At 38.9% G+C, this 144,179-nt stretch overlaps 6 protein-coding genes across 6 annotated transcripts; all 6 read right to left on the reverse strand.

Moving 5' to 3' along the window:
* Nucleotides 1-16,030: 16,030 nt before the first annotated feature.
* Nucleotides 16,031-22,478, reverse strand: LOC310649080 (vomeronasal type-2 receptor 26-like; the record flags this gene model as incomplete). Its single annotated transcript, XM_083377342.1, has 5 exons — nucleotides 16,031-16,935; nucleotides 17,954-18,167; nucleotides 18,887-19,747; nucleotides 20,739-21,030; nucleotides 22,312-22,478. 5 exons carry the CDS (start codon nucleotides 22,476-22,478, stop codon nucleotides 16,031-16,033), a joined length of 2,439 nt encoding a protein of 812 aa, XP_083233468.1.
* Nucleotides 22,479-48,674: 26,196 nt separating this feature from the next.
* LOC310649081 (vomeronasal type-2 receptor 26-like) lies at nucleotides 48,675-56,001 on the reverse strand (the record flags this gene model as incomplete). The annotated part of the gene is made up of 5 exons (XM_083377343.1): nucleotides 48,675-49,576; nucleotides 50,758-50,884; nucleotides 51,976-52,836; nucleotides 54,432-54,723; nucleotides 55,838-56,001. The coding sequence occupies 5 exons, from the start codon at nucleotides 55,999-56,001 to the stop codon at nucleotides 48,675-48,677; spliced, it is 2,346 nt and encodes a 781-aa protein (XP_083233469.1).
* Nucleotides 56,002-62,163: 6,162 nt separating this feature from the next.
* On the reverse strand, nucleotides 62,164-71,019 carry LOC310649082 (vomeronasal type-2 receptor 26-like; the record flags this gene model as incomplete). The annotated part of the gene is made up of 4 exons (XM_083377344.1): nucleotides 62,164-63,065; nucleotides 64,514-64,640; nucleotides 66,584-67,441; nucleotides 70,852-71,019. 4 exons carry the CDS (start codon nucleotides 71,017-71,019, stop codon nucleotides 62,164-62,166), a joined length of 2,055 nt encoding a protein of 684 aa, XP_083233470.1.
* A 4,974-nt stretch (nucleotides 71,020-75,993) lies between these two features.
* LOC310649084 (vomeronasal type-2 receptor 26-like) lies at nucleotides 75,994-79,236 on the reverse strand (the record flags this gene model as incomplete). Its single annotated transcript, XM_083377347.1, has 3 exons — nucleotides 75,994-76,895; nucleotides 78,206-78,285; nucleotides 79,166-79,236. The coding sequence occupies 3 exons, from the start codon at nucleotides 79,234-79,236 to the stop codon at nucleotides 75,994-75,996; spliced, it is 1,053 nt and encodes a 350-aa protein (XP_083233473.1).
* A 9,300-nt stretch (nucleotides 79,237-88,536) lies between these two features.
* On the reverse strand, nucleotides 88,537-102,852 carry LOC310649085 (vomeronasal type-2 receptor 26-like; the record flags this gene model as incomplete). Its single annotated transcript, XM_083377348.1, has 6 exons — nucleotides 88,537-89,432; nucleotides 89,993-90,119; nucleotides 98,903-99,130; nucleotides 99,604-100,464; nucleotides 101,405-101,582; nucleotides 102,764-102,852. The coding sequence occupies 6 exons, from the start codon at nucleotides 102,850-102,852 to the stop codon at nucleotides 88,537-88,539; spliced, it is 2,379 nt and encodes a 792-aa protein (XP_083233474.1).
* A 26,373-nt stretch (nucleotides 102,853-129,225) lies between these two features.
* On the reverse strand, nucleotides 129,226-130,143 carry LOC310649087 (vomeronasal type-2 receptor 26-like; the record flags this gene model as incomplete). The annotated part of the gene is made up of 1 exon (XM_083377358.1): nucleotides 129,226-130,143. The coding sequence occupies one exon, from the start codon at nucleotides 130,141-130,143 to the stop codon at nucleotides 129,226-129,228; it is 918 nt and encodes a 305-aa protein (XP_083233484.1).
* Between the last annotated feature and the right edge of the window lie 14,036 nt (nucleotides 130,144-144,179).

Below are 144,179 nucleotides of genomic sequence, written 5' to 3' on the forward strand. Positions count from 1 at the left end.
CAACGCACCAGCCTTGTGGAGCTGGGCTGGTTCAAGACACTGGGAATCAGGATCGGGATTCACCAGACGCAGGGCTGCCACATGCTTGAGACCGTTTGCGAAGAGTTCTCAGACGTCTTTGATGGGAAATTAGGGAAAAACATGGGTCCCCCAATCACTTTTAAGCTAAAACCTCAGCTTCCACCCATCCAAAATAAAGCCAGGAGAGTTCCGTTCACCCTTAAGCATAAGATAGAATGGGAGGTCGACAAGCTGGTAGACCAGGGCGTATTAACTCTGGTAGAAGGAGCTAAGTGGGAAACCCCCATTGTAACACCCCTCAAGCCGAATGGTGAGCTGAGGATCTGCGTGAACTATAAGGGGACAATTAATAGGGCACTGAGCGCTCACTCATACCCCGTCCCCACGGTCAGCAGCATCCTCGCATCCCTGCAAGGCGGGTCAATATTTGCAAAATTCAATTTAGCACAAGCTTATCAACAGCTGGTTGACCAGGAGGCAGCTGAAGCACAGACCATAGTCACCCACAAGGGGGCGTTCTGGGTAGACCGGTTGCAATTTGGCGTAAATGTAGCTCCAGGTATTTTCCAAGAGGTCATGGAACGAACCCTTAAGGGCATACCAGGGGTCTGCCCATACTTTGATGATGTCCTCATCGCAGGGAATTCTGAGGACATTCTGGCAGACCAGCTGCAGGCTGTACTAGGCAGGTTCAGGGCTGCTGGGTTAAAGCTCAAGAAGGACAAATGCAGAATTGGGGTGACAGAAACTGAGTTCCTGGGATTCAGGATTGATGCTCAAGGCATCCACCCCATAGCATCCAAGGTAAGGGCCATCAAGGAGGCTCCAATACCACAAAATAAGGCAGAGTTGCAGGCCTTCCTGGCCCTGCTCAACTTTTACCATGCCTTCCTGCCACATAAGGCAACAATAGCAGAACCCCTGCACAGGCTGTTAGACAAACAGACAACCTGGAATTGGTCTACAGCTCACACAGACGCATTCAAAGCTCTAAAATAACTGTTGGCAGGAAATGCCAGTCACACATTTCATAGAATCCAAACCCATCTGCATCGCTTGTGATGCATCCCCTTATGGAATTGTGGCTGTACTCAGTCACCTGGAAGGGGACGGAACACAGGCCCTCATTGCTTATTACTCTAGGACCCTGTCAGCAGCTGAAAGGAATTATGCCCAAATAGACAAAGAGGCACTGGCAGTGGTTGCTGGAGTTAAGAAGTTCCATGATTACCTCTATGGGAGGGACTTCACAATCTTCACTGACCACAAACCATTACTAGGTCTGTTCACAACAGACAAACAAACACCCCAGATTCTGTCACCCAGAATGCTGTGCTGGTCCATCTTCCTGTCAGCTTATTCATGCAAACTAGTACATAGACCAGGCAAGGAGATGGGGCATGCTGATGGCCTCAGCAGACTCCCATTAAGGGACACAGAACCAGATCCAGCACCTGCAGTTCAAATACTGACTATTCAAGACCTACCAGAATGCCCCCTTAACACCAAAGACATGGCTGCAGAAACACCCAAAGATAAAATACTGAGTCGAGTACACTCATGGGTGACCACACGGTGGCAGGACAAATCACCAGGCCAAGAGTTCATAGCATACTTCTCTAGGAGACACGAACTATCTACACATAAGGGTTGCCTGTTATGAGGAAGCCGGGTTATCATACCACAAGGGCTAAGGGAAAGAGTCCTACAGTCCCTGCATGAGGGCCACCTAGGGATAGTAAGAATGAAAGCACTGGCCAGGAGTTATCTTTGGTGGCCTGGCCTGGACAAAGAAATAGAGGGGCTAGTGGCAGGGTGTTACACTTGCCAAAGGTCACAGCCTGAGCAGCCACATGCCCCAGTTCACAAATGGGAAGAGACACACATTCCATGGTCCAGAGTACACATTGACTATGTGGGACCATTCCAAGGCCATACCTTGCTAGTTGCGGTGGACAGCCATTCAAAGTGGCTAGAAGTGGTACCTGTAGGTAACATGACCACAGCAGGGACAATTCAAGTACTCAGGGGACTCTTTGCGACCCATGGACTTCCTGATGTAATAGTATCAGATAACAGAACACAATTTACTTCATCATACTTTCAGGTGTTCCTGAGGACCTTGGGCATGTCACCTCTGCCCCCTTTCATCCGGCTGGTAATGGGTTGGCAGAACATTTTGTGTGTACCACAAAGGATGCCCTCAAGCACATCATCCAGGAGGACTGGAAGCAGCGGCTGGCCACTGTCCTGCTCCATCAACATTCCACACCGTGCACTGCAACAGGCAAAAGCCCAGCCGAACTCTGATGGGGCAGGCGTCTAATAACCACACTGGACAGACTACACCCAGATAGAGTGGCTGCAGACACCGGAACCCCAAACATCAACAAAGTTTTCAACCAGGGAGATACCATTTGGGCAAGAAACTATGGCACAGGCCACCCATGGGTACCAGGGGAGGTAGTGGACCAAACTGGGTCCCTTTCTTACAATGTAAGGGTGGAGGGGGGACTTCAGTGGAGATGGCACCTGGATCAGTTGAGGCCAAGGGCTCCTGAAAGGATCCTGGGGGACAATCAGGAGGTGAGGTCTGATGAAGTGGAGCCACCACCACAACAGACCAGGAGGGTCACCAGGGGGTCACAAGGTCTAACCTGCTCCAGGCAGGGACGGGACAATGGGAGCAGGGCAACAGCTGAGCCAACCACAACAAGGACACCTCAACACTGCAATGACAGTCCCTCAGCCTTCAGGCCCACAGACCCCCCTGGAACTGTGTCACCCACACAAACACAAGGTAGTCCAACATACCAACAGGAATGGCTGGACAACAATAAAACAGACTCAAACCCCAACACACCAACAGGTGGGCTAAACCTGAGAAGATCCAACAGAACACACAAGGCCCCAGCCTACCTCTCCAACTATGTGCGAACTTGAGGGGGGGCAGGCATGGGAATAATAAGAATGTAAATATTGTATATAGTTCTGGGAAAGGAAATGGTCAAGAAAATAAGCTTCCTCACTATGGGGAAAGGGTTGTAGTGTATGCAGTTCCAGCATACACAAACTGTCAGCACAGCAGGAGGCGCGGGGCTGGACAGCTCCAGGCTATAACCGCATTTGGCGGGAAAGCCTGGTTTAAACAGGTATGACAGCCCCGGGCTATAGCCAGACCTGGCAGGAAGCCAGGGTTTAAAACGATTGGCTACCTGCAATGGCGGGAAGCCCAGGTTTGAAGCTATTGGTTGGCATTCACCTGGGCGGGTATAAATGCATGCCAGGTAAACCCCTTGCAAGCTTGCGAGTCCTGACTTCAATAAAGAATCTTTCACACCCACCTGAGTGTTCCTCTTGTGTGACCACGCGATCTTACAGAAAGCTTGAAGAAAGGAGCAAGAACAAACAATAGAAGTAGCCAATCTGTTCCCCACCCATTTCCTCATTGCAGAACCTGGCTTGGTGGCCATGAAAGCCAGAACTACAATCATAGTCTTGGCCAGCACACAAGAGATTGCTACTGAAAATATAAAACATTTCACCACTGTCATTATCTACTAACAACATCCCAACCCATGTCCATGTGAAATATAGCAGCAATTTAGAAATGCCCTTGTACTGAGTGTCCATATTTGGTAACATCTGTTGGTAAAAAGCAGCTTGTTCTTTTGTGTGAATTTCAGGAGCAGAACCATATATTACCTAGAAAGAGAGAGACAAACAATAATAGGGGGAAAAATCAGTAAAATTAGCATTGTGTGTAATCATACTCTTTCCCTGCTTTGCTACTAAATTAGAAACTAAAATCCAATTCCATGTATGTTTTACATTTGTACTCAAGGTGAGCTAAGGTTCAGCTTTTCTCAAGACTTAAGAAAATAAGTTCATCTCTACATGGAGATTGCTATGCCATCACTAACAAGGCTGAGATGCAAGGAAAAAAAATAGGTCCATGGTTCAGCATTGCATTAGATTTTTCAAGCAGTTATGGCAATTCATAATTCACAGAGAAGAGGCATATTCTGTTATGTTACTATAGGAAAAAAGTATACAATAATCACCACTTCAGGGATTTCCAATATCCTAACTTGAGGCACAAGATTCTCTTGGTAGAGTACAAACTAAATCATCTCATTTCCAAGAGAAATATTAGCAGTTTATCAATACTGAATGGCCTATTAAAAATATACTTCTAAACACAAGATTGGGTGAACCTTTGTGAATAATGAATAGTTTGGAGAATACTTTGGAGAATACTAAAATCCAATCCAATGTATATTGCTGTATTTTTCAACAAAATGAGTATTCTCCAAAGTATTCACAAAGTATTGTAAAAGATTACAATCATGTTTAAAGTAAGGGTTGTACAGTGTAATCTTTGAAGCTCATGTGTTCCTAGCCCCAGTTTGACAATTCTAACCATGCTCTGTCATGTATTTAGCAATTCCTTCTCTGAAATAATCAAGGAAATCTTACTTCTGGACAACATATATTAATTCATTAATACTCTAGCACTTGGAAACATCAAAAGAAAAAAATCAAGACTCTATAGAATAACCAAACCACTGGACTGTTCACTCACATCCTCCGGAACCCAACATTTTTTTAAATGTAGACTCAATCACAACATTTTTCTCCCATGAACAATTCTGTAGAGAAACAGCAAATGGATTTTTACGTCCTATCACTCCGTATCACTAAAAAAAAACATACCTGTTGCATCTTAAACAGGGAAAGGATGTTAGCCATGTTTAGATAGATGTCTGATGAAGGTCCTCCAATGACTGCTATTGGTCTGTTTTGAATATCACAGTTGTAGTTAGGTATGAATTGGTCCTTTGTGAAGAAGAGTTCCAATGATGCCCGGTATGTCCAACTTGGATCAAAATATGTATTATAAATGTGGAAGCCCAAGGTATGGTTTGGTAAAATAGAGAGATCTCTATTGATCTCCATAATGGCAAATTCTAAAGCTAGGATGTGTTGATACATTGGAGTCATGACTCTAAAATAAGCATTATGCCATGATCTTGGTTTTCTTAATGTTTAGTTTCAACCCAACTTTTGCACTCTCCTTCTTCACTCGCAACAAGAGGCTCTTTAGTTCCTCTTCACTTTCTGCCATTACAGTGGTATCATCTGCATATCTTAGGTTGTTGATGTTTCTTCCGGCAATCTTAATTCCAACTTTTGATTCATGTAGCCCTGCCTTTCTCATGATGTGCTCTGTATATAAGTTAAATAGGCAGGGCAACAGTATACAGCCTTGCCGGACTCCTTTTCAAATTTTGAACCAATCAGTGGTTCCATGTCCAGTTCTCACTGTTGCTTCTTGGCCTGCATATAGGTTTCTCAAGAGACAAATAAGATGGTGTGGTATGCCCATCTCTTTAAGAACTTGCCACAGTTTGTTATGATCCACACAATCAAAGGCTTTAGCATAGTCAATGAAGCAGAAGTAGATGTTTTTCTGGAACTCTCTAGCTTTCTCCATGATCCAGCGTATGTTGGCAATTTGATCTCTAGTTCCTCTGCCTGTTCGAAATCCTGCCTGTACTTCTGGTAGTTCTCGATCCACATACTGCTGGAGTCTAGCTTGTAGAATTTTAAGCATAACTTTACTTGCATGAGAAATGAGTGCAATGGTGCGATAGTTTGAACATTCTTTGGCACTGCCTTTCTTTGGAATTGGAATGTAAACTGATCTTTTCCAATCCTGTGGCCACTGTTGAGTTTTCCAAATTTGCTGGCAAATCGAGTGTAGCACTTTTACTGCATCATCTTTTAAGATTTTGAATAGCTCAGCTGGAATACTGTCACCTCCACTAGCTTTGTTGTTCTGTCAAAATATACTCTGTTAAAACTGTGATGTATGGTATATAGCAATTCAACCTAATATTAGTCACATTTACCTGTCTGTTTGTCTGTCTATCTATCTATCTATCTATCTATCTATCTATCTATCTATCTATCTATCTATCTATCTATCTATCTATCTATCTATCTATCTATCTATCTTTGTCTGTCTGTCTGTCTGTCTCTCTATCATCTATCTATCTATGAACTTCTATAAATCTATCATCTATCATCTAATAGAGTATTACAGTATTGTTTACTGGCCCACAAATAATACTTTTTAGTATGCCAATCAATTCATCCATCCATTAATCGAGGTATTTTGAAGACTAATGTTATTGCCATTGAAAACTACTCTGGGAATGTTTTCATTACAATGATAATTTTTACCCCCAAATTATACTTAAAGAAATGCACTTTCCCTTCAAAAAATAGTATCTGAATATTGGTCTCCAAATAAGCATAAATGGTTCTTTGAGAGAAAACATATATTCCCTTTCTTTAAAAATTATCTACATAAGAATATGAATATAAAAATAATTCATAAATAAAGGGACTATTCTATTTTTTCTTCTTCTGTTTGTCTTCCTATGTCTCTATTTCAAGAAGTCATTATTGATGCATTGGAAACATTTCTTTGATGCTGAAATATTATTTATTATTTATTTATTATTATTATTTATTAATTTAATTTGTATACCGCCCTTCTCCCGAAGGACTCAGGGCGGTGAACAGGGCAATACATAATAAAAACAAGATACAAAAATTAAAAATTATTAAAAAGTAATTAAACAGCGATGCCCGTAATAAATTAGTACAGATTAAAAGTTAAGACCAATTTATAAAACCCAACCCCATCCCATCAGGTCACGCTGGCCTGTTCAAAAAGGTGGGTTTTAAGATCGCGCCGGAAGGAGCGGAGATCAGGGACCATCCGGAGCTCGACCGGAAGATGGTTCCATAAATCCGGCATGCCCACAGAGAACGCCCTCCCCCTGGGGGCCACCAGTTGGCATTCTTTGACCGGTGGCACCCTGATGAGGCCCTCTCTGTGGAAGCGTACTGGGCGGAGGGAAGTTGTCTTATCAAATGGACTATGTTTATCTTTTTAATGAAGAGAAGAAAAATGCCTTAACTATCACAAAATAAATCATTGTAAATATCTTAGGCAAACTATCTCCATAGAGATAGTGATCATTTGCAAATGATGTAAAGTTTTATGGGATGATTTTTGGATGTGGCTTCCATTGCTTGCTGAACTAAGAAGATTGGCTCAAGATTAGTAGCTGTCTTCACGTGCAAATAGACAACATGTGCAACTAGACAACATGGTCTCAACTTTTCATATCTGACCATTACACTAAACTCGCTCTGTTAAAAAGTATTAACCCTTTGATATTTTAGAACTACTGGTTATTTAAAATTTGAGCATTCTCCATTCCACACTTCTCTGCTTGAATTGCTTCTCTCTTGTCACTTTTATATTCTTTAAATGTGTCTTTTATCAGTATTATTTCTTTTCTTGAAAATGTAATGCATGGGAATGAAGGAAGGAAGGAAGGAAGAAAGGAAGGAAGAAAGGAAGGAAGGAAAGAAGATCATAGGTCAAAGAACAAGAGATACTGTAAAGACAAGAAAAGAGCTATTCATCAAAGAACAAATTAAAGAAAGTTAACATGAAGGTTCTCTCTCCTTCTTTCTCTGTGTCCCTTTGTAAAAAAAAAAACCAAAAACAACTCACACAAGGTCCACAAAGAGTTCCTTAGAAGGATGTTTTCTGAAGTCTATCATAGCATAGAAGATGTAGATCTGAGAGAGAATGTCCACAACAATGAAGTCTCCTGGCTGATACTGCTTGTGAACAAAAGGCAAAGGATCACTTGTCCTACATGTAGCACTGGGCGTCATGTTCATCATTTCAGACAAAAGCACTAAGACCAAGGCTGAAAATATCATCATCACAAATAAATATGTTTTATCTGTGAGTCAATTTATGTTAAGAGTATTTCTGCTTGCACTGGTCTGCACAGCAACCCCTTTGTCACTAGGAGATGAAGTTGAAACTTTGATATAGGGATTGCTAATAACAATGGAAAGGTCAACAATTAGTAATTAAAGTCTTAGGAAAGCATGAACAGTAAACATGTTTTTGATCTCAGTAAACATCAGTTCTGCTTCAGTGGGGTGGCAAGAGGTCCACAATCCTGCAATTACTAAGAGCAATGAGGGCTTAAGGGAGAAAAAAAGGATTTTTTTAGCTTTTGTGTAAAAACAGGAAAAAGTTAGTTGGTTTTCAAAGCAAAATGGTCTTATGTTAATTCACAAGAGATTGCAAATTTCTTTGTTTGACATTCCACCATAGTCGCAAAGGTGTCGAGAATGTACAAAATAGGAAAAGAAGGAACCCAACAAAAATTATAAAATATAAAAAATAAATATCTATAATAAAATAAATAAATTACAATAAAGTATAGTACAATACAAGCAAGTACAAACAACATAAAATGAATAAAAATAAAAATACCATCTACAAGCAGGGTAGTAATAAAAAGAATTATTAAAAATTGTGCTGTAAATGAATTAAAAATTACTGTAATGCTAAAGAACCTTCTAGAAATCATCAAAAAGTTCAGTGGCACATTATATCTTATTGGGACTTGATTCCAGTCACAGAGGAATAGCTCTCTGTGATACAACTGGGACTGATGGAGCATCTCAATGCACAAATGGTGAATCATCTTGCTTGGCTTCTGTTCTCCCCATTTAGAAACTTAATGGCATCAGTATAGGGCCCTTTCACTGGCAGCTTTTCCCTTAGAGCATATGAGGTGGTATATAATTGCCATAATCAACTTATTAATTGTATTTCACCTCAAATATTAGATTATATTTCATGCAGGGGTCACATAAATGTAAAAGAATGGGGGGAGGACCATTTCCTGTAGTAAATCAATGGCCACCTCTTATCTCCCACTAAACCAGACCAGAATAATGCATGACAGTAGGAAGAAAACCACCATTAAAATGTCCTTCCCATTCCAGAAGTGGTCCAAGAAATACCATGGTTGATGGTATCAGTAGCTTCAAAAGGAAGAGGAATGGGACATTTCCCATTCAAGTCCTCATGTACGTATCCAGAAGAATGACCAAAGCTATCTCAGTGTGATTACTGAGATGCCAATTGACTGAACAAGGTCTACATAATCAGCTTCTTTAGGCCACTATCATGAACTCAACAAGTTTTCCCAAAAAAGGAAAGATAGAAACTGGCTGGCAGTTATGATACACCACAATTTCTTTCACAGAAGTAAGCAGCTTCTTTGTTCAATCAGAAGCCTTCCACAATCTCATAGTCCAGATGGTCATTTTTCCACCTGGTCCTTGCAGAAGTTATGACAAAGGCTCAAACTACATGTGGCAGAGCAGGGCTTTTCTACCTTTTCACAGATTGACCCACTTTTTGGAGGCTGGGCTCTCCTTGCACAGTTTCTTCACCCCTGTCTCTTCTTCCTCCCTGCCTGCTGGGCTCTCCTTGCACAGTTTCTTCACCCCTGTCTCTTTTTCCTCCCTGCCTACTGTATTCTCCTTCCACTGCTTCTCTTTCATCCCCTTTTCTTTCCCTGTTGGCTTTTTTCCCCTCTCCCACCAAAACCACCGCCTTTTATATCCTCTCTCTCTCTCTCTCTCTCTCCCCTCCAACTTTTTTCTTGGTGCATCTCCAGCTGATTCCTTTCCTCAAAGCTGTGCTTTCCCGCCTGTTGTCATTTCTAGAGAGATTTTTCTATAGGGTCCTCCATTGACAGCTACTTCATTGTTCTGGCCAACACGTTTATAATTGGGGATGAAGCTGTCCTTTGTTGAAAGAAGCTCCACTACACTATGGATGGAACGAATGTAAACTAGTCAAGGAGAGAAGCAACCTAGAACTAAGGAGAAACTTCCTGACAGTTAGAACAATTAACTAGTGGAACAACCTACCTCCAGAAGTGGTGAATGCTCCAACACTGGAAGTTTTTAAGAAGAGACTGGACAGCCATTTGCCTGAAATGGTATAAGGTTTCCTGCCTGAGATATAGGGAGGATTATTTGTGCCATTTAGTCTTGGTAATTTTGCCAATAGCAGTAGAATTCTCCTGCTAATTTGGAGAAGAATTAGATAAAGATAGGAGAATAACAGGCTAGGATGTGGCAGGATAGGAAAATAGGACATGGCAGATAATTTCTAGTTCAGAGTTACATTTAACCTGGCCCCACAACAATTATTATTTTACTGGAGGCATCTATCTTCCACTGAGAACAGTAAATCATGCAAAGTAAAGACAGAACCTAGTACAAAAGGGAAAAAAAATAAAGATTGCAGATAATGGCCTGGAATTGGATAGAAATCTCAAATCCAGGTCACCCCCCAAGTTTTTTAATTAATCCCACTCCCATATTTTCTATTTATATTTGCCACTACTTTGCTCTTCAACTACCACCCCCAACTACCATTTTGCTCCTTGTGTCCACTGCCGCTGCTTTGAACCAAAAATGTTACCACACTTTGTTTCAAAGCCTTTTATTAATTAAAGATCCCAAGGATGTCATTTGCCCTTAAAATAATGACTTAAATGAAAGTCTCTCTGATTATTAAAATTCTTTTAATGGCTGTGTTTTCCAGGATGATCCCTTTCACCCTTACTTTTCTTACATTATTCTCTCATTTAAAATATATCCAAGAATTATTTCAGGATCTACTAGGTTGTCCTGATAGCTATTCCTAATTTCTTTAATAACCTAAAATGGTGTTTCTGGATTCAAGAGTCAAGTACTGATATATTTTTTGACAGTTGAGATGATTATTTCTCAATAGTAGTGGTCTAATCACCTGTTTCACTAACAATGCTTTTTTCTATGAGTGATGGGAGAAAATCTAAAGCACAAGTTACATTTTAAGCTTCTCTCTGCTGATATGATTTCTCCCATTGCATTTTCATTGCAATAACAATAAATAAAGAAGAGGGACAAAGATTTCTGTCCAATTAAAAGTAAACAGGATTGTACCTGTGTTTGGTTCAGGTAGACAATGACTCAGAGTGGTTCACAATGAAAAGAGTTTATTCAATACACATAAGTCAACTGACAACTGTCAAATGTTTCAGGCTTTTATACTAGAACTGTTTAAACTGTAACCAATCATCAATCGCTATTTTCCCGCTTCTTTACAACTTTAACCAATAGTTGCACCAGAATCTCCCGCTTCAAAGAACCTTCTTTGCAACCTGCTATTTACATGTTTGCAACTATCTACAGACACAACACCCCTTACCCCCCAGTTGTTGTTATTTATTGACTTAGTCTCTTAAGTATTTGGGTGGCCTATGGACCCTTGATGGATATCTATTGCTTTGGATACCTAAGTCATCGCTATCAGATTGTCTGCTTGGCTGGCTTACACTGGTGGATCTGGACTCTTGAATAATTGGCTCAGATGCTTCTCTGCTAACAAGTTGTGATTGTTGTTGTGTTTGACGTTGATGTTCAGCTAATGCGGGCCTGCTCAAAGGGGGCAGCTCCCAGTCAATTTGACTGTGTTGTTGTTGGTTAGCTGTGGATGGACTGGTTTGAATTTCTGCTTCCCCACTAACTGGCAGGTTGTTATCAATAAGCCATGATGCAATGTTCCCCCCGTGTATACTTTGATCCCCATCAACTGGCATGCTACCAATAGTTCTCTTCCTTAGCTGATCTATATGTCTTTTGCTAACCCTATTCCCTTCCCCCTCAATAGTGTAAGACAAAGGTCCCATTATCTCAGTGACCACCCCTGGGACCCATTTGTCCCCTTGTGCATAATTCCTGGCCCAGACTAGGTCCCCAATTTTGAATGATCTGTTTGGAATGTCCGGTTCAGCACTTGATGGTAGTCTGTCAGGATGTAACCTGTCCAGTTTGGTGGTTAGTCTTTTCCCCCACCTCATTTCTGCTGGGCTTTTTCCGGTAGCCGTTGAAGGGGTCGTATGTTGGGTCAGCAAGAATTCTGCCAGTCTTTGGTGCCAATCGCCACGGATGATTCTCTTTAATGCGTCCTTGGTGGTTCTCACGTTGCGTTCAGCCAAGCCGTTGGTGGATGGGTGGAAGGGTGCTGATGTCGTGTGTCTAATCAAGTTGGCCCTGAGGAAATCCTGGAATTCAACAGAGGTGAATTGGGGCCCATTATCTGACACAATTACATCAGGTAACCCATGAGTGGCAAAGAGGCCCCTTAAGACTTGTATTGTTTTACCTGAAGTCATTGAACTGACAGGTACTACCTCTAGCCATCTAGAGAAACTGTCCACCACTACTAGAAAGGTTAACCCTTGGAAAGGTCCAGCAAAATCAATATGAATCCTAGACCAAGGATTCCTGGCCAACTCCCACTTATGAGTATGTGTGTGTTGCAGCTCAGGTCTAGAACGCTGACACAAATAACAATTAGAAACACATTCTTCAATGTCCTTGTCAAGTCCTGGCCACCATAAGTGACTTCTAGCCAATGCCTTCATACGTACTATTCCAGGGTGACCCTCATGTAGTTCTAATAAAATTGTAGATCTGTGGATTTCAGGAATGACAACACGGTTTCCCCACAAAACACATCCCAAATGGGATGATAGTTCATCCTTTCTTCTAAAATATGGAATGTACTTGGCATCCGGGTTAGTACTTGGCCACCCACTAAGGACCCAGGCCATAATTCTTTTTAGGATTTGGTCTTTATTGGTTGCCTCAGCTATATCTTTAGCAGTTAAGGGGCATTCAGGAATGTCCTGTAAAGACATAATTTGTCCCACAGGAGCAGGGTCTTCCTCAGTGTTGTTTAATGGCAGTCTGCTAAGGGCATCTGCATGTCCCATTTCCTTGCCTGGTCTGTGTTGAAGGGAAAATGAATATGCTGAGAGGAAAATTGACCACCTCAGCATTCTGGGCGACATTATTTGGGGTGTCTGTTTATCAGTGGTAAACAGTCCCAATAATGGTTTATGGTCAGTGAGTATGGTAAAGTTCCTACCATAAAGGTAATCATGGAACTTTTTTACTCCTGCCACGATTGCTAATGCTTCCCTATCAATCTGTGCATAATTCCGCTCTGCTTTAGTAAGCGTCCTGGAATAATATGCGATTGGCTTTTGAACACCATGACTGTCCAAGTGGCTGATAACAGCCCCCACACCATAAGGTGAAGCATCGCAAGCTAAATAAATTGGTTTATTCTCAATAAAATGGGTTACTGTTGATTGGCTAGAAAGAATATTTTTTAATGTTTGGAAACTAACTCTATGTTTGTCAAGCCACTGCCACGGGGTTTTTTTTATCTAAAAGTCTATGAAGAGGTTCTGCTATGGCAGCTTTGTGTGGCACGCATGTGTGGTAAAAATTAACTAATCCAAGGAAGGCTTGTAATTCAGCCTTGTTTTTTGGTTCTGGTGCCAATTTAATTGCCTTGATTTTATCAGGGGTAGGATGAATTCCATTTTTGTCTATCCTAAATCCTAGAAATTCAGTGGACTTAACCCCAATACAACATTTTTCCTTTTTTAATTTAAGTCCAGCCCTCCTAAACCTTTCCAATACCTGTTCCAGACGCTCTGCTAATATTTATTCATTTCTTCCAGCTATCAGAACATCATCAAAATAAGGGCATACACCAGGTATGCCCTTTAAGGTCCTCTCCATCACCTCTTGGAAGATGCCTGGAGCTGCTGCAATACCAAATTGCAGTCTGTGGACTCGGAACGCCCCCTTGTGGGTAACTATAGTTTGAGCTTCAGCAGCCTCTTCAGAAACAGTTAATTGCAAGTACGCCTGCGCCAAGTCTAACTTGGCAAATATGGCGCCGTCCTGTATCGTGGCGAGGACCTGCTTCACCGTCGGGACCGGGTAAGCGTGTTTTTTCATTCCCAGGTTCAGGGTGGCTTTGTAGTCAGTGCAGATCCTCACATCCCCATTAGGTTTAAGGGGTGTGACGATCGGCGTTTCCCACAAACCACCCTCGACTGGTTCTAGGACGCCTTGGCCTACAAGCTTATCGAGCTCGGCCTCGATTTTTTGCTTAAGGGCGAACGGCACCCTTCGGGCCTTAAGCCGGATGGGTTTAACCGACGGATCTAAATTAAAATTAATTGGGGGCCCTTTATATTTACCTAAAGACCCATCGAATACGTCTGCGAATTCATCGCAGACTGATTCGAGGGTCTTATTTTTAATAACTGTGTTTATTCCCCCTATCCAAATGCCCAGGGCAGGAAACCAGTTAAGGCCTATTAAACTAGTCCTATGGCCTTCAGTAACTATTAAATCTAAAGCTCCCTTAAACCCCTTATATTTAACACTAAGGGTAATTTTCCCTTTAATTTTTATTGGTGTTTTTTGGAAGTCGGTCAATTGGATTTTGGTTGAACTAAGTGGAATTTTTCTGCCACTTATTTGTTCAATCTTTTTAAAAGTTTCACTAGATATTATGGACACTGAGGCCCCAGAATCTATTTCCATTTTGCAAGGAACCCCTTGCAATTGGACTATAATTTTTAATTTTCCTTCTGGAAAATTATTAATTTTTCCCTTCCTACTATGATTGACTCGCGCCACCTCCCCACGGTTCGGAAATTTAGCCCTCGGTCTAGGGGTCTCTTTGCCACTATAGTAAGGGGTTACCTTACCTTCGGGCCAAACGTCAACTTCATGTAGGCGATTGTCGCGTGCACGACCCCTGCAAATGGCTTGAATGTGGCCGGTCTTCCCGCACAATCTGCATCTGGCGGTACGAAATCTGCAAGTTGCACGGGGATGATTGCCCCCACAGCTGCCACATCGGTTGTCGTTGTCGCGCGGTCTCATTGCGGTGTCTCTCCATTGTCGTTGGGTCGCGGTTGCTTGTCGTTGCGGTGTTGAGGTTTGGAATCGGCGGTTCGGTTCAGGCCCGTCGCTTCGGGATGGTTTTGCCGCCATTTTTCCAAACCGTCTGGTGACTTCGGCAATGTCAGCTTCCCATTGCTGGTCCACCTCCCCACAGTCCACAAGGCCTTCTTGATTAATTTCGGCAGACGCAGCCATGCTATTACGGGGGGGGGTCGCGATACCCGGTGGATTCATAAGTTAATAGTTTGTCCAGTACTTCTTGCAAATTGCCGGTGGGCTTGGCGATAATTCTATTTTGTAGATGCTCATCTCGCAAGCCAAGTACCACTCGGTCCCGGATTCTGATTTCCAAGTTGTCATACTTGCATCGTACTGTGGCTTCTCTGACTGCAGCAACGAATTTTTGGATCGATTCGCCCGGTCTCTGATTTCTTTTTTCGAAAATACGACGCCAAAAGAGTTCGGATCTCCTTGGCGTGAAATGCACTTTTAGTTTGGCTAACAGATTGGCATACGGAACGCTTGAGACCGGCTGTGGTTGACAAAGTCCTACAGCGATCCGATACACTGGTGTGCCGCATATGGTCAGTAAAGCTGCCGCCTTTTTTCGGTCATCCGTTATCCCGTTAACAAGCAGGAACCCTTCGACCTGTCCTACATATTCTTCCCAGTCCTCTGGGAAGCTTGGGTCGAATTCTTTCAAGGACCCGATTTGCGCCATTCGGAGGATTGTTGATTCCGCCGCGGCCGCTTGTGATTGACTGTGACTTCTTTCAAATTTGCCGCCTATGCGCAGCTGTTCTGCCGAACCTACTCTGGTCTGCCGTCTATCCCACCTTCGTCGCCAGTTGTTTGGTTCAGGTAGACAATGACTCAGAGTGGTTCACAATGAAAAGAGTTTATTCAATACACATAAGTCAACTGACAACTGTCAAATGTTTCAGGCTTTTATACTAGAACTGTTTAAACTGTAACTAATCATCAATCGCTATTTTCCCGCTTCTTTACAACTTTAACCAATAGTTGCACCAGAATCTCCCGCTTCAAAGAACCTTCTTTGCAACCTGCTATTTACATGTTTGCAAGTATCTACAGACACAACAACCTGATTCCAATTAAATATATTAATTATACATTAACTGGAAGAAATTATCTTCTTTTTTAATGAATAGTAAGTAGCAGAGACCAGTTCAGGACTTGTATCAAGTATATCAACATAGAATTGTGACCTAAATGGTTTCTGTTTTCTACCAGGCCATCACATTTTATATTAATCTGTTGTTTTGTTTTTTAAAAATTCTTTGTTGTTCAGATCAGGCCTCAGCACAATGATGTAGCATTTGGGAGAAAAGATACAAAGCAGTAATCCAGCACTGGAAGCTATAATGGAGAAGATTTCCACAGCAACCATATATTTTCCTTTTGAACTCAGGTATGCTGGAACAAAGGACAACCAAACACTACAGAAAACCAACATGCTGAAGGTGATAAACTTGGCTTCATTGAAAGCATCAGGCAATTTTCTTGCTAGGAAAGCCACTGAGAAGCTGACAATGGCAAGGAAGCCCATATAACCCAAGACACAGTAAAACATGAAGGCAGAACCTTTGTTACACTCTAGGATGATTTCTTCTGCTATTGACTTTACATCAGCATCTGGAAATGGGGGAGACATGATCAGCCATATGACACAAATCTTAATTTGAATAAAGGAGCAACAAGATGCCATGAATGTGCCAAGTCTTTTCCCTACCCATTTGGTCATCTTGGATCCTGGCTTGGTAGCCATGAAAGCTAGAACCACAATGATGGTTTTGGCCAAAACACAAGAAATGGCTACTGAGAAAATGATGCCAAATGCAGTTTGATGAATGAGACATGTCACCTTGTGAGGTTTTCCAAGGAATAGGAAAATACAAAGAAATGATAACAGGAGAGCAATAAGGAGAGCATATGTGAGGTTCCGGTTGTTGGCTTTGACAATGGGAGTGTCCTGATGCTTAATAAAGATCCAAAGGACTCCGACTGTGACCAAAGAAAAGAAAAGAGCAGAAGTGGCCAAAACAACACCCAAAGTTTCTTTGTACTTCAAGAATGTTATAACTTTGGGGAGACAGAAATTGTTCTTCTCATTGGGATACTGATCTTCTGGACACAGAAAGCATTCATCCATGTCTGTGAAAGAAAATATTAAAGTTTCAGTTGCAGTGAAGGAATAAAAACTGATTGTACAATTTTCAAAACAAGGACTGCCACTTAACATTTGAAAAGTATATACATTAGGATAGTTGCCACCAACTTGTCTTCCCATAAATCTTTGCTCTGAAATGTACTACCTGCTAAGAATAATGGACATTTTATAATTCAATTCCTTGTAGTTTAATCTACCAAGTGAAAGATTTCACTAAATTTTCCATGAGATAGTTGTTTCACAAGTATCTCTATTTTAAGTGAGGTAGATATACAAGATCTCTTACCCTCCCTGTTAGAAATCTTCCCTTCTGGACAGTGAAGACAGTCATAGCAGCAAAATGGTTTTCCTTCTATCTTGATCTTACTGTAGCCTGAATGGCACTTTCCGTTACACAGAGAAAATGGCTTTGTCTGTCCATGAACAAGTAAATGTGGAAGAGATTTATTTATCTTTATTTATCTTTATCTTTGCAAAGTTTTCATCTCAGTATTTTGAAATGTTTCTAGAAGCATCCTTCCATTCTATATTCAGGTTTGACATAATAAAATGAGTCAGTGAAGGGTGATTTGTGGTATATAAGTTCAAACAGCTTTTTCAACATGAAAATAAATATAAACCACATTACCTAATTGGTCACCAGGACATGGACCACTTGACACATGGATTGATTTATCAAGTTTACTTTGGCCCATTTTTCCTTGTGAACATCTATAGGTCTCTTAGTGAATGTTAAAATTTTCTCATTCATTTTACAGGCAATGTGTGAACTGTTTTTCCTGCTTACTCATTTCTCCCCGTTTACCCTCCTATATTAAAAAACATCCAAGATGTCTCCAGTGATGACAGGCTGGAGAGACTTTAGGGAGAAAGTATTTGTTGAGATCTGTTTCCGAAGATCATTTCTGTGGAATATTTTGGCTCTAAGAGAGCTTTAGAAGGAGGGAAATCAGGTCTTAACACAAGCCAAAATGTGACAGGATCATACCTGGTTAAACCTACTTGGCCATACAATATCATCCTCATCAGTAGTAAACATTTTTTCTTGGGAATCCATGAAGTGTATGCTTCCGACTCGGACTTTTTTAAAAGATAAGTTTGAAAATGTGATCCAATTAATAATATCAAATCCAGTCTCTAATTCTCCATTCTTGTTGAACCAAATGTTTTGCCCAGCACTATTGTTGAATGAAATCTTTCTCATAAAGTGGTTCAGCTAAAAAAAAATAAAAAAGACAAATAGAGATACTTATTAGGATGTAAAACAACACTCTTTCTCCCCTTTAAGATATTTAGATAAGAAATTATTTTAGAACATTGCTAAACAGAAAAGGCAATAACAATAACAGTATTAATAAATATTTAACATTAAGCATAATTAACAATCTTTATAGCACAAAAATAAAAGTAAAATAAAATAATAAAATAAATAATAAAAATGAAACAATATATCTAAATATTCATTAGTTTATAACAGAATAAAATAATAATTTGTAATGGATTTGGAAAAATATGATAACAGAGATGTAATAAATCAGAGACATAAAAAATTATGATGAGTATATAAAAGACGGTGTGAGGGGATGGATGCTGTAGAAAGCTTTATAATTTAAGAAACTTTCTTTCAAATACTATTGATGAGGACATTTTTAATGTGTCTAGTACAGAAATTTAAAAAAAACATCTACACCTTTCAAAGTAATTGAATTTGGATAATCTTTTTGAATTTCAGAAAATTCATAGGGTATCTATTTATGTGGTGTTACACATTTATGTAGTAAGGGTATGCTGTATTTTATAGATTGTGATTGGTCAAGTAATAAATAAATAAATATATGTTTACAGGATTTCATCTATATTTTAAGAATTGATTCTTCAGAAATCTAGAAAGAAGATAGAGTGACTTCTCTGTGACTTGTCTCCTTGGACTTTTACCTTCCACAGGTGTTGATTAAAAGGTTTCCCCTTGGTTTCAAGATTTCCTGCTCTGTATTTCATTATAGATGAATAGAAGTCATGTAAAGCATGGGCCACCACATAGATGGCATTGTAGACACTGTAGCTGTGGCCAGTCATGTCCATTTCAAACACAGATGTAGGGAGATCCTTTAGTTTCTCCTCTCCAGTACAAGTGGTCCCATCTTCCTCTTCTACCACAGAGGTGGAGAAGGAACATTCAAATGCATTTTCCCAGAAGATCTTGATAAAACTCTGTTCCTTTTCCAAGATAGGGTTTCTTGATTGAACAAATTGATGGAATCCCAACACCTTCTCTGAGTGAATGGCAAATGATAACGCACCATGCAGAAAATTCAGGTCACCATATCTTTGAAAGGAAGTTGATGTGAAACCCATCCGGAGTGTCATGATCCAGACTTTACCTTTTGTCCATAGTGGAAAATCATTATATTTCAAACTAGTGGACAGAAATCTTAGAGTTATCATGTTCCCAAATTCACCATGAACTACTACTGCAGTGGCATTACTTCTCATAACCACTTTGTACATCTTATGTCCTGTTTCTACTAACTCTACAATATTATTTCTATAAACAGTTTTTGGAAATCTTTCAATGAAATCAAAACAGATACCACTCTGGGTAGCCATGGGAACCAATGTGTGTCGAAACATTTCACCACTGTCATTATCTACTAACAGCATCCCAACCCATGTCCATGTGAAATATAGCAGCAATTTAGAAATGCCCTTGTACTGAGCGTCCATATTTGGTAACATCTGTTGGTAAAAAGCAGCTTGTTCTTTTGTGCGAATTTCAGGAGCAGAACCATATATTACCTAGAAAGAGAGAGACAAACAATAATAGGGGGAAAAATCAGTAAAATTAGCATTGTGTGTAATCATAGTCTTTCCCTGCTTTGCTACTAAATTAGAAACTAAAATCCAATTCCATGTATGTTTTACATTTGTACTGAAGGTGAACTAAGGTTCAGCTTTTCTCAAGACTTAAGAAAATAAGTTCATCTCTATATGGAGATTGCTATGCCATCACTAACAAGGCTGAGATGCAAGAAAAAAAATAGGTCCATGGTTCAGCATTGCATTAGATTTTTCAAGCAGTTACGGCAATTCATAGTTCACAGAGAAGAGGCATATCCTGTTATGTTACTATAGGAAAGAAAGTATACAATGATCACCACTTCAGGGATTTTCAATATCATAACTTGAGGCACAAGATTCTCTTTGTAGAGTACAAACTAAATCATCTCATTTCCAAGATAAATGTTAGCAGTTTATCAATACTGAATGGCCTATTAAGAATATACTTCTAAACACAAGATTGGGTGAACCTTTGTGAATAGTGAATAGTTTGGAGAATACTTTGGAGAATACTAAAATTCAATCCAATCCAATGAATATTTTCCAAAGTATTCACAAAGAATTGTAAATGATTACAATCATGTTTAAAGTAAAGGTTGAACAGTGTAATCTTTGAAGCTCATGTGTTCCTAGCCCCAGTTTGACAATTCTAACCATGCTCTGTCATGTATTTAGCAATTCTTTCTCTGAAATAATCAAGGAAATCTTACTTCTGGACAACATATACTACTTCATTAATACTCTAGCCCTTGGAAACATCAAAAGAAAAAAAATCAAGACTTATAGCATAACCAAACCACTGGACTATTCACTCACATCCTCCGGAACCCTATATTTTTTGAAATGTAGACTCAATCACAACATTTTTCTCCCATGAACAATTCTGTAGAGAAGCAGAAAATGGATATTTATGTCCTATCACTCCGTATCACTAAAAAAAAACCCATACCTGTGGCATCTTAAACAGGGAAAGGATGTTAGCCATGTTTAGATAGATGTCTGATGTAGGACCTCCAATGACTGCTATTGGTCTGTTTTGAATATCACAGTTGTAGTTAGGTATGAATTGGTCGTTTGTGAAGAAGAGTTCCAATGACGCCCGGTATGTCCAACTTGGATCAAAATATGTATTATAAATGTGGAAGCCCAAGGTATGGTTTGGTAAAATAGAGAAATCTCTATTGATCTCCATGATGGCAAATTCTAAAGCTAGGATGTGTTGATACATTGGAGTCATGACTCTAAAATAAGCATCATATATTCTGTCAAAATATACTCTGTTGAAACTGTGATGTATGGTATATAGCAATTCAACCTAATATTTAGTCACATTTACCTGTCTGTCTGTCTGTCTGTCTGTCTGTCTGTCTGTCTGACTGACTGTCTGTCTGTCTGTCTGTCTGTATCTATCTATCTATCTATCTATCTATCTATCTATCTATCTATCTATCTATCTATCTATCTATCTATCTATCTTTGTCTGTCTGTCTCTCTCTCTATCATCTCTCTCTCTCTTTGTCTGTCTGTCTGTCTGTCTCTCTATCATCTCTCTCTCTCTTTGTCTGTCTGTCTGTCTGTCTCTATCTATCTATCTATCATCTATCTATCTATCTATCTATCTATCTATCTATCTATCTATCTATCTATCTATCTATCTATCTATCTATCTATCTATCTATCTACAGTATCTATCTATCTATCTATCTATCTATCTATCTATCTATCTATCTTTGTCTGTCTGTCTCTCTCTCTCTCTATCATCTCTCTGTCTGTCTGTCTGTCTGTCTCTCTATCATCTATCTCTCTATCAACTTCTTCTATAAATCTATCATCTATCATCTAATAGTGTATTACAGTATTGTTTATTTACTAGCCTACAAATAATACTTTTTAGTATCACAAAACTATCACAAAATAAATCATTATAAATATCTTAGGCAAACTATCTCCATAGAGATAGTGATCATTTGCAAATGATATAAAATTTAATGGGATGATTTTTGGATGTGGCTTGCCATTGTTTGCTGAACTAAGAAGATTGGCTCAAGATTACCTAGCTGTCTTCACGTGCAAATAGACAACATGTGCAACTAGACAACATGGTCTCAACTTTTCATATCTGACCATTACACTAAACTCGCTCTGTTAAAAAATATTAACCCTTTGATATTTTAGAACTACTGGTTATTTAAAATTTGAGCATTCTCCATTCCACTCTTCTCTGCTTGAATTGCTTCTCTCTTGTCACTTTTATATTCTTTAAATGTGTCTTTTATCAGTATTATTTCTTTTCTTGAAAATGTAATGCATGGGAATGAAGGAAGGAAGGAAGAAAGAAAGGAAGGAAGAAAGGAAGGAAGGAAGAAAGGAAGGAAGTAAGATCATAGGTCAAAGAACAAGAGATACTGTAAAGATAAGAAAAGAGCTATTCATCAAAGAACAAATTAAAGAAAGTTAACATGAAGGTTCTCTCTCCTTCTTTCTCTGTGTCCCTTTGTTAAAAAAAAACAAAAACAACTCACACAAGGTCCACAAAGAGTTCCTTAGAAGGATGTTTTCTGAAGTCTATCATAGCATAGAAGATGTAGATCTGAGAGAGAATGTCCACAACAATGAAGTCTCCTGACTGATATTGCTTGTGAACAAAAGGCAAAGGATCACTCGTCCTACATGTAGCACTGGGCGTCATGTTCATCATTTCAGGCAACAGCACTAAGACCCAGGCTGAAAATATCATCATCACAAAGAAATATGTTTCATCTGTGAGACAATTTATGTTAAGAGTATTACTGCTTGCACTGGTGTGCACAACAACCCCTTTGTCACTAGGAGATGAAGTTGAAACTTTGATATGGGGATTGCTAATAACAATGGAAAGGTCAACAATTAGTAATTAAAGTCTTAGGAAAGCATGAACAGTAAACATGTTTTTGATCTCAGTAAACACCAGTTCTTCTTCAGCAGGGTGGCAAGAGGTCCACAATCCTGCAATTACTAAGAGCAATGAGGGCTTAAGGGAGAAAAAAAAGGATTTTTTTACCTTTTGTGTAAAAACAGGAAAAAGTTAGTTGGTTTTCAAAGCAAAATGGTCTTATGTTAATTCACAAGAGATTGCTAATTTCTTTGTTTGACATTCCACCATAGTTGCAAAGGTGTCGAGAATGTACAAAATAGAAAAAGAAGAAACCCAACAAAAGTTATAAAATATAAAAAATAAATATCTATAATAAAATAAATAAATTACAATAAAGTATAGTCCAATACAAGCAAGTACAAGCAACATAAAATGAATAAAAATAAAAATACCATCTACAAGCAGGGTAGTAATAAAAAGAATTATTAAAAATTGTGCTGTAAATGAATTAAAAATTACTGTCATGCTAAAGAACCTTCTAGAAATCATCAAGAAATTCAATGGCACATTATATCTTATTGGGACTTGATTCCAGTCACATAGGCATAGCTATCTGTGATACAACAAGGACTGATGGAGAATCTCAACACAATAATGGCATATCATCTTACTTGGCTTCTGTTCTCCCCATTCAGACACTTACAGGCATCAGTATAGGGCCCTTTCACTGGCAGCTTTTCCCTTAGAGCATATGAGGTGGTATATAATTGCCATAATCAACTTATTAATTGTATTTCACCTCAAATATTAGATTATATTTCATGCAGGGGTCACATAAATGTAAAAGAATGGGGGGAGGACCATTTCCTGTAGTAAATCAATGGCCACCTCTTATCTCCCACTAAACCAGACCAGAATAATGCATGACAGTAGGAAGAAAACCACCATTAAAATGTCCTTCCCATTCCAGAAGTGGTCCAAGAAATACCATGGTTGATGGTATCAGTAGCTTCAAAAGGAAGAGGAATGGGACATTTCCCATTCAAGTCCTCATGTACGTATCCAGAAGAATGACCAAAGCTATCTCAGTGTGATTACTGAGATGCCAACTGACTGAACAAGGTCTACATAATCAGCTTCTTTAGGCCACTATCATGAACTCAACAAGTTTTCCCAAAAAGGGAAGGATAGAAACTGGCTGGCAGTTATCTGACTGCAGGATCCAGAAATAGTTTCTTCCGATGGGGATACACCACAATTTCTTTCACAGAAGTAAGTAGCTCCTTTGTTCATTCAGAAGCCTTCCACAATCTCATAGTCCAGATGTTCATTTTTCCACCTGGCATCTGAGAAAATAGACTGTGTGTCAGGACTCACCCCAATCCACGTCTTAGGAAAACAAAAACTCTTGGAGTCAGTTCTAGTCCAAAAGGAATTTTTACTAGGACATGCTTGGTTGTGGAAATACAAGACAGGACTTGGTATTGTTTTACAAATTGAAACTTTATAAAGAGTTCCTGGTTCAACCCCCCTTCCCTCAACCCCATTTGGTCAACCCCCCATCATTTTACTTCGTGTCATCCCTTTCATGGGAAAAAGGAACTTCGAATCTTTATGGTTATTGCCTTCTTCCTCTACAGATTCAAGTGGAAACACAGGCCAGATGCCTTTTTCTCTAACCCTCCCTTTTATTCCCCCAGTTCAAAAGGTTTCCCTTGGTCTTTGAAATAACCTAAGGCAGGCTGAATCCACATGCGCTCCTCCTTCCTCGGGAGATGGCAGAATCCATGGGGGGAGGATAATGTTTTAAATATACATTTATGAATGTGATAAAAATGGATTCTGACACTGTGATTTTGGAAACTTTAAATAATAATAAATCTGCTCATATTTAATTTGCCAGAAGAAATTCTGTAAGGATTGGTTGATTTATTGATTGACTGACTGACTGATGGTGAAAGAATATCAGAAAGGTAAGGGAAAATTTAAGTGTAAGATTAGGGATCTTGACGAATGAAAATTATTAAAGTCAACTCAAGTCAAGTAGTCTTTAGGTCACAGAGCTGTTGCAGATAATGCAAGCAGAAATTTTGGAACCTACATTTCCAGCATTGTTTTTCTTTTTATATATATAGATTTTATTAGTTTTTATAGGGTTAGGGATAAGGTGGGGTCAGGATTAGGGTTGGGATTTGGATTAGGGTTGGGATTGGGGTTTTTCCAAATAACATTTTCAATATTTAGGAAAAAGCATAATGACTTAAAGCAGACTTACCAAAAATTCTGGAGAATATTTGAAACATATTAAAAGGAAAAAAAATATCAGTGATGGAGATTATAGAGGCTATAAAAAGGCAAAAAAAGGATAAGACTCCTGGTCTACATGGATTACCTGCAGAGTTTTATAAATCACTACAAGATGTATTCTGGAAAAGATAATCAAGCAACAAATCAGCGAACACCTAGAGGCAATCAAAGCCATTACTAAAAGCCAACATGGGTTTGTCAAAAACAGATCATGCCAGACAAACCTTATTGCATTCTTTGACCAAGTGACAAAATTAGTGGACCAGAGGAATGCTGTGGATATAATTTACTATCTATTGCTTCTTGTCCTGCTTTGAGTGCTTTGGAGAATATGTTGACTCCGTCTTCTTTGTGGCAGCCCCCAAGAAATTCATTGTGTAATGGTCAACAACCAGACAAGCTACAGAGTCAGATTATTCACAGTAAGAGCAATTCATTTAACATATGTAACAAATTGAAATTTCTTACAATGGCAATCCAGGGTTTTCATGCGAGGGTGGGATTTCAAATAAAAATGGTTCAGAAAGCATATAGATTTGAAAGGTTATGACACCAAGGTTCAGCTCTCCACCCTTTAAATACCTGGGAATGAGAAGAGGTTCGCTGACCAGTCATTGAACAAGAGCAAAGCTGTATATTATCTGCCAGTGCAACAGCACCAACAGTGGAATCTGTTGGCTGTGGCTTCTGGATGATGCATCCAGCCCGCGGGCTGGCAATTTGACACCCCTGTGTTATAGGGTTTCCTGCCTAAGCAGGGGGTTAGACTAGAAGACCTCCAAGTTCCATTCCATTCCATTCCATTCCATTCCATTCCACTCCACTCCACTCCACTCCACTCCACTCCACTCCACTCCACTCCACTCCACTCCACTCCACTCCATTCCATTCCATTCTATTCTATTCTATTCTATTCTATTCTATTCTATTCTATTCTATTCTATTCTATTCTATTCTATTCTATTCTATTCCTAATTTCTATTCTATTCTATTCTATTCTATTCTATTCTATTCTATTCTATTCTATTCTATTCTATTCTATTCTATTCTATTCTATTCTATTCTATTCTATTCTATTCTATTCTATTCTATTCTATTCTATTCTGATGTTCATGAATTAAGACCTGTGTAGCCATTCTTGGATTAAACCCAAAAAATTATTTATGTTTTACTTGGGATATTTGTAACATATTTGTTTATATATATATAAACAAACGAAGCGAACACTGGGATAGAATAAGAAAAACTAAAACAGTTTTTATTGCTAAAAGATCAAACCATAGCTCTAGTAATTGCCCATGTTCTCATACCAGAGGTTCTAAATGGTTGTTGCTCTTCTTCCCTGTGTTCGACATTGCAGGGTGGTTGTGTGTTGGTGCAGTCTTGATTTTGATACAATGAGGCACTCTGTGAATGGTTGAAGACAAGAACAACATTCACACATAACCATGTCTTTAATCTAACAGGGACCGAGGCAATTGCCAGTGACAACACTAAAGGTGGCTGCTTGTTTAAGGAAGCTTGGTTTTCAAACCACTCCTCTATCAACCGGCACATAGACCTCCCCCCTGCATATCAGGCACTAAGGAAGTGGGAAGAGGAATGACGTGCGCGATATGAAGGCAAACAGTGTGTGTGTGTGTGTGTGTGTGTGTGTAGTATGTGACAGTATAAAACAATTTCCCATCCCATTCCTGGTGATTTTCATGATGAAACACTAACAATCATTTCTTTTCCTTAAGTACTATGTAACCTGCAATATTGTGACATACACAGAACCCATGTTAAAGTAAAGTGGATGAGTAAACCAGTGGCAGATAATGGAAAATCTGCAGATTGATTATATGAATCACCCTCCTCCAAAAGCTCTCCCAGATCAGCCTCCTAAATTTTGATGAGAAATGTTCTGAATAACAGAGTTGGAAGAGATATTGGAGGTTTTCTAGTCCAACCATCTGCTCAGGCAGGAAACCCTATACGATTTCAGACAAATGGTTGTCCAATCTCTTCTTTAAAACTTCCAGTATTGGAGCACCACAGCTTCTGGAGGCAAGATTAATTCTTCTGTCAGGAAATTTCTCCTTAATTCCAAATTGCTTTGCTCCTTGATTAGTTTCCACTCAATTGCTTCTTGTCCTGCCTTCAGGTGCTTTGGAGAACAGGTTGACTTCCTCTTCTTTATGGCAGCTCCTTAGATATTGGAAAACAGCTATCATGTCACCCCCAGTCTATCTTTTTATTAAACTAGACATATCCAAATCCTGCAATGCTTCTTTATATGTATTCTCCTCCAGTCCCCTAATTATCTGTGTTGCTTTTTCTGCACTTTTTCTAGTCTCAACATTGTTTTATATTGTGGCAACAAAAATTCAGTGCAATATTCAGAGTGTGGTTTTACCAAGGCATTATAAAGTGATATTAACACTTCAACATGATCTTGGTTCTATCCCTCTGTTAATGGAGCTTAGGACTGCATTGGCAGCTACACTGCACTGCTGGCTCATATTCAAGTGATTGATCTCTCTTGCAGTTACTACTATTGAGCCAGGTACCCTCTATTCAATACTTATCCATTTGATTTTTTTCTTGCCTAAATGTAGAACCTTACTTTGTTCTCCATTGAATTTCATGTTGTTAGATAGGGCCCAATGTTCTGTCAAGCTGTAACTTGGGCCTGTCTTTTGGAGTATTGACTATTCCTGCCAGCTTGGTGCCATCTGCAAATTTGATGAGTTCCCCTTTTATCCCTTTATCTAAATCATTGAAGATATTTAAGAGTACTGGACCTAAGACAGAGCCTTGGGATATCCCACTCCATACTTCCCTCCACGTAGATGCAGTTCCATTAAGGACTACCCACTGTGTGTGGTTTGTCAGCTAGTTACAAATCCACTTGGTGATGATGCTGTTTAACCCACATTTTTCTACCTTATCAAGTAGTGGGTTGTTATCAAAAACAGATATTATCAAAAATCAAAAACAGATATTCAAAGTTCTTGCTGGTTCATGTAAATAAACTAACTAAATAAGATATACAAATAGTAGGCTAAACCCTAAAACAACACTAAAACAATAGTCTGTATAGATAGACAATCTGACAGATGAAAAGCACCTGTGCTCCTTCATCCTTCCTCTCTTCTTGGCCCACCCCCATTGTCAGGACACCCCAGCTGCCAATCAACGGTAGCTGCCCATCAGCATCAGGCAGAAGGTAAGAAAGAGGATAAAGTCAAGATGGAGGTTGGGCAGTTCTGCTTCCTTATAAAGAAGAGGCTGAATAAACAAAGCCAAAGCATGAAACTAAAACAGCAAACTGAAAGACAGCCTGCCCTGTTGAGGGAAAAAAAATTAGACAGCAGCTGAGAAAACAGTAAAGGAAGAGGCATTTATTTCATCTCCTCGGACTGGCCTGAGGGACAGAATAGAAATAAAATGCAGAAATTTCAAAAAGTTAAAAAAAAACAGCTTGAATTGACTATCTTTAGTCTCATAGGCACTATAAAGAGGCAAGTGCAGCATTTTATAAAACTCAGGAAAAATGTTTACTTTTGTTTCTTGGCTAATTGTTCCTTTTTGTTTAATTCGGGCCTCAGAACAATAATATAGCATTTGGGGAAAAAGATGAAGCTGAGTAATCCAGCTGCAGAAGCCAAAATGGAGAAGATTTCTACAGCTACCATGTATTTCCCCTTGGTGCTCAGATAGGTTGGAACAAATGACATCCAGACACTACAAAAGACCAGCATGCTGAAAGTGATAAATTTGGCTTCATTAAAACTCTCAGGTAGCTTCCTAGCAAGGAAAGCCACTATGAAGCTAATAGCAGTCAAGAATCCCAGAAAACCAAGGGCAGTATAAAACATGATGGCTGAACCTTCATTACATCCGAGGACAATTTCTTCAGTCATCAAGTGGATGTCAGAATCTGGGAAAGGGGGAGACGTTGCCAGCCACACACTGCAAATTGTGATTTGTACCAGGGAGCAAGACAGGAGAATAGTATAAGCCAGCCTTTTCCCAACCCATTTTCTGGTTTTGGAACCTGGCTTGGTGGCCATGAAAGCAAGAACCACTATGGTTGTTTTCCCCAAAATGCAAGAAAGGGCAACAGAGAAGATGACGCCAAAAGCAGTTTGTCGCGTGAGACATTTTGCTTGGTCAGGTTGCCCAATGAAGAGCAAACTGCAAAGGAAAGAGAGGAGGAGGGCAATGAGAAGAATGTAGGTGAGCTTCCTGTTGTTGGCTTTGACAATGGGAGTGTCCTTGTGTTTAATGAAGATCCCAAGCACCACAATTGAGATGAAAGAAAAGAGGAAAGCAACAGTGGTCAAGGTGATTCCCAAGGGTTCTTTGTAAGACAAGAAAGTTCTGAGTTTTTTAATGCATTGATCCTGGTTCTTGTTAGAATAATATTTTTCAGGACATGGGAAACAGTCATCTAAACCTGGAAAAGGGAATAGAGTTGTTAAGCAGATAAGAATTTATGGTTAGCTCACCTTTCCAAATGTTCAGAAATACAATATTTCAGTGCCTTGAATTTTCAGATATTTATCATAAAATCTGAGAATTTCAAATCCAATTTATCTGGAATGCTAGAAGGCAGGATAGTTTGAAATCTATCTGAGAACAGATCCTTGAGAATTACTGTGACTTGACTCAGTTCATACTATTCAATTACATTTGAAATCACATCTCACATTACTGGCTTAGGGGAAACAAGTCTTACACTGTGTGAACAGTGTTTACAATAATCTCCTTCTCTCTGTTATTTTGGTGTAAAAAAGAGGCATGAAAATGGCAATTAGTTCAAATCTGAAACCAATGCATATGCATTCTCAAAAGAGCACTATAAAAAGGATACCTCCAACTCTTCCTTCTTCTTTTAAAATGAGAGGGCAAAAGAAGAAAGGAGAGAAGAAAAAAAAGGATACCCTTCTTGTTAATGTGCTCCTTAATTGAAAAAAAATAATATGTATTCTATGCTCGCTATGCAAGAAGATATTAATAGAGATTATTAGAGCAAAATCTATCAATTTTTATTTAGTATATTGTTGCTTTTCTCTGTGGAGTCCTATCTGTCAGGACAATAGAGATAAACTACACTGACATAACATTCAAAAGAGACAATAAAAAAGCTAAGAAGGAAACAAAAGGACAAGAATAAGCCCCGTTTACCCAGATAATATGCAATTAATAGTAGACAAACATGTCAGCATAAAACATCACCTTAAACAAGGAACTACTAAGGAGAAAACCAGAACTCCACCAACATAGGCAGGGCAAGGTACTGTACATAAAGCACACATAAAGCACACACCCTAGCATTGTTGATGGTAACCTATCAGATAATGGAACATCTGCAAGCAAACAACCAAGTTCAGAGAGCACCAGTGACTCCATCATTCAATTCTGAGCTGCATATATTTTCTTCTATTGAAAGAAATCATAGTAAGCTAACGTATATTTGACAAGGGCTAAATCACCTGACCTTCAAGGATATGCTATCAAATTCAGAGCTGGCCTGGACTTCCTTAGATGGAGGGCCTAAGGACAAAGTATATGTTCATGTTGCTAGTGATATGTATCCATAAATGTCCAAGGTGGACACATTTTTAGGTCCATTCTCCCTCTCAATGGCACTCGTAGGAAGACTTATGGTGACTGGAAGGGAATCTGACTATATCAATGATATTTGATATCCTTCACTTATCATTTACTGTTTATACATTTTGTTCTACTTTATCATAGTCTGATTTATAGATATTTTATTAAGTTTTTATAGTTACAAATCTTTAGTGCTTAGTAAGCAATGTGTAAGGGACGCGGTGGCTCAGTGGGTTAGGATGCTGAGCTTGTCGATCAGAAGGTCGGCAGTTTGGCGGGTCGAATCCTGAATGCCATGTAGCAGAGTGAGTGCCTGTTACTTGTCCCAGCTTCTGCCAACCTAGCAGCTCAAAAGCACGTAAAAATGCAAGTAGAAAAATAGGGACCACTATGGTGGGAAGGTAACAGTGTTCTGTGCGCCTTTGGGGTCTAGTCATGCCGGCCACATGACCATGGAGATGTCCTCGGACAAGCACTGGCTCTTCGGCTTTGAAATGGAGATGAGCACTGGCCCCTAGAGTTGGAAATGACTAGCACGCATGTGCGGGGGAACCTTTACCTTTACCTTTTAAGCAATGTGTTGTCCAGGTGCACATATTCCATTCCTACTCTCTGTATCTTAGTCTGGTTTTTAATGACCCTGGATGGCTTATAGCATGAAAACAGAATTAATATGAAATGATAAAATGGGAATATATAAGAAAAAATGAGAGAAGGAGGGCAGGACAAAAACAACATATCACGCTGCCATGATTTACACTCCAATCACCCTAATCCTAATCCTGGAAAAGTTCAGAATACATTCTAGTGGTTCTGTGGTAAAAACTAGTTCAGGTGTCATTTCTCCTTTTGTGAGCTGGAGTAATGTTTGCCTAGGACAATTCCATGGTTGTTGTGGTTACAGTCTCTATTCTCAGGATCTGTAAAGATAAATGCCCCAATGTCTATATATAAAATATAGACATATTTTTATTGTTTTAAAATATTTTTAGTATTTTGATTGTAATGTTTTTAATTGTAAGAGGCCCAGAGTCATTGACTAAGATGGGCAGCTACAAAAACTGAAATAAATAAATAAACAAACAAATAAATAAATGTCAGAAACCTGGCTAGTACTTTGAACCTAATGATCTTCAGAGTTAATGGACCCCAATTCTTCTTGAATGGCATCTCTTACCTGTCTGATTTGCAATTTTCCCTTCTGGGCAACGAAGGCACTTGTAACAGCAAAATGGCTTTCCTTCTATTTTGATCTTGCTGCAGCCCATGGAGCAATAATCATTGCACAGATAAACAGGTTGTGACTGTTAATAAAGTAAAGGGCAACATATTTGGGATTTAAACATTAACACTCTAGAAATCACCATCTTTGAGGAATATTTTCTTTCTTTCCATTTTTTTGTTTAGGATTATGAAACATTTTATGCCAGTTACAAGGCTTGTATTATACCTTAAAATATCCTTCTAGCATAATGAGTAAAGTAAATGGAAAACTCTTTATTCATCTGATCAATATGAAGGATTAGAGCTAATTAACTTAGAAGTAGGAATACATTGACCTGCTTATATAAAATCTTTAAAATCCTTTATCAAAAATATTGATTTTTCTGTACTTGTTTCATTAATCTGTGCAGCTTGGCATGCAGCTGTAGCATACAGTAAGTAGTCAACCATCACTTTAAAAATGAATAAAAGTTACCTGGTTAAAAAAGGTGGGCCAGACCATGTTATCTGTTGATAGAGAGACAAGGTTTTCTAGTTGAGCAGATGGATTTACTTTTCCAAATTTGACCCTAAGAAAGGATTGATTTGGGAAGGTTACCCAATTGATAATATCAAAGCCAGATGCAACCTTCCCATTTTGGTCAAAGAAAATATTTTCTCCAGCACTGTTGTTAAATGTGACTTTTCTTAGGTAGTGATGAAGCTCAAGGGAAGAACATGACAGTAATTACTAGAAATATACATTGATGGCAAAATATATAGCAATATTATTTCGGAAGATATTGTTATGTCCCCTAATATAATAATAGGATTAATTCATCAATTCCATCATCAGGCCATGGAATAATTACCAAAAGAGACAGAAAAGTGCAAAGGCAAGGCTAACAATGATCTTTTCATGGCTATCATATAGAACTGTATGCCATGATCACCAGCTGCATATTCTCCTCCTTACTGTCATTTGGCATCTTCTTCTATTTTCCTCCTCACCATTGACTGTCTCTTCCCCTTAATATAAGTTTCCTTTCAAAGAGGAAAGATTGGAGACTGAAAAAAACACCTTATCTAACTCAGTCAAGGCCAAGAATGGCTTCTTCAAAGTTAAGCGATATCATCTCCTCCTGCAAAGAGGCATCAACCATGACTTGCATCCATCCACATGCCACCTCAAGGGAAATGTTAACTAAATGGGAGGGGCATGGGTCTAGAACACAAATAACTTCCTCTACTTCCTCAGGATCAGCCAGCTCAAACTTCACAATTAACAAGGCTCAGACATGTCTCAGTCACTTTCAAAGGATCTGCCCAGCCAAAGTCCAATTGTAAGTGATGTCAAGTGACATTATTTGATAGAAGCTAAGAATATTCTTCACAGTGGCCCTGTATCAGTTGCCATGGCTCTTTTATCCAGGACTGACCTGATCATCCAAACAAGGGCCACTGGATGTTTATCCATAGGTGAAATAAGGGTAGAGAAGTAAGTACTCTTTGCTGCCCTTATTGCCATAAGACAAGTCCTAATACTGGCTCTTACCTGTGGTCAATCAACTTCACTCTTCATCAGCACAGGTACAATTCTATCCAGTGTCTCTGAATTCAGTCTCATCCCAAGCAACAATGAGCACATCACCCTAACTGCATGCCAGGACTTTTGCAATAAAACCAAGTTTTATCTAAAGCACATTAGATCCATCAGGTGCCTAAGGCAGGTTGATCTAATAGCTCCACCTTGCTGAAATGAGAAACAGCTGCTGAGAATTCTAGGGGCAACAGGAAGTGATCTGTTTATGGCAGGGGACTAATGCTAATGTTAAGGATGAACATTCTTTAATTTCACAATATATAGACAGATTTAACTATAGTTTCAGTTGTGAAAATCTGATCATCCTAGACTAAGCAAAGTAAGATACACTAGAGAATTGACAAATCAGCCTTCAATAGACACATAGACATTAGCAACTATTCTAAAGAGACTATTATCCAGCCCCAAAAGGAACAAAATCAAGGGGAGATGGTGACCACTCTCTAGAATCTCTAGAACCCAAAACCAATCACAAATCCTGGATTATCGGCAGGAAGGACAAGGGAGACGCGTCTTCGTTAACAGGTTTATTTAGTCAGCCCGGACAACAGAACAGGGAAGAACATGCCTTATATAGGCAGCTGTTAAACGGGACAGCGAATCAGCTGGGCGCGTTTTCCCGCCAAGAACAGGGGGCCAATTGGTCAGCTGTTAGGGCAGAATCTCACCAGCGACAACGCTAGCTAGTTAGCCAGGCAGGGGATTCCGTCAGCTGGTTTTGGCGCGCGGCTGGCGTTTTGACAGCTCGCCGCCGCTACTGCGCATGCGCCAACTTTGACAGCTTGCGGCGGCCGCTGAGGGCTTGCCGCGGTTTTGACAGCTCAAATTGCAATGCGCATGCGCGCCGTTTGACAGCTGTCAAACGGCCGCGTGTACTTGTAGGCCGCGTGGCGGTTGCGCATGCGTAGTCTTTTGACAGCTGTCAGTGCGGCCGCGTAAAAAGCGGCCTATGACAGCTGTCATTATGTTTTGAATATATTGCACCCCTTTCCCCCCCCCTTGAACTGAACACATAACTTGGAGTAAACTTTCAACTGGTGTTGGAACTGTTCGGCGAACGTCCGGCCCACTCGAAATCCGATAAGTATGCTGGCGGCCTCTTCTGACGAGTGGATCTGCGGGGTGCAGGTACTTCTATGGTTTCGGGGGCCTCTACGGGGGAATTGGGCGGAGGGTCTGTATGGCACGGGATTTCTTCCGGGTAGTTGGTGCTGGGGGGTTCAAAATTTTCTGCCGCCACTTCTGGCGTGGTGGTGTTGGGGGGTGACCGGGGGCGAAGCTGGTCTGCGTGCCTCCTAAATGTGAGTCCCCCGCCCATGTTAATGGTGTATGACAGGGGGCCGGTTTGATCGAGAACCACCCCCTGGGTCCATTTATCCCTTCCCCCATAATTTCGGTCCCAGACATTTTGTCCCTTAGAGAATGTTTTGTGTGGCAAGTTGTTTGTTTTTTCCGCCGCTGGCCTGTCTGGGTGCAGTCTGTCAAGTCGAGTGACCAGTCGGCGACCCCATCTTAGTTCTGCTGGAGATTTTCCGGTGGTGGACACGGGAGTGGTGTGGTGTGCGAGGAGGAAGCGGGCGAGTCGACGGTGCCAGTTTCCGACGATCATTCTGCGCAGAGAGTCCTTGGTGGTCTTCACCATGACCTCTGCGAGGCCATTACTGGACGGGTGGAACGGGGCCGATGTTGCGTGTCTAATACAGTTCCTCCTCGTGAAGATCTGGAAGTCACGGGAGGTAAATTGAGGCCCGTTGTCAGTGATTATGACATCTGGAAGACCGTGGGTGGCAAAAACTCCCCTTAATGCTTGAATGGTGGCCTCTGATGTGGTGCTTGAAACCGGGAGAACCTCCAGCCATTTAGAGTAACTATCTACAATGATTAAAAAAGTTTGTCCCTGGAATGGTCCTGCGTAATCGAGGTGGATGCGGGACCAAGGATTGGAAGTGGTTTCCCATTTGTGAACTGGGGCGTGTGGAGGGGAGGGTCTGGTTTGCTGGCAGAGATAGCAGCCGGCTACATGCTGCTCTATGTCCCTGTCTAAGGATGGCCACCAGACATAACTGCGTGCCAGGGCCTTCATTTTTGAAATGCCAGGGTGGCCCTCATGTAGTGTTTGGAGAACCCTGGCCCTGTGGCATGAAGGGATTATTACTCTGCACCCCCAGAGGATGCAGCCTAAATGTGTTGAAAGCTCGTGTCGTTTTGCAAAATATGGTTGGATGGGGGGAGAGGGGCAGGATGATTGCCATCCTGATGTGACCCATGAGAGTACCCTGCTGAGGGTGGGATCCCTGGTTGTGGCGTGTGCGATGTCTTTTGCTGTTACTGGGCATTCCGCGAGTTCTTGTATGGCAAGGACTTGGCCGGCTGGGGCTGGGTCAGGGTCTATTTGAGGCAGTGGGAGCCTGCTGAGGCCATCTGCGTGGGACATTTCCTTTCCAGGCTTGTAGATTAGTTGATAAGAGTAAGCAGATAGGAATGTCGTCCAGCGAAGCATTCGCGGGGATAAAATTTGCGGGGTTTGGCGGTCCCATGTGAATATGCCCAGGAGAGGTTTGTGATCTGTATAGATTGTAAAAGGTCTGCCATAGAGGTAATCGTGGAATTTCTTAATTCCAGCTACTATAGCCAGGGCTTCCTTATCTATTTGCGCGTAGTTGCGCTCGGTTTTTGAAAGTGTCCTAGAGTAGTATGCGATTGGGGCTTGTGTGCCATCATTAAGGGAGTGGCTGAGGACTGCCCCGATGCCATAAGGTGAAGCATCGCAGGCGATGCATAGTGGTTTGGTTTCGTTGTAGTGCGATATGGTTGTATCGCTGGAGAGTAATTTTTTTAGCTGTTTGAAGCTGTCATTATGAAGTGGGGTCCACTGCCAGGGAGCCCCTTTGTCCAGGAGTCTATGGAGAGGTTCCGCTATTGTGGCTTTTCCGGGCAAAAATGAATGGTAAAAGTTTAGGAGCCCTAGGAATGCCTGGAGCTCCGTTTTATTTTTTTTGGGGGGTGCGGCTTGTATTGCTTGTATTTTTGCATTGGTGGGGTGAATGCCTTTGCCGTCTATTTTGTACCCCAGGAACTCTGCGGAGGGTACTCCGATTGAGCACTTCTCACGTTTTAATTTTAATCCAGCTGCGCGGAATCTTGAGAGGACTTCGTGCAGCCTGGTTGCTAGGGAGTGGGAGGAGTCGCCCGCGATGAGGACGTCATCAAAATACGGGCAGACTCCAGGGATGCCTTTGAGAGTTCGTTCCATGACTTCCTGGAATATTCCAGGTGCCACGGAGATGCCAAATTGGAGGCGGTTCACTTTGAACGCCCCTCTATGCGTCACTATGGTTTGTGCTTCTGCGGTTTCCCTGGTTACAGGGAGTTGCAGGAAGGCATGTGCCAAGTCTAATTTGGCAAAAATGGAGCCAGACCCTATTTCTGAGAGAACATCTCTAACTGATGGGACTGGGTATGCATGGGGATTGAGTGCGCGGTTGAGGGTCGCTTTATAGTCCGCGCAGATTCTCACTTCACCATTGGGTTTGACAGGTGTCACTATGGGGGTTTCCCAAGTTCCGCTGTCAGTGGGTTCTAGGACTCCTAGTTTGAGCAAGCGGTCTAATTCCCTGTCTATTTTTGGTTTTAGGGCGAAGGGAACTTTCCTGGCTTTAATTCTAATTGGTCCGACCTCCGGTTTGAACTTGAGGTCGATGGGGGGGCCGTTGTATTTGCCCAGTGAGCCGTCAAACACATCCGCAAATTTTTTGCAGATATTTTCTAAAAAATTGGTTTGGATGTGGTTTGTCCCTTCGAGGCGAATGCCTAATGCCTCAAACCAATCTAGTCCTATTAAGCTAGTTCTTGGTTGCTTTGTTATTTGGGCTGTTAAGTGGCCTGAGAATTTTTTAAATTCGACTTTCAGGACGGCCTGTCCCTTTAAATCTATCTGCGCCCCTTGAAAATCTGCCAGCATGACCCTGGAGGGTTGGATGGGGATGCGGTGATTTGTTCTGTTGGCTATTTTCTGGAGGGTGTCCCCTGACAGGATGGAAACGGAGGATCCTGAGTCGACCTCCATTTCACAGGGGATTCCCTGTATTTTGACCCACGTTCTAACCTTGGCTCTGGGGATGTTGTTAGCGAGAGTTTTTGTTAGGGAGCATACGGACCCTACAACCCCCTGGGGAGGGCGGGGTGGGGCGGTCCTACCTGCGGGGATCTCGTCAAGGTCGTGGAGGGTCTCCCGGTTTAGGCTGCGACAAGCTGATCGGATGTGGCCGGTCTTGCCACAGCCGTGGCACTTCGTGTTCCTAAACCTGCAGGTGGCTCTGGCATGGCTTCCGCCGCAGCTTGCACACTTCGCCCTGGCGTTGGTCTGCAGTTTCTTCGTGTTGGGGCCCGTTTGTCGGTCTTGGTTGCGGTTCCTTTCCCGGCCGGCGGTCATCCGGTTGAAGCGGGAGAGGATAGCATCGACCCCGGATTCGGGCTCCGGCGGCCCTTGGTCGAGCTCCCTGGCCTGATGGACAGAGCTGCCTGAGTTTTCGCCAAACGTCTCGGTTTCGTCGCGATGGCTGTCTTCGAACGCCATTATCTCCAGCGTGAGCTCTGCGAGGTCCATTGTGGGCTTTGCCACAAGCTTCCTCTGCAGACGTGCGTTCTGGAGACCGGCGATAACTTGATCGTGGATCCGGTCCTCCAGGTCGGGGAAATGGCACTTGCGGGCGGCGTGCCTGACGGTTGCGATGAAAGCGGTGGAGGTTTCACCAGGCTGCTGCTTCCGTCGGGCGAAATAGAGCCGCCAATACAGTTCTGACCGCCTTGGCATGAAGTGTTTGCTGAGGCGGTCTGTGAGTTCGGCATACGGAATGGTGGCGACCGGGTCCGGGCTGCAGAGGCCAACGGCGACATCGTATACCGCTGGCCCTCTCAGGCATAGGAGCGCGGCGGCCTTGTGGCGGTCCTCCGTGATTTTATTCACAAGGAGGTACCCCTCGACCTGGCCCAAATGCGACTCCCATCCTTCAGGGTGCCGGACGTCGAACTCCCTTATGTGTCCTAAGTTTGCCATTCCGGGTCCGCGGTACTTCGGGCACCTAGAAGGTTGGCTTGTCCGGTCGGTGACTTAGCAAGTGACTTCAGCGGTTGACCGGACAGCAACGCTCCTGGCCCGTGACTTCAGCTAGTACCGGGATCCCACCTTCGTCGCCAGGTGGATTATCGGCAGGAAGGACAAGGGAGACGCGTCTTCGTTAACAGGTTTATTTAGTCAGCCCGGACAACAGAACAGGGAAGAACATGCCTTATATAGGCAGCTGTTAAACGGGACAGCGAATCAGCTGGGCGCGTTTTCCCGCCAAGAACAGGGGGCCAATTGGTCAGCTGTTAGGGCAGAATCTCCCCAGCGACAACGCTAGCTAGTTAGCCAGGCAGGGGATCCCGTCAGCTGGTTTTGGCGCGCGGCCGGCGTTTTGACAGCTCGCCGCCGCTACTGCGCATACGCCAACTTTGACAGCTTGCGGCGGCCGCTGAGGGCTTGCCGCGGTTTTGACAGCTCGAATTGCAATGCGCATGCGCGCCGTTTGACAGCTGTCAAACGGCCGCGTGTACTTGTAGGCCGCGTGGCGGTTGCACATGCGTAGTCTTTTGACAGCTGTCAGTGCGGCCGCATAAAAAGCGGCCTATGACAGCTGTCATTATGTTTTGAATATATTGCAAATCCCAAGAAAACAAAGCAAACAATGAGGTAGGCAGTGATGTAGTCCCCATCTTCAAGAAAGGGGGGAAAAAAGACCCAGGAAACTATAGACTAATCAGTTTAACATCAATACCTAGGAAGATCCTAGAAAAGATAATTAAAAAACAGATCTGCGAATAACTGGAAACAAAGTCATAACTACTAGCCAGCACGAGTTTGTTAAAAACAGATCATACCAAATCAATTTCATCTCGTTCTTCGATAAAGTTACTAAACTAGTAGACTAGCGAAATGCAGTGGACATAGCACACTTAGATTTCAGTAAGGTATTTGACAAGGTAGACCACAACCTACTCCTTGGTAAGCTAGGAAAGGATGGAATAGACAACATCACCACCAGATGGATCTGTAGCTGGCTAAAAAACCATACTCAATGAGTAGTCCTCAATGGCACTACATCTACATGGAGATAAGTAAGCAGCAGATTACCACAAGGTTCTGTTTTAGGCCCAGTACACTTCAATATCTTCATAAATGACTTAGATGAGGGAATTGAAGAGGAACTGATAAAAAGCCCTAAATGGCGAGGGTCCGGGATATTTGAGGGAACACCTGCTGCCAGCATCAAGCTCCCTTCGTCCAGTGCGCTCCCACAGGGAGGGACTTCTCAGGGTGCCGCCGGTTAAAGATTGTTACACCCAGGGGTAGAGCCTTCTCAGTGGGTGTGCCTGCCCTGTGGAACCAGCTGCCTGCGGAGCTTAGGACTGCCCCCAACCTCCGTTCATTCCGCCGGGACCTGAAGAACTGGCTCTTCAAGCTCTCTGGCCCAGGCTGAGAATTTTTTAATTTTAATTGGGTTTTTTACTGTTCTCAGGGTTTTATTTAATCTTTTTTAATTTGTTTTAACGTTTGTATTGACTCTCTTTTAAATGCCCTGTAAACTGCCCTGAGTCCTTCGGGAAAGGGCGGTATATAAATCTAAATAAATAAATAAAAAATTTGCAGATGACACCAAAATGACAGGAGTAGCCAACACCCCAGAAGACAACTCAGGATCCAAAAATATCTTGACAAACTTGAACAATGGGCCCTATTCAACAAAATGAGTTTCAATGTGGAGAAAAGCAAAGTCTTACATTTAGGCAGGAAAAATCAAAGGTACAAATACAAATTGGGCAAGACCTACTTAAAAACAGTAACTGTGAGAGGCACCTTGGAGTTCTAGTGGATGAACACTTGACTATGAGTCAGCAGTGTGCAGTAGCAACCAAAAAAGCTAATACAATCCTGGATTGTATAAACAGAGGCATAGAATCAAGATCACGCGAAGCATTATTACCTCTTTATAAAACCCTAGTAAGACCACACTTGGAATACTGCAATCAATTTTGCTTACCTTATCACACACAAAAAAAGTTGAGAATTTGGAAAAAAATCAGAGAAGAGTAACTAACATGATCAAAAGCCTGGAGACTAAAAGATACAAAAAATGGCTATGGGCCTTGGCTTGGCTAGTCTAAAGAAAAGAAGAAATAGGGAAGACATGATAGCAGTGTTCCAGTATCTGAGGGGCTGCCACAAGGCAGAGGGGGCCAGGTTGTTCACCAAAGTACCAAGGGAAGGATGAGAAACAATGGTTGTAAAATGATCAAAGAGAGAAGCAACCTGGAACTAAGGAGAAACTTCCTAACAGTGAGGACAATCAATCAGTAAAACAACTTACCCCCAGAAATCTTGGGCACTCCATCACTGGAGATTTTTAAGAAGAGATTGGACATTCACCTGCTTAAGCAGGGGGCTGGATTAGAAGACCTCCAAGGTCCCTTCCTATTCTATTCTATTCTATTCTATTCTATTCTATTCTATTCTATTCTATTCTATTCTATTCTATTCTATTCTATTCTATTCTATTCTATTCTATTCTATTCTATTCTATTCTATTCTATTCAGACCCAAGCATCAGCAATCAGCACCCAGATCAGCATAGATTAACTCCAAGGTTAGCATAAGACCAACAATCAAGTAAACAATATCCTAATCAAGAAACTGCCAAAGAAGCCAACAGTAAACAGCCCACTCAAAAAATCTCTAAGACCACCCCCACCAACACTGACAGGCACATCCCCAGAATATAAACTGACAGCAAAATACCCTCCTTACTAGCACTGATGATACTGATGTTACTTAGACTGGGTAATGAAATGTATGCAAGAAAACAAGCAAGCTGAAAGAGCACCAAGGACCCCTCACTAATGCTAATACCCTGAAAATCCAGATCATGAGGCAAATATCAGATAAATTGAGTGGCCTATGTGTATGAGTTGGGTCATGAACACTATGAACCAGATCTACAGCTGATTGTGAACTCTTATGCGGTCTCAAACCCTGGGCCAGAGACAACTGATTATCTAGACCTGTACCAATCGGGTTTCAGGCCCGGACACAGCACGGAGACGGCATTGGTCGCTCTGATTAATGATCTCTGGCGGGCTCGGGACAGGGGTCATTCCTCTTTCCTGGTCCTATTAGACCTCTCTGCGGCTTTTGATACCATCGACCATGGTATCTTACTGCGGCGTCTCAGGAGATTGGGAGTGGGAGGCAGTGTTCTTCAGTGGTTCTCCTCCTACCTTCTGGAACGTTCACAGTGGGTGTTGGCGGGTGACCAGAGATCGACCCCGAGGCCTCTCATTTATGGAGTTCCTCAGGGGTCGGTCCTCTCACCTCTCCTGTTTAACATCTATATGAAGCCGCTAGGTGAGATCATCCGTGGTTTTGGAGTGGGTTATCATCAGTATGCTGATGACACCCAGCTTTTCATCTCGACCCCAAACCACATCAGTGATGCCCTCGACGTGATGTCCCGTTGCCTGGAAGCGGTCCGGGAATGGATGGGGAGGAACAGGCTTCAACTCAACCCGGACAAGACTGAATGGCTGTACACACCGGCATGTCAGGATATACAGATTATATGCGTACAGTCACCCATGCACTTGTGACCTCTCGTCTTGACTACTGCAACGCTCTTTACATGGGGCTGCCCTTGAGAACCACTCGGAAGCTTCAGCTGGTGCAGAGTGCAGCTGCACGAGTGCTTTTGGGGGTCTCCCGATACTCCCATTTTACACCTCTGCTCCGTGAGCTGCACTGGCTTCCAGTTGCCTTCTGGGTGAAATTCAAGGTGCTACTGATGACATACAAAGCCCTACATGGCATGGGTCCGGATTACCTACGGAAGCACCTACTGCCAGCGTCAACATCCCTCCGTCCTGTGCGCTCCCACAGAGAGGGCCTCCTCAGGGTGCCACCGGTCAGAGAATGTCGGCTGGTGACCCCCAGGGGGAGAGCATTCTCGGTGGGTGTGCCAATCCTTTGGAACCGCTTACCAGCTGAAATCCGGATGGCCCCCGACCTTCGCTCCTTCCGGCGTGATCTAAAAACTTATCTATTCCAACAAGCCGGCCTGGCCTGATGGATTTGGGTTTTAAAATTTTCTCAATTTATTGCTTTATTGTATTCTTACTTTATTGCTCTGTACACCGCCCTGAGTCCTCCGGGAGAAGGGCGGTATATAAAATGAATAAATAAATAAATAAATAAATAAATAAATAAATAAATAAATAAATAAATAAACTGGTCTAAATTGCCCAGAACCATAAGCCTAGGGATCTCCACCCCATCTGCAGCTCAGATAGAGTCCAAGAGTATAGGCAGATATGCAGCTACATATCAAGGATGAAGACTAAGTGAGCAGCAATAACAATCTTATTGCAATAAGATGATAAGCGCTTCCCTCAAAAATCGTTCACCAATCTCATTTTCTTGAAAAATTATCCCAATCCAAGTCCAGTTAAAATGAAGCAGCAATTGGAGAATCCCCATAATGTGAAGATGTTCATTTGGATACATTTGATAGAAGAAAGCTATATGAATCAAGTTATCCATCACTGGAGCAGAGCCATATATGACCTTAGGAGAAAAATATATATAAAATGTATGTGTATATATTTGATATAATTGAGAAATGGTTAAATCTTACTGATCCTATTGTTGGTTGGTTTTCAGGCTTATTCCTAACTCCGTCAGGATCTTACTTTAATTTCTATGAAGTTAATGGCACTAAATTGTCACAACTTTTGGAAATCTATTGTCTCTAAAAATGATATGATGCAATTGGATCACCTTCAAATTGGGAAAAGAGTAGAAATGTAGAAAGCCTCTTTCTATGGTACATCAGAGAAATCTAATCTAGTGAAACAGTTGATGTTCAGGATTGATGTAAAAAAAATTGTTTTCTACCACCAATGGTGTACTTGGGACTTTTGGAAAACTAGTTTCCATCTAATTTGGGTATAGAGACAAATATTAATTGAACTAATCAGTAACTACTATTCTGGGAAGTTTCTCACAGCTTAGCTGGTTCTGATAGGTACAACAAATATGGGTACATATTTATCCAGAAGAAATGGAAATATAAATGGATAGAAAAAGATTCCATTGGTAGAATTTGATGATCTATGTAATTTCTCATTGTGGTTTTGTGACATTGAATTTCCAGTATTTAAGAATGTAAAAATAATATCTTATTGCACTTTTTTATTATTCTCTTATGACTTCAAAAATGTACATAAGAGAAGATCTCTCTAACAGATTTTTTAAAAGATTCATAAGGAACACTAACATGTTTATAAGATAACTTTTTGCTAAAAGTGCAAGTTGAAAAACAAAAAAACCCTGATAAAATAACATCACTATGAGTGACTTGTACCAACCTAGATAGATTAATTTTCCTTATAGAACCATGGACCATAGCCCAAGATAGGAAATGTCATACCCTCTCTGACAGATATTTTTTCAGCTTTTCCTTGAAAGCCTACAATTTTCCAGCTCTTTGACATTTTTTTCTCTAGAGGCAGACTTGTGATGGTATGTGAGAAGAGAGGAGGGAATCTCACAGTTTAGACAATGGTCTGATTAAAGGTAACTAACTCTACAAGTGGGAGAAAGCATTAGAAACGTTTCAGATGGGACCCTCACTAGTTTTCCAGATACTAAATGGGAGGGAGGGAGAATGTAAAATGTTATTTAATACAACCTTGCTAGTGCTTCTTCTCTGAACGTCTGAAAGAACTAACAAGGCTGACCTTCCTTCCTTCCTTCCTTCCTTCCTTCCTTCCTTCCTTCCTTCCTTCCTTCCTTCCTTCCTTCCTTCCTCCCACCCTCCCTCCCTCCCTCCCTCCCTTCCTTCCTTTATGAAAATTCTGGGGCATATGCTGTGGAACGATTACAATGCTTGAACCAATGATATTTTTTTCTTGGAAGAAACTATTGTGACTGAGATTGTCTGAGCTACAATGATCTGTATTAGATTATTACTACTTATCTGCCAAAGAGATTTGGCATGGCAGTAATACTGAATACAGAATAACAGAGTTGAAAGGGGCATTAGAGGTCTTCTAGTCCATCTCCCTGCTCAAGCAGGAGACCCTATTCCATTCCAGACAAATGACTGTCCAATCAATTCTCAAAAATATTCCAGTGATAGAGCTTCTGATTAATTGTTCTCACTATTGGAAAATTTCTCCTTAATTCAAGGTTGAATCCCTCCATGTTAATCTTCCATCCATTAATATACTCCATTATTATAACTTGTCTATATAACTTTTGTATATTCTGAATAATTATAATTGCCTTCTAGGTGCAACTTCTAATCACCTTCTTAATTAAGCTCCTGCTCCAGATTCCTCTGAAAGAAAGGGAAAAAAAATGAACAAGGGAAAACTTTCTACCCTCAATAGAACAGCTGCTTCCATACTTGTCCGCATAGAAACCAAAATGCTCTTTTGAAGTATTTGTAGGAATAAATCACTGTTCAATCGTATGTTGTTTCCTTATTAAGAAGTCACAACTTTGATTGTCTAGATATGTAATATGTTTTACTTTTCTTAATTTCTTGTTATTACTTTAATTGTATGGAAATTCAATGGAAAGTAGCAGAAAAATATTTCAAAATGAAAGAAAAATCTCTTTTAAGAGCAAGAAGATCCATCTTCTTTCCATTTACTTCAAGTTGGAGACAAGATCCTCCAATTCAGCATAATTTTCATAAAGTCAGAACTGGAAAACATCTAGCTAGGCTTTATTTATTCGTTGGTTGCCATTAATTACAACCCCCCAAAAGAAAATGTTATTAAAGAGGAACTCACATATCAATAGGATGTTTGGGGTTTTTTTGTTCATTAAGTCCTACCTGTGGAATCTTGTAAATGCTCAGGATGTCTGCCATAACCTGAGAGATATGAGAATTGGGTCCAGCAATAACACAAACTGAGTTTTGGTCGATGCTGCATTTATAATTAGGAACAAATGTCTCATGTGAAGAAAGAAGTTTCATAGAAGCAAGGTAGGTCCATGTTGCCATGAAATAGCTGTTAGATATCCCAAATCCCAAAGTGATGTTTTGCAAGATCTGAGGATTTCCATTGATTTCCTTTACAGCAAAGATCAAGAACAAGATATGCTGGTATGTCTGTATAAACAAACTTTAAGGGAGGGTAGTCACAACAATGGCATTTCCACACAAAGATTTTGTTGCATTTCAGTTTTATAATCTTTATTAACAATTCAAAAATAGATTCTGAACTCCCAAGGCCAGACAGTCTGTAGAAAATATTTGCCCTCTCAATTCCATAAAATTCAGCTGTTTGGCAGATAGCCTCTTTGGTATCCATAGCTTTCAGTAGTCTAAAATATATTTTTTGCAATGTTTTTATAACATTGGGATGTTTCTATCTCATTTTGAAAGATGAAATGTTGTATATTGAAGCACATTAGAAATGGCAATATCTAAAATCTAGAAAACAACATTTCTTAAGAAATCCTCTCTGTGATGTCAAAGATGTTTAATTGGAGAAAAAGAATTACAAAGATGGGTTAGACTGCTAAACTGCTAAGGGGAAATTCAGTGGAAGATGTAATACAAAGGCAAAATGTTGTCCTTCCATGTTTATGCTTTCTATGTGTTCACATTTAAAAGGATTCTGCCTTTCACCTTCCTTTCCATGAATTCTTCCCATTGTTCTCTACCCTCTCTCTATACCAGTGTCATTGAATTCCTTTCTCAAGATTTATCTCATTCAATAAATGATTAACTTACTTTTGAGATATCTACTTTTTGTCACAAAAGTTTGATTCAAGTGATCCTCTGTAAGCAAAACATATATCATTTGTACTATTTTCTTACTGTCATGTAATATAATCCTGCTTGTCTCCCATCTCTGAAACAATTCCTTTTTCCCCCCTGATAATGCCCTTACAGAATTATTCTAGATCATTCTCTAGTCCTATCCCTCCCCTTCCCCCAAAATCCTCTCTCAGGACCTTATTCCATATATCTGAGGGAATGTGATGTACACTGGAAAAGTCTATGGAATAAAAGGGTGCTTTGATTAATGTTATCATATACCAGACTAGAATCTCTTCTCAGATGAAAGCAAGTTAGATCGGGCAACTGTTACATCTATTCCTACTCTTCACTGATGAATTTCTGCCAGACTTAATCAAGAAAAACTGACATATCCACATAATAGAAATAGTAGAAATGCTTCTGTCTAGAATGCATATTTAGTCTCCAAATAAACTTTAATTTTATCTCATAGAAATTTATTTTCTGTGCAGAATGTGATCTGAGCCATTACACATATACTGTATATACACGTATACAACACTATAGTGGAATTTGTGTTGGGCAGAAGCATTGGGAAACTAGAAAGCAGAGCATTGGGTGATACTAAGATATCTGTTAAGCAACACCATGTACAGTAGGAAAATTTTATGAAGATGAAACAAAATGAAGAAAAAGCACTATTTTACTGTTAACCCGATTAATATGAATTACATAAGAAACAGTAGAATCTCTGAGCAGAGGAAGGTTAACTGAAATGAGGTAAAATGTATATTTCAATCATTATGCCATCCCAAAATAGATTGACTAATTATCCAATCAGGTTTGGAAGCTGATATAGTTAAGAATGGTAACTACGTACAAGGGATCATCAAGAAGTTCTTCAGATGGAATTGTTTTGAAGGTGATTAGGTTAGACATCATGTAGATCAGAGAAATAATGCCACCAATGATGAGATCACCTGGATGGTAAGACTTGTATTTAATAATAGGGCTGTTGATGGTGCATTCAGCATCATGGCATATGGCTTGAGAAAGCAGTTTTATCACCCACAGCCTGAACAGTAACATAGCAAACCACAGATCATCATTGATAGGTCTTCTGAATATAGAACCTTCTGATTCTTTCCCATGGATCATTTGAATGCAGAAATATATAACAAAAACAGTCAGAATCACACGGTCCTGAAGCATCATATTTGAATGTATTTAGGGACAAGAAATATTAATAATATCACTCGGTCTTGGTTGGGTGTGTGTTTTGCTCTGCTCTTTGAAAATCCCCAGAGACCAGAGAAGGAGAGCTAAACGTGGTCAATTATGGAGCACAACATCTCTTGTTATTTTGGTATTGGAGAAGATAATTGATCTCAGCTAGGAGAAAATGACTTGTCATTTCAATCTAACAACAAGAAAAAAATGGATTGCAGCTTTGTAATGGTATGACAAGATGGCATGACATAGAAGACAGGCACTTTGACTAGACTCCCATAATGAGAAAATAACATTATTAAATAAAAAAAATCATTTGTCAGAAAACATCAATGGCTTTAGTTCACCTAGAGATTAGAGTTTGGCCCAGCAATAACACAAACTGAGTTTTGGTGGATACTGCATTGGAAACAAATTTATCATGCGAAGAAAGAAGTTCCATAGAAGCAAGGTAAGTCCATGTTGCTTCTCCAGCTCTGACTGGATGGTGGGGAATGGAAGTATTCTCTCTCAACAGAGGGGCAGGTGTATAATGTCATCTTTCTCCAGTCTACAACACAGTCCTTTCAACAGTTCCAAGAAGGTTCCACATTTGTTTGCACCACTCAGGTGATCCTGACAGCACAGATAAATCTCTAGATGGCTCAACAACTCTAAAATAATGCAAATGATCAGAGGTCTGCAAGGAGTATAAATCCTTCGATTCCCTACCATCCAGTCAGATCTGAAGAAGTTTCTTGGATGAGAAGCAAAATGTCTTCAAAGAAAAGCAGGAAAGACCAATTTCCCTATGAAAAAGTAACTTTGGGACAATTATGACCTGGATGACAGAGAATCTCCATAGACCTGAGTGAGATTACATTTCTATTGAGAGAGTTATCCATCTTTTTCCCCTCTGAAATCTAGTTTGAAAACTCAGCAGTTTGGACTAGAAGTCAGATTTTTCCACAAACATCCTTTTTCTAAAAAAATGTAACATTTTCCTGCATTGAATGTTTGGGGAAAAACTATAATTCACTCAACCAGAAATATACTGTATAGCTGTTCCCATGTTTTTAAAAGAAAGAATATTCATTGCTCATATAAATAATGGGTTTGGCTGTCTTATGAACTGCATATATTGTTCTTCATTACTCTGAAAAAAAGAACTATTTCTGAACAAATTTAGCAAAATGAAAGAAGTTCCAGTTGGAACTGGAGTAATAAGCCTGCTAAATAATTATATATGAAAAGATTTCACATATGTTTCTTTATTAGCTGCTCCTTTCTGTTCAAATCAGGCCTCAGAATAATAATATAGCATTTGGGGAAAAAGATGCAGCCCAGTAATCCAGCTGCAGACATCAAAATGGAGAAGACCTCCACAGCTACCATGTATTTTCCTTTGCTGCTCAAATAGGTGGGAAAAAAGGATATCCAGACATTACAAAAGACCAACATACTGAAGGTGATAAATTTGGCTTCATTAAAGCTATCAGGTAATTTTCTGGCTAGAAAGGCCACTGTAAAGCTGATAGAAGCCAAGAAACCCATATAACCAAGGACAATGTAAAACATGATGACTGAGCCTTCATTACATTCCAGGACAATTTCATCAACTGTGGAATGCATGTCTGAATCTGGGAATGGGGGAGAAATTGCTAGCCACACACTACAAATGATGACTTGTACCAGGGAGCAAGACAGGACAATAGTGCTGGCCAGCCTTTTCCCCACCCATTTTCTCATTTTGGAGCCTGGTTTGGTGGCCATGAAAGCAAGGACCACTATGGTTGTTTTAATCAATATACAAGAAAGGGCTATAGAGAATATGATGCCAAAAGAAGTTTGTCTCATGAGACATTTTATTTGGTCAGGTTGTCCAATGAAAAGCAAAGTGCAAAGGAAAGAGTGGAAGAGAGCAATGAGAAGAGTGTACGTGAGGTTCTGGTTGTTGGCTTTGACAATGGGAGTGTCCTGATTTTTTATGAAGACCCCCAGTACCACAGCTGAGATGAAAGAAAAAAAGAAAGCAACATTGGTCAAAGTGATTCCTAAGGGTTCTTTGTAAGACAAGAAGGTTGGATGTTTTTGAATGCACAGATCTTGGTTCTTGTTAGGATAGGTTTCTTCAGGACATGGGATACAGTCATCTAAATCTGGAAGAGAAATAGAGTTGTTAAGCACATAAGAATTGAAAGTTAGCTTAAACATCCCCATTTTTCAGAAATAAAATATTTGAGTGCCTGGAATTTCCAGGTATTCACCACAATGTCTGGGAATTAGGGAATTTAAATTCAAATTATCTGGAAAGTTATAGGCAAAAAAAATTAAATCTAATTTGTCTGATAACATATCTTTTGCTATTACATTACTGATTCAGATACCATTATACATTTCAAATTGAATTGTACCTCCCACTTACACCATTGCTTTAGGGGAAATAAATTGCTGCATTAGAACAAATGAACAATATTTATAGTAACATTGATCAACAAAAGACAGATTAGTGTTTATTTTCTGGCTAGGTCTTATTCTGGGGGAAATACAGTACTAAATGCATCTGTCTGGCTGATGATTTTAATTGGGGTTTATTTTTGTGGTGAGGCTTATATTACAAGAATCCTGAAAGGTCTTGCTAGGGCTTATTTTCCAGTTGGGTCTTATTTTGGGGAAAAACATGGCATAATATATTTAATTTCATAATGTTTGCATTATCTGTCTGCAGTGTCCAAAAATAGTGAGCCAGAGTTCATGGATTTCAGTTTTCCTGACACTGTTTTTCCATTGTGGCAATGGTCCTGGTGAACTCTTTCAACCTCTTCATCTCTTACTACACTTATATTTTTTGGGAAAGAAATTATGCATGAATACAATAAATGAATCTTCAGTGATATGTTGCATTTTGTCATGTTGTATGCTGAAAGAAGTTTATCAACCATCTGAATGCAATTTGGTGCTCTGTAAAAAAGGGTATGAATCAGGACATTTAGCTCAAATCTGAAACCAATATATATGCTCTTTGTAAATAAAATTATAAACCCATATTTTCTTTATTTTCTTAATAGATATCAAATGTTATCAATCCTCCCGAATAAATCAGACTGGAAAAATAAAGATGCTAGCAAATTCTACAATCTTATAAGGCTACATTAAAAGAATTTTGCAAGTCTGAAAACACAAAACCTTTCTCATCCACGTTAAGCTCTATTGACCCATTAAGGCAGGTCCTTTTAAAATTACTTTCTATGACTCTTCATTGGAGATAGTGTCTCTTGCTGTTTTCCACCAAGGGCATTGTCACATTCCATTACAAAATTTCTTGCATGGAATCGCTTACCTGTCTGATTGGCAATTTTCCCTTCTGGGCAACAAAGGCATTTGTAACAGCAAAATGGCCTCCCTTCTATTTTGACCTTGCTATATCCCAAGGAGCAACGAGCATTGCACAGAGAAACAGGTGGTCTCTGTTAATAAATGAAAGTACAGTACAATTAGAATTTTAAAAATAACTTTCTAGCAATCATCATTTTGGAGAAATCTTTTCTTTCTTCTTTTGGTCAGAAAGATTCAGTGAAAGATTCAGTGCTAGTATGCAAGGCTTGTCTCATAAAATATCCTTCTTGCATAATGTGTCATGTAAATGAAAAATCTGTTATTTATCTGATAGGCTTCAATATTAGCATTAATTAGCTCATAGATAGGAGGACATTGTGCTTCTTTTTCTTCTGCAAAATCCTCTTCAAAGTCCTGTGTATCAAGAATATTGTTTCCCTTGTACTTGATTCATTAATTTGTGTAGGTATTCAGAGTTCAGCTGCAGCATGAGCAGTTAACTAGCTGATGAAAAATGAATAATAGATACCTGGTTAAAAAGCTTGGGCCAGACAATGTTATTTACTGATAGAGAGAGAAGGCCTTCTAGATGAGCTGATGGATATACTTTTCCAACTTTGATCCTAAGAAAGGATTGATTTGGAAAGGTGACCCAGTTGATAATATCAAAGCCAGTTGCAACCTTCCCATTCTTGTCAAATAGTATGTTTTCTCCAGCACTGTTGTTAAATGAGACTTTTCTCAAGTAGTGATGAAGCTCAAGAGAAGAACATGACAGTAATTAATAAAGGTATTCAACAATGGGAAAAATATAAAGCAATATTATTTCAAAAAATTTGTAGTGCTCCCTATTTATTATAATAATACTATTCATCACTTGGATCAACAACATCCAGAATGCTCACGAAAAAAGACAGAGAAATGCTATGGACTCCAACAGCACCTTTGTCTGTCTGTCCGTCCATCCATCCATCTATCTATCTATCTATCTATCTATCTATCTATCTATCTATCTATCTATCTATCTATCTATCTATCATCTATAAAATGTATTGGCCACCATCTGACCATAGGATAACATTGGTATCATTTAAGTTAAAACATATGATCCATCTACATCATTCCTCCAGCATTATATTTAAATTACTTTCTATATATTACATAGACAGTGGAAGATATGGAAGCAAAATCACCTGCTCCATTAGCAAATATAGGAGCTTACCTGCCACACTTGATGATCAAGAAGCTTCTGCTTCCCTGTAGCAGCCATTGCTCTGTGCTTGGAGTGGGTTGTATACATGGCTTGGAGAGCATGTGCCACACCATACATTGCATTGTACATACTGTAGCTTTGCCCAGTCATGCCCAGTTGAAAAACAGAGTCTGGAAGACTCTCCAACGTCTCTTCCCCAGTGCACCTTTCTTCTGACTTTGTATTTAAAGTGGAATTTGAGAAGAAACATCCAAAGGCTTGTTCCCAAAAGACCCTTGAAAAACTGTCTTCATTTTCTGGAACACTGTTTCTCATCTGAAGAAATGTCTTGAATCCTGATAACTCTTTGGAGGAAACTGAGAAAGAAAGAGCCCCATGAATGAAGTCCATACTGTTATCTCTTTGAAACGGAAGTGAAGTGTATTCCATCTGGGCTGAAAAAATCCAGACTTTGTCTTTTCTCTCTAATGTTGTGTCCAAATATTCTGAGACAGAGGAGATCATTCTGAAAAGAGGCATAACCTGATTTTCACAATATACAATCACAACACTAGATATGCTTGTCATTACGACTTTGTATATTTGAAGAAAATTATCCATTTTTTCTTCCAAATCATTTGAAAAAGTTACTATTGGAAACTCTTCAATGTAATTGAAACAGATTCCATTCTGGGAAAATATGACAAGCACTTCTCTGATAAATCTTTCAGCAATCTCATTTTGTTGAAAAAGCATCCCAATCCAGGACCACTTAAAATGAAGCAGCAACTGGAGAATCCCCATAATTTGAAGATGTTCATTTGGAAACATCTGATAAAAGAAAGCTGTATGAATCCTGTTATCCATCACTGGAGCAGAGCCATATGTAACCTTAGGAAATTAAGAAATGCAAAGTATAGGGATATATTTTTCATATAAACAATAAATGAATTAAATCTGACTGATCCATATTGTTGGTTTGATTTTCAGGGATTATTCATACCTTATTAAGAATTGCCTTTTAATTTCTATGGAAATAAATTAAAATAAATCTATTGTTTCTAAAATATGAATCACATTCAGTGTGGGTGGAATGCATTGGCTTTGGGAGAAGAATAAAAATATAAAAAGCCAGTATGTATGGTTCTAGTTTAGTCTAAACTAAACTTGATTTCAGAATTGATGTAGTATATTTACATCTTTTCTGCCTCTAATAAGGTATTTCAGATTGTCAAAAAACTGGTTTTCATCCAGTTTGGGTAGGGTTAATTGAACATTTTGAACAATTCAGTATTAAGTTCTCTGTGAAGTTTCACCTCACATAGCTGGTTGTGATGGGCACAACCCTGCTGCATATTTATCCAGAAAAAAATGGGCATATACAGTAAATGGGTAGCAAAAGATTTCATTGGCAGAATTTGATGATCAGAGTAACTTCTCATTAAGGTTTTGTAACCCCAAAAATCTATTATGTAGTAATTTAACAATAATGTCTTAATGTACTCTTTTGTTATATATTTTTTATTTTAGAACCATAAGCCTCCCTCCTTCCCTTTCTTTCTTTTCTTAGTAAGAATATGAGTGCAGCTATATTCTTTTAGATAGAAATGCTGGGGCATAAGTCATGGAATGAATACATTATTTAAAGCAATCTTATTTTGTCATGGAAGAAGCAGTGCTTTTTTTGTGGAAAAAAAGGTGCCAGAACTCACACACGTCACACAAACCGCCTTGCCTACCCTACAAGGTTCCATCCAAAAAGGGTGCTGGAACTCTGTTCTGGGCGTTCTATGACAAAAAAAAGACTTGGAAGAAAGTATTGTGACTGAGACTATTGGTACTAAACCTACCTGTATTAGATTATTACTACTTATCAACCAGAGAAATTTGTCATGTAAATAATACTTCTGGATGATTGTAATTGCCTTCTAAGTGTAATTTCCAATCATCTTCTCATTTAAGCAACTACTCCAAAATCCAGTGAAGGAAAGAGAAAAATGAACCAAGGAAAAACCACCTAGCCTCAATAGAACAAACATTTCCATAATTGCAGACAAACCCAAATGCTATTTTAAATCATTTCTGGAACAAATCACTATTCAGTCATATATTCTTTCTTTATTATAAGTATGCCACTTTCATCTTCAAAATATATAATATATTTCAATTTCTTGTAATTTTAGTTTTGTTATTACCTTAATTGGTTTGGAAATTTCATGGAAATCAACAGGAAATTATTTCAAATTAAAATAAAATACTCTCTTATGACCAAGAGGATTCATCTTTTTTTCTTTTCTTTTCTGTTTTTCCAATGTGAGACAAGATCCTCAAAATTAGCATAATTTTCATTAAATCAGGATAGGAAAAATGTTAAAATGTTGTGTAGCCTGAAGTTATATATCTGCTGATTGACATTAGTTTACAACCAATCCAGTAAATTCCATTAAAAAGAATAGGAGTTTGCTTTTTTCTTGAGCATTTCCTACCTGTGGAATCTTGTAAATACTCAGGATATCTGCCATAACCTGAGAAAGATCAGAGTTTGGCCCAGCAATAACACATGCTAAGTTTTGGTGGATGCTGGATTTGTAGTTGGGAACAAATTTGTCATGTGAAGAAAGAAGCTCCATAGAAGCAAGGTAAGTCCATGTTGCCATGAAATAGTTGTTATATGTGCCAAAGCCCAGAGTGGTGTTTGGCAAGATCTGAGGATTTTCATTGATCTCCTTTACAGCAAATACCAAGGACAAGATATGCAAATAGTTCTGTAGAAAGAAACTTCAAAGGGAGGATAATGCCTCTGTCACAATATTTATATTTTCAAACAAAGAATTTCTTACATTATAATTGAATAATCTTTGTTAATAGAAAGATTCAAAATTAGACTCCAAGATTCCAAGGATAGTCTACAGAAAATACCTGTCCTCACTTTCCATAAATTTGAATATAGAATAAGCTACAACCTGTTCGTTATCCATTTCTTTGAGTACTGTAAATTATCCCTTTTACAATGTTTTTTCTAGTATATATAAATTCAGTAGAAGATGCAAAATTCTTCCTATATATGAAGTAAAGGCCAATGTGTCATAGAATAAAAGTGTGCTTAGATTTTATTTTTAATATTACCATAAACCATAGAAACTGTTCTCAATTGAAAACAAGTTGGTTGGGCCACTGTTATATCTACTCTGAATTCCAGCCATACTCAATAGATTTTTTGAAAAGTGACTTGGAACTTCTGCATATACTTAGTCTCAGAAATAAAATAATTAACTGTAAGTTTAGCTCACAGAAATGTCTGTTTCTTACAGGATGTGATCTGATCATTTACAGGCATACAGCTGTATGCTGGAATTGTTGTTCCATGTAAATTTGGGCAGAAACATTAGGAAACCAGAAAGGACTGAGTAGAGTGCTACAGATTTCTTTCTTTCTTTCTTTCTTTCTTTCTTTCTTTCTTTCTTTCTTTCTTTCTTTCTTTCTTTCTTTCTTTCTTTCTTTCTTTCTTTCTTTCTTATATGTATACATTCGAACTAGATTGTAAGGTTTCTCTGTGTCATATATATGTGTCTATGTGGGTATTTGCATAATGATATTTTTTCAGAGCTGAATGCAACAAAATTAAATTTTAATTTATGCTGATTAGTGTACATTTAAAGTGACAATATTCTATTCTATTCTATTCTATTCTATTCTATTCTATTCTATTCTATTCTATTCTATTCTATTCTATTCTATTAAGAAATAAAATAGAATCTGTGAGTAGAGGAACTAAAAGTTAAAGGAGATAAAAGTTATATTTCAATCATGTATGGCTTTCCTAAAATAACATTAACTAATTATCTAGTCAGAGTTGGGAACTGATATAATAAAAAAAATGACAGCTACATACAAGGGATCATCAATAAGTTCTTCAGATGGAATTCTTTTGAAGGTAATCAAGTTAGACATCACGTAGATCAGAGAAATAACGCCACCAATGATGAGATCACCTGAATAGTAAGACTTGTATTTAACAGTTGGATTGTCGATGGTGCATTTAGCATCATGGAACATGACCTGAAGAAGTTATTTTTTCACCCACAGTTTGAAGAGGAAGACTCCAAATCATAGATGTGTATTTCACAAATGATTGTTGATATGGCTTTTGAATATAGGGCAACCTAACACTTTGCTTCTTTCTCTTGGATAATCTGAATGAAGAGCTACAGTATATAAGAAAAACCAACTCATACAGTGTTGCTCTTTATGCATTGTATTTGAATATGTTTTGCTTTGCTCTTTGGAACTCCCTAGAGAACAGAGGAGTAGAATTAAACATGGCCAATTATGGGACACAACATCTTTTGCTTTTCTGATATAATAGGAATTAATAATAAGGTTGGAGTAAATGGTTGGTGGCTTTTTGCATAGCAGCAAAAGAAAAGGAGATTGCAATAGAAGGAAAAGAAGACAAAGGAAATCAAATAAATAATATGTGAAAAAGTACAGGTTTATCAGGTTTGTACTGGTTTAATGGTATGACACAGAAGTCACGTTTGCCCTTGGAGGAGGTGTTACCAATGGGGAAACAATGTTAAACCAAAAAGCTTCATTATTTGTCAGAAAACATACATAGTTTTAGATCACCAAGAATTTGTTACTCTTCTCCGGCCATCAGTCCTTGAAATATCATTAAGTGGCTTCAATTTAATAAATGTAATCTCAGTTTAGATGTTATGGTTTATAGAATCAACCTTCACTTGTGGTACTTGCAAGAACAAGTCCATAGATTTTCCTTTTGAAAGTGCTTTGCCATTCTCTTGTTCTTATGGCCAAGAGAGAATGACTGGCTCAAAGGTATGACTTGGTGTTTATTCTTTCTGCTACAAACTGAATCATGAATGAGATTGTCCCAAAGATGCTTTTTCAGAGGCAACGGGACTTTCTTGTTTTCCTTTGAAGATGTTTCGCTTCTTATGCACTGATGGTGGGGAATGGAAGGATTCCCCCTCTCAACAGAGGGAGAGGGATATGATATCATTTATCTCCAGTCTACAACTCAGTCCTTTCAACAGTTCTAAGAAGGCTCCACATCCATTTGCATCACTCAGGTGACTCTAATGACACAAATAAACCTCTGGATGGCCTCAACAACTCTCTAAAATAATGCAAATGAGCAGTTGTCTGCAAAGAGTATAAATCCTTCCATTCCCCACCATCCAATCAGATCTAAAGAAGCATCTTGGATGAGAAGCAAAACATCTTTAAAGAAAAGCAAGAAAGTCCAGTTTCCCTGTGAAAAAGCATCATTTGGACAACTATGATCTGGATGACAGAGAATCTCCACAGACCTGAGTGAGATTACATTTCTATTGAGGTTATTGTCTAAGTTGAGTCTTCTCTTGGACTCCTGACTACTGATGTCTTGTGTGCTTCTCTCAGATGGAGAACCTCAAGGTTTCCCAGATTTGGAAGTTAAATATATTTAACCTTCAGGTTATCAATATATTTTTCAGGTTATCAATATATTTTTCAGAAACAATGTACAGGTAGTCCTTGACTTAAGAGTGTAATGGAACCTGCCCATTCCACTCAAAACTCAAAAACTCATAAAGTGAATTTTGTTCCTTTAATGAGATCATTCTCTTGCTTGTTAAAATGCATGCAGCTCATTAAGTAAACATGATTTATCTGAGAGTGGGGAAGGCCAGGAGTGCCTAGTGATGGAACATGCCCCCCAGGCTTGGAAAAGTCTCCAGTGCATGGATTGGCCATGGGGAGGGGTGCGGAATCATTCTGCAGCCATATATCCAGGCTCAGGAGGCTTGGAAAAGGCTTCTGAAGGCTTGGAAAACCCCTCTGGAACCTGGATCAGGCCACTTGGGGACCGCAAAATTGCTCTGCAGCCATAGATCCTGGCAGCAGAGGTCTTTTCTAGGCCTCCGGATCTCAGATTGGGTTGCTAGGGGTCCACAAAATTACTCTGAGGCCATAGATCTGGGCAGCAGAGGTCTATTCCAGCCCTCCAGAGCACAGATCGGGCCATGGGGGGCATGAAATCACTCCATGGCCTTAGATCCAGGTTCTAGAGTTTTGGACAAGGCTTCCAGAGCCTGGATTGGTTAGTGGGGGCACAAAATCACTCTACATCCATAGATCTGGGTGGCAGAGGTCTTTTCCAGGCCTCTGGAGCCTGAATAAGGCTGCTGGGTGTCCACAAAATCACTCTGCATCCATAGATCTGGGTGGCACAGGTCCATTCCAGGACTCCAGAGCCCAGATTGGGCCATGGGGGGGCACAAAATCACTCCATAGCCATGGATCCAGTTTCTGGAGGCTTGGAAAATGCCTCCAGAGCCTGGATCAGACCACGCAGAATCACTCCCCTACCATAGATCTGGGTTCCGGAGGTCATTTCCAGGCCTCTGGAGCCTGGATCGGATTGCTAGGAGGTCATAAATTTGCTCCGCAGCCATGGATCTGGGCTCCAGAGGCTTGGAAAAGCCCTCCTGAACATGAATCGGGCTTCTGGGGGGCACAGAATCTCTCCGTAGCCATAGATATGGTCTCTGGAGTTCTTTTCCAGACCTCTGGAGCCTGGATTGGGCCACTGGGGGGCTGCAAAATTGCTTTGTGGCCATGGATCTAGGCTCCAGAGGCCTTTTCCAAAGCTTGGAAAAGACTTCCAGAGCAAAGATCTATGACTGCAGAGCGGTTTTGGGCCCCCACTGGACCAATCTGGACTTGGGAGGCTTGGAAAAGTCCTCTGGAACCCAGAATGGGCCACTGTGGGGCGCAGAATCTCTCCATGGTCATGGATCCAGTCTCCGGATGCTTGGAAAAAGCCTCCAGAGCCCTGATCAGGCCACTGGGGGTACTGCAAAATCACTCTATGGCCATAGATCTGGGCTCTTGAGGCTCAGAAAAGGACTCCAGAGCTCAGATCAGGCTGAGGGGTGTGTGCAGAGTTTCTCAGCAGCCATAGTTCTCGGCTCTGGAGGCTTGGAAAAGGCCTCCGGAGCCCGTATTGGGCTGCAGGGAGCACAGAATCTCTCTGCAACCATGGATCTGGGCTCCGGAGGCTTGGAAAAGGCCTCAGGAGTTTGGATTGTGTTGTGTACTGGGTTCTGTGCTTGATTGAAAATACAAGGCGAGTGAGTTCAGCAAGAATAATTCTTTATTTGCTTGCAGGAACTGAACTGGGAAACAGGGCTGTGAATGCAGCTATTTATACTCTGGCCTCTAGGTGGCGGCCAATAGGTTTAAAGCAACCTATTGCCACCCTAGAAGCAGACAATGGTGGCACTGGAGATGGGTTGTCTGAGGAGTTGGGAGCTGTTAGCCAGCTTCCCTGCTTAAGCAACCTTCCAGCAATTAACCCCACATGATACACTTTAGTAAGAAAAAACCCAGTACATTACAGATTGGGTCACTGGGGGCTGAAAAATTGCTCTGCAGCCATGGTTCTGGGCTCCAGAGGCTTGGAAAAGGCCTCCAGAGGCTTGGAAAAGGCCTCAGGAGCCTGGATCAGCCATCAGGGAGGCCACAAAATCACTCTGCAGCCACAGATCCGGGTGGCAGAGGTCTTTTCCAAACCTCTGGAGCCCAGATCGGCTGCAGGGTGTATGTGTGTGTGGTGCAAAATCACTCTGTGGCCATAGATCCAGGTAGTAGAGGCCTTTTCCTGTCTTCCGGAGCCCTGATCCAGCTTCTGGAGGCATGTCAAAGCATCCCCCAGCTTCGGTTTGGTTCTCTGTTGCAGAGAACAGAAGCCTAAAGAACCACGAGATCATGCAAGATCAGTAGTGTGAGATCTTGCTTCACTGATCTTGCATCATCTTGCATTATTTTAGGCCTCCATTCTCTATGAACATATCAAAGGCCTGGAGCAGCGAAGAAAGCAAATATTCTCCATCTTTACAGGGTGAGTTCTGAAGGCCTAGTGCCTAGGGAGACCCATGGTGGGGAGGGAGGGAATATCCAGGGTGTGTCGCAGAGCCACTGAGGTCGCTTGTAAGGCCGAATGACTGCTGTAGTGCTGCAATACTCACAATTTCAGGAGTTGCTTGTAAGCTCTAGGGAAAGTTAATTAGTGTGTTTAGGTCATCAATATATTTTTCAGAAACAATGTAAAGAAAATCAAGTGATCAATCTGAAGTCATGGTCAAGAGAATTAAGTAATTAAAGTAATTAAAATTGGTTCAGCCAGAGAATGAAATTTGAAAAGGGTTGACAAGCTATATGACTCCTTTTTTCTAAATTGTAGGAAATGGTGGATAAATTGTGAATTGGTCTAAACTGAGAAAGTGAGAAAATTTCAGTATTCAAAGAGGCACATTTCTTCTCAGGCAGTGCCCAAATTGTTCCCAGTACTTTACTTGCAAATAAGGAAAACTGCTTTTTTTTCTCTTTGGACATTTAGCTAAAAACCCAGATATGCCCATTATTTAAAGTTGCAACTTGATTTCCAAAACAATAACAACAACCACAACCACCACCACCACCACCACCACCACCACCACCACCACAACCACAACCACAACAACAACAACAACAACAACAAAAACAACAACAACAACAACAACAACAATAATAATAATAATAATAATAATAATAGTAATAATAATAATAATAATAATAATAATAATAATAATAATAATAATAATAATAATAATAATAATAATAATAATCTTATTCTTATTTTTATTCTTATTCTTACTCTATAGTTGGAAAGGACCTCGGAGGTCTTCTAGTTCAACCCCCTGGACAGGCAGGAAACCCTTTACTATTTGAGACAAGTGGTTGTTCAATCGCTTCTTAAAAACTTCCAGTGTTGGAGCATTTGCAACTTCTGGAGACAGGTTATTCCACTGATTAATTATTCTAATTTTAGGAAATTTCTCCTTAGTTCTAGGTTGCTTCTCTCTTTAATTAGTTTCCATCCATTCTTCTTATCCTGGCTTCAGGTACTTTGGAGAATAGCTTGACTTCCTCTTCTTTGTGGCCACACCTGAGATAATGGAAAACTGCTATTATGTCACCCTTATACTTTCTCTTCATTAAACTAGACATACTCAATTCCAGCAACCATTCTTTGTATGTTTTAGCTTCCAATCCCCTAACCATCTTTGTTCCTTTTTGTACTGTTTCTAGAATCTCAACATTTTTTTTACATCATCGTGTAGTGTGTAGTGCTTTATTAACCAACCCTAACTTTATCCATTTACTTACTGTACTTTCTCCCCCTTTTAAGCATGAAGAGATATAACTCAAGAGCAAAGTACATATACATATAGATACCTACACTCAATATATATATTTCTCATGACGTACCTGATGTTGGAAGTCATAAAAATACTAGAATAAATAAACCTACACCCACCAGTTGTCAAAACAGAAAACATAAATTCTCTGGAAGGACCACAGTTGGCAGACTTTGCCTTAGAATATGATCAGTGAGATTAAACCCTTTAAGGCACAAGATTTGAAAGTCATCATCTACACTTTCTCCCTGGGTGAGTTGGTGATGGTCACCACCAACCAACATAGTTTACATATTTCCAATTATTTTAACTGTTGCTTTCATTGGGATCATCACATTTCTATTTTTAAATATTTGACCATTTTTTGGTTAAGGTTTCTATATAGTACAACTTCTTTTCATCATTCTCCTTCAATTACTTCTCTTGTTTGTGGATTAATGGTATTTTTAAGTTCTATATTCCAATTATAAGAGTCATTCCATCAAATCTCCATAAAATTTATGTTTCCTATAGTAGTAAGTACTCAAGTGCTTGAGTAAATTTTCCACACTCTTAGTATCAGTGTAGACACATTTTGGTAATGCAGGGAAAAGCAGGAAAAAGGAAATAGGGAGTTTTCCATCTTTTTTCTTCTGAAATGCTAATTTGAAAACTGAACAGTTTGGACTAGAAATCAGATAGTTTTGGCAAACTTTCTTTTTTCTGAAAAATGTAACATTTTCCTGCATTGCATGTTTGGAAAAAAAACTACAATTTGATCAATCAGAAATATACTATATGGTTGTTCGCGTGTTTTTTTTTAAAGCATTCATTGCTCATATAAATAATAGGGTTGCCTTTCTTATGAAGTGCATATATTGTTCTTCATTACTCTGAAAAAAAAAAACTATTTCTGAACAAATTTAGCAAAATGAAAGAAGTTCCAGTTGGAACTGGAATAATAAGCCTGCTAAATAAATATATAAAAAAGATTTCACTTGTGTTTCTTTATTAGCTGCTCCTTTCTGTTCAAATTAGGCCTCAGAATAATAATATAGCATTTGGGGAAAAAGATGCAGCACAGTAATCCAGCTGCAGACATCAAAATGGAGAAGACCTCCACAGCTACCATGTATTTTCCTTTGCTGCTCAGATAGGTGGGAACAAAGGATATCAAGACACTACAAAAGACCAACATACTGAAGGTGATAAATTTGGCTTCATTAAAGCTATCAGGTAACTTTCTGGCTAGAAAGGCCACTGTAAAGCTGATAGAAGCCAAGAAACCCATATAACCAAGGACAATGTAAAACATGATGACTGAGCCTTCATTACATTCCAGGACAATTTCATCAACTGTGGAATGCATGTCTGAATCTGGGAATGGGGGAGAAATTGCTAGCCACACACTACAAATGATGACTTGTACCAGGAAGCAAGACAGGACAATAGTGCTGGCCAGCCTTTTCCCCACCCATTTTCTCATTTTGGAGCCTGGTTTTGTGGCCATGAAAGCAAGGACCACTATGGTTGTTTTGCCCAATATACAAGAAAGGGCTATAGAGAATATGATGCCAAAAGAAGTTTGTCTCATGAGACATTTTATTTGGTCAGGTTGTCCAATGAAAAGCAAAGTGCAAAGGAAAGTGAGGAAGAGAGCAATGAGAAGAGTGTAGGTGAGGTTCTGGTTGTTGGCTTTGACAATGGGAGTGTCCTGATTTTTAATGAAGACCCCCAGTACCACAGCTGAGATGAAAGAAAAAAAGAAAGCAACATTGGTCAAAGTGATTCCTAAGGGTTCTTTGTAAGACAAGAAGGTTGGATGTTTTTGAATGCACAGATCCTGGTTCTTGTTAGGATAGCTTTCTTTAGGACATGGGATACAGTCATCTAAATCTGGAAGAGAAATAGAGTTGTTAAGCACATAAGAATTGAAAGTTAGCTTAAACATCCCCATTTTTCAGAAATAAAATATTTGAGTGCCTGGAATTTCCAGGTATTCATCACAATGTCTGGGAATTAGGGAATTTAAATTCAATTTATCTGGAAAGTTATAGGCAAGAAAAAATTAAATCTAATTTGTATGATAGCATATCCTTTGAAATTGGATTACTCATTCAGATATTATTGTACATTTCAAATTGGATTGTACCTCCCACTTACACTATTGCTTTAGGGGAAATAAATTTTTCCATTAGAAAAATGAACAACATTTATAGTAACACAGATCAGCAAAAGACAGATTAGGGCTTATTTTCTGGTTCAGACCTATTCTGGGGAAAATACAGTACTAAATGCATGTGTCTGGCTGGTGATTTTAACTGGGGCTTATTTTTGTTGTGAGGCTTATATTACAAGAATCCTGAAAGATCTTGCTAACGCTTGTTTTCCAATTGGGTCTTATTTTGGGGAAAACATGGTATAACATATTTAATTTCATAATGTTTGCATTATTTGTCTGCAGTGTCCAAAAATAGTCAGCCAGTATTCATGGATTCCAGTTTCCATGATACTGTTTTTCGTGATGAAAGCTTTCAACCTGTTCATCTCTTACTATAGTTAGATTTTTGGGAAAGAAATTATGTATAAATACAGTAAATGAATCTTCAGTGATATGTTGCATTTTGTTGTGTTGTATACTGTAAGATATTTATTAACCAACTGAATGCAATTTGGTGCTCTGTAAAAAAGGATATGAATCAGGCTATTTAACTCAAATTAAACCAATGTATATGCTCTCTCTAAATAAGATTATAAACCTATATGTTTCCTCCTTTAGAGGGAAAAAAGCAAAAGCAAAAAGAATACCCTTTAAATTTGATAGCTAGATGATAGATTGATGGATAGATAGATAGATAGATAGATAGATAGATAGATAGATAGATAGATAGATAGATAGACAGACAGACAGACAGACAGACAGACAGACAGACAGTTCATGTTCCATTGCCTTTTTTTGTGAGTTGGGGCCATGTTGACTAGAAACAATCCCCATGGACATAGTACTTATCCATCTCCTAAGGTGTGTAGCCTGTATAGTGCTTTAAATGTATTAACCTTCAGAGTTAATAGATATCAAATGTTATCAATCCTCCCCAATAAATCAGACAGGAAAAATAAAGAAGTTAGCAAATTCTACATTGTTAAAAGGCTACATTAAAAGAATTTTGCAAGTCTGAAAACACAAAACCTTTCTCATCCACGTTTAGCAATATTGACCCATTAAGGTAGGCCCTTTTTAAATTACTTTCTCGGACTCTTCATTGTAGATAATATATCTTGCCCTTTTCCACCTAGGTCATTGTCACATTCCATTACACAACTTCTTGCATGGCATCTCTTACCTGTCAGATTGGCAATTTTCCCTTCTGGGCAACTAAGGCATTTGTAACAGCAAAATGGCCTCCCTTCTATTTTGACCTTGCTGTACCCCAAGGAGCAATGAGCATTGCACAGAGAAACAGGTGGTCTCTGTTAATAAATGAAAATACAGCACAATTAGAATTTTAAAAATAACATTCTAGCAATCATCATTTTGGAGAAATCTTTTCTTTCCTCTTTTGGTCAGAAAGATTCAATGAAAGATTCAGTGCTAGGCTTATCTTATCTCATAAAATATCCTTCTTGCATAATGTGTCATGTAAATGAAAAATCTGTTATTAATCTGATAGGCTTGAATATTAGCATTAATTAGCTCAGAGATAGCTGTTGAAAAATGAATAATAGATACCTGGTTAAAAAGCTTGGGCCAGACAATGTTATTTACTGATATAGAGAGAAGGCCTTCTAGATGAGCTGATGGATATACTTGTCCAACTTTGATCCTAAGAAAGGATTGATTTGGAAAGGTGACCCAGTTGATAATATCAAAGCCAGTTGCAACCTTCCCATTCTTGTCAAATAGTATGTTTTCTCCAGCACTGTTGTTAAATGAGACTTTTCTTAGGTAGTGATGAAGCTCAAGAGAAGAACATGACAGTAATTAGTAAAGGTGTACAACAATTGGAAAAATATAAAGCAATATTATTTCAAAAAATTTGTAGTGCTCCCTATTTATTATAATAATACTATTCATCACTTGGATCAACAACATCCAGAATGCTCACGAAAAAAGACAGAGAAACGCTATGGACCCCAACAGCACCTTTGTCTGTCTGTCTGTCTGTCTGTCTGTCCGTCTGTCCGTCCATCCATCCATCCATCATCTATCTATCTATCTATCTATCTATCTATCTATCTATCTATCTATCTATCTATCTATCATCTATAAAATGTATTGGCCACCAACTTACCATAGGATAACATTGGTATCATTTAAGTTAAAACATAAATGACAAAATCAAACCTTAACACCAAACACATATGGCGAGGGTGGGGGACAGAGTGTGAGGGGAGGATCTATTATTACTCAGTCAACATTGTGCTGTGCCCCCACTGGGGCCCCAAACCAACTGGCAAAATCTTGTCTTTAGGCCCTTAGAAAAAGATAGGAGGTTTGGGGCCAACCTCAAATTCAGGTGGGGCAAGATTTTCTAGAGGGTTGGAGCAATAGCAGAGAAGTCTCTTGTCCTGGACCCCACCAGTTGAAATATTTGGGCTGACGGGACCTGCAGCATACCTCCTCTGCCAGTAGGAGTGATATGAGCCAATCCCAGTGATGTAAGACAGTTCCATCACCTGGAGGTACTTTTCACAACCATCAACAGCGTGTTTTCCTCTTCCTTAGTGTCATTTGACAATCATGCCATCTTTTTCTATCTCTTTCCTCACCATTGTGTTCTCTCTGTGTTGTAATTTTTATTTTTAGTTCTTGAAGCCACTTTTCTCCCCATCATAATTATATATTCATGTTTTCTAAGTACTAAATGCTTTTTCAAAATTCTGTGTTACGCATTGGGAGAGAAAGTGGATGCACCATATCCCTATATTTTACAAGGAGAAAAAGTCCTTCTCCAACTATTCCTAAACAACAGAATATGCTCTGAAAAGTGATAGCAATACCACTAATGGGAAAGGTTCACGGGAGGTGTTTCTTTTAGGTCCTTATTTACAATTTAATTAAAAATGTCATGGAGAAATGACACAATAATTGCACCTTTAGTTGGATCATCAGATAACTAATGTATTATTGCAAACTGGAACTGGCAGCATTCCTTGTTTGCAGCAATATTTTAGTGAACTGATTATCAAAGTTATTTGAAATCCAAATACCTTGAAATATTTAGAACTTTGCACCATAAAGAAACATTCTGGGGGAAATTAACCTTTTGATACAAAATCAGGAGATGTGGACATTATGATCCATCTAAGTCATTCCTCCAGCATTATATTTAAATTATTCTCTATATACTATGTGGACAGTGGTAGATACGGAAGCAAAATCACCTGCTACATTAGCACATATAGGAGCTTACCTGCCACACTTGATGATTGAAAAGCTTCTGCTTCCCTGTAGCAGCCATTGCTCTGTGCTTGGAGTGGGTTGTATACATGGCTTGGAGAGCATGTGCCACACCATACACAGCATTGTAAATACTGTAGCTTTGCCCGGTTATGCTCAGTTGAAATAGAGAGTCTGGAAGACTCTCCAACGTCTCTTCCCCAGTGCACCTTTCTTCTGACTTTGTAGTTAAAGTGGAATTTGAGAAGAAACATCCAAAGCCTTGTTCCCAAAAGACCCTTGAAAAACTGTCTTCATTTTCTGGAACACTGTTTCTCATCTGAAGAAATGTCTTGAACCCTAATAATTCTTTTGAGGAAACTGAGAAAGAAAGAGCCCCATGAATGAAGTCTATACTGTTATCTCTTTGAAATGGAAGTGAAGTGTATTCCATCTGGGCTGAAAAAATCCAAACTTTGTCTTTTCCCTCTAATGTGTCCAAATATTCTGAAATAGAGGAAATCATTCTGAAAAGAGCCATAACCTGGTTTTCACAATATACAATCACAACACTAGATATGCTTGTCATAACGACTTTGTATATTTGAAGAAAATTATCCATTTTTTCTCCCAAATCATTAGAAAAAGTTACTGTTGGAAACTCTTCAATGTAATCGAAACAGATTCCATTCTGGGAAAATATGACAAGCACTTCTCTGATAAATCTTTCAGCAATCTCATTTTGTTGAAAAAGCATCCCAATCCAGGACCACTTAAAATGAAGCAGCAACTGGAGAATCCCCATAATTTGAAGATGTTCATTTGGAAACATCTGATAAAAGAAAGCTGTATGAATCCTGTTATCCATCACTGGAGCAGAGCCATATGTAACCTTAGGAAATAAAGAAATGCAAAATATAGGGATATGTTTTCATATAAACGATAAATGAGTTAAATCTGACTGATCGATATTGTTGGTTTGATTTTCAGGGATTATTCATACCTTATTAATTACGAGAATACTTGATTGTGCAGAAGCAGACACATTGACCAAGAAGTTGAAGGGTAAAGAAGAGACACCAGCATTTCTATTATGGAATAAATGGTATATTTGGATCGATAAAAGATTAAAGAAATGAGGGTGGCTTGGAGGTTGGTCAAAAATGAAGCGATATAGTCTTTGTTAATGAATAAGCTTTGGAGTTGAATGGTTATAAGAGACTTAATGAGTGGAATATAATTGTTAGTTTAGAAGTAGATATAATGTGAAATTTTTGAAATGGTTTTCAATTTTTTGATTTCTTCGTTTTTTGTATATTGTAAATGGTTTTTTTTGTCTTTGTTGGTGTATGGTGTGTTCTTAACACGAAATCTAAATAAAGATTCATTTATATGTAAAAAAAGAATTGTCTTTTAATTTCTATGAAAATAATTAAAATAAATCCATTGTTCTTAAAATATCAACCACATTTAAGATGGGTGGAATGCATTGGGTTTGGGAGAAGAGTAAAAATATAAAAAGCCAGTTTGTATGGTGCTAGTTTAGTCTAACTTAATCTTGATTTTAGAATTGATGTAATTGATGTACTGTATTTACTTCTTTTCTACCTCTAATAAGGTATTTCAGATTGTCAAAAAACTGGTTTTCATCCAGTTTGGGTAGGGTTAATTGAGCATTTTGAACAATTTAGTATTAAGTTCTCTGTGAAGTTTCACCTCACATAGGTTGTGATGGGCACAACCCTGCTGCATATTTATCCAGGAAAAATGGGCATATGCAGTAAATGGGTAGCAAAAGATTTCATTGGCAGAATTTGATGATCAGAGTAACTTCTCATTAAGGTTTTTTAACCCCAAAAATCCATTAGGTAGTAATTTAACAATAATGTCTTAATGTACTCTTCTGTTATATATTTTTTTATTTTAGAACCATAAGCCTCCCTCCTTCCCTTTCTTTCTTTTCTTAGTAAGAATATTATGAGTGCAGCTATATTCTTTTAGATAGAAATGCTGGGGCATAAGTCATGGAGTGAATACATTATTTAAAGCAATCTTATTTTGTCATGAAAGAAAGTATTGTGACTGAGATTGTTGGTACTAAAACTACCTGTATTACATTATTACTAATTATCAACCAGAGAAATTTGTCATGTAAGTAATACTTCTACAGGTAGATGATTTTAATTGCCTTCTAAGTGTAATTTCCAATCATCTTCTCATTTAAGCAACTACTCCAAAATCCAGTGAAGGAAAGAGAAAAATGAACCAAGCAAAAATCACCTAGCCTCAATAGAACAAACATTTCCATAAATGCAGACAAACCAAAATGCTATTTTAAATCATTTGTAGGAACAAATCAATATTCAGTCATATGTTCTTTCTTTATTATAAGTACACCACTTTTATCTTCAAACTATATAATATATTTCAATTTCTTGTTATTTTAGTTTTGTTATTATTTCAATTGGTTTGGAAATTTCATGGAAATCAACAGGAAATTATTTCAAATTAAAAGAAAATCCTCTCTTATGACCAACAGGATTTTCTTTCTTTTTTCCAATTTGAGACAAGTTCCCCAAAATCGGCCTAATTTTCATTAAATCATGATAGGAAAAAATTTAAAATCTTGTGTAGTCTGAAGTTATATATCTGCTGATTGACATTAGTTTACAACCAATCCAGTAAATTCCATTAAAAAGAATAGGAGTTTTGCTTTTTTCTTGAGCAGTTCCTACCTGTGGAATCTTGTAAATACTCAGGATATCTGCCATAACCTGAGAGAGATGAGAGTTTGGTCCGGCAATAACACATGCTAAGTTTTGGTGGATGCTGGATTTGTAGTTGGGAACAAATTTGTCATGTGAAGAAAGAAGCTCCATAGAAGCAAGGTAAGTCCATATTGCCGTGAAATAGTTGTTATATATCCCAAAGCCCAGAGTGGTGTTTGGCAAGATCTGAGGATTTTCATTGATCTCCTTTACAGCAAATACCAAGGACAAGATATGCAAATAATTCTGTAGAAACAAACTTCAAGGGAGGGTACTGCCTCTGTCACAATATTTATATTTCCAAATGAAGTTGTTACATTTTAATTTAATAATCTTTGCTAATAGCAAGATACAAAATTAGACTCCAAGATCTGAAGGATAGTCTATAGAAAATACCTGTCCTCACTGTTCCATAAATTTGAATATAGTATAAGCTACTTGGATGACAACCTGTTTGATATCCATTTCTTTGAATACTGTAAATTATCCCTTTTACAATGTTTTTCTAGTATTGGTATATTTCTGTCTAATTTCGAAAGATCAAATTTTGTATATTGAACAACATTAGGAATGGTAATATGTAAAAGCTGGAAACGAAACATTTTTAGCACCTAAGAAATCCTCTCTTTGATTTCAAGGGTGTTTGACTAGGAAATATATATCTATCTATATCTATATCTATATCTATATCTATATCTATATCTATATCTATATCTATATCTATATCTATATCTATATCTATATCTATATCTATATCTATATCTATATCTATATCTATATCTATATCTATATCTATATCTATATCTATCTATCTATCTATCTATCTATCTATCTATCTATCTATCTATCTATCTATCTATCTATCTGTCTATCTATCTATCTATCTATAGATATATAGATATAGATATAGATATAGATATAGATATAGATATAAATGAGTTAGACTGCAAAACTACCCAGGCTAAATTCAGTGGAAGATGCAAAATTCTTCCTACTTATGAAGTAAAGGCCAATGTGCCATGAAATAAAAGTGTGCTTAGATTTTTTATATTACTATAAACCAGAATATAAACTGTTCTCAACTGAAAACAAGTTGGTTGGGCCACTGTTGTATCTACTCCAAATTCCAGCCATACTCAACCAATTTTTTAAAAAGTGATATAGAACGTCTGCATGTATTTAGTGTCAGACATAAAATAATTAACTTTAAGTTTATCTCACAGAAATATCTGTTCCTTGCAGGATGTGATCTGATCAGTTACAGGCATAAAGTTGTATACTGGAATTGGTGTGCCATGGAAATTTGGGACAGAAACATTGGGAAACCAGAAAGGACCAAGTACCAAGTACAGATTTCTTTCTTTCTTTCTTTCTTTCTTTCTTTCTTTCTTTCTTTCTTTCTTTCTTTCTTTCTCATGTATATGTATACATTCAAGATAAAAGTTATATTTCAATGATTTATGGCCTCCCTAAAATACATTAATTAATTATCCAGTCAGATTTGGGAACCGTTATAATTAAAAATGAGAGCTACATACACGGGATCATCAATAAGTTCTTCAGATGGAATTCTTTTGAAGGTAATCAGGTTAGACATCACATAGATCAGAGAAATAACGCCACCAATGATGAGATCACCTGAATGGTAAGACTTGTATTTAACATTTGGATTGTTGATGGTGCATTTAGCATCATGGAACATGACCTGAAGAAGTTATTTTAACACCCACAGTTTGAAGAGGAAGATTCTAAATGTACAACCTAACACTTTGCTTCTTTCTCTTGGATAATCTAAATGAAGAACTACATTATATAAGAAAAACAAACTCATACGATGTTGCTCTTTATGTGTTGTATTTCAATATGTTTAGAAATGAGGAATATTAATAACATCAGTCAGTCTGGGTTGGCTTCCTATTTTGCTCGGCTCTTTGAAACTCCCAAGAGCTCAGAGGAGTAGAAATAAACATAGTCAATTATGGTATACAACATCTTTTGCATTTCTGATATAGCAGGAGAAAATAATAAGGTTGGAGTAAATGGTTTGTGGCATTCTGCACAGCAGCAACAGAAAAGCAGATTGCAATAGAAAGCAAAGAAGATAAAGGAAACCAAATAAATAATATAATGTGTGAAAAAGAATAAGTTTGTCAGGTTTGCCCTGGTGTGATGGTATGACACAGAAGTCAAGTTTGTCCTTGGACTAGGCTTTACCTTTAGAGTAGGGAGAACTGGCAAAATCAGTCATCCCTCAATCTTTGCAGAATGAGACTACAGTAATATATACTGCTCAAAAAAATAAAGGGAACACTTAAACAACACAATGTACTGTATTTAATAGTAGGATGTCTTATTTTCTGTTCCCTTTATTTTATTGAGCAGTATATTTTATATTAAAGAAACAGTAACTGATGCAGAATGCAGCAGCCCACCTTCTAGCAAAGGATTGAGATATTAGCATTAATATTAAAACCTCACCTATCAATTGTCAAAAGGGAATTTATAAATTTCCTGGAAGGGACACAGTTGGCAGGGTTTGCTTCTGGAATAAGGTCAGGGTGATTAAACCCTTTAAGGCACTTTGGGAGAATTTGAAAGCCATCATTTCACTTTCTCCTTGGATGTGACTATCCTTAGGATCAGAATGTTCATTCTGTTAGATGGTCTGACAGGTTATGAACAGTTTTACTGTATATTATAACTTCTTACGATGGTCGTAGCAAACACTCTTTTCCAACAACCCAAGAGACGGCTCTACACATGGACATCACCAGACGGTCAACACAGAAATCAGATTGACTATATGCTCTGCAGCCAAAGATGGAGAAGCTCTATACAGTCAGTAAAAACAAGACCAGGAGCTGACTGTGGCTCAGACCATGAGCTTCTTGTTGCAAAGTTTAGGCTTAAACTGAAGAAAGTAGGGAAAAGCACTAGGCCAGTCAGGTATGAATTAAATCATACCCCTGTTGAATATACAGTAGAGGTGACAAATAGATTTAAGGAATTAGATCTGATAGACAGGGTGCCTGAAGAACTATGGACAGAGGTTCGCAACATTGTACAAGAGGTAGCAACTAAAACCATCCGAAAGAAAAAGAAATGCAAGAAAGCAAAATGGCTGTCTGAGGAAGCTTTGCAAATAGCTGAGGAAAGGAGGGAAGCAAAAGGCAAGGGAGAAAAAGAAAGATACACCCAATTGAATGCAGAATTCCAGAGAATAGCTAGAAGAGATAAGAATGCCTTCTTAAATGAACAGTGCAAAGAAATAGAAGAAAACAATAGAATAGGGAGGACCAGAGATCTTTTCAAGAAAATTGGAGAGATGAAGGGAACGTTCAATGCAAAAATGGGCATGATAAAGGACCAAAATGGCAGGGACCTAACAGAGGCAGAAGAGATTAAGAAGAGGTGGCAAAATTACACAGAAGAACTATACAAGAATGAGCTTAACGTCCCTGATAATCACAATGAGGTGGTCATTGACCTCGAGCCAGACATCCTAGAATGTGAAGTGAAGTGGGCCTTAGAAAAGCTGAGCAACAACAAAGCTAGTGGAGGTGACAGTATTCCAGCTGAGCTATTCAAAATCTTAAAAGACGATGCAGTAAAAGTGCTACACTCAATTTGTCACCAAATTTGGAAAACTCAACAGTGGCCACAGGATTGGAAAAGATCAGTTTACATTCCAATTCCAAAGAAAGGCAGTGCCAAAGAATGTTCAAACTATCGCACCATTGCACTCATTTCTCATGCTAGTAAAGTTATGCTTAAAATCCTACAAGCTAGACTCCAGCAGTATGTGGATCGAGAACTACCAGAAATACAGGCAGGATTTCGAAGAGGTAGAGGAACTAGAGATCAAATTGCCAACATACGCTGGATCATGGAGAAAGCTAGAGAGTTCCAGAAAAAACATCTACTTTTGCTTCATTGACTATGCTAAAGCCTTTGATTGTGTGGATCATAACAAACTGTGGCAAGTTCTTAAGGAGATGGGAGTACCAGAACATCTTATTTGTCTCTTGAGAAACCTATATGCGGGCCAAGAAGCAACAGTGAGAACTGGACACGGAACCACTGATTGGTTCAAAATTGGGAAAGGAGTCCGGCAAGGCTGTATACTGTTGCCTTGCCTATTTAACTTATATGCAGAGCACATCATGAGAAAGGCAGGGCTAGATGAATCAAAAGTTGGAATTAAGATTGCCGGAAGAAAAATCAACAACCTAAGATATGCAGATGATACCACTCTAATGGCAGAAAGTGAAGAAGAACTGAAGAGCCTCTTGTTGCGAGTGAAGAAGGAGAGTGCAAAACTTGGGTTGAAACTAAACATTAAGAAAACCAAGATTATGGCATATGGCCCTCTCAATTCCTGGCAAATAGATGGGGAAGAAATGGAGGTAGTGACAGATTTTATTTTCCTGGGCTCCAAGATCACTGCAGATGGGGACTGTAGTCAAGAAATTAAAAGACGCTTGCTCCTCGGGAGGAAAGCCATGGCAAATCTAGACAGCACACTAAAAAGCAGAGACATCACCCTGTCAACAAAAGTGTGTATAGTCTAGGCTATGGTCTTCCCAGTTGCAATGTATGGCAGTGAAAGCTGGACCATAAGAAAGGCTGAGCGCAAAAGAATTGAGGCCTTTGAACTCTGGTGCTGGAGAAGACTCCTGCGAGTCCCTTGGACTGCAAGGTGATCAAACCGGTCAGTCCTAGAGGAGATCAACCCTGACTGCTCTTTAGAAGGCCAGATCCTGAAGCTAAAACTCAAATACTTTGGCCACCTAATGAGGAGGAAGGACTCACTGGAGAAGAGTCTAATGCTGGGAAAGATTGAGGGCAATAGAAGAAGGGGACGACAGAGAATGAGGTGGCTGGATGGAGTCACTGAAGCAGTAGGCATGAGCTTAAATGGACTCCAGAAGATGGTAGAGGACAGGAAAGCCTGGAGGAACATTGTCCATAGGGTCGCGATGGGTCAGACACGACTTCGCAACTAACAACAACAACAACAATAACTTCTTTCACTTTTGAGACAAACTTTTTTTTCCCTTTTCATCTATGGAGATTCTCAGTCATCTGGGTCATGGTTTTCCCAAATGTGTCTTTTTAAAAGGCAACTGGACTTTGGTTTTCCTTCAAAATATTTCGCTTCTCATCCAAGAAGATTCTTCTGTACTAATTGAATGGTGGAGGATAGAAGGATTTATATTCCTTGCAGTCATTTGGTCATTAACACTGGTCTTTAAGGCCACCTAGAGGTTTATCTGTGCCTTTTTTCCTTCTTTCTTATACTAATGGACCAAGGATGTGATTTTTATTTTGTTCTTTTTGTGTTTAATCTGGACTGAGAAGAAGCTACTTTCACATTTGCTGCTGGTTGCAGGTGGGACACTCATCCCAATTATTATTTATTTGAAAACAAAAGAAGCAATGCAGACTAACCTTGAGGACCTCCCGGAGGCTCCAACTGGTACAGAATGCAGCCGTGAGAGTTGTGTTGGGAGTCTCCCGATACTCCCATGTTACACCTCTGCTCCGTGAGCTGCATTGGTTACCAGTTGTCTTCCGGGTGAGATTCAAGGTACTAGTAATGGTGTTTAAAGCCGTACATGGCAGGGGTCCGGAGTACCTTAGGGAACACCTGCTGCCGGCATCAACTTCCCTCCGCCCTGTGCGTTCCCACAGAGAGGGCCTCCTCAGGGTGCCACCGGTCAGAGAATGTAGATTGGTGGCCCCCAGGGGGAGATCCTTCTCTGTGGGCGCCCCGGAACTATGGAACCAGTTATCAGTTGAGCTCCGGACGGCGCCCGATCTTCGCTCCTTTCGCTGCGATCTAAAAACATACTTGTTCGAACAAGCCGGCCTGGCCTGAGGGGGGATTGGTGGGGTTTTTTACTGTCATTTTATTGGGGTTTTTACTATGTATTAATTGTTTTTTAGTGGGCATGTATTTAATTACTTTTTAACTTTTGTAATTCTGTGTTTTTATTCTTGCCCTGTACACCGCCCTGAGTCCTTTGGGAGAAGGGCGGTATAGAAATATTAATAAATTAAATTAAATTAAATTAAATTAACCAGCAGAGACTCTGGTGGGATTCTATTTATACTATTTATACTATCTATTTATACTATCGCCCCTTCCTCATTCTCTTCTCCTAATATTCTTAGCCATGCTCTAGATTAGGCATGTACACACACACATGCACACACACACACACACACACACACATGCACACACACAGACACACACACACATGGCCAAAGCACTTGAGGAACTTAGAAGAAATCTGGAAAAAGAAGCAGGAATTTTTCTAACTATTTTTACTATGGAATTTAAATTCAAAAACTGAGTTTCAGCTAGTTTGGACTAGAAATTAGATTTTTCTAAAGACTGATCTTTTCTGTATAACTTAACATATTTTGACACTGAATATTTGACATTAAGTTACAAATATTTCAAGGAAAATATATATGGCTCTTCCTGCTTTTTAAAAACAAAATATCCTATTTCTGAGATAAAGAATGAGGTTGTCTTTCTTACAGAGTGCATAGGTCGATGATGATCATTTGGGGAAGAAGGATTGATTAAGAACTAATTTTATCAAATGGAAAGCAGAATGAAGTTTGACCTAGAGACAGAAGCTTACTAAACAAATAAAACAGGAATTCAGTTTTCTTTCTTTATCAACTTTCCCTTTCTGTTCAGATTTGGCCTCAGAACAATAATATAGCATTTGGGGGAAAAGATGAAGCTGAGTAATCCAGCTGCAGAAGCCAAAATGGAGAAGATCTCCACAGCCACCATGTATTTTCCCTTGGTGCTCAGATAGCTGGGAACAAACAACACCCAAACACTACAAAAGAGAAACATACTGAAGGCGATAAATTTGGCTTCATTAAAGCTATCAGGTAACCTCCTGGCTAGGAAGGCTACCATGAAGCTGATGGCTGCCAAGAACCCCATAAAGCCAAGGAGAATATAAAACATGATGTCTGAGCCCTCATTACATTCCAGTACAATTTCTTGAACCATGGAATGCATGTCTGAATCTGGAAATGGGGGATAAATTGCGAGCCACACACTACAAATAGTGACTTGCACCAGGGAGCAAGATAGAACAATAGCGCTGGCCAGCCTTTTCCCCACCCATTTCCTGATTTTGGAGCCCGGCTTTGTGGCCATGAAAGCAAGGAGCACTATGGCTGTTTTTCCCAATATACAAGAAAGGGCTACAGAGAATATGATGCCAAAAGCAGTTTGTCTCATGAGACATTTTACTGGGTCAGGTTGTCCAACAAAAAGTAAAGTGCAAAGGAAGGAAAGGAGGAGAACAACTAGAAGAGTATAGGTTAGGTTCTGGTTGTTTGCTTTGACAATGGGTGTATCTTGGTGTTTAATGAAGATTCCCAGCACCACAGCTGAGATGAAAGAAAAGAAAAAAGCCACACTGTTCAAGGTGATTCCCAAGGGTTCTTTGTAAGACAAGAAGATTGCATGTTTTTTAATGCAAAGCCCCTGGTCCTTGTTAGGATAATGGTCTTCAGGACAGGACAAACAGTCAACAGAATCTGGAAGAGGAAATAGAATTGTCAAGCACATAAGAATTCAAAGTTGGCTCAGTTTTTCCCAATTTTCAGATGAAGCCTATTTCAGTGTCTGGAATTTCCAGACTGGAAATTTGATATCTAATGTATATGGAAGGTTGTAGACCAGGAAAATTCTATAACTGAATTGAGTGGGAAGAGTAGCCTCACAATTACTGTGACTTTACTTAGTAAGTTATTTATCAGAGAGATTCATATCACTGCCTAATTCACAGTTATGCTGGTTGTCTTCCAAAGATAAGACCCCATATAAAAAATTCAATACATTCCAGCCCCTGGGAACAATATTCAGAGAAACCACTTGATGTGCTCCATATCAGCCTGAATCCCTAGGCTGGCTGATAAGACATGTCTTCATGGCATTTCAAGACAGCATCATCATAGTGGGAGTCAGTCATATCTCTATCAGGATGATGCTCCTCAAGGAGTGAGCCACTATAAAAAGGCCCTTTAACTTCATACAACTGGATGGACTTCCTTAATAGGAGGGGGTCATAAGAAATGCCTTCCAGATCTTCTGGATCTTGTGATGTAATTAGGAAGAGATGAATCTTTTAAAAGAAAAACCTGACTATGATTTAAAAGTGATAACTAGCACCTTAGATCTGGAAGCAAATCTGCAATCAATGGATTTCCCACAAGAGGGTGAAACATGTACTAAGATCTGTTGCCCGTTGACAGATTGGCATAGCCTGCTTAGAAACTTGGTTCTTTTACATAAGGGATAGCCTGGATGTTGCCCTCTCTACTGCACAGTTTCAGCTTACTCCTTTTATTCTTGTTTGATCTCCTTTGGATCAGGTATTATTTGTAGCAGTGTCTACCATGGCAAAATCCATGAATTTATTCTTATAAGTTTTAGATAACTGCCTTATTTATATTTGTGTAGGTGCCTAATCCATTGTGCACTTGTACAGTGTTCCAAAACAGTGTACATATAGAGTGACTATGTATACTTTATTATAATGGACAGTCCTTTATTTTTAAAAAAGCTTTTTCAAAAGCTTACTTTTGTCCTTTATGTCATTCATTTAAATTTCTTATACAAAAGATGCCATATAATCCACAGTTTTTCACATTCATTGGAAAAATATGAACATTGAATCATCTTTTAAAAATAAATTTACACATTCTGTTTTACCTTCGATATTTCCTATTACAAAATGAATTTTAAAGTTATTTCTTGGTTTTGTGCTTGAATTTCCCATTCTAAAAATAAAGTTTTGACCTTCAATGCTAATAGACCTCAACAGTTTTTGCATGGCATGTTTTACCTGTCTGGTTGGCAATTTTCCCTTCTGGGCAACGGAGGCATTTGTAACAACAAAATGGTTTCCCCTCAGTTTTGATCTTGCTGTAACCCAAGGAGCAAGGAGCATTACATGAAGAAAGAGGTTGTGTCTATTAATAAATGAAAGTGGAATCGATTTAGAATGTAAGCATTAATCTAAAAAATTATAATCTTTGAGGAATCTTCCTTTTCATTTTTTATTAGAGTTTTGAAACCTTCTATTCTAGTGCATAATGCTGGTTTTATTTCATAAAATATTTTACTGGGTTAATGAGTCATGTAAATGGAAAATTCTGTCCTTCTGCACATAGATCTCAAAGATTAGGTATATTTAGCTCAGAGCTTAGAGTTCATTGAGTTACTATTTCTTACACAGAATCCTCTTCAAAGTCCTTCTCATTTTGTTCACTTATTAATTTGTTCAATTATTCAAAAAACTATTCAGACATAGGTGCAGCATCAATGCAAACCTTGAAAAATGAATAAACGATACCTGATTAAAAAGGTGGGCCAGACAATGTTATCTGCTGATAGAGAGAGAAGGTTTTCTAGTTGAGCTGATGGATTCACTTTTCCAACTTTGCTCCTAAGAAAAGATTGATTTGGAAAGGTGATCCAGTTGATAATATCAAAGCCAGTTGCAACTTTCCCATTCTGATCAAAGAAAATGTTTTCTCCAGCACTGTTGTTAAATGAGATTTTTCTTAGGTAGTGATGAAGCTCAAGGGAGGAACATCACTGAAATTAATATGCAGGAATGGCAAAAATAAACCGCAACACTATTTCAAAAGATATTGTTGCACTCTTAAATTATGGTGCTGCTCTATCACCTCCATCACCTCCAACCACAGCAGTCAGAAGAAGTATCAAAAGAGACAGGGTAGTACTAAGGGAGCATAGTTTAATTTTTGCTTTATCACCTAAATATAAATGCCTCCATTACCAGCAATTTTCATTCTCCGAGTCTGAAGCCACCAACATTTTGTCTTGTTCTTCCCTCTCATAGTTATGCATCTCACTTGAAACCATCAACTTAGAACTAGCACTTAGACTTATATACTGCTTTATAGTTCTTTATAGCCCTCTCTAAATGGTTTGTGGGCCAAGAAGCAACAGTGAGAACTGGACACGGAACCACTGATTGGTTCAAAATTGGGAAAGGAGACTGGCAAGGCTATATACTGTCGCCCTGCCTATTTAACTTATATGCAGAGCACATCATGAGAAAGGCAGGGCTAGATGAATCAAAAGTTGGAATTAAGATTGCCAGGAGAAATATTAACAACCTAAGATATGCAGATGATACCACTCTAATGGCAGAAAGTGAAGAAGAACTAAAGAGCCTTTTGTTGCGGGCGAAGGAGAGTGCAAAACTTGGGTTGAAACTTAACATTAAGAAAACCAAGATCATGGCATCTGGCCCTCTCAATTCCTGGCAAATAGATGGGGAAGAAATGGAGGTAGTGACAGATTTTATTTTCCTGGGCTCCAAGATCACTGCAGATGGGGACTGTAACCAAGAAATTAAAAGACGCTTGCTCCTTGGGAGGAAAGCCATGGCAAATCTAGACAGCACACTAAAAAGCAGAGACATCACCCTGTCAACAAAAGTATGTATAGTCAAGGCTATGGTCTTCCCAGTTGCAATGTATGGCAGTGAAATCTGGACCATAAAAAAGGCTGAGCGCCAAAGAATTGAGGCCTTTGAACTCTGGTGCTGGAGAAGACTCCTGCGAGTCCCTTGGATGGCAAGGCGATCAAACCGGTCAGTCCTAGAGGAGATCAACCCTGACTGCTCTTTAGAAGGCCAGATCCTGAAGCTAAAACTCAAATACTTTGGCCACCTAATGAGAAGGAAGGACTCACTGGAGAAGAGCCTAATGCTGGGAAAGATTGAGGGCAATAGAAGAAGGGGACGACAGAGAATGAGGTGGCTGGATGGAGTCACTGAAGCAGTAGGCATGAGCTTAAATGGACTCCAGAAGATGGTAGAGGACAGGAAGGCGTGAAGGAACGTTGTCCATAGGGTCACGATGGGTCGGACACGACTTTGCAACTAACAACAACAATTTGTAGTACCTGTTTTTAAAAGGTCCAATGTATGTTACATAGAAATAGAAGTTTCTAAAATATAAAAAGGATTTGCAGCTTCAAATATTCATTCTCCATTGTCAAGGGAATTGGACTTGGCTTGTGTATATACTATGCTATATTTTTTGTGCCATTGAGCACCGAAGATAAAGGAAATTAGGAAGCAGAGAGTTTGAATGAGACCAAAACAAGTGTAATTCTGGAAATTTTATGAAGCTGAAGCCAAGTGGAACAAAAGCAGGGTCTCGCTTCTATCCATTTGTTTTAAAATATGTAAGCAATATAGTAGAATCTCTGAGCAAAGAAAGTTTAAATGAAAGGAGGTGAAAGTTATCTTGCAATCATTTATGCCCTTCCAAAAATACATTGACCCAGCCACATTTCAGAGCTGGTATAGTTAAGAAAAATCGATTACATACACATCAAGTAACTCTTCAGATGGATTTTTTTTTTTGAAGGTGATCAGGTTATATATCATGTAGATCAGTGAAATGATGCCACCAATGATGAGTTCACCTGAATGATAAGATTTATATTTAATACTAGGGTTGTTGATGGTACATTTAGCATCATTTATTTATTTATTTATTTATTTATTTATTTAATTTTTATACCGCCCTTCTCCCAAAGGACTCAGGGCGGTGTATAGGGCAATACAATAAAATACAATATATAAAAATTAAAAAGATATTAAATACAATAGCCCAATTTAATAAATTACAAAACGTTAAAAAAAACCCAAACCCATCAGACCAGGCCGGCTTGTCCAAATAAATATGGTTTTAGGTCACGTCGGAAGGAGCGAAGGTCGGGAGCCGTCCGGAGCTCCACCAGTAAACGGTTCCACAGGTCTGGTGTGCCCACAGAGAATGCCCTCCCCCTGGGGGCCGTCAGTCGACATTCTTTCACCGACGGCACCCTAAGGAGGCCCTCTCTGTGGGAGCGCACTGGATGAAGGGAAGTTGATGCCAGCAGCAGATGTTCCCGTAAGTAACCCGGACCCATGCCATTTAGGGCTTTATAGGTCATAACCAGCACCTTGAATCTTACCCGGAGGGCAACTGGAAGCCAATGCAGCTCACGGAGTAGAGGTGTTACATGGGAGTATCGGGAGACTCCCACCACCACTCGTGCGGCTGCATTCTGCACCAGCTGGAGCCTCCGAGTAGTCCTCAAGGGCAGCCCCATGTAGAGAGCATGGCACATAACCTGAGGAAACCATATCAACATCCACAATTTGAAAAACAACAGAGCAAATTTCAGATGTACTTTGCCCAAATGATAATTGATACGGCTTCTGAATATAGGGTAACCTAACATTTTGGCTTTTTTCTCTTGGATGATCTGAAGGCAGAAAAGAATAGGAAAAATAGCCTTGTTCTTCATGCCTCATATTTGAATATGATTAGCAATAAAGACTATTAATAACATCTGTATGAGTTGGATTTCTATTTACTGTCTTCTTTGTAACTCCCTAGGGTTCAGGGGAGTAGAATTAAACATGGTCAATTAAGAGACACAACCTCTGTTGATTAACAGTTTCATAAAATTGCAGCAATAATAATTGATCTTATTTTGGGGTGGTTTGTTGCTTTCCGCATAGCAACAATAGGACAAGAGATCACAATCAAAAATAAAGAAAACCAAGGAAAATAAATACTTACATAAATAATATTAAAATGAAAAAGAACAATATTTCCAGCTTTGCACTAGTATATATATGAAACGACATAGAATTCAGTTTTGCACTTGAAATAGGCTTCCACAATGAGAAAACAGCCATATTTAATCAAAAATATTTCTGACATATAATGAAACTTTTTGATGGAATACAGCTGTTTTCTCCTTTTTAAAGTCTTAGATCACCAAGAATCCATTACTCTTTTCTGGCAAAACAGCCTTGAAATATAGTACAACTGATTTGTTTTACAAAATTTATAGACAATACTGTTGTTATGGTTGATTGACTCAATCTTGATTTGTGGTCCTTACAAGAAGTCCATATTTTTTTCTTGACATTTTCAGAAATGCTTTGCCCTTCTGTTCTTCTTAGGGCTAAGAGGGAATGACTGGCTCAAACCTATCCAGGTCACATTTATGTCAAAAACAAATCTGGTTGTCATTTGGTTGTGACCCAGGGCCTAAAACTATGGAAAACTGGATGATTTGTAAAGTAATGAGGTTAAATCCTAGATATACTTTTTGTTTACTTTTTCTGCTACAATCTTAACCTGGGTGAGATGAACTTTTCTTTGACAGTGGGGAGTCTCAAAGTTGAGATTTTTCCTGGACTCCTGGCTATTGATCAGTCAATAAGAATAGAGCTGGAAGGGAGATCTTCTAGGGAGATCTTCTAGGGAGATCTTCTTGGAGATCTTCTAGTCCAATGCCCTGCTCAAGCAGGACACCCTATACCATTTCAGACAAGTGACTGTCCAGTGATGAAGCACCAACATTTTCTGAAGGCAAGCTGTTCCACTAACTAGTTAATTGCCCTCACTGTTACGAAATTTCTCCTTAATTCCAGGTGGCTTCTCTCCTTGATTAGTTACCATACATTGTTTCTTGTCCTGCCCACTGGTGCTTTGTGGCAGCCTGTCAAAGATTGGAATACTGCTATCATGTCCCCCCTAGTCTTTCTTTTCTCTACACTAGCCAAACTCAAATCCTGCAATCCTGCAATGATGAAGATGCACTGAAATTATTATATCAGGAAGGCTTACTGACTACTGGAGAGACCAAACTGGCCTACAAGAAAGATCAAATGAAGAACAGAATAGAGGCATGGGAAGTCAAAGGACTACATGGCCAATACATTAAAAAAAGCTGGGGAAGCAGATAATAATAAGTCCTGGCAATGGCTAAGAGCAGGAAAGTTGAAAAAGAGACCGAGGGACTAAATTTGGCTGCATAAGACCAAGCCTTAAGGACAAATGCATACAAGGTTAAAATTGAGAAGACAGCAATAGACGTAAGTGCTGCCTATGCAAAGAAGCTGAAGAAACAGTGGACCACCTGGTAAGCTGCTGCAAGAAGATTGCACAGACTGACTTACAAGCAGCGGCATGACAAAGTAGCAACAATAGTGCATTGGAAGATCTTCAAGAAATATCATTTGCCTGTAAGCAAGAACGGGTGGGATCATAAAATAGAGAAAGTCATAGAAAATGATAAAGTTACACTGCTCTGGGACTTCAGAATTGAAACAGACAAGTACCTGCAACAGAACACCCTGGACTTAACAATTGTTGATAAGAAAGACAAAAAAGTCTGGATAGTTGACGTGGCAGTGCCTGGAGACAGCAGAATAGACAAGAAAGAACTGGAGAAGATAACAAAATACAAAGACCTACAAATAGAAATAGAAAGACTGTGGCAAAGGCAAGCAAGGGTAGTAACAATAGTAATAGGCACCTGGGGCACCACTTGAACCCTGGAGCACCACTTGAACACCATTGGCATTGACAAATTCACCATTAGTCAATTGCAAAATGCGGCCTTTCTAGGAACTGCTTCCATCCTGCAACAATATCTGTAATACCATCAAACATCTGCTTATCCCAGGTCCTTGGTAAGGACTGGATAGGTAGGTAACCCACATTTTTCTATCTTATCAAGTAGTAAGTTGTGATCTACTTTATCAAATGCCTTACTGAAGTCCAAGTAAATTATATCCACAGCATTCCTCTGGTCTACTAATTTTGTCACTTGGTCAAAGAATGCAATAAGATTTGTCCGGCATGATCTGTTTTTGACAAACCCATGTTGGCTTTTAGTAATGACTTTGTTTGCCTCTAGGTGTTCACTGATTTGTTGTTTGATTATCTTTTCCAGAATCTTCCCAGGTATTGAGAGATTCAAGGTGTTGGTTATGACTTACAAAGCCCTACATGGCATGGGACCGGATTACCTACGGCAACACCTGCGGCCGGCGTCAACTTCCCTCCATCCAGTGCGCTCCCACAGAGAGGGCCTCCTCAGGGTGCCTCCGATCAAAGAATGTCGATTGGTGGCCCCTAGGGGGAGGGGTTCTCTGTGGGCGCGCCAGACCTGTGGAACTGCTTGCCGGTTGAGCTCCGGATGGCCCCCGACCTTCGCTCCTTCCGGCGCAATCTAAAAACTTATTTATTCGAGCAGTCTGACCAGGTTTGATGGGTTAGGGTTGGGGTTTTAATATGTTTTTAATTACTGTTTTAAACTTGGGCATAATATTTAATCATTTTTTAACTTTTGTATTCCGTTTTTATATTTATTGCCCTGTACACCGCCCTGAGTCCTTCGGGAGAAGGGCGGTATAAAAATATAATAAATAAATAATAAATAAATAAATAAATAAATAAATAAATAAATAAATAAATAAATAAATAAATAAATAAATAAATAAATAAATTGAGGTCAGGCTGATAGGTCTGTAATTTCCTGGATCTATTTTTTCCCTTTTTTGAAGATGGGAACTACATCCTCTCTTTTCCAGTTCTCTGTAATTCCCCAGTGCTCCAGGAACTTTGAAAAATGTAGTTCAGTGGTTCCAGTTCCTTGAGAACCCTGGAGTATAATTCATCTGGTCCTTGTGATTTGAACTCATCTAGGCTGGATAGGTGCTCACTTACCATTTTCTTGCCTATCTTAACTTGTGTTTCTAATCTATTTTTATGGTACTGTTTTTTTCCCTTTGTGTAAAGACAGATGCAAGAAATGAGTTAAATAGTCCTGCTTTCTCCTTGTTGCTTGTCCCCTTCTTGCCACTTTTGGAGGATGAAAACTGGAGTAATAAATTTGGCTACAAGATGATCAATAAATGATAATCTTACTTGAACAAGCCGGCCTGGCCTGATGGGGGATTGGTGGGTTTTTTTATTTATTTTAATATTTGTATTTACTGTTTTTAGTGGGCATATATTTAATCCTTTTTTAACTTTTGTAACTCTGCATTTTTTATTCTTGCCCTGTTCACCGCCCTGAGTCCTTCGGGAGAAGGGCGGTATATAAATAAAATTATGATTATGATTATGATTATGATTATGATTATGATTATGATTATTCTCAATTATAATCTAATTCAGGAGTTCATTGTACAAATGTCTGGCATAACATTTTGTTGAAAGAAAAATTATCAGGCCTAGTCCAAGCCAGGAATAAACAAAATGGAGACTGCTTAAGAAAGAAGGTTCAGTTTATTGAGTTGCCAGAAATTTCAGTAACACAGCATTTTTCTGGGGTAGCTGAAAAAATGGAGGGGGATAGGTGGACTTTTATATTTTCTTTTGGCTTTGTATTTGAGGTTATTCCTGTTCCTGTGTCATGAACTTTGACCTGAGCTTGAATGCACCCTTTTTGTGTTCTAATGGGGGTAGGTTAATCCTCCTAAAGGTCATGTTCCTTGGAGTCTTTGTTTTTTTTAATCCCATCAACTCAAACCTTCTCTGTGGCCTTTTGGTTATGAATAGGTGGTTCAGTCTTTCTGAATAGAATGACCAAATCTGCATTGCTAAATAGCTGGCCTGCTCAGTTTCTGCCTTTTTAATATTCCCCAACATATTTCCTTCACTATGAGGGTGGGTGGGTGGGTGCTGACTTCTAACAATTTGTTGTTCAAATTAAAGAAGTAATTAAAAAAACCAGTGCAGTACTAAGCTGCATCAGCAGAGGGATAGTATGAAGATCATGTGAAGGGTTAGTACCACTTTATATTGCACAGGTAAGACCACACTTGCAATATTGCTTTCAGGGCTGATAATTTGTAAATTATATGACAATCAAGATGCAAAATGTCATAGAATTCTTAAAATATTCTTCTTGGGTGACAAGGAAAAATACTCTTATGCAAAGGAAGAGATCAGAAACAGAGAGAGAGAAAAAAGAAATAGCTGTGGACAGAGACATGAATAAAGAGATGTACAGAGTGGATTCAATTCCTGGCAAATAGATGGGGAAGAAATGGAGGTAGTGACAGATTTTGTTTTCCTGGGCTCCAAGATCACTGCAGATGGGGACTGTAGCCAAGAAATTAAAAGACGCTTGCTCCTGGGAAGGAAAGCCATGGCAAATCTAGACAGCACACTAAAAAGCAGAGACATCACCCTGTCAACAAAAGTGCGTATAGTCAAGGCTATGGTCTTCCCAGTTGCAATGTATGGCAGTGAAAGTTGGACCATAAGAAAGGCTGAGCGCCAAAGAATTGAGGCCTTTGAACTATGGTGCTGGAGAAGACTCCTGCGAGTCCCTTGGACTGCAATCAAACTGGTCAGTCCTGGAGGAGATCAACCCTTACTGCTCTTTAGAAGGCCAGATCCTAAAGCTAAAACTCAAATACTTTGGCCACCTACTGAGAAGGAAGGACTCACTGGAGAAGAGCCTAATGCTGGGAAAGATCGAGGGCAATAGAAGAAGGGGACGACAGAGAATGAGGTGGCTGGATGGAGTCACTGAAGCAGTAGGCGTGAGCTTAAATGGACTCCAGAAGATGGTAGAAGACAGGAAGGCCTGGAGGAATGTTGTCCATAGGGTTGCGATGAGTCGGACACGACTTCGCAGCTAACAACAACAACAGAGTGGATAGAGTAGATCTGTTGTTCTTAATCTTTAGATTTATTTATTTATTTGTTTTATTTGTTTGTTTGTTTGTTTGTTTGTGTTACCTATCTGCAAGGTCATGCCTCAAATTTTATTTCCAATGCCATGTCCCATAAATGTGTAACTTTGTTGAATTTTTTTCATATTTTTGAAATCTGAGATTCTTATACTTTAGTATTTGTTTCTTTTAGGAGCAATTGTTCCTAGGAGAGCAAATAGTGTTACTTGATAGAATTTTGAAGTCCTTGCCTGGTTTTAAACTTGAATTTTTCTCTTCAATATGTGTGAGAGACCTTTGATATAAATTTTTGTTGAGGTGATAATTACATGTTTAAATTTATGGTACTGAATCAACAATTCTGGTATGAAATGAACCCCACATTTTAGTTTAGTTTTAGTTTTATTATATTTATTTTGTGTTGGAATCAAGGGAACACTGTAATGCACAACTCAGAATCATTTGACCAAGTGACAAAACTAGTGGACCAGAGGAATGCTGTAGATATAATTTACTTGGACTTCAGTAAGGCATTTGATAAAGTAGATCACAACCTACTACTTGATAAGATAGAAAAATGTGGGTTAGATAGCATCACCACCAGATGGATTCGTAGCTGGCTGACAGGCCGTACTCAGCATGTGGTCTTCAATGGAACTGCATCTACATGGAAGGAAGTGTGTAGTGGGGTGCCCCAGCGCTCTGTTGTGGGCCCAGTGCTCTTCAACATCTTCATCAATGATTTGGATGAGGGGATAGATGGGGAACTCATCAAATTTGCAGACGACACCAAGCTGGCAGGAATAACCAATACTCCAGAAGATAGGCTTAAGATACAGGAGGATCTGGACAGACTCAAACACTGGGCACTATCTAACGAAATGAAATTCAATTGTGAAAAAGTAAGGTTCTACATTTAGGCAGGAAAAATCAAATGCACAGGTATAGTATAGGTGGTACCTTGCTCAATAGTAGCAACTGTGAGAGAGATCTCAGAGTCCTAGTGGACAATCACTTAAATATGAGCCAGCAGTGTGCTGCAGCTGCCAAAAAAGCCAACACAGTGCTAGGCTGCATTAACAGAGGGATAGAATCAAGATCAAGTGAAGTACTAATACCACTTTACAATGCCTTGGTAAGGCCACACCTGGAATACTGCATCCAGTTTTGGTCACCACGATGTAAAAAAGATGTCGAGACTCTAGAAAGAGTACCAAGAAGAGCAACAACAATAATTAGGGGACTGGAGGCTAAAACATAGAGGGAATGGTTGCTGGAATTGGGTATGTGTACTTTAATGAAGAGAAGGGTGAGGGGTGACATGATAGCAGTGTTCCAATATCTCAGGGGCCGCCACAAGGAAGAGGGAGTCAAGCTATTCTCCAAAGCACCTGAAAGCAGGACAAGAAGCAATGGATGGAAACTAGTCAAGGAGAGAAGCAACCTAGAACTAAGGAGAAACTTCCTTACAGTTAGAACAATTAACCAGTGGAACAACCTGCCTCCAGAAGCTGTGAATACTCCAACACTGGAAGTTTTTAAGAAGAGACTGGACAGCCATTTGTCCGAAATGGTATAGGGTTTCCTGCCTAAGCATGGGGTTGGACTAGATGACCTCCAAGGTCCCTTCCAACTTATTATTATTATTATTATTATTTCTTTATTAACTGTTCCTTTGTATTCAAATCAGGTCTAAACATAATGATATAGCATTTAGGGAAGAAAATGCAGCCCAGTAATCCAGCTGCTGAAGCCAAAATGGAGAAGATCTCCACAGCCAATGCATTTTTTCCCTTTGTACTCAGATAAGTTGGGACAAATGATATCCAGAAACTACAAAAGACCAACATACTGAAGGTGATAAATTTGGCCTCATTAAAGCTGTCAGGTAACTTCCGGGCTAGAAATGCCACTATGAAGCTGATGACCGCTAAGAATCCCATAAAGCCAAGGACAAGATAAAACATGATGGATGAACCTTTATTACATTCCAAGACAATTTCTTCATCTATGGAGTGCATGTCTGAATCTGGGAACGGGGGAGAAATTGCCAACCATACAGTAGAAATGATGAATTGGGCTAGGGAGCAAGATAGGATAATACTTTTGGCCAACCTGTTCCCCACCCACTTCCTCATTTTGGAGCCTGGTTTATTGGCCATGAATGCAATGACAACAATAGTTGTTTTCCCCAAAATGCAAGAAAGGGCTATGGAGAAGATGATGCCAAAAGCAGTCTGTCGCAACAGACATTTCATTTGGTCAGGTTTCCCAATGTAGAGTAAACTGCAAAGGAAGGAAAGGAGGAGAGCAGTGAGAAGAATATAAGTGAGATTCCTGTTGTTGGCTTTGACTATGGGTGTGTCCTGCTCTTTAATGAAGATCCCCAGTACCAAAGCTGTAAGGAAGGAACAGAAGAGACTAATAATGGCCAAGGTGATTCCCAGTGGCTCACTGTAAGACAGGAAGGTTGTTGTTTTTAGAATACAGACATTTTGAGCCTTGTTTGGATATTGTGCTACTGAACATTGCAAGCAATCAACTGCATCTGAAACAAGAAAGCATTAAGATCAATTTCTAGAAATACTGGGACTCATAGTTAATTAACAGAAGAGTAAATTAATAGAATTAATTAAAAATTCCTGCTTACTGTACAGTATACTTAGGTGTCATGCTTTAAGTATGCCAGATTGTCTGATACTTATAAATTGCTTTATGATTACAAATCTACCTTATTCCTCTTTAATACAATTCTACCCTGTTCCTCTTTTATGCAAATTCTGCTATCTCTCCCTCTCCCTCTCCTTCCCCTCCCTCCCTCTCTCTCTTCTCTCTTTCTTGGGAAGATCCCTCATCTTACAAAAGAAAAAAAAGGTTTTCATTACAGATATCTTTTCATTGTTTTGTTCAGCATTAATCAGAAGCCATAATCTGCAGCAACTCTGATCATTTATTTTTGGATTCTCTGAAATATCTTTTCATTTTTAAATGTATAAAGCAATGTCATTCATTCAGTCATGATATTAAAAGTCTACACCAGACATTTAAATATTAGCATTTTGAATCACAATTAAGATGTCTGAATAGTTTTGCAAAAATCACTCTTACCCATCTGGTTTGAAATTTCCCCTTTTGCACATGGAAGGCAGTCATAACAGCAAAATGGCTTCCCTTCTATTTTCATCTTCCTGGTTCCTGAATAACAGTTGTCATTGCATACAGAAAGAGGTTGAACCTATCAAGAAGTAAATGCAGGATTTATTAAAAGTCACAAGTTTTCTATCAGAAAATTCTATTTCAGGGTGAATTTTACTTTTAAATAATAAAGTGTAAATGTTCCAAAATCAGTTGTTTTAGAACAATTATAATAAGTCATTGGAAGTATTGTAGGAAATGAGAATTAGAATCAAAATGCAGTAGAAGCGTTAAAAATTGGAAACATGAAAATAACATCATTTGGCTAGGTGAAAATAAAGATCCAGAATAACTTTTCCTATGCATAAATTAGCTGGAAATAGAGATGAATTACCTTTTCCTCTGAGTTTCAATTCCTTACTCTACTTTGGCCACAGCAATGGTGAGGTTTTCACTTTGTACCAGCGTTAATGTGGTCACTGACATGATATTCCCCATTTCTTTTTTTCCTTCCCATTCATGCCAGGAAGGTAAGCACCAATTGCTTTCCTTTAAAACTTGGCAGAGTCTCCATCCATCTATCCATCATATGTTTCTCTGTATTCAGCCTTGGTGGAACAGTGGGCTAATGCCTCCTTAAGTAATACCAGCTGCCTGTAATTAGAACAGGTTCGCATCCCACCAGGCTCAAGGTTGACTCAGCCTTCCATCCTTTCAAGGTAGGTAAAATGAGGACCCAGATTGTTGGGGGCAATAAGCTGACTTTGTAATAATGCCGCTGGGGCCCCCCGAAAGCCCTAATAAGCAGGCATATACATAGAATGAAGGCTATTGCTAAGCACATTGGTTTGTGCTTAAATTGTAAGCCGCCCTGAGTCTTCGAAGAAGCGGGGGATATAAATGGGATTAAAATAAATAAAATAAATAAATGTCTTCCTGTTTTGTCCTCTGAGCCCTAGCTAAATTGATTGCCTTCAAATCATCTTCTTGGGGAATATTCAGGTTGACATAGACCTTTCAATACTACAACTACAGTTAAAGTGGGTGATAATTCTTTTTTCTCACAGGGAAATTAAGTGTTGATAGCTAACTTTGGAACTGTATGTAAACATATATTTCCCAAGTCCACCTTTTCTTTTCTGTTTCAATCTCTTCCTCTCCCCCTCCTCTCTTTCTCTCTCTCTCTCTGTGTATGTGTGTTTGTGTATATTTGTATTTGTAAAATATGTATTTATTCCTTTTAATTCCTTTCATATAATATAATTCCCTTCACTGTATTTATTACTTTTACTAGAGAAGGTAGGAGACTGGTGGTCAAGATTGGGTATAATATTTGAATGATCTACACATGATAAAGTGAATAAGATTTTCAGTATGACTTACAACATATTTTTCATGGGGTTGTGCCACCTTTTCTGCAAATCTGTACATGCAGACAACTCTGTGTGTGTACTGTATATGTGTTTGCATATTTAATGCTTGGTGATGGTGGTTCCTTGTAAGCTCTCAAGTATGTCTCAACAATGCTATAGTGGAAGTTGTGCCAAGCAAACATTCAAAACCCCACAAAACTCCAATAAGTAGATCCATTGCAGAAAAGACTAATGCAGTCATTGTGAAAGAACTTCTGTGATTGCTGTATATTGCATACAAAATCTGTGTGTCAATGCTGCAAACATTGACATGTTTTTGCACTGAAAAAATAAGTTACTTTAATTGCTTCACTTGGGGGGGAAGGAAAGCTACTCGGATGTTTTAAGAAGATAAGAACTTGGCGGGTTGTCTAACGGAAGAGAAACCAATTCTTTAAATTAATTGGAGAATGTGACTAATGACAAAAATAGAAAGGTGGAGAATTGTATTTAATATATTTTGCATGGGGGCAGAGATTTCAGATTCTGGCATCCCTCCATGAGTGCCGATATTTCATTTTATGATTAAAACTTTTTTTTTATTAAAGAGTTTTACAAAAACAAGATTTTACAATATATCCCCAAATCCCCCCCACCCCAAACCCGCCCACTCCCCCCCCACTTCCCAGAGCTAAATACAGGATTATAGTTATAATAATCATATTCTAAATAAAATTATGCATATTATACAATTAACCAAATTCATAATGTGCTTTAACTCCCCTTTAACATAACTACATACAAAGTACCAACACTAAGATCAATAACAATATCCTCTGAAATCTACTCATAAGCTAAATGGAACTTTTTAGTCCCATATTTATTCTGAATATAATCTATCCATCTCCTCCAAACTGAAATATATCTTTCCTGTGAATGATCTTTCAAGTAAGCAGAAATCTTAGACATTTCTGCAAGATTCGAAACTTTAAACACCCATTCTTCTATAGTAGGCAAACTATCCTTCTTCCAATATTGTCCCACCAGTAACCATGCTGCTGTTATCATATTCAACATCAAATTGGTTTCTTTAACATCACAATCTACAACAATACCCAATAAAAACAATTGCAGAGAAAACTTTATCTTTCTCTTAAAAATCTTTTGAATGTTCCACCAAATTTTAATCCAAAAAGCTTTTATATTTCTACAAGTCCACCACATATGAAAATAGGTGGCTTCTAAACTACCACATCTCCAACATTTAGACTGTAAATTAGGATACATGTTAGACAAGTTCTTGGGATCCAGGTGCCATCTATAAAACATTTTATAAAAATTTTCTCTTAAGTTTTGAGCCTGAGTAAATTTAACATTTCTGACCCAAATTATCTCCCAAGTGTCCAGCGAAATTGGTTCCTGAATATTTTGTGCCCACTTTATCATACAATCTTTAACTAATTCCGTTTCCGAATCCAATTCAATTAAAGCATTATATATCCTCTTTATATGTGCACAATTTAATTTGTTTTACTAAATTTTGATCTATAATTGTGATGCCAACCTTTTGATCTAACTTCCACCTAGCTTTCAATTGGGTATGTTTTAAGAAGATAAGAACTTGGCGGGTTGTCTAATGGAAGAGAAACTAATTCTTTAAATTAATTGGAGAATGTGACTAATGACAAAAATAGAAAGGTGGAGAATTGTATTTAATATATTTTGCATGGGGGCGGAGATTTCAGATTCTGGCATCCCTCCATGAGTGCCGATATTTCATTTTATGATTAAAACTTTTTAGATAAACAATGCTTGCATTTTGTTTGATTTGTCTCATTTATTGGCACCATGCCATCATGCCAGAATCTACATTTTTTTCAAACAACCTGCTGTTGTATATGGCCTTAAAAGAAGTTGGCAAAGATTCAGAGGAGAATCTTTATCATGGTAACAGAGAATTGGCCGAGAACTGAAGACTTGGCAGCTACCAACAGTGAAGATCAGGATTTAACTGAAAGTATGCTGTGGGAAGATTAATTTTTGCAGAACTTCCATCTGCAGTTAGCAGAGGTCAGCTGGTTGTCAGGCTGGAATCACTCCAGTGGAGACTGCACACATGTTGAGATTGGACTGCCGGAGGCCCCAAAAGCAGAATGGTGGAGAGCTGCCAGACCATCTGAGACTTTGGGTGAGTGGAGAATCCTCTCTGTAGACCAGACTGCCTGACAGCCCCAGGAGTCCCCTGCCAAGCCCTCCAGACCCATAGAGACAGAGGACCCCAGCCTGGGGCCTCTGCAGCAATGGGAGGTTGGGGAAACCCTCACAAGTGAAAGGCCAACAATCTCTGACCTTGCCCCAGCTAATAGAAGCCTTGCAACAGCTGGCGGTGGTGCAGAAGCCTGGAGATCAGGAGTTGTTGGGAAGAAGTTTGGAAAAATACAAAGGTGGCCTTAAAAAAGACTTTTGAGACCTATAAGAAGCAAGCTGACAAAAAGAGGACTCCCCAAAGAACATTCCAAGTGGGGGAGAAGGTTTATCTGTCAACTAAATATTTACTTCTCAAATTACCCTTCAAAAAATTGGGACCAAAATTCTTGGGGCCTTTCCCCATTGTGAAAATCATCAACCCGGTCACAGTAAAATTGAAACTCCCCAGACTTTTGGGGAAAATTCACCCAGTGTTCCATTGTAGTTTACTGAAATGTTTTTGAGCCTCCACCTTAAGACCTCCACCTGGACCCTTCATAGTAGTGGGTTAGACCCATTATGAAGTGAAACATATTCTTGACTCCAGAATCTTTAAGGGAAAACTGCAGTGCCTAGTACAATGGAAGGGATACCCATTGTCTGAAGCCATTTGGGTGAAGTCTAGCGATGTGAAAGCTGACAGACTTATCAAAAAGTTTTATGAGAAACACCCCAGCAAACCAAAAGCCAACTCCTAACTTGTGTTTGTTTACATTACAGGATCTGTTCTTTTGTAAGGAGGTGGTGGATGTCAATGCTGCAAACTGACAAAATAAGAGACAGCCTGTTATTTTAATTGCTTCACTTGGGGGGGGGGGCAAAGGAAAGCTACCCGGATGTTTTAAGAAGATAAGAACTTGGCGGGCTGTCTAATGGAAGATAAACTAATTCTTTAAATTAATTGGAGAATGTGACTAATGACAAAAATAGAAAGGTGGAGAACTGTATTTAATATATTTTGCAAGGGGGTGGATATTTCAGATTCTGGCATCCCTCCATGAGTGCCGAAGTTATGTTTTATGATTAAGACTTTTTAGATAAACAATGCTTGCATTTTGTTTGATTTGTCTCATTTATCGGCGCCATGACACTGTGTATTATAAAATTAGGCTTTACTTTCTGGAGTCTTCTACTGCCCATATACTATAGATGGTATCAAGTAATTGATCTATTATTAGGCTTTTTGCTTTTGACCTGATGCTTTTGACAGCTTGCCTTCAGAAATTCTGAGTTCTCCAATACTGGGGAATTTTTAAAAGAGATTGGACAGCCATTTGTCTGGAAAGGTATAAGGTCTCCTTGCTTGGACAGGGGAGTTGACTAGAAGTCATTCAAGGTCTCTCCCAACTCTTTTATACTGTATTCTGAGAATTGGCTTTTATATAAAGGAATTCTTGACTTTCTTTTATGCTCTGCTTCAGAAGATGTAAAAAAGGATGAGGATAGAAATGACATGATAGCAGTGTTCCAATATCTAAGGTCTGCCACAGAGAAGAGAGAGCCAAGCTATTCTCCAAAGCACAGAAGGCAGGAGAAGAAGCAATGGATGGACACTAATAAAGGAGAGAAGCAACCTAGAACTAAGGAGCAATTTCTTGACAATTAGAACAATTAACCAGTAGAACAAGTTGCCTCCAGAGGTTGTGGATGCTCCAACCCTGGACATTTTAAAGAAGAGTTTGGACAACCATTTGTTTGAAATGGTATGGGGTTTCCTGCCTAAGTAGTGGGTTGAACTAGAGGTCCCTTCTAAGTCTGTTCTTCTGTTATTAATTCTGTTACAATTTCAATAAGCGACTCAATTAATTCCTACCAGCTTCAATAAATGGCTTGGAAATGTGACACTGAGGAGCAAGAATAAAAGAAAACAGATAGTTGCAAGAAAAGCTAACCAATCAGTCTTGAATCAAATAGAGATTGTTCTATATGATCAATCTGTAACCTATGTTACAATGATACAATGATTAGCAAATGGAAAATCTGAAAATCAGTATATGCCTTTCAAGAAAAGGGAAAGCTAAAGAAAAAGTACATAGTTTGATAAGGCAAAAGGAGAATAGGAAGGCAACAAATTAGCTGACCAGGTGGGATCTAAACAATTGTTTGAATAACTGTGAAACAGGGATGAATTATTATGCCAAGATGGTGACCATTTATCCATATAGTTACTAGGATAGAATCCAAATCAGAGGCATGTAATAACCATCAACTAGAATATGTTTTCAAGAAAAGAGATGGCAGCCTTTTTCTACTGTTTCACAACTTTTTTCAATAACATTAACAATCTGTTATTCAGTGAACCAGCTGAATCCCAGCACTGATCTACATATTAATTATCAAGATATAAATAAATAAAAAGATAGTAGTAAAGGTTCCCTTGCACATGTGTGCTAGTCGTTTCCAAATCTAGGGGCCGGTGCTCATCTCCGTTTCAAAGCCGAAGGGCCAGCGCTTGTCTGAGGACGTCTCCAAAGGTGCACAGAACGCTGTTACCTTCCCACCGTAGTGGTCCCTATTTTTCTACTTGCATTTTTACGTGCTTTCGAACTGCTAGGTTGGCAGAAGCTGGGACAAGTAACAGGTGCTCACTCTGTTACGCGGCACTTGGGATTCGACCCGCCAAACTGCCGACCTTCTGATCGACAAGTTCAGCATCCTAACCCACTGAGCCACTGCGTCCCTTATAAATAGATAGATAGAGATAAATAGAAATAGAGACAGATACAGAGATTGATAGATAGATTATAACTAGGCAACGTGAAATATTATAACCACTTTATAACTCCCTAGTAAAACCACACCTGAAATACTGCAGCCAATCTTGGTCACCATATCACAAAAAAGATGTTGAGTGTTTGGAAAAAATTCAGAGAAGAGCAACTAAAATGATCAAAGGCCTGGAGACTAATACATACAAAGAATGGCTGCAGGGATTGGGTTTGGCTAGTCTAAAGAAAAGAAGAAATAGGGGAGACATGATAGCAGTATTCCAGTATTTGAAGAGCTACCACAAAGAAGAGGGGATCACATTATTCACCAAAGCACCAGAGGGCAGGACAAGAAACAATGGTTGGAAACTGATCAAAGAGAGAAGCAACCTGGAATTAAGGAGAAACTTCCTCACAGTGAGGACAGTTAACTAGTGGAACAGCTTGCCTGCAGAAATCATGGGTGCTCCATCACTGGAGATTTTCAAGAAGAGGCTAGAAAGTCACTTGTCTGAGATGGTATAGGTGCTTCTGCATGAGCAGGGGGCTGGACTAGAACAGGGCCTTTCAACTTTTTCATCCATTGTACCACTTTTAGGATATGGCAACATTCAAGTACCACCAATCACCTAGCAAGGTGTCAAAAACCTGATGACCCCCCAAAAAAGGGAAAAAGTGATGAAGTACAGGTAGTCCTCTACTTACAACAGTTCACTTAGTGACTGTTTGGAGTTACAATGGCACTGAAAAAAGTGTCCCCCAAGCCACAGCCGAGCAAGACACCTGCCTGCCTACCCGGTGGCACTCTTCCTCCTGTCTGGGGTTTTCATTGTTGTGAGCATTTCTGTTGAGGATTGGCAGTGGGGGTGGGGGGAGTGTTTGGTTCCCCCCTCTGCTGGGTGGTTGCAGCAGGTTTTGGTCACTTCACATGACCCTGGGACACTGTGACCGTCATAAATATAAATGAGTTGCCAACCATCTGAATGTAAATCACATGACCCTGGAGATGCTGCAACATTCCAGCTGATCGGCACTTTTTCTGGGCTCAGAAGAAGTGCCACGATCAGTGCCGAGCTCCAGCTGGTGCTGATCCTGTAGCTTCCACTGAACCCTGACAGCTCTGCAGCTCCAGCCATCTCTCACTCATGCTTGTGCGGTGCTACCACCAGTTCAGCTCATTCCCCTCCCCCACTACCACTTTTCTAGGATGGTCATGTACCACCTGCTAGGTCCCAATGTACTACAGTGACCCCCAAGGTCCCTTCCAGCTCTAGTCTAGTCTAGTCTAGTCTAGTCTAGTCTAGTCTAGTCTAGTCTAGTCTAGTCTAGTCTAGTCTAGTCTATCCTATTCTATTTTGCTTCTATTCTATTCTATTCTATTCTATTCTATTCTATTCTATTCTATTCTATTCTATTCTATTCTATTCTAGTCTAGTCTAGTCTAGTCTAGTCTAGTCTAGTCTAGTCTAGTCAAGTCTAGTCTAGTCTAGTCTAGTCTATCCTATTCTATTTAGTTTCTATTCTATTCTATTCTATTCTATTCTATTCTATTCTATTCTATTCTATTCTAGTCTAGTCTAGTCTAGTCTAGTCTAGTCTAGTCTAGTCTAGTCTAGTCTAGTCTATCCTATTCTATTTTGTTTCTATTCTATTCTATTCTATTCTATTCTATTCTATTCTATTCTATTCTAGTCTAGTCTAGTCTAGTCTAGTCTAGTCTAGTCTAGTCTAGTCTAGTCTATCCTATTCTATTTTGTTTCTATTCTATTCTATTCTATTCTATTCTATTCTATTCTATTCTATTCTATTCTATTCTATTCTATTCTATTCTATTCTATTCTATTCTATTCTATTAACTTTGAAATGCCAAAAAGGAAAGACTTGTTAAATCTCCTTGTTAAATCTTTACAGTTTTAACAGAAGTTAATCCAGTACCTACTGCAGGTATTGGGTTAACTTCTGCTAAAACTGTAAAGTTTTAAAACTGTAAAGATATCAGGAAATTATTTTAAGTTATACTATAAAAATGATTTCAGTCTTTGTATTTCAGGTTTTCTGGTAATTTATGGTAGTCCTCAAGTAACACAAGTTTGCTTAGTGACTATTCAAAGTTATAAAAGCACTGGAAAAGGTGACTCATGACCACTTTTCACATTTATGTCCATTAAAGTATCTGCATACTCAGGTGATCAAAATTCAGATGCTTGGCAACTGACTCACCTTTACGATGATTGCATGTTCCCAGGATCATATGATCATCTTTTGCTACCTTCTAACAAGCAAAGTGAAGGTGAGGCCAAGTCATTTAACTGTGTTAGTAACTTAATAGTAGCAGTGATTCACTAAACAACTGTAGCACAAAAGTCGTAAAATTGAGAAAAACTCATTTAATAACTGTCGCTTAGCAACATAAATCTCGGGCTCAATCATGGTTGTAATTTGAGGAATACCTTTATTTCTTCACCTTTGCAGTTTTCAGCCTGACAATTTGAAGGATTAGATCCATTCAAATAAATAATTCTGACAGCAAGAAGGGGAGGGAAAGAACACATATTTTGAAATCTGAGCAGAAATACCTGGTTGAACATGGAAGGCCAGATGATGTCTTGTGCAGAAATGGTGAATAGCTTATCTGGTGAAGCTGTTGGGTTGATTTTTCCAACTTTGACTTTAATAAAGGTCCCATTTGGGAATGTGACCCAGTTGATAATGTCAAATCCAATCTCCAAATCCCCATTTTCATTAAAGGAAATTTTCTCTCCTGCCGTATTATTAAATGAGATAGTTTTCAGATAGTGATGGAGCTAAACAGAAGCAGAGGTTGACGATTAATGGGAAAGAAGTAAGGAACTTAAATAAAAAAGAATCAGAAGCAATAAGTTACAGGGGGTTCATTTAATATGATTGGGCACATTAATAGAATAATTGTTCCTTCAACCCTCATCAATATTTCTTCCCTGCCACAGATGTACTGAAACTCTGCCAAACTCTTTTTTCTTTTCTTTTTCTTTCTTTCTTTCTTTCTTTCTTTCTTTCTTTCTTTCTTTCTTTCTTTCTTTCTTTCTTTCTTTCTTTCTTTCTTTCTTTCTTTTTCTTGTAGCATTGTTATATCTTCACAATTGCAAAGGTTTCACTAAGTCTCAAAAATGAGAAAAAAGGAGTGGTAAGAGACTTAAAAACCATCATTACAACATTCTCATTGGCCAGAACTTTTATAGCACAGCTTACTGCATTAGAGAGAAGAGCAATGTGAAATGTTCATTTATTCTTTTATTACCTGCCATGCTTTTGGAATCAACAGTGTTTCTGTCCCAACTCCTATCCTTGTTCTGTGTTTGGATTTGGGGGAAAGCATGGCTTGTAAAGCATGTGCCATGCCATAGGCTGCATTATAGATGCAGTAACTCTGCCCAGTCATGGTGGTATCAAACACAGACTTAGGTAGATTCTCCAACTTTTCTTCTCCAGTGCACAGAATTCCAGTATTTTCACCTAACTTATCTGTAGGAAAAGAACATTCAAAAGCCTGCTCCCAGAAAACTCTCATTAAATGGTCTTCCACTTCTGAAGTTGGCTTTCTCATCTGAAGGAATTTACTGAATCTGGAGATTTTCTTGGAAGAAACTATGAAAGATATAACTCCATTGAAGGCATGCATATCCATAGTTCTTTGAAGTGCAAGCGAGGTAAACTCCATCTGGGCTGGCATTATCCAAACTTTATCCTTTCTCTCGATGGGTGTCTCTACAAAATTTTCAACATAGGGCAACATTCTAAAAAAGATAGTGTTCTGATTTTCACAATGTAGAATAATAGCATTGACAGTGCTCTTCATGATAACCATGTATGTTTTACGAAAATCTGCAAGGACACTTAACAGTTGATTAGAAAATGTTTCCTTGACCATCTCTTCCATGAAGTCAAAGCAAACCCCTCTCTGGGAAAACAAAGGAACACTATTTTGTAGGAATCTCTCTCCACTCTTATTAGATTGGTAAATCAGCCCAATCCATGTCCATCTAAAATATAGCAGCAACTGGAGAATACCCTTAATCTGTTGATCACTATTTGGGAAAAAATAATGAGAGAAATCCATTTGTATGTTGTCATCTATCTTTGGAGAAGACCCATATAAAAGCTGAATATACAAAAAAAAAAAAAGAAACATTATTCTCCAGAATAAAACACTGTTTTTTTAAACAAATCTGCTCTTAACTTATGATCTTGCATAATAACCAAGATATAAACATGTTCAGAAAGAACTGATGTGCAGAATATTCATTCAACAGTTGTTGTTGTACTATAAGTACAAAGCCATAGATGTCAGAAATGCGTTAATTCAGGAAATTAATTTAAAGAGCAAAGTAACTATTCCCCAATAATAATATATTGAATTTTTTAATCATGATTCCTTAATGTGATTATTAAAAATGTATTCATAAAATGTATTGGGTGCCCTCCCATGACAACTAGAGCATCATTTGAACACCATTGGCAAATACGCTTCTGCAAAGTGTATTTATAAATCAGGCAAGGAACCATAAACTATTAACGGGTTTGTATTAAGACTGAGAAATAAATCAAGTACAGTATCTAAAATATCTCATCTGGCCACCACATTTTTTTTTCATTTCTGTTTAAATTACCACTTTATTTCCAAATGATAAAATGTAATACAAAGAGTTATTATTATTATTATTATTATTATTATTATTATTATTATTATTATTATTATTATTATTATTTAGCTTTGTAAACATAACTTTGTAAATGTAACAGGATGAGGAGAATTGTTTTCAAACTTGTGGGCTTCTATTATTGTAATCTTACAATAAAACAAATTTTAGTATTCATGATTTTGGTTTTCTGATCTTGCAAGTCTAAAGCAATTCCTCCTCCTCTACCTTTACATTCCAAAAAACAAGGGAGAGTCAATTCTGAGTTGCTTTCTCAAATTTATATTCTGGTTTGGGCTCAGATGCTTTTTATCAGATCATCATATAGACTGTGGCTCTTCCTCCTGGCTGTCAAGGCTCTTCTCACAGCCCTTTTACACTTCATTCAAGGTCAAATCTTACCTGTGGCATCTTATAAACATTCACAATGTTTGCCATGTAGGGATAGATGTGTGAGGTAGGTCCTGCAATAACAGATACTACCTGGTTCTTGGCATCACACTTATAATTGGGGATGAATCTGCCCTGTGTTGAAAGAAGCTCCATTGAAGCCAAGTATGTCCATTTCGCCATGAAATAACTATTAAAGAGGTGCACACCGAGAGTTACATTGGGTAAAATGTGGTTGTTTTCATTAATCTCTTTTACAGCTAAAACCAAGGCCAAAATGTGTTGATAGTTCTGTAGGAAAAAACTGCAATGAGAGACATATTCCAAATCATATTTTATTTCTCAAAGAATGTGACATTATCTATACTGTTTTAAAATATTTCAACTAAACACTACACAAACAACTATTCAAGAAGTAATATAAATGCTTAAGCACTCAGAAACTGTTTCCACTCCTACAGATGCCCTAAATCATATGGATAATATATAAATTACGTGACTACCAAATGTACATTGTTCTAATATAATAGTATGAAAGCTAACGAAATACTTGCTCAAATAGTCTGCAAAAATATTTCAGTGTGTTAAAAACATTATTTTTGATGAAGGGGAAAGTGCTCTTTGGAAAAAAATAGAAGTACAATTTTTAGTGGATGAAGGCTGACTTTTATGACTCATTCCTTATAAACAATTTCCATTAGGAAACAGATAAATTGCTTGAAGGAACTTTAATAATCATATTATCATGTACATGTAATTCTTAGACATATTTCTACTTGTATATTTAGCTGTTCCATCATGCCTTTAAATGCTTTTTATTTTGTCTGTACATGAAGAATTTGTGCAAAGAAGCATGCTTGAGGGCAAATGTTTTATAAAAGTCTTTATTTGATCATGATAGACTTAGTGCTTCCTTATCCTAAGTAAAGTGTAGCTCTTTCATCAGGGCAGACAGACCCTACATTCTTGCCTCATGCTTCCTGAAGTACAGGCTTAGATATCAAATTCAAAGTGTTACACAGCACCATTGTTCCCTAATATTCACAGCAACCATTAAATCATTACATGATGACATTTAATTGGCAAAACAAAAAGTGATTCCATAGTAAAGTATTGATTAATTGATTCAAAGTAATTAAATGAGAAAAGCTTAATATGAAATTTAATTAATCACTGAATTGAGATCTGTCATAAGTGTCTCTGTGTACATATTTATTAAGGCAGCAATTTATGTTAGAATGAAGGAACTAACCAGCAAGAAACAGGAGAAATAATTTGTGCAAGTAATAATACTAATTAACACAGTCCAAACATTCTATTAAGGATAGATATCTGGTCTGAGATATGCTATAGTTAAGAGAAAGTCTTTACATGAGCTCTTCGACTAGTTCTTCAGAAGGATGTCTTGTGAAATGCACTGGATCAGATATCATGTAGAACTGAGATAGTATCCCAGCCATTATGAAATCTCCCGACAAAAAATACTTGTGCTTCGTAAGGGGAGATTTCCCCACAGCACATGCATTAATCTGAGCAGTAAGGCATGTAAGCCCTGATAGTAACACTGCCACGACTGCAATGAAAAATATCATCTTCTTCAAGAGAACCTGTGTCACCACATATGAACAAGTTCAGTCTGCAACAATGAAACATGACAATAAGTAACAAGTCTCACTAATTAGATTAGTTCCATATATATTGTTTCTCAAAGAGCAGATTGTTACATTTCTAGCTCTCTGGTTGCACAATTAATAACACCTTTCAATCTTGACCTGTTTTTTTGGGGGGGTTGTCCCTTGGACATCTCCAAGGATTTGAGCAGAAGCTACGGAACTAAGATTCCCTGTGGATAGGGGAAATCAATAGATGTTCAGTCTTGTTAGCATCTTTGAACATAATTTTATTTGTGATTTAATTAGGTCATGACATTTGTTTTTAACATTTATAGTGGAAATTGGTCTGTAAACTGCTCAGAGCCCTTGGGGAATTGGGCTCAGTGTCTAATGCCAAGTATAAAATTATTATTTGACTTTGAACTGTCCCTGCCCCCTAAACATTAGGTCTAACCAAAGCATTATAGGAGAAAAGTTGTGATGAATGTTGATATGTGATATTGTTCAAATTAATCAGTATTTACACCACAATATCAATCCTTTATTAAGATGGTGATGTCTTCTGAAATCCAGGAAATTAGATACCATGTGGGACTGAGAAAGAATGTTAGCAATGCTATGATCTTTTAAGTAAAAACATTTGTGCTTATTAACATAAACTTTGCCCACATTACATGCCGTACTAACAAAATTTTAGCATACAACCAATGTTCACACTTATGACTGTCTCAGCATCACCATGGTCATAAGATCAAAATGTGGGTGTTTAGCAACTGCCATACATTTATATGGGTTGCAGCAGACATAAATTAATTTCAGAACTAGGTGATGAAATGGAGATGGATATGTCTTCAGAAGCAGACCAGCTTCAAAGAACAGACACTGAAGAAGAGATGACTAAGGTGTCTTTACAGGAATCTGATATTTCATTTAAAGATGAAAAGTAAACTTATTACAAGGAATATCAATGGGGCTAATGTCCCATCTAAACATTAAAAAGTATTTCATTATTTGATAAAACTTAATGCTGATATAATCTGTCCTCAAAAAACACATATTAAAAAACAAGACAACAAATACCTACGGCTCAGAGGTAGCACAGGCTGTCCGGCCTAAGATCGTCGATGACCTCGTACAGCGTCTGATGGCTGCTGTCAAGGGGGATGTCTGGCTACAACAGCATCCGCGGCTTCTAACCCACTGGGACGACCTGGCGTGGTACGGATATAAGGTGTACGTGCCACAAGCCCTCCGTGCAGATGTCCTTTACAGATGTCATGACGCCAAGCAGGCCGGCCACCTTGGGTTTCTGAAAACCCTGCACCTTGCCCGGCACCAGTTTTGGTGGCCCGGTATGAGGCAAGAGGTTGAGGATTATGTACGGCGTTGCCGTACATGTGCCATGGCCAAACCCTGGCCCAGAAAGCCGGCAGGGCTTTTACAGGCAGTGCCAGACCCTTGCCGTCCATGGCAGGACATAGGCATGGACTTCATCGTGGACCTGCCAGAGAGTCAGGGGTACACTGTAATATGGACTGTGATCGACCTTTTCTCCAAACAGGCCCACTTTGTCCCATTGAAAGGTTTGCCATCGGCCCGGTGCTTGGCATGGCTGTTTATAACACACGTTTATCGCCTACACGGAGCACCTAGACGCATTATCTCAGATCGGGGAGTGCAATTCACCGCCAGGTTTTGGCGGGAGTTCCTCTGGTTTGTTGGATCATCCCAGGGATTGAGTTCTGGGTATCATCCCTGCACTACCGGTGCCGCTGAACGAGCCAACGCCGTGGTAGAACAGTATTTGCGCAGTTACGTGTCGTACCAGCAGACGGACTGGGCGGACCTACTGGCGTTCGCAGAGGTCACCCACAATAACGCCATACACAGTAGCACCGGCCTCCCTCCGTACATGGTGGTGTCGGGCTATGACTTCACCCCCATCCCTGAGTGCAACCAGGAGACAACCTCCCCCTGCCAACCCAGGGAATGGATGTTACAAATTGGGAAGGCGTGGGCAGCAACCAAAGAGGCACTGGAAAAACGGGCCTGCATCTCTAAGGCCCAAGCGGACAAGAGGCGCCAACCGTTCTATACCCCAGGGGTTGGGGACTGGGTGTACCTGTCTACAAAATATCTGCGGCTGGAAATACCCAGCAAGAAGTTAGGCCCTAAATTCATAGGCCCCTTCCAGGTTACCCACGTTATCAATCCGGTAACAGTGCGCCTCAGACTGCCCAAGTTCCTTGGCAGGGTACACCCCGTATTCCACGGGAGCCTGCTGAAACCAGCACCCGTTCCTGTCGGGGTGGGGGCGGCGGGCCCGGGGCCTGTAGGCGACGGATGTTACGAAGTACAGGACATCCTGGACTCCAGGGTGCAGAGGGGGAGGCTACAGTACTTGGTGTTATGGAAGGGGTATCCAGCCACGGAGGCATCATGGGTGGCGGAGCCAGACGTTCAAGCACCTCGGTTGGTTAGGGCTTTCTGGTCGGGATGAACCCGCCACTCTCCTTAGCGCTTGTGTAACCTCTCTGTCTTGCCTTCCAGGAGGAGCCCTGGTAGGAGGGGCCGACTGTCAAGCCCCATGGGCTCGACAACTTGAGGGGACTCGAGGGAGCACCACATGTGCCATTTGCGCAAGGCGGGCGGACGCCAGACCACGCCCGCACCACCATGCCCGCACCACCGGCAACGGAGCAGCCAGAGGCAGCCACGGGCAGCCGCGCAGGACTCATGGCCGCAGCCCGCACCACCATCAACAGAGCGGCCAGAAGCAGCCACGGGCAACCACGCAGGACTCACGGCTGCGGCCTCATGGGGCGGCTGCCCCAGATGTTCGTATGGCGGCCACACCGACGGAGCCGCCGGAGGCGCGCGTGGGCGTGCGGAAGGACGGCCGCCTCATTCCCCGGGACATTTCTGCTGCCTGCACATCGGCAGTGGTGCCGGGCGGTTTACACCTACGCCTGGGTGACGGGGGCTGCCTGGGGGCTGCGGCTGTGGCACGGGGTGCTAGGTTGGTTGAGGGGGGCACGTCTAGGTCTCTAGGGCATGGGGTAAGGGGGCATTGGGCGTATACCTACCTGTGCGCTGTGTGGTCCTCGGTGCCAGGGGGTGAAGCAAGGTGTGGGGAGATGGGTAAAGGGGTGGGGTTTTATGCGGCTCAAGCGGATGCTGGTCTGCGCGGGGGACAGGCGGGGCTAATGGGTGGGGCTAATGCCCAATTACAAGTAGTGTATAAAAGGCGCGTTGGGGGTGAGTAACTCCCAACGCTGACTTTGTATTTGCATGGAACTCTCACAGTAAAGAAATTCCTGCAGTCAACCGTGCCACGTCGTCATTATTCTTGCTGCTGCTTCTAGCGTGGACGGAGTTGACACCTAATAAATAAAAGACTGGGAACAATATGAGAATGGTTTTGAATATTATTGAATACTTATAACACCACAATGAAAAACAGACAGCTCTAATATTCTTAGACACTGAGAAGGCTTTTGACAATTTAAATTGTGTCTTTACATTTAAAGTTTTACAAAAAATGGACTTTGGGGAGAATTTTATTCAAGGGGTTAAAGCTATCTATACATTACAGCACGCAAAAATTATTATTAATCGCAATCTAACTAATTCATGTGAAATCCAAAAGGGTACATAACAAGGATGTCTCCAGTGTTGTTTATCTTGGTGCTGAATAGAGATATCAGGCAAGAAGAGAAAACAAAAGATCTAAATATTAAGAAGGAAGTTTATAAATTGACGGGTTTTGCTGATGATTTGGTAATATTTCTGCAAGGCCCAAAAAACAACATAGAACACTTGATGAGGAAACTAAATGAATCTGGGTCCCTGACCGGTTTTAAAATTAATAAAAATTAATAAGCAGAAAACATCAATGTTGATTAAGAATACGACTGCACAGGTGGTGATATATTGATTAAAATGTTGGGGTTTCAGGTTCAGAAAAAGTTGTTTAAAAATAGTTTAAAAATAAATATGTGCCACTTTGAAACAAAGATTTATTGGGACAAATTACATTTATTGGGTAGAATTTCTGTGATTAAGATGAATGTTTTACCAAAGATGACGATGATAATAATGATAATGATAATGATAATGATAATGATAATAATAATAATAATAATAATAATAATAATAATAATAATAATGATGATGATGATGATGATGATGATGATGATGATGATGATGTTGGAAGGGACCATCTAGTCCAACCACCTACTCAGGCAGGAAACCCTAGACCATTTCAGACAAATGGCTGTCCAGTCTCTTCTTTAAAACCTCCAGTGTTGGAGGATTTACTGCTTCTGGAGACAGGTTGTTTCACTGGTTAATTGTTTTACTGTCAGGAAGTTTCTCCTTACTTCTAGGTTGCTTCTCTCCTTGATTATTTTCCATCTGTTGTTTCTTGTCTGCCTTCAGGCACTTTGGAGAATAGCTTGACTCCTTCTTCTTTGTAGCAGCCCCTGAGATATTGGAACACCTGCTATCATGTCACCCCTCACCCTTCTCTTCATTAAACTAGACATACCCAATTCCAGCAATTGTTCCCTATATGTTTTAACCTCCAGTCCCCTAACCATCTTTGTTGCTTTTTTTCTGTACTCTTTCTAGAGTCTCAACATCTGTTTTACATCGTGGTGACCAAACTAGATGCAGTATTCCAAGTGTGGCCTCACCAAGGCATTCTAAAGTGGTATTAATACTTCACGTGATCTTGATTCTGTTAATGCAGCCTAGCACTGTGTTGCCTTTTTTGGCAGCTGCAGCACACTGCTGGCTCATATTTAAGTGATTGTCCACTAGGACTCCAAAATCCCTCTCACAGTTGCTACTATTGAGCAAGGAACCACCTATACTATACCTGTGCATTTGATTTTTCCTGCCTAAATGTAAACCTTACTTTTTCACAATTGAATTTCATTTTGTTAGATAGTGCCCAGTGTTTGAGTCTGTCCAGATCCTCCTGTATCTTAAGCCTATCTTCTGGAGTATTGGTTATTCCTGCCAGCTTGGTGTCGTCTGCAAATTTGATGAGTTCCCCATCTATCCCCTCATCCAAATCGTTGATGAAGATGTTGAAGAGCACTGGGCCCAGAACAGAGCCCTGGGGCACCCCACTACACACTTCCTTCCATGTAGATGCAGTTCCATTGAAGACCACACGCTGAGTATGGCCTGTCAGCCAGCTACGAATCCATCTGGTGGTGATGCTATCTAACCCACATTTTTCTATCTTATCAAGTAGTAGGTTGTGATCTACTTTATCAAATGCCTTACTGAAGTCCAAGTAAATTATATCTACAGCATTCCTCTGTTCCACTAGTTTTGTCACTTGGTCAAATGATTCTGAGTTGTGCATTACAGTGTTCCCTTGATTCCAACACAAAATGACGGGCTTTGCTGATGAGTTCATTTCATATCAGAATTGTTGATTCAGTACCATAAATTTAAAGATGTAATTATCACCTCGACAAAAATTTATATCAAAGGTCTCTCACACATATTGAAGAGAAAAATTCAAGTTTAAAACCAGGAAAGGACTTCAAAATTCTATCAAGTAACACTATTTGCTCTCCTAGGAACAATTGCTCCCTATATGTTTTAACCTCCAGTCCCCTAACCATCTTTGTTGCTTTTTTTCTGTACTCTTTCTAGAGTCTCAACATCTGTTTTACATCGTGGTGACCAAACTAGATGCAGTATTCCAAGTGTGGCCTCACCAAGGCATTCTAAAGTGGTATTAATACTTCACGTGATCTTGATTCTGTTAATGCAGCCTAGCACTGTGTTGCCTTTTTTGGCAGCTGCAGCACACTGCTGGCTCATATTTAAGTGATTGTCCACTAGGACTCCAAAATCCCTCTCACAGTTACTACTATTGAGCAAGGTACACCTATACTATACTATACCCTTCCTGTTTCAAACATTATCAATACTTGCAACTGAAACTCCATTTAAACAATGGCAGAGGATATCTCTAAGTTTATATGGCAGGGAAAAGAAAACAAGAATTAGATATAAATTATTGGAATATGCTAAGAAAAGAGGGGATTTGGGTTTATCTGATTTGAGACTGTATTTTGATGCTTATTGTTTTGTTTGGCTAAAAGAATGGGTGAACCTTCAGAACAACAGGTTACTGACCCTGGAAGACCATGAATTAAGGTTTGGTTGGCATGGCTATCTGTGGTATAACAAACCTAAAGTAAACATTGGTTTTAATAATCATTTTACCAGGCATGCCATTTTGAGATTTTGAACCAAATATAAAACAAGGTTCTCTAAGAAGATGGCACTTTGGGTTTTCCCTCAAGAAGCCCTTTTTTTTTTAGAAAAGAGATGGTGATGAGGCCAAATTGGTGGATCTAATATCTTTCAACCTGTGTGAGCCTACCCTCAAATCTAAGGAGGTGCTAGAATCAAAAGGTCAGGTCTGCCATTGGTTTAAAGGTAAAGGTAAAGGTTCCCCCGCACATGCATGCTAGTCATTTCCAACTCTAGGGGCCCATGCTTATCTCCGTTTCAAAGCCGAAGAGCCAGCGTTTGTCCGAGGACGTCTCCATGGTCATGTGGCCGGCATGACTAGATGCCAAAGGCACACGGAACGCTGTTACCTTCCCACTGTAGTGGTCCCTATTTTTCTACTTGCATTTTTACGTGCTTTTGAACTGCTAGGTTGGCAGAAGCTAGGACGGGTAACAGGCGCTCACTCTGCTACGCGGCACTTGGGATTTGACCTGCAAACTGCCGATCTTCTGATCGACAAGCTCAGTGTCCTAACCCACTGAGCCACCGGGTTCCTACGCCTTTGGTTTACATATATGCAATTGAAAGAAAGATTCAAGTTAGATAAAAAGAATCATGAGTTTAATTTTGTTAAAAATGAATTGGAAAGCCTACTGTGGGGTAGTGATGACCATATTATTGCTAAAGTTTACAAAATATTATTGAATTTAAATCTAGAAAATGAAGTAAAACATTGTATGATTCAGTGGGCAAGTAATTTTGAGTATAATGTAACACTTGAACCATAAGAAAAATATGTGGAATAAAGGATTAAAATTTACATTAAATTATAATCTAAAAGAAAACTTTTGTAAGATGATGTACCATTGGTACTTAACATCTGGCAAGTTATAAAAATGTATAAAGGTATTTCAAATGAAAATTGGAAATGTAAAAGCAAAGAGGGGACAGTTTACCATTTATGGTGGATATGTGGTAAAGCAAGAAAATATTGGAGTAGGATTCATATGTTAATACAGAAAATTCTTAAACTAAATATAGAAAGAAAACCAGAGATTTTTCTCTTGGGGCTAACGGACAAAGATCTGGGGGAAAAATATGGAACTTTGATGTTATATATGTGGACAGCAGCAAGATTACTCTATGCTCAGAAATGGAAGACTACATCAATTCCTAAACAGAGGAATGGTTAGAAAAACTGATGGAGGTAGCAGATATGGCTAAACAGACTGTACTGATTAAAGAAAAAAATATGAATACTTTTACTGCCATGTGAATACTGCTTCTAGACCTTTTGCTTGAGGTGGAAAAATGAAATTTTGATTGTGGGTTTTACCAATTAAATAGATTTGATGTTATTGAAATGGCCAGTTTATATTATTTTGTAAAAGTAAAAAGCTGAGGTTTGAAGTTGATACTCTATTGCACCAAAGGAAGTCGGAAGTCAGTGTCTTTTTTTTTTCTTTCTCTCTCCCTTACCTCACTTCTCTATTCCCTGTTCCCGCTATTTACTTTGTATTTCGATTGTATCATATATTATAAACTAATAAAATTATGTAAATTAAAAAAATAAGAATCAACCAAGTCAATGGAGGATTTTCTCAACAACCATGTGATTCATTCAACAACTGCAGTGTTTCACTTAATAACCATGTCAACATGGTGGTAAAATTGAGTGTAAGTCACCTACCTGCCTTGTTTAGCAACAGAAATTTTGGCCCCAATTGTGGCCATAAATTGAGAACTACCTGCATAATATACGACAGTAACATTATTACCAAAGCCTTGAACAATGAAATCCTATTCAAGAAAATATATGTTTCCATATAGGCACCAGTTAGTTCTGTACAATAATAATAATAGTAATCTCATTGGAATCTCTCTCTTTAAAATAGCTTATAGAATATATATATCCATTTTTAAAGAATGAGGTAATTATATCCAGATCATTGGTTCCAGCAGAAGAATTAATAAGATTAAAAGATACTATTAACATTTCTTAAATCTTTGTTTTTTTCTGTTCTTTGGAAATTTTCAGGAATTTGAAAAGTAGTTATATTATTAAGGAACCTTTGGGTAATTATAAAGGAAATAAACTAATCCTTAGATAAATGCTTTGGACTTTGACTAAAAAAATGGATCATATCTGTGGGATAACAAAAAATATAATAATAATAATAATAATAATAATAATAATAATAATAATAATAATAATAATAATAATAAAGTTGGAAGGGACCTTGGAGGTCATCTAGTCCAATTCCCTGCTCAGGGAGGAAATCCTATACCATTTCAGACAAATGGCTGTCCAGTCTCTTCTTAAAAACTTTCAGTGTTGGAGTATTCACAGCTTCTGCAGGCAGGTTGTTCCACTGGTTAATTGTTCTAACTGTCAGGAAGTTTCTCCTTACTTCTTGGTTGCTTCTCTCCTTGATTAGTTTCCATCCATTGCTTCTTGTCCTGCCTTTGGGCGCTTTGGAGAATAGCTTGACTCCCTCCTCTTTGTGGCAGCCCCTGAGATATTGGAACACTACTATCATGTCTCCCTCATCCTTCTCTTCATTAAACTAGACATACCCAATTCCAGCAGCTGTTCCTTATATGTTTTAGTCTCCAGTCCCCTAATCATCTTTGTTGCTCAACATCTTCTTGACATTGTGGTGACCAAAACTGGATGCAGTATTCCAAGTGTGGCCTTACCAAGGCATTGTAAAGTGGTATTAATACTTCACGTGATCTTGATTCGATTCCTCTGTTAATGCAGCCTAGCACTGTGTTGGCTTTTTTTGGCAGCTTCAGCACACTGCTGGCTCATATTTAAGTTATTGTCCACTAGGACTCCGATATCCCTTTCACAGTTACTACTGTTGAACATGGTACCCCCTATACTATACCTGTACATTTGGTTTTTCACTGAGTCCCCTTGTTTCTGGCCCAGCACCTCCCCTACTACAGCAAAGAGGCTCTCAGACTTTCAGAAATGTGGAAAGGAACATTAAGTTGAATGTTTCTAAAATGGTTAATGGGGATATTGAGAGATCTTATAGTGGAAAATAAACACTCATATTGTAACTTTTTTTTTATTAGCATCTTGAAACACGTGGAAAGTTGACAAACATTTGGCTTCACATTCACCAGGGAAGATTTTAGTATAATGAGTCATGTAAAATAGGCATTTTCTTTCTTTTTGGCAAGCATTAGGTCAGTGGTGGGATTCAAATATATGAACAACGGGTTCTTTGTGTGGATGCCACTTCTGGAAGTGTATTCTGGGCCTGGGCAACAAAAAAATTAGCTACTGGTTCTTCAGAACTGGTGCGAACTGGCTGAATCCCACCACTGCATGTGATGTAGCCCATGGGGTTCAGGATTTAAATCCATTCATTTTTACATTAATGCACAATATATCACTAAAATATTTTTAATATTTCTTCATTAGCTATCCCTTACTATTTTGATTAGGGCTCAGACTAATTATTTAACATTTCAAAGAAAAGATGCAGAGCAGTTATTTAGGTGGTTAAATGAAATTCTTGGTGCAATTGGTTTGCATATCATAGTGATGTGATGATGGAGGGAAGAATGCAGAATCTCAAGCTGGGGAAATTTGGCTTCTTTTAAAGGATTTTGTTATAAAATCAGTTTCATTTTTTCATCAGTTGCTTCTTCTTGTTCAGATCAGGTCTCAGAATAATGATATAACATTTTGGGGAAAAGATGCAACCCAGTAATCCAGCTGCTGAAGCCAAAATGGAGAAGATCTCTACAGCCACCATATATTTCCCCTTGGTGCTCAGATAAGTTGGAACAAATGACACCCAAACACTGCAAAAGACCAACATGCTGAAAGTGATAAACTTGGCTTCATTAAAACTGTCAGGTAGATTCCTTGCTAGGAAAGCCACCGTGAAGCTGGCAGCAGTCAAGAACCCCAAAAAGGAAAGGACTGTATAAAACATGGTGGTTGAACCTTCATTACATTGCAGGACAATTTCTTCAGCCATGGAGTGCATGTCAGAATCTGGGAAGGGAGGGGAAATTGCCAGCCACACTATACAAATGTTGAATTGAGCCAGGAAGCAAGATAGGACGATAGCAGTGGCCATCTTTTTTCCAACCCATTTCCTAACTTTGGAGCCGGGTTTGTTGGACATGAAAGCAAGGACCACTATAATTGTTTTCCCCAATATGCAAGAAAGAGCTACAGAGAAGATGATGCCAAAGGAAGTTTGTTGCAAGAGACATTTGACTTGGTCAGGTTGCCCAATAAAGAGCAAAGTGCAAAGGAAAGAGAGGAAGAGAGCAATGAGAAGGCTATAGGTGAGATTCCTGTTATTGGCTTTAACGATAGGTGTGTCCTGATATTTAATAAAGATCCACAGCACCACAGCTGAGATGACAGAAAAGGAGACTGCAATCACTGCCAAAGAAATGCCCAAGGGTTCTTGATAAGTTAAATAAACTATACTTTTTGGAAGGCAACCATCCTTATCTGTTTTGGGATATTGATCCTCTGGACATGGGAAACAGTCATCTAAGTCTGAAAAAGAGACCATTCACAAAAAACATTATTGTTTTGAAGCATCTTCATTTCATTTTCAGTATGCCCTGATTAACAACATTGTGCAGTTTTACTGAGCTCCCAGTTTGATTATGGAATCCCTTTATATGGTGCTACCCTTGAAGACCTTTTCAAAACCAATCCTGGTCTGCACTGAACTAAGTCAGTTGTACTACTTGTCCTATACTTGCTCGGAGTGGCTTACCATATGAAATTCAAGTTGCTGGTTATCACCATTCAATCCCTGAATGTCACTGGCCCAAGTTATCCAAGTGACCACCTCTTTTAAATTGTATCTGTCTTTATTAATGTTGTGATGTGGGAGTACCATCCAGCCTTTTCCAATACTCTTCAACCTGAATTATGAGGCCTCCCTAAACTTTTATTCTTGTAGCAGGCTGGAAAATTTTGTTGTTGCCCAAAATTGTTGGAGTATGTTGAATGTTGATGAAAGAGGGTGATTTGCCTGGCAGCTGATAGCAAGGGAGAGTTTTTAAATTGTTATTTCTGTTTTTTAAAGATTGTGGGAAGCCTCTTAGTCTTATTATATGAGATAGACCACCTTGTGAATTCCAGAATCATTCAATCAATCAATTGATTATTCAATCACTTAACTTTTTTTTACTTTTTTTCAGTGCCCAATGTGAATTCTATATGTTAAATGTTAATTTTATCTGGTATTTGGACACCTTTTTCTCTTTTTTAAGTACACCATTTTTTCCCTATTGTTGTTAGTGCTGGATGTTTGTTTTTGTTTTGTTCTACTGTGTTTTTCTTTCTTTTTTGTATTTTACCTTTCATTGTAAAACAAAATAAATATTAAAAAATAAAAAAATCAATAATTTGGGTAGAAAAGGAGGTTAAAAAAAGAGAAAAGCATGGAAAAAGTTACCAATGCAAAACCACCCTGACTTCCAAAAAGTAAGAACAAAGATTTCTGAGGGGAAAAAAAAAGTGTTTATAATCTTTCAACATGATGTGAAGCTCAATATTTTCAATCACCATAATAGTTATTAAAAACTCAGCCCTCGTTCATGTTTATTATATCATTGATACATTTAATATATTCCTTTGCTTACCCAATTGGTCAGCTATCTTCCCTTCTGGACAAAGTTTACAGTCATAGCAGCAAGATAATTTTGCTTCCAATTTTATCTTGCTATGGCCAAGAGGACACTCCTTATTACAGATGGAAAGTGGTAATGTCTATTTGGAAATAAAATGAGAAATCACATATAGAATTTATTTTGGGCGGGATTGTTCTCTTCATCAATTGTACACAGATTAACTCTTCGTATGTAATCCAAACAATGGGATTGCATTTTCCGGTTTTCTTCCTGATGTAAACTCCCCATGTTCAACTGCTTCTTATTTCATACATAGTACATTAATTAATAGATCTTTCCATTGGGGCAATATACCTGAAGTTGATTGGGCAATCCAAAGGACTTGAAGACCTCATTCTGAGAACTGGCCTAGAGCTTCAAAGCAAATGTATCATTATGGGGGTGGTTAATGGATGAAAATAAGATCCCACCTCCTCCTCATGTGAATTTGCTCCCTTCTTTCTAATCCTTTCAATTTGAAATAAATTTTAAGGTCAATATTTATTGTCCTAAGGTTTCATTGTTTTTTTATGATTACAAGCCATCTAAAGATGAGCAGTTTATTAATTTAATACATAAATAATAATACAGGTAGACCTTGACTTACAGCCACGACTGAGCCCAAAATTCCTGTTGCTAAATGAGACAGTTGTTAAGTGAGCTTTGTTCCATTTTATGACTTTTCTCACCAAAGTTGTTAAGTGAATCACTGCAGTTGTTGAGTGAATGAGGTTTCCCCATGACTCACAAAAGGTGATCCCATGGCTCTGGAATAGTGCAACTGTCATAAATACGAGTCAGTTGCCAGGCATCTGAATTTTGATCACATGGTCATGGAGATGCTACAAAGGTTGTAAATGTCATAACTGTGACTTTTTACTAAATGAACTGGACTACCTGTGATTAATAGCATATGGATCGCTAAATGTTTGTTTAATCTTAGTGTTGCTATACTTGTGGTTATTTAAAAATTTACCTCAATGGATCAGTGGCTAATAATTTCAGGAACTGGGAAAAAAGAGACTCACCTGGTTATATATGGGAGGCCAAATGGCTTCTTTTACAGATATGGTGAGGAGCTTCTCTGGAGGAGCCATGGGGTCGATCTTTCCAAGTTGAACTTTCAGAAAGGACTTGTTTGGAAATGTGACCCAGCTGAAAATATCAAATCCAGTTTGTAGTTCCCCACTGGGGCCAAAGGAAACCTGTTCTCCAGCAGTGTTGTTAAAGGAGACATGTTGCAAAAAATGGTGCAGCTAAATGAAGAAGGCAAAAAAAAAGACACAGAAAGTTATTGCGAATCTTTGAAGGAGATGGGAAAATCTCTATTTGTTTCTTTCAACTTAATGAAAAGTAAGCTGCTCAAATCTGCTTTGGTCTACACCAATTAAAAAAACTTGTAAATGAATATATTTTCATCAAATGAATTTTCTTACCGCTGGTGAAAAACTGTCAGATGAGAATTTCTACACAAAATCAACAAAGGGAGCCATCTGAGGGATTACTTTGCTTTGATTAACTGTTTCACAAATTATGAATTCAGTGTTTTGCCATATAGTGTAGGCAAGATACAGAAGAGCCTGGTGGCCTAGTGGTAAAGATTTTGCCTCCCATTTGGAAGGTTAAAAGTTCAATCCTAGACAATGACAAATGTTTCTCAATCATGGTGCAATGAGAAAATATCTGTTGCAAACTTTATGTGATGTCAGGCAAGGCATCATGGCCTGTAAACATTCAGCTCCATTCAGTTGCCCTGAATCTATCCCAAAATGGTACTTAGTGTAGACAAGATCAAATTCTCTGAGATAGAAAATTCTAGGAGAAGATAGCTTTTAATTCCTGTTACTTTTGTAAAAAAATAAAACAAATTAAACTTGAATTTTTCTTCATGTCATTCATTGATAACTTTGCTGTTCAACTGAAATAATACTACTCTTATTTTCAAAGATTTCTTGTCATTTTTATAATTATTATTATTCCCTTCAAATTTTAATGTCTACGGGCATTATCATTCATCCACGTTGTGGTTGTCCCCAGAATGCTTTTTCAAAACACAACTGGACTTTCTTTATTTTTCTTTGAAGATGTTTTACTTCTCATCCAAGAAGCTTCCTCAGTTCTGAACTGAAGCAATACACATTCAAGGGAAAACAAAGGAAGTTGTGTTTTGAAAAAGAACTTTGGGGAATAATGAATCTTAGTGAATCCAAAATCTATCTGATGAGGAATAATAATGCCATTCAAGGAAGCTTTTGAGTTTTTACATGTAAAATTGTTAAATATAATGGGTTGAATAAGATCCCATACATACCATTTTAGACATAAAATGAAGTTTTTATGTCATATATTTATAACTATGTCTAGATCTAAACCTTATAGCTTTCAAATCTGTTTTTAAAACATTCTAACCATTAAAACAACCCAACAAAGCACAACTCAAAACTGGTCTCCTATGCTGGTACATGATGATTTCCCCAAATTTTCTATTAGCCAACATTACCTGCCAGGGTGATTGGAGGAAGAGCCTCCATCTCCTCTCATCCATTTTTCGACCACTTTTATGTTTGGCAGAGCGCAAGGCCTTCAGAGCATGTGCCACAGCATAGACTGCATTGTAGATGCTATAACTATGTCCACCTATGGTGGTCTCAAATACAGAATTTGGAAGTTTCTCCAGCTTCTCTTCTCCAGTGCAAATCCTTTCAGCATTCCCATCTGTAATATCACTGGAGAATGAGCATTCAAATGAATCTTTCCAGAAATCCATAATAAAACCATCATCTTTTTCTAGGTTTGGGTTTCTCTTCTGCATAAACTGTTGGAATCCAGTCAGCTTCTTGGACTGAATTGCAAAGGAAAGAGCACCATGGAGAAAATCAATGGGCAACTGTCTTTGCATCAGAATGGAGGTGAATTCCATCTGAGCTGTCATTATCCAAACTTTGGCCTTTCTCTCCTTTGGAATATTATCATAATTGAAAAGATAGATCATTACTCTCAAAGGCACTATGCCTGTAATTTCAGCACTTAAGATGACTGCAATGACTGTACTCTCCATGATCACTTTGAATATTTTATCTGTATTTTCTATCAGCTCAGCAGCTTCATTACCATACATCATTTGGGGTAGACATTCTATAAAGTCAAAGCAGATTCCTCTCTCTAAAAACATGGAAAATCTCTTTTGAATGAACCTGTCTCTTTCTTCATCATACATAGAAACGAACCCAACCCAGGTCCATCCAAAATGCAACAATAAGTGCAGTAATCCTTTAAATTGGTGATAGTCATCTGGGAACATCGATTTGACAAATATTGCTGTCTCATTATTCACCAATGGAGCTGATCCATATGTGATCTAAATGGAGAAAGTCAGAAGAACAAAGGAGTAAAGGGTATCTTCCAAAATAAAGAAAATAAAAATAAAAAGCAAATCATATCTGTTGATTTAATCCAATCTCTGAGTTTGAGTGGGATACAAAAATAGGGTGCTTAAAATTAGTTTTAGGTGACATCTGCAGCTTTGCAGGTAAAAAGGGACACCCTTATGGCTTACTCATAGTTTTGCTCAAATATTTCTTTTCAATGACCAAATTTTTGAATAGAATAAATATCTGATGAACATCTCGTATTGACCCAATTTTATATCTCACCTGGGGAAATTTATAGTTGCATAGAATGATGGCCATGTTGACACAGGTGTTAATACGGGCTCCTCCAATGACTGCTACTGTGTTGGTCAGGTCATTGCATTTGTAGTTGGGTATAAAATTACCTTTTGTAGATAGAAATTCCATTGCCAAATGATAAGTTGTAATTTCCTCATGATTGTCAGTAGCAATGTGAAAACCAAGACTAATATTAGGTAACAGCCCATTTTTATTGATCTCCTTTACAGCAAAGGCCAGAGCCAAAGTGTGTTGGTAATTATGAGTGATGAACCTTCAGGGAAAGTCATAAGCCTTGTCAATATATTTCTGTTTCATAATTGGGCAGCTATTTTAATTTATACATATGTATTCATAAAGATATAAATTAGTGCTGATTGTTTGTTCTGGACACCTGGCATTTGGTCATTATCAAACAATAGCTCTAGATTGTATCAACCAGGAAGCACTACCTAGTTTTAATGTTGAGTAAAGGCTCGCATTTAGTCAGACCCCATTTGAAATATTGTGTACAGTTTTGGTGATATAACTTTAAAAAATATATATTTATAGGATTGAGCGAGTCCAGAAAAGGGCAACAAAAATGGTGCAAAAAATCAGGAAATATTAGAGGAACTGAATATATTCATCCCAGAATACAACAGGAAATGAAGGATATGACTGAATTCTTTAACTATATTTCAAGTGTAAATAACGTTCTAGAAGGCTGCATTCTCAATATTAATTAAAACATAAAAGCATGGGGGCCTAATCTCAAACTGACAGAAGAGAAGTTCAAAACTATTGTTAGAAAGTATTAACTTCACAGAAAGAGTAGTAGTACTTTAGAACCACTTTCCAGAGGTGGCTGTGAATCAATCACCAGTCACTCAGTTTAAACATAAAAGTTAAAGGTAAAGGTTTCCCCGCACATGCGTGCTAATCGTTTCTGACTCTAGGGGCCAGTGCTCATCTCTGTTTCAAAGCCGAAGAGCCAGCGCTTGTCCGAGGACGTCTCCGTGGTCATGTAGTCGGCATGACTGGACGCCAAAGGCACACAGAACACTGTTACCTTCCCACCGTAGCGGTCCCTATTTTTCTACCTGCATTTTTACGTGCTTTCGAACTGCTAGGTTGGTAGAAGCTGTGACGAGTAACAGGCACTCACTCTGTTACGTGGCACTTGGGATTCGACCCGCCAAACTGCCGACCATCTGATCGACCAGCTCAGCATCCTAACCCACTGAGTCACCGCGTCCCTATAGTTTAAACATAGTGGGGATAAACAGATGTTCCACATCAGGGAAAAAAATCTGCTATTACTTTTCTATATTTCTATCTGGTTTCAGTATTCTCTATATCTTATTTGTATTTTCTAAGAGTAGAAAGCCAGCTCCTTTTTACGTTCTAAAGCTCTAATAACCTAAATCATGTGCTAAGCATCTCCTGTTTGATATATGGATGAAAAAATTAAAAAAAAACTCCTCAAGATTAACCAGAGGGCTTCTGCAATATTTAGATTTCTGCAATTTTTAGATTAGTCCAAAGAAGGAGAATATTTTTAACTCTGAGTTGAAATAAGGGATCCTTGGTGCTCCCTGAGCTTGCTAGTTTTCTTCAGACATTTCATTACCCTAACTTAGGTAACATTATCAGCACTTATTTTGCTACCTAGTTAGGGTGATGAATGGTCTGCAAACAAGATCAGAGAGCACCAAGCACCCCTCAAATTAGTCCAACTTGTTCCTTTCAACAAGGGACTTTGTTGAAGGAAGGAATTTTCTTGAGGAGAATGAAATTGATATACATTATGGCTAAGGCTAATAATATTCATCTCAGTTTCAAGATCAGTATTAGAAAAGATTAAGTGTGTCTGCAGTCTAGAATTAAAAATAACTTAATACGGTCACTGGAACTGGTCAAACGAATTGATGAGCAAACAATATATTTAAGCATAAAAATACAGCTTTTTAATGGCAATGAGGGGGAAGAGGAGGTGTGGTGTGAGGACGAGGAGGAGTAGTAGCATACTTACAGGTATTGATCAAGGACATCAAAAGAAGGAAGGCTTTGAAAAGTGATCTCATTTGTAAGAAAGAGAACCTGATAAATAATAGCTGCAATGATTAAATCTCCGGACTGATAGTATTTATGGACAATTGGAAGAGGACTACTAAGTTTGCAGGTGCAGGGTGGAGAAATGCACATCACAGCTGGAAAAAAAATTAAAACCAATATTCTGAATAGAACCAATTCACTACAATATATAATCATTGTAGACATCAAACAGCAGCTCCTATGTTACCATTCAACTGAAAAGCTAACCATTCCTTAATATTATTCCTTAAGGTTAAGACAATGAATTTTATCTAAAATTAAGAAAATAAAGAGTCACAGATGAAATACAAGCCCTTCTTTTTGTCCCTACATGCACTTCTGTTTTTTGAAGCAGATTATTAATAGAATGCAATGTTTTAATCCGTGATTATAATTTTTACACAGTCTGATGTAATTCCCTTAAGCTTTGGAGAAGAAGACACAATAACTATCCTTAGCAATCAATACCAATCTTTGCAGCAGTAGTTTGAAAAATATCAGAACGAAACATGTTTATCGTATCTCAAAAGACATTGTGGCACTGTAATGAACTTTCGTAAGTAAGACATGAATTAGAAAACAGGGGAGTAAGAGTTCATATGCACAAAAGAAAATAAAACACCCCTAGAGGAAAGAAGACTGGAAATACACCTTTGAGGTCATTTGGCTGACTAATTTTCCTTAATACTTAATAATTTGTTCATTATGTAATACTTTGCTTTTTTTAAGAAATTGTTTAATTATTCTATTTTTAATGCTTAATTTAATTGATTAAATTGTATGGAGCACCTCTCTGAGGGAGATGGGAAGTGAAGAAGAGTGAAACACAAATAAATAGATAGATAGATAGATAGATAGATAGATAGATAGATAGACAATAAATAAATAAATAAATAAATAAATAAATAAATAAATAAATAAATAAATAAATATACCTTGAATGCAATAATGTTAATTCACTCTGTAGAAGGACATCTTCATCGAGGAATATAGAAATGGGTTTTCTACCAGTCTGAAATGGTATAGGGTTTCCTGCCTGAGCAGGGGGTTGGAGTAGATGACCTCCAAGATCCCTTCCAACTTATTATTATTATTATTAGTTCTTGTGGACTTATCCTGCCTCAGCTTACAGATGGGGAAAGTTCTTTCTGCTATCTCTGCTTCTCAAAATCCTGCAGAAGTAAGGAGAAAATTTGTGGTACCACCCAAGGCATGCCAGCTATGACTACTCCAATAGCAGATTGATGAGGCCATGTGGATTACTTCCCTTAATTTAACTCACTCATCAGCATACTATAATTCTTGGCACTATGAAATATAGATTGACACTTAAATGTTTGTGAACCCATTTTAGTTTTCAATATTTCTGCAAAAATCAGTTCTAGGAGAAGATAATTTTAATACCTGTTACTTTTGTAAAAAAATAAAATAAAACAAATTAAACTTGAATATTTATTCATGTGATACATTGGCAACTTGCTGTTCAGTTGAATATTTGTATTTTCTCAGATTTCTTGTGATTTATTATAGCAATTTGGGATGGGAAATGACCTTGCAACTTTGTAACCAAGGGGAGGGGAATTTAGTCTTGGGTTCACCCTTGTATGTGCCATTATGTTTTAGCCAAATAAAATTGTTCTTTAAGTAAGAAATGCTTGCTTTGAAGTTCTTTTAAATGGTCTCATTTATTGAAACCATGACATTAACCCAAATTCTAATACCATCCTGAGTTCAAGTTACCTATCCAAAGCCTTGGGAGGACAACATAGACACAGGGAAAATTCTAGGATGAAGAAAAAGGAAGAGCCTATTACTAGTCTTGAGGCTACAGCAACCATAACAGCAGATGTAGTGTAGACCATTGCCCTGATAGACAGTGTGACTTTGGTGATTCTGGCAATTGTCGCAAGACAAAAGGAACATGAGATTCAGTTGGCATCATTATTGCTGTTGGAGGGAATCCTATCTATTGGTGACACTTGGTGTGTGGAGGCAGCCCAAGTGAAGAGGAGTTTAGTAAAGGCCGAAGAAGCTGAATTTTCACTAACTGCTTCCCGTGAACCATGCTCTCCTGATCGAAGAGGGCCCAAGTGACTGGCACCTTGGGATGAATTGGGTGAGTGGAAATATCTGACTGCGATCCGAAGCCAGTCTGTTGACTGGTTAAGAGAGAGGTTTGTGTTCTGTCCCAGCCCACGTGAGTCCTTGTTAGGCTCACAAGGAGAATTTAATTTAATTTAATTTAATTTAATTTAATTTAATTTAATTTAATTTAATTTAATTTAATTTAATTTAATTTAATTTAATTTAATTTAATTTAATTTAATTTAATTTAATTTAATTTAATTTAATTTAATTTAATTTAATTTAATTTAATTTAATTTAATTTAATTTAATTTAATTATGGGACTTATATGCCGCCCTATCTCCCGAAGGACTCAGGGCAGCTAATATGGGAGTATCGAGATGCTCCTATCACAACCCGCGTGGCCACATTCTGTACTATCTGTATTTTCTATCAGCTCAGCAGCTTCATTACTATACCTCATTTGGGGAAGACATTCTAAAAAGTCAAAGCAGATTCCTCTCTCTGAAAATATGGAAAATCTCTTTTGAATGAACCTGTCTCTATCTTCGTCATACTGAGAAACAAACCCAACCCAGGTCCATCCAAAATGCAACAATAAGTGCAGTACTCCTTTAAATTGGTGATAGTTATCTGGGAACATCAATTTGACAAATATTGGTGTCTCAGTATTCATCAATGGAGCTGACCCATATGTGATCTATATACTGTAATATTTATTCAAGCTCTAGAATGACATCATCATTTGTGAATCTAGAAAATAGAGTCAATTGGAAATGGGACTTTGGAATGGGGGTTGAGCTTGTTCTGGTGGATTTATGGTTCCTCAATTAACTGATGGGCATTTTGGGACTATTCCTTCTGCTATCTCTGCATCTGGAGATCCTGCAGTAGTCAGGAGAACTTTTGTGGTACCACACAATTTGAAAAATATCAGAATGACACAGGTTTATTATATTTCAGTAGACATTGCTGCACTGTTAAGAACTTTTGGAACTAAAACATGAAGTAGAAAATAGGGGAATAAGAGTTCATAAGCACAAAAGAAAATAAAAACCACTAGAGGGAAAAATAAAGAATGGAAATACGTGGAAGAATGAAAAGCTCTAGAAGGACATCTTAAGAGAATGTAGAAAATCTGCTCAATTGGAAATGAGCTTTAGAATGGAGGTTGAGCCTGTTAGGGTGGACTTATGCTTCTTCAGCTAACAGAATATTCCTTCTGCTATCTCTGGTTCTCAAGATCCTGTAGCAATCTGGAGAACATTTGTGGTACCTCACATGGCACACCAGCTATGACTCTTCCAGTTGTAGATTTATGAGGCCATGTGCATTACTACCCTTGTTTTACTTCACTCTGAAATATACATTGAGACTTAAATTTTTGTGAACCTATTTTAATTTTCAGTATTTCTGCATAAATCAATAAGTAAAATGTGATCTGTTCTCCACATAGAACAGATTTAAAAATAGATAAATAAAACTAAGCTTGTAAGCCGCCCTGATTCTTTGGAGAAGGGTGGGATATAAATGGAATTAAAAAAATGAGTCAAAAATGTATTGTTGTGCATTTATTTATTGAGGAATGCTGATACATAGAGGGGCCAAGGGTCAGATGTGAATGAATAGCTGACTATGACGATGAAATACCCAGATGAATGCAATAAGGAATTGGATGTCTACAATTATTGCCTTCACCATCCAGCTGAATCCAAAATAATCAATACCCACTTTATGCATTAATATTAATACTTCCAGTTTGCCATGTGGCCACCATGGATGTGTGGAAGATGACTCTCATCTTCCCCGTCCAATTTTTTGCATCACTGGGGGACCCTGAAAAGGGTTGAAAGTCACTCCGTAGAGGCAATCAGCAAGGAGGGGCCCTCCCTGGATTGCAGGAGAGTTACAACTCTCCCGTTAGAGCCGGCAAATCTCTCCAAACCAGCAGATGAAAGGACAGGCCATAGAAATATTGCTCGTCCCCAGGCTGCTAACAGCCGAAGTCGCATTTACCATCTGGAAACTCTAAAGCAGCGTGGAAGAGACTGGGTGAGATCTACCTCTGTTACATCCTAATCACTTATTTACGTGCATAAGCTGCTAAAGTAGTTTTTCCCCCTGTAATGTATTGGGCCTGTTTTACTTGAACTGTACCACGTGTCTTTGAATGCTATTTGAGATTGCTTAATCAGGGAGTTGGGTAATGGTCGCTGGCTCCTCAGATAAGTAGTCTCCAGGACCACCATTGGTTGGCTCTAGGGCGGCAATAGCTCCTTCAAACCTATTGGCTGCCGCCTAGTGGCCAGCAGTATAAATAGCTGCGTAGAAGCCTTGGTTAGCAGTTCAGTTTCTGCATTCAATAAAGCATGTTCCTGCCTGAGCTCTCTCGTCTCATCTCCTGTTTGCTGCAAAGAACCCAGTACACAACATCCCCTGTGGCAAGGAAAGGGAGATTTTAACCCCCACCTCCAGAAACAGCGGTGATTGATTACTCAGAGGAGCTTAAAATGTTGGAAAAATACTGGGATCCTAATTGGAATTCTACTTCCTAAAATTGGTGGTTATAAGATTTGTAATTTTCTAGTCTTTATTTTTCTCTGATTTTTACTCTTTATTTTTATTGAAGATCTGGGTTTTTTCTTTTAAAATTTGTTGTTAGCTGTGAAGTCGTGTCCGATCCATTGCGACCCCATGGACAATGTTCCTCCAGGCCTTCCTATCCTCTACCATCTTCTGGAGTCCATTTAAGCTCACACCTACTGCTTCAGTGACTCCATGCAGCCACCTCATTCTCTGTCGTCACCTTCTTCTCTTGCCCTCAACCTTTCCCAGCATTAGGCTCTTCTCCAGTGAGTCCTTCCTTCTCATTAGATGGCCAAAGTATTTGAATTTCAACTTTAGGATCTGGCCTTCTAAAGAGCAGTCAGGGTTGATCTCCTCTAGGACTGACCGGTTTGATTGCCTTGCAGTCCAAGGGACTCGCAGGAGTCTTCTCCAGCACCATAGTTCAAAGGCCTCAATTCTTTGGTGCTCAGCCTTTCTTATGGTCCAACTTTCACAGCCATACATTTTAATCTTTTAAAATAGAAGCAAAACCCCCCTGAAAAGATCCAAATAACTCTGGGGTGACTTCTGGTGGCTAAAGTTTAGATTGTAACCTGCTATTCTTTAAGAGAGATTTGTTGACAGCTTTGAAATAGGTAAGATATAAGCAACCTTGAAACACCAGCTGCAAGGAACTCAGCTCAGCTCCTCACTTAGTGAACTCTATGACTGTAAGCTTTTAGTTTAATATACTATAATGGAAGAAGAACAGGAATGTATTTTTCCTACAGAGGAAGAACAGGAACAAACTCTCTGTATGTTAAAAGCAATTATCCAAACTCTCCTTACAATTGGGGATGAAATAAGAAGTGGCAGGAAAAAAACAAGAAAGCAGACTGGATATGCCAACTCAAATTATGACTTTAACTAAAGAATCATCTACACAGAAAGTAGAACAATCAAATGCTATGACAGAAGACTTAGCTACTCAAAAAATACAGAGAATGGAAAATACAGAAAATAAATTGATAATAGAGAACAAGGAAATAACTTTTCTTATAAAGCAGAAGGAATCTGAAGATCAAAAAGAAAAACAGATGAAAGAGAACATAAACACTTCAGGACAAGATGGAAAAACAAGGAGATGACCTGTTAGATCAGCTAGTCCTCTTAAGAAAAAAGCAATTGGATGGTCTTTTCAACACCAAACAATAGCCACAACAACACAAGGGGATCTATTTGATGATTTAAAAGAAAAGACACGAAAGATGATTTGACAAAGAAAAAAAAAGCTAGAATAAGACTGAAAAGGAATGGGGTTTTGAATTACACATGAGATTTAAAATAGAATATATCCAGATAGATAGAACACGTATTCTGAATATATGATATTGTAATGACTTGAGATAAAGAAATTTTGGCTATATAAAATCTAGAAGCATCAATATTGAAATAAGAATATTATATTATTTTACTAGTTTGATAAGGTAGATGATAAGAATCTATATATAAGGTGTGTATTTTAAATATTAGATTGTGTGAAGAATTGTAATAAAAGTATTGTGGTTAATTAAAAATTTTGAAAAATTAAATGTTAAAATATTAAGAGAAAATTAATTATTAGGTCACTGATTGGCTAAAAGTTTGAATTTTAATAATAATTAAGATTTGAATTCAAGATATTGTTATGAGTTCAGACAAAGGTTAAGTAAAACTTAGAAGTATAAACACTAATAATTAAATTGGTATATTGGTTTGTGGTATAAATTCTAATAGTTTTTAAAAAAATTATTAGCTTCAAATATGAGATAGGACACATAAAGAGGAAAAAAAGAGGAAATACTAAGTGTGGAAATACAAGAAATTTTGGCTATTAAATTTGAGGTTCTAAGATATTTGAGAATTACTAGAAAAATAAGAATATTACTTTGTATTGGTTGATGCAGATGGTGAGAATCATGTATAGATAAGATGTGTATTTGGAACTTTAGACTGTGGGGGAATCGTGATAGAAATTGGGGTCATTTAAATTTGGAAATGATAAAGATTAAATAAACCTTTATTGTCAAAGTGCAACATGTGTACATTGAGATTAGCTGAGCCTCCCCCCCCCCCGTGCTCCCTCCCCCCAACACACATTGACAACAAACCCTCCATCCTACCACACTATGTGAACCAACTACACCACACACCGGCCTCCCAAGTCAATTCTGCATAAGTTCACATTAAACGTTAAATTTAAAATATCAATGGGACATTAAAGTTAAGAAAAAATTATTAGGTCATGGATTGTTTAAAAGATGGAATGTCAAATTAATTAAGGTATGTATAAACTGAAGTTTATTGATAAATGCTAGAAAGTTATTTTTTGTTTGATTGGTTCGAATATGAGACAGTATATATTATAGGGGAAAGAGAGGGAATTTGTTGTAATACTTTGAGCTATGCATTGATTTTTATTTTATTTTTTTATTTTAATTCCATTTATATCCTGCCCTTCTCCGAAGACTCAGGGCAGCTTACAAACTTAGCAGTAGCCTTCATTCTATGTATATGCCTGCTTATTAGGGCTTTCACACACACCCCAAGCGGCATTATTACAAAGTCAGCTTAATTGCCCCCAACAATCTGGGTCCTCATTTTACCTACCTCGGAAGGATGGAAGGCTGAGTCAACCTTGAGCCTGGTGGGATGCGAACCTGCACTAATTGCAGGCAGCTGGTGTTACTTAAGGAGGCATTAGCCCACTGCTCCACCAAGGCTTGAGGATGTTTAAATGTAATGGAATTTATTGTACACAGCTGCAATGTTACTTTTCAAATATGCAAACATAATATTGGAAAATTAATAAAAAACTTGGGGAAAATAAGACTACTTTCTCAGGGAGGCTGAGAAGATCTCGAACATCATTAAGATCAAATACCTCTCCCCAGGGTCCAAATCCACATACTTGTTAGGTTTTCATGATTAATGAAGGAGAAGAACTCTCGGTCCCCTTGTTTCTGTACCGAGCACCTTGCCTGCTACACCAAAGTGGATCTCAGAATTTCAGAATTGTGGAAAGGGATGTTAATTTGAATTTTTCTGTACCTTAAAAATGATTAAGGGGAATATTGGAGACCTTGAAGTGTCAAATTAGGCATTCATGTTATCGCTTAGAGGAATAGCATCTTGAAACACCCAGAAAGTTGACAAATGTTTAGCTTCACATGTATCAGGGATCCTTTTAGTGTAATGAATGATACAAAGTAGTCATTTTTCTTTTCTTTTTGGCAGAGATATTTTCAAGCTCATAGGCTTCAGGATGTAAATCATTTTTATATTAAGGCACACTATATCACTAAAATATTTTTAACAGCCTTGGTGGAGAAGTGGGCTAATGCCTCCTTAAGTAACACCAGCCGCCTGCAATTAGTGCAGGTTCGAGTCCCACCAGGCTCAAGGTTGACTCAGCCTTCCATCCTTCCGAGGTAGGTAAAATGAGGACCCAGATTGTTGGGGGCAATAAGCTGACTTTGTAATAATGCCACTTGCCCCCCCCAAAAGCCCTAATAAGCAGGCATAGACATAGAATGAAGGCTATTGCTAAGCACATTGATTTGTGCTTTAAATTGTAAGCCGCCCTGAGTCTTCGGAGAAGGGCGGGATAAAAATGGGATTTAAAAAACCCCAAAATCTTCTTGATTAGCTATCCCTTACTTTTCTGATTAGGGCCAAGAATAATTATTTCACATTTTAAAGAAAAAAATGCAGATAAATTCTCTAGGTTGTTAAATAAATTCTCAGTGAATTGGTTTGTATGTCATATTGAAGTGAAAGTAAAGGAATAATGGAGAATCTCAATTTGGGGAAAATCTATATGGTAAAAGTGAGCAATTTGGCTTTATTCAAAGGATTTTGTGATTAAAATCAGTTAAATTTTTTCATTAATTGCTTCTTTTGGTTCAGATCAGGTCTCAGAATAATGATATAGCATTTGGGGGAAAAGATGCAACTTAGTAATCCGGCTGCTGAAGCCAAAATGGAGAAGATCTCTACAGCCACCATATATTTCCCCTTGGTACTCAGATAAGTTGGAACAAATGACACCCAAACACTGCAAAAGACCAACATGCTGAAGGTGATAAACTTGGCTTCATTAAAGCTGTCAGGTAGATTCTTTGCTAGGAAAGCCACTGTGAAGCTGGCAGCAGTCAAGAACCCCAAAAAGGAAAGGACTGTATAAAACATGGTGGTTGAACCTTCATTACATTGCAGAACAATTTCTTCAACCATGGAGTGCATGTCAGAATCTGGGAAGGGAGGAGAAATTGCCAGCCACACTATACAAATGTTGAATTGAGCCAGGAAGCAAGATAGGACAATAGTAGTGGCCATATTTTTCCCCACCCATTTCTGAATTTTGGATCCAGGCTTGGAGGCCATGAATGCAAGAACCACTATAATTGTTTTCCCCAATATGCAAGAAAGAGCTACAGAGAAGACGATGCCAAAGGCAATTTGTCGGGAGAGACATTTGACTTGGTCAGGTTGTCCAATGAAGAGCAAAGTGCAAAGGAAAGAGAGGAGGAGAGCAATGAGAAGGCTATAGGTGAGATTCCTGTTATTGGCTTTAACAATAGGTGTGTCCTGAAATTTAATGAAGATCCACAGCACCACAGCTGAGATGACAGAAAATGAGACTGCAATCACTGCCAAAGAAATCCCCAAAGGTTCTTGATAAGATAAATAAACTATTCTTTTTGGAAGGCAACTATCCTTATGTTTGTTTGGATATTGATCCTCTGGACATGGGAAACAGTCATCTAAGTCTGAAAAAGAGACCATTCATAGTAACATTATTATTTTGAAGCATCTTCATTTCATTTTCAGTATGCCCTGATTTTACAGCATTCTGAAGTTTTACTGAGGTCTCAGTTTAATTATGGAATCCCTTTATATGGTACTTCCCTTGAAGGCTATTTCAAAACCATACCTGGTCTGCACTTAATTCACTCAGTTCTACTACTCCTGTTTTACTTGCTCCTAGTGGCTTACCATACACAATTGAGGTTACTGGTTATCACCGTTCAATCCCTGAATGTCACTGGCCCAAGTTATAAGTGTGAGCACCTCTCTTCAATGGTATCCGTCTTTCTCAATATGTCCAATAGGTCGGCATGTTCCAGATCTTTTGTGTTAAATCATGTGATGTGGGAGTTCAGAGTTGAATCTAGTCTGTACCACCCAGCCTTTTTCAATACTCTTCAACCTGAATTACGACATATCCCTAAACTTTTATTCTTCTAACAGGCTGGAAAATTTTGTTGTTGCCCAAAAGTGTTGGAGTAGATAGGGTGTTGATTCAGGAGGGTGATTTGTCTAGCAGCTGGTAGGAAGGGTGACCTTTTAAATTGTTATTTCTCTTTTAAAGATTGTGGGAAGACAATCTTATGAATTCCAGAATCATTCATTCAATCAATCATTTGATCACTTTACTGTTTTTTTTTTGTTTTTTTCAGTACCCAACCTGGAGTGGATTGTATTTGTTCAATGTTAACTTTATTTTGTATTTGGACCACGTTTTTCTCTTTTTTAAGTATGCCAATTTTTTGTATCATTGTTAGTGCTGGATGTTTGTTTTTCTTTTGTTCTACTTTGTTTCTTTTTATGTTTTGTATTTTATCTTTCATTGTAAAACAAAATAAATATTACAAAAAAATAAAAAAAATCAATTATTTGGTAGAATAGGAGGTGGGGAAAAAAAGAAAAGCATGGAAAAAGTTACCAATGCAAAAGCACCTTGACTTGCAAAAAGTAAGAACAAAGATTACTGGAGACAAAACTGTTTATAATCTCAATATGATGTGAAGGTCAAGATAGTTATTAAAATTCAGCCCTGGTTTATATTTGTTATATCATTGATACATTTAATATATTCCTTTGCTTACCCAATTGGTCAGCTATCTTCCCTTCTGGACATGGTTTACAGTCATAGCAGCAGGATAATTTTCCTTCCAATTTTATCTTGCTATGGCCAAGAGGACACTCCTTGTTACAGATGGAAAGTGGTAATGTCTATTCAGAAATAAAATGCGAATTCACACATAGAATTTATTTTTTTGGGGGGGGGGTGGAATTGTTCTCTTCATCAATTGTACACATATTAAGTCTTTGTATATAATTCAAACAGTGGGATTGCATTTTCCAGTGTTATTCCTGATGTAAAATCCCCATTGTATCTTCAACTGCTTCTTATTTCTTATATATTACATTAATCAATAGATCTTTCCATTGGGGCAATATACCTGAAGCTGATGTGGGAAAATCTGTAATTCTGGATCTTTCAGAGTATGCTCTGCTTGAGGTCCCATTTTGTTTAAGGTTCCCCCACACACGCGTCCTAGTCATTTCCAACTCTAGGGGGCGGTGCTCATCTCCATTTCAAAGCTGAAGAGCCAGCGCTTGTCTGAAGACATCTCCGTGGTCATGTGGCCGGCATGACTAGATGCCAAAGGCGCACGGAATACTGTTACCTTCCCACCGTAGCGGTCCCTATTTTTCTACTTGCATTTTTACGTGCTTTCGAACTGCTAGGTTGGCAGAAGCTGGGACAAGTAACAGGTGCTCACTCTGTTACTAGGGATTCGACCTGCCAAATTGCCAACTATATATATATATATATATATATATATATATATATATATATATATATATATATATATATATATATATATATATATATATATATATATATATATATATATACAGTTGCAAGAAAAAGTATGTGAACCCTTTGGGATTATGTGGTTTTTTGCATGAATTGGCCATAAAATGCGCTCTAAATGTCATGTAAGTCACAACAATAGAAAAACACAGTCTGCTTAAAATAATACTACACAAACATTAGCTGTTGTCAAGTTTTAATTGAAGATAAGATGGAAACATTCACAATGCAGGGTGGAAAAAGTATGTGAACCTTTGGACTTAATAACTGGTTGACCCTCCTTTGGCAGCAATAACCTCAACCAAACGTTTCCTGTAGTTGCAGATCAGACCTGCACAACGATCTGGAGTAATTTTGGACCACTCCTCTGCACAAAACTGTTTCAGTGTAGCAATATTCTTGGGATGTCTGGTGTGAATCGCTCTCTTAAGGTCATGCCACAGCATTTCAATCAGGTTGAGGTCAGGACTCTTGACTGGGCCACTCCAGAAGGCGTATTCTGTTCTGTTGAAGCCATTGTTTTGTTGAATTACTTGTATGCTTTGGTTCATTGTCCTGTTGCATCACCCATCCTCTGCGGAGCTTCAGTTAGCGGACAGATGGTCGTACGTTTTCCTGCAAAATATCCTGATAAACTCTGGAATTCATTTTCCCATCAATGACAACAATCCGTCCAGGCCCTGAGGCAGCAAAGCAGCCCCAAACCATGATGCTCCCTCCGCCATGTTTTACAGTGGGGATGAGGTTTTGATGTTGGTGTGCTGTGCCATTTTTTCTCCACACATAGTGTTGTGTGTTTTTCCCAAACAACTCAATTTTGGTTCCATCTGTCCACAGAATATTTTGCCAGTAGTGCTGTGGAACATCCAGGTGCTCTTTTGCAAACTTCAAATGTGGGCAGATGGAACCAAAATTGAGTTGTTTGGGAAAAACACACAACACTATGTGTGGAGAAAAAATGGCATAGCACACCAACATCAAAACCTCATCCCCACTGTAAAACATGGCGGAGGGAGCATCATGGTTTGGGGCTGCTTTGCTGCCTCAGGGCCTGGACGGATTGTTGTCATTGATGGGAAAATGAATTCCAGAGTTTATCAGGACATTTTGCAGGAAAACGTACGACCATCTGTCCGCCAACTGAAGCTCCGCAGAGGATGGGTGATGCAACAGGACAATGAACCAAAGCATACAAGTAATTCAACAAAACAATGGCTTCAACAGAACAGAATACGCCTTCTGGAGTGGCCCAGTCAGAGTCCTGACCTCAACCCGATTGAAATGCTGTGGCATGACCTTAAGAGAGCGATTCACACCAGACATCCCAAGAATATTGCTACACTGAAACAGTTTTGTGCAGAGGAGTGGTCCAAAATTACTCCAGATCGTTGTGCAGGTCTGATCTGCAACTACAGGAAACGTTTGGTTGAGGTTATTGCTGCCAAAGGAGGGTCAACCAGTTATTAAGTCCAAAGGTTCACATACTTTTTCCACCCTGCACTGTGAATGTTTCCATCTTATCTTCAATTAAAACATGACAACAGCTAATGTTTGTGTAGTATTATTTTAAGCAGACTGTGTTTTTCTATTGTTGTGACTTACATGATGTTTAGAGGGCATTTTATGGCCAATTCATGCAAAAAACTACATAATCCCAAAGGGTTCACATACTTTTCCTTGCAACTGTATATATATATATATATATATTTAAAGTATAAAATCTTCGAACACCGGGATGGATAAAACAGTTGTTTATTGCTAAAAGATCATAATAAACAATAAAACGTAACTGTTTAAAGTATATCTACCTAATCTAAGCTTTCGCTCGTCCTCTGCCAGCGTCATCAGAGAAAGCATTGAAGGTTTGAAAAACCATTGGTAAGCCTGTTTGGTTCCGTGCTCCGCTCATTGGCTGTGTGATGGACCTTTCTCTCTAGGCAATTGCAATTGTTCTGACTGTCTCACGTTGCTTCCCTTGCAATCCGGTCTTACTGTCCCCTTTTTAAAAAAAATCTCCTCCCTATTTGTTTTGTTTTGACTACCTTAACTGATCTTGTTTTCTTCTGCTGTTCCTCATTCAATGTCACAGCTGTTGGTATTTGTATTTCCTTGTTCTCTGTGTCCTCCTTCTCTACCCTCCTTGCCTGTGCTATGCCTGGGTTTCCCTCTTGACTTCCTTCTGTGTTTTCTGCAAACAGCTCCCTGCCCCAATTCACCTGCACATATGAGTTTTTTTCAGTGCTTATCCACTGATCTTGATCTGATCCCTGGACTAGCCACCCCAATGTTTTTTTGTTTATTTATATGCCGCCCTTGCTTTCTGCTATCTGATTTAGTTGATCTTGCTGTATTTGGACGTTCTTTGTGTGTTGGTGTGTATGTGTGTTGTGGCACTCTCTTTCCTTGGTTCGCCCATATGTGTTCAATTAGGGTTGTTATCAGATCATTTCTTGTCTTCTCAGCTAGTTGTTGCATGATCGATATCTTCTTTTTCTTATGAGTCATGATATCCTCTGTTTGCTGTATTTCTTTCGATGGGTCACGCGTTCACTGGTTATTTTCCTTGCCTTGGGATGGTCACTTTCGTCTGTTCATTGTGCTTGTCCATCCATCTACTCCTGTTAAGCTCCTGTCTTCCGGGTGCTCTCTATCTGTTTGTGCATGCCCCGTGACATTGTCTTCTCTTCCCTTGCTCTGTTCACCTCCGATCTTCAGGAGTTATTGTATGATTGTTTGTTGCAAGGGAAGCAATGTGAGACAGTCAGAACAATCGCAATTGGCTAGAGCAAGGTCCATCACACGGCCAATGAGCAGAGCACAGAAACAAACAGGCTTACCAATGGTTTTTCAAACCTTCAATGCTTTCTCTGATGACGCTGGCAGAGGACGAGCGAAAGCTTAGATTAGGTAGATATACTTTAAACAGTTACTTTTTATTGCTTATTATGATCTTTTAGCAATAAATGACTGTTTTATCCATCCTGGTGTTCGAAGATTTTATACTTTAAGTAAACATGCCTGGGATTCGTATTTTTAAAATTATTAAGAATATATATGGTGTAGTGTATGCAGCTAAAGCATACACAGGCTGTCAGCACAGCAGGGGGCTGGACAGCTCCAGGTGATAACCGCATTTGGCAGGAAAGCCTGGTTTGAATGAGTTTGACAGCCCCGGGCTATGGCCAGCTCTGGCGGGAAGCCAGGGTTTAAATCTATTGGCCACCTGCACTGCCAGGAAGCCCAGGTTTGAATCCATTGGTTGGTTTTCACCTGGGCAGGTATAAAGGTACACCAGGTAACCCCCTTTCCCCAGCTTTGTTCCTGACCTCAATAAAGAAGTTACTACCCAGCTGCGTGTCCGTCTCTGTGTGCGCCCACGCTACTTTACATACATATACATATACATATATATATATATATATATATATATATATATATATATATATATATATGTGTGTGTGTGTGTGTGTGTGTGTGTGTGTGTGTGTGTGTGTGTGTGTGTGAGTCTCCCTTTATTCTTTGCTACCAACCAAACAATTTACACAAATATGAGCTGCCACTGCTGTGGCTACTGCCTGTAGATGGCCTTGGGCTAGGCTGAAACAGGAAATAAGATTTGTCCCGTGTCTGGAACTAAGCAAGTGTATTCTGAATGCTTAACAAACATTTAACACATATCTTCCTTGCTTCTCAGCTAAGAGAGAGAGAGAGAGAGAGAGAGAGGGAGGGAGGGAGGGAGGGAGAGAGAGAGAGAGAGAGAGAGAGAGAGAGAGAGAGAGAGAGAGAGAGAGAGAGAGAGAGAGAGAGAGAGAGAGAGAGAGAGAGAGAGCGCCTGTGGCCTAGGGGTTAAAACAACTGCTTAAGATGCAGTCGGCCCAGGTTCGAATCTCAGAAGGGTATGGCTGACTGATGAGAACAAATAAGTTTGAAATGATCATATCGGTCTCCCTTTATTCTTTGTTAGCAACCCAAAAAATTTACACACACACACACACATCCTCATCTTCTTTAATGAATGTTCTAGGTAGTGTGAAATCTTATTGGGAATTCTGCTGCCTTATGATTGGATAGTTAAATGATTAGATAGGTGATAGATAGATAGATAGATAGATAGATAGATAGATAGATAGATAGATAGATAGATAGATGATAGATAATTATCCTGATCAAAAATTCTTTGTTTTTGCATCATATATTAGAATACATTTTAATATATATATATTCTATATATTTGATGTGATTTTTTAATATTTATACTTATATTTATGGTTTTATTTTAATGTTGTGAACTAAAGGTTCCAGGTGGTGCAGTGGTTAGAACGAAGTACTGCAGGCTACTTCTGCTGACTGCCAGCTGCCAGCAGTTTTGCAGTTCGAGTCTCAGCAACTCAAGGGTGACACAGCCTTCCATCCTTCTGAGGTCACTAAAATGAGGACCCAGATTGTTGGGAGCAATATGCTGACTCTCTAAACCGCTAAGAGAGGGCTGTAAAGCAATGCAAAATTCTATATAAGTCTAAGCACTAGTGCTAAGTGGTACACAAAGTTAATGGCAAACAAATGTAATAAATAAAATAAAATAAAGATAAATGAATAAATATTTGAAATATATTTCAAAACAGAGTTTCTCCAGACTATTTTAATGATTTGAAGAAAGCCATTTAAATTCTCAATTGCATACAGTGATATTATTATGCTTGTATTAGCATACTCAGGGCTTTTTTTTCCTCATAGAACGCCCAGAATGGAGTTCCGGCATGTTTTTTGGATGTAACCTTGTAGGGTAGGCAAGGTGGGTTTTATGACATGTGTGAGTTCTGGCACCTTTTTCTTTTACAAAAAAAAAAAAAGCACTGAGCATATTTAGCTAGATAGCATGATGGACAGATAAAGTCTTCAGTAAAATTTTCATCCCCTTCATGGATTACTGCCTTGTCGTGGCGAAGGGGCTTGCGTAATTCAATGAAGCTATGAGCTATGCCGTGCAGGGCCACCCAAGACGGACAGGTCATAGCAGAGAGTTCTGACAAAACGTGATCCACTGGAGAAGGAAATGGCAAACCACTCCAGTATCTTTGCCATGAAAACCCTATGGACAGTACCAAAAGGCAAAACGATATGACGCTGGAAGATGAGCCCCTCAGGTCGGAAGGCGTCCAATATGCTACTGGGGAAGAGCAGAGGGCTAGTACTAGTAGCGCCAGAAAGAATGAAGCGACTGGGCCAAAGCCGAAAGGACGCTCAGCTGTGGATGTGTCTGGTGGTGAAAGGAAAGTCCAATGCTGTAAAGATTTTTTCTCCATAGGAACCTGGAATGTAAGATCCATGAATCAAGGAAAGCTGGACGTGGTCAAACAAGAGATGACAAGACTGAACATTGACATCTTAGGTATCAGCGAACTAAAATGGACAGGAATGGGTGAATTTAATTCAGATGACCATCAGGTATACTACTGTGGGCAAGAATCCTTCAGAAGAAATGGAGTAGCCTTCATAGTCAATAAAAGAGTAGGAAAAGCAATACTGGGATACAATCCTCAAAATGACAGAATGATCTCAGTTCGAATCCAAGGCAAACCATTCAATATCACAGTAGTCCAAGTCTATGCCCCAACCACCAGTGCTGAAGAGGATGAAATTGACCAGTTCTATGAAGCACTACAGCACCTTATAGAACTAACACCAAAAAATGATGTTCTTATCATCATGGGGGATTGGAATGCTAAAGTAGGAAGCCAAAAGATAACTGGAATAACAGGCAAGTTTGGCCTTGGAGTGCAAAATGAAGCAGGGCAAAGGCTGATAGAATTCTGTCAAGAGAATGCAATGGTCATAGCAAACACTCTTTTCCAACAACCCAAGAGACGGCTCTACACATGGACATCACCAGATGGTCAACACAGAAATCAGATTGACTATATGCTCTGCAGCCAAAGATGGAGAAGCTCTATACAGTCAGTAAAAACAAGACCAGGAGCTGACTGTGGCTCAGACCATGAGCTTCTCCTTGCAAAGTTTAGGCTTAAACTGAAGAAAGTAGGGAAAAGCACTAGGCCACTCAGGTATGAATTAAATCATATCCCTGTTGAATATACAGTAGAGGTGACAAATAGATTTAAGGAATTAGATCTGATAGACAGAGTGCCTGAAGAACTATGGACAGAGGTTCGCGACATTGTACAAGACGGAGCAACCAAAACCATCCCAAAGAAAAAGAAATGCAAGAAAGCAAAATGGCTGTCTGAGGAAGCTTTGCAAATAGTTGAGGAAAGGAGGGAAGCGAAAGGCAAGGGAGAAAAAGAAAGATACGCCCAATTGAATGCAGAATTCCAGAGAATAGCTAGAAGAGATAAGAATGCCTTCTTAAACGAACAGTGCAAAGAAATAGAAGAAAACAATAGAATAGGGAGGACCAGAGATCTTTTCAAGAAAATTGGAGAAATGAAGGGAACGTTTAATGCAAAAATGGGCATGATAAAGGACCAAAATGGCAGGGACCTAACAGAGGCAGAAGAGATTAAGAAGAGGTGGCAAAATTACACAGAAGAACTATACAAGAATGAGCTTAACGTCCCTGATAATCACAATGAGGTGGTCACTGACCTCGAGCCAGACATCCTAGAATGTGAAGTGAAGTGGGCCTTAGAAAAACTGAGCAACAACAAAGCTAGTGGAAGTGACAGTATTCCAGCTGAGCTATTCAAAATCTTAAAAGACAATGCAGTAAAAGTGCTACACTCAATTTGCCAGCAAATTTGGAAAACTCAACAGTGGCCACAGGATTGGAAAAGATCAGTTTACATTCCAATTCCAAAGAAAGGCAGTGCCAAAGAATGTTCAAACTATCACACCATTGCACTCATTTCACATGCTAGTAAAGTCATGCTTAAAATCCTACAAGCTAGACTTCAGCAGTATGTGGATCGAGAACTACCAGAAGTACAGGCAGGATTTCGAAGAGGCAGAGGAACTAGAGATCAAATTGCCAACATACACTGGATCATGGAGAAAGCTAGGGAGTTCCAGAAAAACATCTACTTCTGCTTCATTGACTATGCTAAAGCCTTTGATTGTGTGGATCACAACAAACTGTGGCAAGTTCTTAAAGAAATGGGAGTACCAGACCATCTTATTTGTCTCTTGAGAAACCTATATGCGGGTCAAGAAGCAACAGTGAGAACTGGACACGGAACCACTGATTGGTTCAAAATTGGGAAAGGAGTCCGGCAAGGCTGTATACTGTCGCCCTGCCTATTTAACTTATATGCAGAGCACATCATGAGAAAGGCAGGGCTAGATGAATCAAAAGTTGGAATTAAGATTGCCGGAAGAAATATCAACAACCTAAGATACGCAGATGATACCACTCTAATGGCAGAAAGTGAAGAAGAACTAAAGAGCCTCTTGCTGCAGGTGAAGAAGGAGAGTGCAAAACTTGGGTTGAAACTTAACATTAAGAAAACCAAGATCATGGCATCTGGCCCTCTCAATTCCTGGCAAATAGATGGGGAAGAAATGGAGGTAGTGACAGATTTTATTTTCCTGGGCTCCAAGATCACTGCAGACGGGGACTGTAGCCAAGAAATTAAAAGACGCTTGCTCCTGGGGAGGAAAGCCATGGCAAATCTAGACAGCACACTAAAAAGCAGAGACATCACCCTGTCAACAAAAGTGCGTATAGTCAAGGCTATGGTCTTCCCAGTTGCAATGTATGGCAGTGAAAGTTGGACCATAAGAAAGGCTGAGCGCCAAAGAATTGAGGCCTTTGAACTGTGGTGCTGGAGAAGACTCCTGCGAGTCCCTTGGACTGCAAGGCGATCAAACCGGTCAGTCCTAGAGGAGATCAATCCTGACTGCTCTTTAGAAGGCCAGATTCTGAAGCTAAAACTCAAGTACTTTGGCCACCTAATGAGAAGGAAGGACTCACTGGAGAAGAGCCTAATGCTGGGAAAGATCGAGGGCAATAGAAGAAGGGGACGACAGAGAATGAGGTGGCTGGATGGAGTCACTGAAGCAGTAGGCGCGAGCTTAAATGGACTCCAGAAGATGGTAGAGGACAGGAAGGCCTGGAGGAATGTTGTCCATAGGGTCGCGATGGGTCGGACACGACTTCGCAGCTAACAACAACAACAAAAATTTTCATATTTCATCTTTTTCTGGGGGGACATTTTATTAAAAGTTTTAAAGTTTTAAACGGAATATAGGAATTAACAAACTTATGTTGAGTAAAAAGAACAGAGAAAAACATGAAAGGGGAAAAATAGTGCACAAATTTGATAAAAATAGAAAGAAAAAGCTCCCAATCTAGGTTTATCCTTTTTTTTTTCAATCATTGAAACTACAGCCTATAACTACCTTTTTTTCTTTCATGCAAAAACATCTCAGAGGTCTCTGGTCAGTTATAACTGTAAATATTGAACTTGATCCCAGTAAAGGAGGATATTCATAGCTCTGGGTTGAACTGAATGGTCCTTGGTTTTCTCTGAACTTAGTACCACAATGATGATGTTACCTTGTTCAGGTAATAAAATGTCTGTAAGAAAAGAACCAAAGTGAAGAAGGACCAAGGATGCCCCCTCCGAAAGAGACCTCCTTGTCTTTAGTAGTTTGTGTTCATATCACATGTAAAAAAAAACAAAAAAACAAACCACACGCACTCACTCCTTTTGGCAACCCAAAGGGCCTGAAGACCTAATTCTGAGAACTGGCCTGGGGGTGGTTAATGGACTAAAATATGATTCCACCTCCTCTTCATGTGAATCTTGATCCCTTCTTTTTAATTCTTTCAATTTGAAATAAATTTTAATGTCAATATTTATTGTCCTAAGTTTCCATTGTTTTTTTATGATTACAAGCCATCTAAAGATGAGCAGTATATTAGTTTAATAAATAAATAATAATACAGGTAGACCTTAACTTACAGCCACGACTGAGCCCAAAATTCCTGTTGCTAAGTGAGACAGTTGTTAAGTGAGCTTTGTTCCATTTTATGACTTTTCTCACCATAGTTGTTAAGTGAATCACTGCAGTTGTTGAGTGAATGAGGTTTCCCTATGACTCACAAAAGGAGATGCTGCAATGGTTGTAAATGTGAAAACTGGCCATACCTCTTTTTTTCCCCAATGTCATAACTATGACTTGTTACTAAATGAACTGTTGTAAGTCAAGGACTACCTGTGATCAATAGCATATGGATTGATAAATGTTTGCTTACTCTTAGTGTTGCTATACTTGTGGTCAGTGCTTTTTTTGTAAAACAAAAAGGTGCTGGAACTCACAGATGTCATACAACCCGCCTTGCCTACCCTTACAAGGTTCCATACAAAAAAGGTGCCAGATCTCCGTTCTGAGCATTCTATGACAAAAAAAGCCCTGCTTGTGGTTATTTAAACATTTACCTCAATGGATCAATGGCTAATAATTTCAGAAACTGGGAAAAAAAGAGACTCACCTGGTTATATATGAGAGGCCAAATGGCTTCTTTTTCAGATATGGTGAGGAGTTTGTCTGGAGAAGCTGTGGGGTTGATCTTTCCAAGTTGGACTTTCAGAAAAGACTTGTTTGGAAATGTGACCCAGCTGAAAATATCAAATCCAGTTTGTAGTTCTCCATTGGGGCCAAAGGAAACCTGTTCTCCAGCAGTGTTGTTAAAGGAGACTTGTTGCAAAAAATGGTGCAGCTAAATGAAGAAGGAAAAGAAAGACACAGAAAGTTATTGCGAATCTTTGAAGGAGATGGGAAAATCTCTATTTGTTTCTTTCAATTTGGTCTAGGCTTAATGAAAAATAAGCTGTTTAGATCTGCTTCAGTCTAGAACAATTTCAAACTGGTAAAGAAATATTTTTTTATCAAATGCATTTTCTACTCTGGTGAAAAACAATCAGATGAGAATTCGAACACAAAATCAACAAAGGGATCACTTTGCTTTGATTAACCATTTCAGAAATTGTGAATTCAGTCTTCTGTCATATAGTGTAGGCAAGATACAGAAGAGCCTGGTGTCCTAGTGGTAAAGATTTTGCCTCCCATTTGGAAGGTTAAAAGTTCAATGCTAGACAATGACAAATGTTTCTCAATCATGGTGCAATGAGAAAATATCTGCTGCAAACTCCATGTTGTCAACGCTGCTAACATCAAATGTTCTTACATGTCAAGAGGTGAAGAAGCAGCTACTTTATATGTTGAACTTGTGTATTGCTTTAAGAGCTAGGATTGTGGCTGGGAGGAGGAAGGAGGAAGATTGTACCTCAAGGCTGTCTGAAATAAAAGAAAATAAGAACTTGATGGGTTGTCTAACAGAAGGGAAACTGATTCTTTAAATTAATTGGAGAATATGATTAACGATAATATAGAAAGGTGGAGAATTGTGTTTAATATATTGTGCAAGGGGGTGGAGATTTCAGATTCCAGCTTCCTTCGAGCAAGCATTTCCCAGTATATTTGGCGAATAAAGGACTTTTAAGGTAAACAATGCCTCTGAGTCACTTGAAAAGCTCATACGTCGGAAACTTGACACATGTGTTGTCAGGAATGGGATCTTGGCCAATAAACATTCAGCTCCATTCAGTTGCCATGACTTTACTGGAAATTCAGGGATTACAGGATCTTAAAAAGGCACTTAGTATAGGCAAGAGTGTATTTTCTGAGACAGAAAATTCTAGGAGAATTTTCACAGATTTCTTCTCATATTTATAATTATTAATTCCTGTAACTTTTGTAAAAAAAAGTAAAGTAAAACAAATTAAACTTGAATTTTTCTTCGTGTGATACATTGACCACTTTGCTGTTCAATTGAATATTCCTATTTTCACAGATTTCTTGTCATTTTTATAATTATTTTTATTCCCTTTAAATTTTAATGTCTACCGAGATTATCATTCATCCATGTTGTGGTTGTTCCAAAAAGGCTTTTTCAAAAGACTACTGGACTTTCTTTGTTTTTCCTTGAAGATATTTTCCTATTCATCCAAGAAGCTTCTTCAAGTGTCAATGCTGTGACAAGCCAAACTGAAGCCATTTTCATTTTGTCTTCATTGCCATATATTTAGTTAGAAGAAGGAGAATGTGTGTGCAGTTTTAAGTTAGCCAAAACATTTCACCTGTATGGGAACCAAGGTTATTGCTGATAACATTTTGGCAGACTGAAGCAGGTGGTAGGAGCGCCAGCATTTTCAAATAATTGGTGAATGTGATTTATGACGGCAATTTGAGGTGGGAAATGAAACTTGCAACTTTGTAATCAAGGGGAGGGAAATTTAGTCTTGGTTTCACCCTTGTATGTGCCATTTCATTGTAGCCAAATAAAATTATGCTTTAAGGAAGAAATGCTTGCCTTGAAGTTCTTTTAAATGGTCTCATCTATAAGAACCATGACACTCAGTTCTGAACTGAAGCAATACAAGGGAAAAAAAGAAAGTCCAGTTCCATTTTGAAAAAGCACTGATGAGGAATAATAATGCAATTCGAGGAAACTTTTAAGTTTTTACATTTAAGATTATCAAATATAATGGATTGAATAAGATCCCGTACATTCCATTTTAGACATAAAATGAAGTTTTATGTCACATATTTCTAACTGTCTAGATCTAAGCCTTATATTTTCATATATTTGTTTTATTTTATTTCATATGAAAATATCAAGTATTTCCATATAGATTTCAAATCTATCTTTAAAGCATTCTAACAGTTAAAACAACACAACAAAACAAAACATAAAACTGGTACCTGATTATTTCCCCAAATTTCCCCAATTATTTATTTAGTTAGATTTAGTTAGCCAACATTACCTGCCAGGGTGATTGGAGAAAGAGCCTCCATCTCCTCTCATCCATTTTTTGACCCCCTTTATGTTTGGAAGATTGCAAGGCCTTCAGAGCATGTGCCACAGCATAGACTGCATTGTAGACGCTATAACTATGTCCATTCATTGTTGTCTCAAAGACAGAATTAGGAAGAGTCTCCAGCTTTTCTTTTCCAGTACAGATCCTTTCAGCATTCCCATGTGTAATATCACTGGAGAATGAGCATTCAAATGCATCTTTCCAGAAATCCCTAATAAATCCATCATCTTTTTCTAGGGTTGGGTTTCTCGCCTGCATAAATTGTTGGAATCCAGTCAACTCCTTGGAATGAATTGCAAAGGAAAGAGCACCATGGA

The sequence above is a fragment of the Vipera ursinii genome (assembly GCF_947247035.1).
Source record: "Vipera ursinii genome assembly, chromosome: Z".
NCBI classification, from domain to species: Eukaryota; Metazoa; Chordata; class Lepidosauria; order Squamata; family Viperidae; genus Vipera; species Vipera ursinii.